At 44.3% G+C, this 142,839-nt stretch overlaps 3 protein-coding genes across 4 annotated transcripts; 2 read left to right on the forward strand and 1 right to left on the reverse strand.

Annotated features, from left to right (window-relative positions):
* Positions 1-11,141: 11,141 nt before the first annotated feature.
* Positions 11,142-37,166, forward strand: ZMPSTE24 (zinc metallopeptidase STE24). The gene is made up of 10 exons (XM_074162224.1): positions 11,142-11,311; positions 13,001-13,147; positions 19,433-19,519; positions 20,176-20,292; positions 24,424-24,576; positions 28,570-28,711; positions 31,258-31,418; positions 32,875-32,979; positions 34,931-35,074; positions 35,377-37,166. The coding sequence occupies exons 1-10, from the start codon at positions 11,195-11,197 to the stop codon at positions 35,599-35,601; spliced, it is 1,398 nt and encodes a 465-aa protein (XP_074018325.1). The 5' UTR covers positions 11,142-11,194; the 3' UTR covers positions 35,602-37,166.
* Positions 37,167-39,624: 2,458 nt separating this feature from the next.
* KDM1A (lysine demethylase 1A) lies at positions 39,625-89,253 on the forward strand. Its single transcript, XM_074162225.1, has 20 exons — positions 39,625-40,018; positions 42,756-42,921; positions 47,935-47,994; positions 51,608-51,741; positions 58,562-58,640; positions 59,625-59,717; positions 60,475-60,581; positions 62,983-63,064; positions 65,307-65,401; positions 70,408-70,550; positions 71,081-71,171; positions 71,933-72,067; positions 73,329-73,402; positions 74,078-74,189; positions 74,582-74,714; positions 75,487-75,674; positions 76,127-76,241; positions 81,735-81,862; positions 85,458-85,604; positions 86,871-89,253. Exons 1-20 carry the CDS (start codon positions 39,734-39,736, stop codon positions 87,054-87,056), a joined length of 2,553 nt encoding a protein of 850 aa, XP_074018326.1. The 5' UTR covers positions 39,625-39,733; the 3' UTR covers positions 87,057-89,253.
* Positions 89,254-97,598: 8,345 nt separating this feature from the next.
* On the reverse strand, positions 97,599-136,734 carry LUZP1 (leucine zipper protein 1). Of its 2 annotated transcripts, XM_074161970.1 has the most exons (4): positions 136,647-136,734; positions 107,323-110,589; positions 101,114-101,278; positions 97,599-99,550 (listed from the first exon to the last, which is right to left on the reverse strand). In XM_074161970.1, exons 2-4 carry the CDS (start codon positions 110,470-110,472, stop codon positions 99,512-99,514), a joined length of 3,354 nt encoding a protein of 1,117 aa, XP_074018071.1. In that variant the 5' UTR covers positions 110,473-110,589; positions 136,647-136,734; the 3' UTR covers positions 97,599-99,511. The 2 variants fall into 2 exon arrangements, with proteins under 2 accessions (XP_074018071.1, XP_074018072.1); XM_074161971.1 differs by lacking the exon at positions 136,647-136,734 and having other exon boundaries at positions 107,323-110,642.
* Between the last annotated feature and the right edge of the window lie 6,105 nt (positions 136,735-142,839).

A 142,839-nucleotide genomic window follows, 5' to 3' on the forward strand; every position in this document is an offset into this window, starting at 1 on the left:
AGAATGGTTATGACCAAAACTAGGCAAAAATGGCATCTTCATCCTACACTTACAAAAGTTATTTGGGCATCCTTAAAATAAAAGTTAGATTAAAAGTCATACGCCTAGCAGGAGAAGTGTAATTTATTACCTATCTTCTCCTGCCATTTCCTTTCTCTAAGCTATAAGCTTCTTGCAACGAAAGGCATAAGGTGTGTGAATCTTCTCACTAGCTTTTAAAAATGGAAGTTAAGGTTAAATACTGCCACGGGGTCAGGCACCTGAAGTGTGTTCCAAAGTGATTTTTGTCTCTTTAAAAAGAAAAAGTCTACTTTTTAATGTCAAGCTTGTGTCATGTTCAAACAATACTCAAAACAGGAAAAGAGATTAACTGCAAACTTAATAAACGTGATGGCTGTTTCAGATAATGTGCCTCGAGAGATACCAGTACGCTGATGGGTTTTTTTGAGCATCCCACAAAGCAATCTGTCCGCTTCGATGCCGAGAGAAACAAAACTGGACAGCATGAATAATAAATTCATTGAGGTTTTGAGTCTTCAGTTTTGGGTCAAGCAGCTGTATTTCCACTAGATAACCAGATCTTCAAATATGACAGTATTAAAGAATTCAAGCATTTAAAATACTTACTTTGAATGAGAGAAATTAGATAAGAATGCAGGAATGAAATAAGATGGAGAGTATGTATGTGTGCCACAGAGCAGAGGAGTGGTGAGACAAAGGCAAGGTCCAAGCTTTTGCTTTGTGTAGTCCTAAAAATGTGCCAGATCTTTTTAAAAGGAGCTTTGATGTAATTGATGGCTTCCTACAACTTCAAATGCTGCAAGTACAATCAGGAAAATGGAAATCATTAAATGCAAACCTGATACTTAATGTGGTGATAAATTAGCTGAGTCATGAGAGACTAGTAAAGAGCTTTCTACATGGGGAATAGCAGAGAGAAATAGATTCCACCAAAGCAAGTATCTGCAGGCTTAAAAGGTAGGAGACAATTTTGTGGTGACTCCTCAGGCTTGCTGAGGCCTCTTTGAAGGTAACAAATCTGTATGTTCCTGAGACAATTGCATCATGTCTGACGCTGACTGCCAGTTCCATCCATGAGCACAGACTGATGGAAATCTACTCTGTGCAAGGACCTGAAGTTGTCTTGAGTGACCTGGGGACAACTCAGTGTTCGAAAGAAGTTTGAAAGGTAACTCCTACATGTGTACAGAAGCCATAAACTGGAAGAAAACTTAAAAGTTTAAGAGTCGTTTAGATGCGGTCTTGGGGGATATGGTGTAGAGGAGAACTTTGTAGAGTAGGGTTGATGGTTGGACTCAATGATTCCAAGGGTCTTTTCTAACCTGAATGATTCTATGATTCTATAAGTTAAAAATGGGATTTATTTCCAAGGTGATGCTTCATGATGTAGATAAAGCTTTTGGTAAATGAAGTGGTAGTATGTTGCAAATAATGTAATCTTGCAGATACTTTTTTTTATAGTAGTTTTGGAAAACTTACACTGTCTTTGCAAACCTGAAGGCATCTAAACACAGAGTTCTTACTTTCCATTTTCATTGGTTTAGTTGACAGTTGCTTAGCTGAAAGGTGGAAATCTGTTTAACTGGGGGAACGGTTCAGTGTGATCTTTTTATGTATCTTTTATGTACTTTTCAGAGAAGTTTGCATTTATTCTTTTAGACTTCATTCATACATCATTCGCTAGACCTTCCTCTAATGAATACTTGAGGTTCTCGGAGAATAGAGACATTACTCTTTTTAGAAATGCCACCAATGGTACAGCTGCAATTGCAGATCTGAGCTTCTCGCACCCCCGCGTTCCCCCCCACTGCCCCTACCATATTTTGCACGTATTGTAACCTGAAGCTGGTTAAGATTTCACTTTATCTCCCTGATCACATTTTTCCCTTTCTTTTTTACACTTGAGCGATAGTCAGGTTTGATTGTACTTAAACTTTCTTCAATTTGTTTTCTTTCTTTCCTGTTGTTGCCTCTTGGAGTCAGCACTGATTATTTTCTGCTCAATAGGAAGCCCTGATCGCCGATTCCCAGTGAACAACCTCATGGAGTTTGTGAATTAATACTTTTTATAATTTAAAAGATTCTGGGGCCATGGAAGTTGTCCAGAAATAAGGAACAAAAGAGTTTCTCCATGGCGTAAGTGAAGCTTTTCCACATAAAAGATAAAAAGTTTACCTGAGTTTGCCTGACTGCTGGACAAATTGCCACATGAACGAAGGCTTATTTCAAATGTCCATCTTCTCCGCTGTAATTCATGGTGTGTCTGTCTCCCTGTTCTGATGGTAATGTGGGAATGGGTTCACTTCTAATTCACTGTCAAAAGCAGCAGTTCGGATGCAGGTTGGTTGGAGGTACCGTGTGTCCTTGTAGTATGACTAATGAACAAAATAAAATGCACAGTGGTGCAGCCTCGCCTTTCCCTTTGGGGCATAGCTTCCTACTGCCTTCTGTCAAGCTCCCAAATTATGGTTCATTTTAAAACTATGACTCTGAATGAGTTTGTATATTAGTAATTTTTTACATACTGTTCATATAAGCTCTGCTGCAAACTTGCCACCAAAGAACTCTCTAAAATGATACGATTACCTTTATACAATCCTGCTGTGTTTACGTTGTGTATTAAAGTTGTTCAGTGTTCAGCTTTCCTATTAAAAAAATTAATCCTGCCACTTGTATAAACAGATTTGCATATTAAGCATGAATTCTGTGAAAACTGTAGTTCTGTAATCCCACGAAAGTCATGTGAAACTTTTAATTCCTTGAAGTATTCTGCTCTTCCCAAATAAGAGTCACTGAGAGCATGGAAGTTACCACCACTCCACACAGGGCAAGCTGTTTACATCTCTGAAGTATTTTATAGATCCTGTTGTGTAGGCTGCTGCTGTTACTTAAATTACTGCTGTTTCCAAAGGCTAGAATATTATGCAGGACCAGATAAAGAGGCAGGCGTCGTTTCTGTCTGTCAGATACCAACAGGGTGTTTCAGTCTTTGAACGCCACTTCTTTATGATCTGCAGCAGCACCATCTCAGTGAGGTAATCGATGTTACACCGTCAAAACTGTACAGCTTGAATTCCCATCCTGATTTCTTTTGGGGCTTGTTTATCTCATCTTTCTAATTGCCTGGCAGGGGTGGGGAGTGGGATGGAGGCCACAAAAGGGCACAGGTCTGAAGTTAAGAGTTTTTACTGTCTATGTTTTCATGTCATCGAGGCCATCATTTTTCCTTCCAAGTGCTGCCTGAACTTGTCTTGCAGCCAAGATGTAACGTTTCCAGCTTCTTGCTCTCACACATACAGGAGAAACATTTTGTTCCACAGCAAGGGAACACCACTGGGTTGACTTCTTAAAAAAGGATTCTTGCTGTAAATAGCAGATACCTGAGAAAACGTAGGTGCAGTTCATAATCATGGCATGTTGCTCCCATTTTTAAATTGTCTTCAGCTGTGTGGATTTTATAGGAAAGCAGCATGTTTATAGGTTGTGCATGCCTCAATTCCCCAAGGCTGTGAGCTGCCCTCCCGTGGGTTGTGAAAAACTGTGAATACCGTTACAAAGAGAGACCTTCTAGTCTGACTTGTGCGCTCTGGCAGGGCTCTCAGCAGAGCCAGCCGGTTAGTTCAGTGTTTTCACTTGTCTGTTGTTCATGCAAGATCTCTGCATTTTATGATGCTGATATGATGCTTGTGACACTCTATTTTACAAATTCTGCATCTTGGCTGCAGTGAATTATTTGGGGGAAATTCAATTTCCAGTTACGTCCCAGTATGTCTTGTTGAGAATAGTAATGTCAGAGAGCAGGGGAGGCATAAGTGAAACCACTTTGACTTTGTCTGGCCCTGTCGGGTGCAAAACCTGTTCTCCCTCTCCCCTAGAGCTTACCGTGGGTGCCCTTGAGCCCTTCTGTTCTCCCGACTCCCTACAGCCATATTCCCCCAATTTTTTTCCCTCTGCCCATGTGAGCGTGAAGGGGGTGAGGGTGGGATAAGAAAACTGTTGCTCTTCTTTGAAAATGTCTTTTAAGATTTATGATTGTAGGGAAGGAAGTAGGTGAGGGATTAGTCAGGATGCAGTGCAGGAGGGATCTGGCGTGGCTGGCTTCTGTGAACTGCTAGAGCTTCCTCCAGGAAAGGAGAACAATGCCAGCCAGAGGGACACTGCCTTGTCTTACCTGGCAGTTGGCAGTGATACTGTTCCTTCTGGGGTGTCATACCACCCTCAGAAAAGATAAGGCTGGGTTTTAATTTATTTGGCACATCATTCCACTAAATAGTTACAAATGGTAACTGAAAGAAAATGACAAAATTAAGTTGGCATTATTTTATTAAAAGTTAATGATTAAAAATCCACAGACAAGTTCTGTATAAATAAGATGAATGACTGATACTAAAATGCTATCTCAAGAATTGGCTGAGGAGGAGCATTCGTTCACACCTCTTACTGCGTCTCTATCCAATTACACATCCTTTGTGCTCTGGTGGGGGGGGGAGGTGTCCCCAGTGCTACTGTGGGCAGCTCTCTGCGTATCAGCAGCACCGATGCTGCCTTCAATTAATGCTACAGGTACCAAATATGAAGGGAGGTTTTTTGACTCTGAATAAATACTTGATTCCTTGTAGGGCTATATTTCCCACAACATTTTTGGTTTATTCTGGTTCAGAAAGGAGGGAAACTGCTTGCCTTCAGAATGAATGGGGTGAGGCAAAAACCATGACGTGTGAGTTCTCCAGTCCTTGCTACAAAACCACGTAGATGCGTGAGCACAGGAAGTGGGAGGGGGAGAGAAGGGGGCTGGTACTCTGCTTTCCGTGGCAGCGCTGATAGAGTCAGCTTCACACGTTCACTGAGGTGAGTGAGGCAGTAAATGTCTCATCACTGCTGAAAGGAGTCTCTGCTTCTCCCGTTCCCAGCTGTGATCTCCTGCTGCTTCCTTTGTGCCAGCTCTGGCTCTTCTGTGAATTTCTTTAACTACTTGAAACATTAGAAAACAAACCCAGCAACAGTAATGTACAATTGAGGACCTTTCTACCATTACAGTGCGAGGAAATGGGGCTGCAACTCACAGCTATGAGTTACTGATGCTGTTGGGGCTACAGTTAACGTGAGAGACTTGTATCCCCTTTGGGTGCCCTTGCATCCTTGCTCAGGCCTGTATGGTGGCATCTCTCCTTACCCCAGTTTCCCAAACTCCCTATAGTCCTCTAAGCAGCTTCCTCTCTTCTATACTCTGGTCTCTGTACTCCTGTTTTTTTTCTGTGCTGTATCTTGTTTTATTTTTCACAAGTAAACTCAGGCTGTGTCCCCGTACCCAGAAATGCAGGTTCTGCCCTTTGCTTACTCAGTGAGAATGGAATCACCAAAAAATAACAGCTCAGACTCTGCAATCCCAGCTTTCCAAGTGTGAACATGCCTGGCTGTGCTCTGCAAGGGTCCCCTCTACCGCAGTTCCTTCCACTGTAAGCTATCCTGGTCCTCCGCACGAGCACATCACTGCTGTGCTCCGTGTTACTCCTCTCTCAGCTTATCACCAGGGTTGGTCTGTAGCAGCTGCTGGTCTCTGGGGCAAATCTCTCTCTGGCAGCTGGACCAGGAGGGCCCAATTACCTTTAATTGTTCCCTGTCTTTTTTTTAAAAGAAAAGAACCCGTATTCTGGGAATTCTCCTGCAGCAGTATCTGTCTGTCTGCAATAGGGAGTCCCAGAGCAAGCAGCCATACAAATGACTTTATGGAACATGTGCTGTGCTAGCCTGCTGTAGTTTTAAAAAGACTTAACAGAGCTTACTCTAGTAGAATTAGAGGGTGTGAGCCGGCACAGACAGGATGCAGGAACAACCACAAAACCACAGGTTAAATGCAAAGAGTAAATTTATTTTATTTACCTCGCCAACCAGGGCATCCCCGAAGCAGCATGTGGGCAGAGGCACCGTGAGGGGGGTGCAGGCACTGGGAGGCTCAGGCCCCATTGCTCTCCCCTGTTTATCAGGGATCTGCGTGTGTGCAGTTTTCCACTGCACTTTGATCTCTCCCACAGCAGGGCAGGAATCTTAAGTGTGTTCAATAAGGTGCCTCTATCATAGGCCTATGGTATCTTGGCATGGATGTTCTGCTTGTCAAGCACACAAGACTAAACAATGATTAGTATGATATCCGTGGGTTTTTATACACCCCAGATGTGAGTCACTTGAGTGTGTTCACAATCCTCCTCGCCGATCTCCCATTATTTTCCCACCATGAGTGTTAATTTTTGCACTTCCCTTCTCTTGGTGTGGCTGCAGAGGGATTTGGTCAATTACTAGTGAGGCTTTATTTGCATTATTGCATGCAGTTTGGGTAACTTGTAGTGAAAAAAAAAAAGTTAATATCTTGTGTACAGACTGCAGTACCTGGGGAATGAAAAGTCCGGTGGATGAAGAAAAACTAACTGCCCTTGGATTGGTCAGCAAATGCAGCCTGAGGAGGAATGCCTCTCTTGTCTTCCCCATGCGTAAGGTAGAGAAGCTGTGTGAGCTTTACAGAAAGCATTGCACAGAGCAAATCAACAGCAACGCTGTACTGGAAATTGGGAAAAAAAAATTGCAAACTATTAAAGCCGTTCTGGGAGATCTTTTCTGCAGAAGCAGTGAGGAGAGAGACCTCTGTGAGCTTGTGAAAGGACAGAACAGGGGTGACTGGCCTCAGTAGCAAAAATTGCATCCATCCAATAATAAAGGAACACCCTTCAAGCTGCGTGCTGACAACAGGGAGGAGCTGTGTGACAGTCAGGAGTTCACTCTTGCGTTTTAGGTCAGTAAGAAACTCCCTGCTTATCCTAGCAGGCCTTCTGCTGAAATTCTTAGTTTTACAGGGGAGCAGGAGGGCAGGAGGCGGTATGAGCAGAGAAGCAGCAACACTGTGTTTGGGAAAGGTTAATACAGCTCTAGCGTATAAATTCTGTGCAATACTGGGAAGAATGGCTGCAGACAAGATTGCAGAGCAGCAGCAGCAGGCACCAGCAGAAACTATCAAATAGCAAAGACTGGTGGAAAATTTCCTAATGTTATTAGATTAAGCCAGCTGAAAAGTATCTGGGAGGGGTGGAGTTGGAGATAGGGCAGGATTTCAGATTCACGTGGGGTAAACAACACAGCATGAAAAAGACATTTTGATTCCATAGGATCTGAAATTTGAGACAACAATGAAATAGATACAGCTTCCTATCAATTTCAGCACAAGATGTGCTTGTATCAGAATAATATCCAGAAAACACTGGAATAAGGGATTCCAGATTTATAGTTATAGGAGGAACAAAACTAGGCAAAGATGAAACTGTACAGCTACTGTACACCTCTCATCTGTGATGAGCAGAAGTTGCTGCATGGCACTGCTGGCACAAGTGTCAGTACTGCCCAGGAGTCCTCAGGAGCTGGGCCTGTTGGCGTACACTGCCAGTGTTCTCTCTCTGTGATTCAGGAGACCTGGTGCATGTGAAGGCCCACAAAAAAAATCTTGTCCCCTCCTCCACCTTGGTCAAGCTGTGTCCTCATGGTTTGAGTCAGGTGGAGACAAACTTTTTTCCTGCCTGTACTGCAAATCACTGAACGGTTCTTGGCCTTCTTCTGTCTCTGGTAACCTACATGATCCCCTTTTGCTAAGTCAGACTAGAAGCTGGGGTGTCAGAACAGCTGCACAGATGGGACAGAACTCCTAAAAGGTCTTTCCCCTTGGAGGGGTCGCCGTTCATCTGGTCTTGTTTACACTCTGCCCCTCACCATCCTTTGCCCCAGCCTTGCTGCCCTGGCCAGCCTCTGAAAGAAATATTTAAATTTGTTGTGATCACAGTGACAGTTGGCTTTCTAGGTGGGCCTTGAGTCTCACTCTGGAGAGGCAGGGAAACCATCGCTTGCTCTGCACAACAGCTCAGTGTTAATGAAAATTTGCACCTGGCCTGTGCCAACTGAGGAAAGAGATCAGGAAACAAAGTACAGAATTACAAGTGTAAATACTTATCTGTGCTCATGAGGTGACCCTGTCAAATTGGGGCACCCTGAATGTGGTTTTATATGGGGTTCTTATACCCTTCAAATCACAGAATCACGGAATTGTCGAAGTTGGAAGGGACCTCTAGAGATCATCTAGTCCAACTCCTCTGCTGAAGCAGGATTTCCTATAGCACATCACTCAGGACTGTATCAAGGCGGGTCTTGAAAATCTCCAGAGAAGGGGACTCCACGACCTCCCTGGGCAGCCTGTTCCAGGGCTCTGGCACCCTCACCGGAAAGAAGTTTTGCCTCGTATTTAAATGGAACTTCCTATATTCCAGCTTGTGCCCGCTGCCCCTCGTCCCATCGCTGGAAACCACTGAAAAGAGTCCAGCTCCATCATCCTTCAACTCACCCTTGAGATACTTGTAAACATAGATAAGGTCTCCCCTCAGCCTTCTCTTCTCCAGGCTAAAGAGCCCCAGCTCTTTGAGCCTTTCCTCATCAGGGAGATGCTCCAATCCCTTAATCATCTTAGTTGCCCTACGTTGGACTCTCTCCAGTAGTTCCGTCTCTCTTGAACTGGGGAGCCCAGCACTGGAGGCAGTATTCCAGTTGTGGCCTCACCAGTGCAGAGTAGAGGGGGAGAATGACCTCCCTCCACCTACTGGCCACACTCTTCCCTACGCAGCCCAGGATTCCATTGGCCCTCTTGGCAACAAGGGCACATTGCTGGCTCATGGAAAGTTTGCTGTCCACCAGGACCCCCAGATCCTTCTCCTCAGTGGTGCTTTCCAGAAGATCCATCCCTAACCTATATTGGTGCCTGGCATTCTTCCTCCCCAGGTGCAGGACCCTACACTTGCCCTTGTTGAACATCATTAGGTTCTTCTCTGCCCAGCTCTCCAGCCTGTCCAGGTCTCGCTGGATGGCAGCACAGTCCTCTGGCGTGTCAGCCAGTCCTCCCAGTTTGGTATCATCAGCAAACTTGCTGAGGATACACTCTGTCCCCTTGTCCAGGTCATTGATGAATATGTTAAACAGGACTGGGCCAAGTATTGACCCCTGGGGGACACTGCTGGTTACAGGCCTCCAACTCGACCCTGCTCCATTAATCACAACCCTCTGACTTCTGTCACACAGACAGCTCTCAATCCATCTCACCGCCCTCTCATCTAGCCCACACTTCCTTAATTTTCTAATGAGGATGTTATGGGAGACAGTGTCAAAAGCCTTGCTGAAGTCAAGGTAGATGACACCTGCTCCTCTCCCCCCATCCAGCCATCCAGTTATAACACCATAGAAGGCTATCAGATTGGTCAAGCATGATTTACCCTTGGTAACTCCATGTTGACCACTTCCAATAACTTCTTGATCTTCAATGTGTTTGGAGATGACATCTAGAACAAGTCGCTCCATTACCTTCCCAGGGACAGAGGTGAAACTAATTGGCCTGTAGTTCCCTGGGTCCTCCTTCTTGCCCTTTTTGTAGACTGGTGTGATATTTGCCTTCCTCCAGTCCTCAGGCACTTCACCTGTTCTCCAAGACCTCTCAAAAATGATGGAGTGGCTCAGCAATAATATCTGACAGTTCTCTCAGCACTCGTGGGTGCATCCCATCAGGGCCCATGGATTTGTGTATGTTCAGTTTGGCCAAGTGGTTTCTAACCCGGTCCTCCCCAAGAGAGGGAAAGTCTTCCTCTCTCCAGACCTTCCCCCTTGTCTCCAGCGGCTGGGATTCATGCGGGGCAGTTTTGGCAGTGAAGACTGAAGCAAAGAAGGCATTCAGCAACTCCGCCTTCTCTGTGTCTTCCACCACCAAGGCACCCACCTCATTCTTCAGTGGGCCTACATCTTCCCTAGCCTTCCTTTTTTTATTGATATACTGAAAAAAACCTCTTCTTGTTATCTTTAACTGTGGTAGCTAAGTTAAGTTCTGCTTGGGCTTTTGCCCTTCTAATTTTTCACCTGCATATCTTCACTACACCTTGATATTGCTCGTAAGTAACCAACCCCCTTTTCCAGAGATCATAGACTTTCCTTTTCTCCCTGAGGTCCAGCCAAAGCCCTCTATTTAGCCAAGCCAGTCTTCTTTCCCGTCAGCTTGTTTTATGGGACCTGGGGATGGCCTTCTCCTGCACTTTTGAGAGTTCATCCTTGAAATATGACCAGCCTTCCTGGGCACCTGTGCCCTTCAGGACTGTCTCCCAAGGGACACTCGACCATGCTCCTAAATAGGCCAAAGTCTGCTTTACAGAATTCAAATGTTCAGGTACAACATGGTTTGATTAATCACTAACGCCCCTGGTACTGATTACTAACCATAGTAAAACTTTGCAAAGCAACTGTATTTCTGCAGCATTCTTGCCGCTTGTCTATTAATCCAGATGTCCCTGGAGTCAGTCTTACTAGAGCTACTGATCTCCAGATGGTACTAGGATGGCCAGACAATGCTGGGAGGGTTTCAGGGGATGTCCAGGGGTGTCGGTTGTCCTTCATGGACATCTCTAAGCCTCCAAGAAGCAAAGCCCTTCTTTCCAGGGCTGGGCTGTCCTTTAGTTTGTTTTACTTAAGCGCGAACAATACCAAAATTTCCAGTAAAATTCCACTACCTCATCCCATTGCAGTGAACTAATGTATATATTAACAAAGTTAATAAACTTTCCTACTGTAAAGACTGAGTGACACAATAGTTAGGGAATTTCCCTAACATCAGTCCCTGCTGATCTTTGCACCTGAGCATCAGGAGAGGTTTCTGGGCAGTTCAAGGCATCCAGCAGCAGCACGCGGCCACGCGCCCCCCTCGCCTGACATCGATGCCTCCCCGTCCCGCCGGCAGCTCCTGACGGCTCCCCTCAGCCCCTCTCAGCTCTCCTCCACTCTGCCCCGGTGCCTGCAGGAGCAGCGGGTCCACCGGGGCTACTCCGTGGACCCTCCCCGGCAGGCCTCCCCTCACACGAGACCTCCCCGATCCTGCGGGCTCCTGACCGGCACGTCAACCAGGATGGCCGCCGCACCCGCTGCCGCTGCTCCCCGGGGAGAGATTCCCGCCCCGCCCCGGCTGAGCCCCGCAGCACCGGAGGATCCCTGCGCCGCGGTCCTACCGCCCCTTCCGCTCAGGGCCCGGCCGACCCCGCCCCTCGGCGGCTCCCCCGGGCGCCAGGCGGCGCCGCGACGCGGGCGGCGGGAGGAAGCGCAGGAGCGGCGCGGGGCCATGGCGCTACCCGACGAGTTGTGGGCAGAGCTGCCGGCCGAGAAGCGCATCTTCTGCTCTGTGCTGCTCTTTTCCTGGGCCGTCTATCTCTGGGAGGCCTTCCTGGCGCACCGGCAGGTCGGCGGCGGCTCGGCGGGAACGGGCGGGACAGGGGGCTGTGCCGGGCCCGGCCTCACATCGGGGCGGCGGGCCGGGCGCCGAGCGGCGGGGCCGGGGCCGAGCGGTGCGGGGACCGGCTTAATGTGTCGCCTGCCCGGGGAGGGCCTGGGCCTGCCCTGGCCGAGGCAGCGGGGCCCGGCGCGGTGTCGGCCCTGCTCGCCCACGGCCTGTGGGGGGAAGCGGTTTGCAGCTGACGGGCCGTGAGAGCAGCCGGGGAGGGGAGCGGGCTTGCGGCGCGCCCCGCGCCCCGGAGGGCAGAGCTGTCGGCGGTTCCGCTGAGCTGGGCCCGACCCCGCTTGGTGCCTGCGGCTGCTGGCGCTTGCGGGTCTCTGGAGCAGGGCTGGCCCTGGGCGGCCGGCGGCGCCCTCCGGTGAGCCAAGGCTCACTCCTCGCTGGCGTTGCCGCCGCGGTGGGGACGCTCGTCCTCGCGTCAGTCAGTCAGTTGGGTGAGTTCGTGGAAGGATCTGTGCCAGCAGCCCAGCACCCACCCAGCAGCTCGATCCTCCCCCCCAGGACAGGTGAAACAGCAGGAAGAACAAAAATGAGAGGACCCATGGGCTGCAGTAAAGACAGTTTAATAAGTGAAGGAAAGAGGGGAAAGAGAAGCCCATAAGTGCTGCAAAGGCGATCGCTCGCCACCTCCCACAAGCAGGCTGATGCCTGGCCAGTCTCCAAGTAACAGTCACCTTGGAAGTCAAACCCTCCCCCCTCCCCCACTTTCTTCCTCCTGTACTTGTTTTTACTGCTGAGTATAACGTTATAGGGCATGGAATATCCCTTCGGTCAGCTCAGGAGAGCTGTCTTGGCTGTGTTGCCTTCCAGCCTCTTGCCCACGCCTGCTCACTGGGAAGACAGAAAGAAAGCCTTGACACTCTTTAGCAGCAGCCAGAACTCTGGTGTGTTATCAACACTGCTTTGCCCACAAATGCATACCACCACGCAGACTGCTAAGAAAAAATTACCTCCACCCCAGCCAGACCCAGCACAGCTGGGGAGAAGACTGCCATGGCGGTATACCGCTGCATACTCCTGCGAGCCATGGGATCACCTAAGCCGTCTGTGACCCCCCCCCTCCCCGATGCTCTGGTCAGAGGAAGAATGTATTTTGAAGTGACAAAGAGTAGGAGCTTTTCTTTTGAGAAGGGATAAATATACTGAAACAAGAGAAGGCAGTGTATGGAATAAGGACCTTTAGCCTTTAAAAATTTTAAAGTGGTGAGTTCTCTACCAAAAATGAAATAGCTCCTCATTTATGCAACTACATCATAGATATGTTTCCTGATGAAGTTGCATGGTTTGCAGGGGAAGATCTGGTGTTTAGTTTCAAAGTCTGCTTAGTCGTTATTGTGGTACAGTAAGTCACATCCTGTGGAAAAAAGAGTTTGTGTGATCTTTATATAATAACTGTATTGGAAATAATTTAGTAAGTAGGCAACTCGGTTTCTGGTTATCACATAGTAACTATGCTTCAGTTTTATGTTTGGAACTTGATAGAAAACAAATTTAGAAATATTTATTCTTTTATGGATTTTTCTTTTTTTAAACTCTGGTGGCCCATGGGATGATGTTATGTGTTACTTTTAAATCTTAGTTATCTCCTTAAAAATATTGGATGTAGACTTTTAAGTTTCTTTTTCAATTTTTCAGAGACGGGTGTATAGAACAACAACACATGTACCACAGGAATTAGGACAGATCATGGATTCAGAAACATTTGAAAAATCTCGTCTGTATCAGCTGGACAAAAGTACTTTCAGCTTTTGGTCAGGCCTGTATTCAGAAGTTGAGGGCACTGTAAGTACCCGAGTTACTCTAGCATTCGTATGACACTTTTCATGTACTTTAACTGTGAAATACTTTGGTTCTTAGTGATCCTGTGCAGCTGCAGTGTTGGCATTCTGGTGTCTTACATCAAACACTGAAATTTGGAAGGGCTAGGATTCTGTGTTTCTTGTTTGTGGCTGTATTTGCCATATAAAGAGAAGGAATTATTCAAACAGCACATAATTTCTCTATGCAGTGTGGAGTCATACTGCACAACAATTTATGTTATATGTTTTAGTGGCACAGCTGACCTATTATGCTTTCCACTACCAAATAATTAAGTAACATCAGAATTATTTTAAGTTGTTACAAATACAGACCTTTCTGTGTTCGGAGGGATGCAACTACTTTAATTTTAATTTTAGATAAATTTTAAGTAGAGGGTAGAATGAAGAATGTGTGAGAACAAGAAGACTACCAATAGGTACTTCCTAAGTGTAAGAACAATTATGCTGGGCAAATAATGTTCACATATGTGAAAAAACAGAGCTATTGAGTTAGAACAGTATTTACATGTGTGATACACAGTCTTAAGAGAAGCCTTTTCTGACTGACTGCTGAAATGCGTTGCTCATCAGTAGCACAACGGTCCAAAAGGAATCCTGAAATGCCTGGCATTGCAAAATATAATTAGAGTATGATCTACTACATGATGAACTTAAAGAAGCGAAAAGGTCAATTATAAAAGATAATGAAACTGGTATTGTAAAATAGCGTAAGTCATGTAACTGTATAAGTATGGTACTTAAGAATTGTGACCCCTCTTAACTTTTGCATTTCCTGATCTCTTTTGTGCAGCCTAACCTGTACATTGTTTCATTTTGTATGAATTGTAAAAATGTTTATTATACATGTGTCAGTATAGCTGTTGTATTCTTTTTGGTATGCTGAGTAGAACTCAAGACAATTTTTGTGCGAATTTGAAAAACATCTGGGTTTTTGACCGACTTCAGAGGCGGTATTTCATTTGAAAACTGAAGCTATCCTCTGACAGTGGTTTCGTGGGCAGGATGAGATGGTACCACCCAGGAAGTGCAACAAGTTAGAAGGTTCTGAAGCTTTACCTTGATTTCAAGAGCTTTAGCAAAAATAGCTCCCTTGTTGTCTTTAAGGAAAATATATAGGACTGAAGTGAGCCTTTTTTTGCCACTGAATTTAGTGCCCTGCTAAACAAAGAGCCATATCAGCAGTCTGTGCTTATCTTCATCCAGGCTTACTGTTGTTATGGTCACCCACAACATTCTAGCCGCTAAATTGGAGAGAGATGGACTGTTAGATGGATGAAGAACTGGCTGGATGGCTGCATCCAAAGGGTTATAGCTCAATATCCAAGTGGAAACCAGTGGTGTCCCTCAAGTGTCAACACTTGGATGAATACTATGTAGTATCTTCATCAACAACATAGACAGTGGGACCGAGTTCATCCTTGGCAAGTTTACAGATGACACCAAGCTCAGTGGTGCAGTTGATATGCAAAAGGATGCCATCCAGGGCAACCTTGATGGCCTTGAGGAGTGGGCCTGTGCAAACCTCATGAAGTTCATCAAGGCCAACTGCAAGGTCCTACGTGTGGCTTGGGGCAATCCCCAGCGTGAATACAGACTGGGGGATGAATGGATTGATAGCAGCCCTGCAGAGAAAGACTTGGGGGTATCTGGTAGATGAAAAATTGGATATGAGCTGGCAATGTGTGCTTGCAGCCCAGAAAGTCAACCATATCCTGGGCTGCATAACAAGAAGTGTGGCCAGCAGGTGGAGGGAGGTGATTTCAAAGGAAGACCTGGGAAACTACAGGCCAGTCAGTCTCACCTCTGTACCTGGCAATATCATGGAGCAGATCCTCCTGGAAACTCTGCTAAGGCATGTGGAAAATAAGGAGGTGATTGGTGACAGCCAGCATGGCTTTACCACGGGCAAGTCATGCCTGAAAAATTTGGTGACCTTCTGTGATGGGGTTACAACATTGGTGGACAAGGGAAGAGCAACAGACGTCTGCTTGAGGGTCGGCAGGTTCTACAGAGGGATCTGGACAGGTTGGATCAATGGGCCAAGGCCAATGGGATGAGGCTTAATAAGGCCAAGTGCCAGGTCCTGCATTTCAGTCACAACAACCCCAGGCAACGCTACAGGCTTGGGGAAGAGTGGCTGGAAAGCTGCCCGGCAGAAAAGGACCTGGGGGTGTTGGTAGACAGCTGGCTTAACATTAGCCAGTGTGCCCAGGTGGCCAAGAAGGCCAACGGCATCCTGGCCTGTATCAGGAATAGCGTGGCCAGCAGGAGCAGGGCAGTGATGGTGCCTCTGGACTGGGCACTGGTGAGGCCTCACCTCGAGTGCTGTGTTCAGTTCTGGGCCCCTCACTACAGGAAGGACACTGAGCTGCTGGAGCGTGTCCAGAGGAGAGCCACCAAGCTGGTGAGGGGTCTGGAGAACAAGTCATATGAGGAGAGGCTGAGGGAACTGGGCATGTTTAGTTTGGAGAAGAGGAGGCTGAGGGGAGACCTCATTGCCCTCTACAACTCCCTGAAAGGAGGGTGTAGAGAGGTGGGTGTTGGCCTCTTCTCCCAAGGGAATAATGGCAGGACCAGAGGAAATGGTCTGAAGTTGCAGCAGGGGAGGTTTAGATTAGATATTAGGAAGAATTACTTTCCTGAGAGAGTGGTCAGGCACTGGCACAGCCTGCCCAGGGAGGTGGTGGAGTCACCATCCCTGGAGGTCTTTAAGCAACGTGTAGATGTGGCACTTCAGGGCATGGTCTAGTGCCCGAGATTGTTGGTTTGTGTCTGTTTGTGGGGTTTTTTTTGTGTGGTTTTTTGTTTGTTTGTTTTTTTGGTTTGTGTGTGTGGGTTTTTTTGTTGTGTTTTTGTTTTTTGGTTTTTGGGTTTTTTTGTTGGTTGGACTCGATGATCTCAAAGGTCCCTTCCAACCATGAAGATTCCGTGATTCTGTCATCTACCTGGACTTGTGCAAAGTGTCTGACACTGTCCCACATGACATCCTGGTCTCTAAAATGGAGAGACACAGATTTGATGGATGGACCACTCGGTGGATGAGGAACTGGCTGGATAGCCGCACTCAAAGGGTTGCAGTTAATGGCTCAATATCTCAAGTGGAAAGCAGTGACAAGTGGCATTCCTCAGGGGTCAGTACTGGGGCCAGTGCTGTTCAACATCTTTGCCGGCAACATGGACAGTGGGATTGAGTGCACCCTTAGCAAGTTTGCCGACAACACCAAGCTGTGTGGCGTGGTCAACATGCTGGAGGGAAGGGATGCCATCCAGAGGGACCTGGACAAGTTGGAGAGGTGGGCCCATGTGAACCTCATGAAATTCAACCAGGCCAAGTGCAAGTTCCTGCACCTGGGTCATGGCAATCCCATGCCCAAATCCAGGCTGGGTGGAGAATGGCTGGAGAGCAGCCCTGAGGAGAAGGACTTGGAGGTGTTGGTGGATGAGAAGCTCAACATGAGCCAGCAATGCGCGTTTGCAGTGCAGAGGTGAAACATACCCTGGGCTGCATCAAAAGAAGTGTGGCCAGCAGGGCGAGGGGGGGGAATTCTGCCCAAATGATCTGGGGAACTACAGGCCTGTCAGTCTGACCTCAGTGCCTGGAAAGGTCACGGAACAGATCATCCAGAGTACAATTATGTGGCGCATGAAGGACACCCAGGCGATCAGGCCCAGCCAGCATGGGTTCATGAAAGGCTGGTCCTACTTGACAAACCTGATCTCCTTCTATGACCAGGTGACCCGCTTGGTGGATGAGGGAAAGGCTGTGGATGTTGTTTACCTGGACTTAAGTAAGGCCTTTGATACAGTCTCCCACAGCATTCTCCTGGAGGAACTGGCTGCCCATGGCTTGGACGGGAGTACTCTTTGCTGGGTAAAAAACTGGCGGGAGGCCAGGCCCAGAAAGCGGTGGTGAATGGAGTTAAACCCAGTTGGCGGCTGGTCATGAGTGGTGTCCCCAGGGCTTGGTATTGGGGCCAGTTCTCTTTAAAATCTTTATCAATGATCTGAACAAGGGGATCGAGTGCACCCTCAGTAAGTTTACAGATGACACCTGGTTGGGTGGGAGTGTTGATCTGCTGGAGGGTAGAAAGGCTCTACAGATGGAGCTGGACAGGCTGGATGGATGGGCTGAGGCCAATGGGATGAGGTTCAACAAGGCCAAGTGCCGGGTCCTGCCCTTGGGTCACACCAACCCCATGGACGCTCCAGGCTGGGGGAAGAGTGGCTGGAGCTGCCCAGCAGAAAAGGACCTGGGAGTGTTGGTGGACAGCTGGCTGGATATGAGCCAGCAGTGTGCCCAGGTGGCCAAGAAGGTGACCGGCATCCTAGCCTGTATCAGGAACAGCGTGGCCAGCAGGACCAGGGCAGTGACTGTCCCCCTGTACTGGGCACTGGTGAGGCTCCACCTCGAGTGCTGTGTCCCATTTTGGGCCCCTCACAACAGGAAAGACATTGAGGTGCTGGAGAGTGTCCAGAGAAGGGCAACGGAGCTGGTGAGGGGTCTGGAGAATAAGTCTTATGAGGAGAGGCTGAGGGAGCTGGGGGTGTTCAGCCTGGAGAAAAGGAGGCTGAGGGGAGACCTTCTCGCTCTCTACAACTTCCTGAAAGGAGGGTGTAGAGAGGTGGGGTCAGTCTCTTCTCCCAAGGAACAGGTGATAGGACAAGAGGGAATGGCCTCATGTTACACCAGGGGAGGTTTAGGATGGATATTGGGAAAAATTTCTTCGCTGAAGGGGTTGTCAAGCCTTGGAAGAGGCTGCCCAGGGAAGTGTTTGAGTCTCCATCCCTGGAGGTGTTTAAAAGCCAGGCAGACGTAGTGCTGAGGGACATGGGTTAGTGGTGGGCTGGGCAGTGCTGGGTTAACATTGGACTTGATGATCTTAACGGTCTTTTCCAACCTAAATGCCTTTATGATACTGTGCTACAATCAAGCTGATGCTGCTGATACGTAGGGTATATGCAGCTTCTTCTTTACATGTACGTGATGGTGAGTTACTGCTCCTTTCTGTGATCTTGAGCTATGTCTTTCTGTTTCTCAGAATCTGTCCTGGGATTAGCCGATTCCAGCAGAGCTGAAGTGAGGTGGCCTCGACTGTCTGGGTTTGCCACTTAGAGCGTAAACTGCATCCTTTATTGGCATTGGGAACTGCCTGAACTGGAATGAGGCTGTTGTGGCCAAAGTTGATGCAATTGGATGACAGTTTTGCAACACTGCCTTTAGTAGGTAGAAGTATGATTCATTAACCTAGCAAGTTAATTGAAGGGCAGATGCTCTGGTAGAATCAGACATTAATTATGTGGGTTTCCTTTTAACTAGTAAGTAGTATCGGCATCACTAATAGCTGTCTTTGTTCAGGGATTGGTACTTCTGGGATTTCCAGCTCTGAAGCTTAACAGGTAGCCTGCAAAGCAGAAACAAGCTTGCTTTGGTCATTTCCATCTCCTGCTGACACTCAAAATGCACCATAATAGTTAGGTTATAAGAGTAAGCTTTTTAAAAATAAGTAAACAAATAAAAACCTATTACTGTCCGTTCTGGAAGGCTGCCTACTTGAAAACTGATCTTTACATATATAGTGGTGCATTACTTGCTAAGAAAGTAAATGTGAAACGTTTTGAAGTCAAGCTGTTCAACAAATACAGTTAGCACTTGCTTCAGTAGCTCTGCCTCAAGTATTTCTTTGATGATGGTGTGTTTTGAGCAGTTCCTTGGCAACCTGCACAGCAGAAGGCATCGCGAGGCAGGCACAAGGAGAGCATGATGCTTTTGTAAAATGGTTGGAGCAGCACTAATACTGAAAGTGAAATTGTGGCCTTACTCTGAATGCCTTTCTCTCGGTAGGGATTGCAGGCGAGACTGTCCCAGTGCAGTCAAGTTGCTGAATCTTGCATACCCCTCCTGGAAACTGTATGTTATACAACCATTGGGCAAATGAGTTTTAAGGTCTTCTAAAAATATACCTTATTCCTGAGCCAATATAGCAGCAAAGTCTACAGTAAATAGGCTTGGAAATATGCTAGTAAAAAAAGCTTGACCTGATCTCTGTTTCTGTAAAGCAAAAATGAACCGTTACTAAATGCTCCAGGGTCTCTCTATGCACTGCTAAGATCAGAGGGGAACAAGCAGTCTATTTATAATACTTTTCTCATTCACCCTTAAAAAGGTCCTTATCATGCTGAAATTTTAGTAGAATAAGATGACAAGCTGTTTCATATTGCCTCTGTGGTATGTGTTTTTGTTTTCAAGATGATTCTCCTCTGTGGAGGAATTCCTTTTCTCTGGAATCTGTCTGGTCAGATCTCTGGTCGTGCTGGGTTTGGACTGGAATATGAGGTAAGCAGTCTTTAAATTTTAGTGAAAATGTTTGGTCCATGAACTATACTGTTAAAATAATTCTTATTTTTAAGCTTGCATTTGCTTAAAGTGGGATTTAGCTACAGGTACAGTACAGTATAGTAAAAAACCCAGATATTTTCTGGTGAACGCAATGATTTGGCGAGTCTGAGACTGATAACAGTATGTAACTTTTAAAGTAGCTTACTTAATTAAAATAGCCTTGTATGTTAAAAAGCATTCACATCCCAAAGCTACTTGAGTCAAACAAGGTGATGGGTTGGGTTTTTGTGGCTTTTTATTTGGGTGTTGTCTTTTTCCTAATCTTAGATGTGATCTTCCTGCACAGTAAAGGGGTAAGAAATTTGAGGCTACTGCTTATGTTGTCTTTGTACTGTGGATGAGGCATCTATGCAAATTCTTGTCCCAAATCCTTAATTTTTGTTTAAATCTGTTTCATGAGTGTATATATATTTTCTTTCTTTAACACAGTAAGCTATTCCAGTGATCAGTAAACTAATCATCACAGACATGTTATTTCTGTGAATTATCTATCTTCATCTTCTAACCAATGACACGAAATCCATTTCTAACACCCGGAATATTAGTGTTAGTACAAGTCAGTAAATACCAGATTTATTTTATTTTTTTTTTAGATTGTCCAGTCATTGGTATTTCTGCTGCTTGCAACACTCTTCAGTGCAGTGACCGGTCTCCCATGGAGTTTATATAACACATTTGTCATAGAAGAGAAACATGGCTTCAATCAGCAGGTATTGTAAATAGGGCTTATACGGACCTAATGTCTTCAGTAGCCTTGGCTGGTTGGATGGACTGGTGTGTCCGTATCTGTGTCAAAGATCGTTAGTTTTAGGAACATTTCTACTTGCACTGCATAAAAACAAGAGCAACGACAGTTTGTGACTGTTGCAGAAGTACCCATGCCACACCAGAACGTCTGTGTGAGCCCACGCCTCTGAGCAAAGAGAAGTGTGTCTTCTAGCAGTGCAACAGAGAACACCTCAACTGTTCATTTTTGGATGGACTGTTCTTTTGCCCTTCATATGCCCTTCCTGAGAAGTCTGGATCACTGCTTGATAGGGGCAGTTCTGATTCCTGGACGCTGAACAGATGAAACAAAAATTATTTTTCTCCTTATTTTGTTTCACTTATTGATTTCTTGTATCAGCCTTTAGTAAATCAGAGAATTCAGCTCTTAAGTGAGTACCTAAAACAAGTATAAATTAATATCAGCGCTGGCTTTCTTAATTTCTCTCACCAACTTGGTTTAACCTGTTTCAGTATCAGTTTCTCATGGGATCAGATTTTCCTTTTGGGAGAGGAACCTCAGCTACACATCATTAGCCATTTCATGCCAGAGCTTAAGACTTGTTTTCTGCTTTTGGACCCAGCTAGTGTTGTCTACAGTACTTTCTGTTCCAAGTCTACTAGGAAGTTTGCGGTTTTTTACAGGCTCATTTTAATAAGGGTAGAGATGCTCTGGTATTTTCCAGTTTCAGCTTCCAGTTTCTGTGGAGGCAGGAAGACTGAGCTAGACCTAAAGAAGTGGAATCAGTTTATTTCTAAACTGGTAAATCGATAAATTGATGCTTCTTATTCCTTCTGTAAAACAAGTAAGAAAATAAGTGAGAGAAAAAAAGCTCTAAATGCAATGATTGGACCCTCTCTCAATGATCTTTAAAACAGAAGCCTGTAGATCCTGACACATCCTGTATTATTTTGGTTCATGTCAATTATTTAGTGGTGTACTATTTTCTTTCCAGGAAAGTCCAACTATGAAAATTCTCACTGCACAGTTTTGCTTTGGTATCTGTATGTATTCCTGGAAACTGCGAAGCTTGTGTGGTTCCCCCCTGCCTGGTCCCCAATGTTTAGATACTGTGCCAATGGCAGCTCCTGCTCCAGTCTTTGGGAAGCAAATCTGAAGATCGTTCTAGTTATTCGTAAGCCTTGAGCTTGTGACCAACTCAGAACTCTTTTTATATTCCATATAGCTCTCTATTCTTATAAAAAAAACCTTTTGGTTTGAAAAACATATGTGTAACTTCTAACAATCACTTTTTTCTCTCACCAGCAAGTAAATACTCATCGTCAGAACGATGGCACACATAGCCATTCATATCCTAGGTGATTCTGAGCCATAGTCCTGGAGATCTTTTTCCTTTTGTAGACTTTACAGTGAGCATGCTGTCAGGCTAACATCTGCTTCTATCGAGGGAGGAAGGAATGTTGCCACGTTTCCAGAGCATGAGTCAAGCAATCTGTTTTTGGGGGGAAATACCTATCTGATGTATTTTGTTTGTTCTCTGGCTATCACTTCTCTTCCGTAGTCCTCAAAAATTGTAAGGGCTGGCAAAGACCTAATTCCTGTAATGTGCTTATGCCCTGGCCTAGCCTAGACATCCTTTAGACATTCAGAATCCTTAACTATGCATCAAAAGCCATCTTTCACTTTTGTCTCTCCTGTCAATCCTGAGTAGTCGCATCAGGCGTGCACCTTGATTGTCTCTCCTACCTTAGTGAGGAGTAAGTTTCATCTTTGTGCCAGGTCTGCAAGCCCTTTATGTCCAGGACACAAAAGTCCAAAGACTAGTCAGCATTGGGACTTGTAAAGCACTAGAAGTAGAGCAAACTCGCAGACTAGCTGATGTATGGAGAATTTGTCTTGATCAGGCCTTGAACAGGCCCTGCCTCTGTGCAGAAGAAGCAGAGGGTGAAATACTGAACATAGCAGCTTGAGATTCTTTAAAACTGGCTTGAGAGCTTGCAGAATCCATGTGGTTTCTTTGTATGCTTTAGGGAGGGTGAGGACAATTCTGGGTATATCTTCTGAACATTTTCTTCCTGGAGCTGTGCTCTCTGGGTGCTTCACTGTTGTCAATGCAAGCATCGTGCCTAATCAAATGAAAAAGGAAGACTTGGCACTGACACCTATGGGTCTTGATAAGTGCTTGATTGAGCTACCTGCATGATGGCTTTTACAAGGTTTTTTTTTGCCACAGTGGTCCTCATGCCAAGAACTGAAGGCTGAGTCCAGGTCCAAACCGATTTGAGGTACAAAATGTCTTACAAACACAGTCAAATCTTCATCTTCATTTCAGGCTGATGGGCTAGGTCCTTTAGTGAATGAGACAAATTCACACTTAGTACCAGCCCAGAGTTTGGATTTTCTAGCAATGATTCTCAAATGATCTTCAGATAGACTTTTTCTTCAATGGGAGCAGCTTCCTGAAAATGAGGATTTCTCTTGAAGTCACATCTGCCTTAGAAAGCAGGAAAGAGGTGGGGCAAAGATGAAAGATACCATGCAATTTTATAGCTCTACTCCTCCTAGATTGTGGAGCTGGAAGTAAAGAAAGAGTTAAAATGAAAACTTGAGCTAAATGGGTTGTAGTTGATGTGTTTCAGAAAGCCCAGTGGAAACAGCACTGGCAGCATGCTTTTGTTAAAAGAGTTCTTCTAGTTTATATTAAGTGACTGTTTCTCCAGCCGTTTCGTAAGCTAAAGAATGAAATAGGCCTTTTTCTGGCTGAGCTGAGGAAGCAATAAAGGAGGAACCTACTGTTGTCTATTTTGTTTTTTCTCTCCTGGCTTGTACCGGTTTGAGTCTTGATCAAACAGGAACAATTTTTCCTTTGTCCAGGATGACCCAGAGAGTTTCTTTCATGCTTCTCCATACTATTTTCAGGAAAAGAGCACTGCTTAGTGTGAATGAGGTCCACAAGTCTTGCTTTTCTAGTTACAGAACTGTTTTGCTGGATAAGGTAGCCCACACTACCTGGGAATATTAAAGGTAGGCAAGGCACATCTGGAGTGTTGCAATTGTGTGGGCATGTGTCTATACAGTTGTGTTACTAATGGTCGCTTAGCAAGAATATGTCACCGGAGTGCTCACTGTGTGACCAGAGTGAATATGTCTGCATAAAGGGTAGTCTAAAATTGTGAGTTTATGTCTGATTTGTGTTTCTGATAGTCATGGAAGTCAGAGGCATCTATCCAGATTCTTGCTCCAAATCCTTAGTTTTTATTTAAATCTGTTTCACCAGTTTGTTTTTTTTTTCGTTTCCAGACGAGTTCCATATCTTTAATGTAGTATGGGCTTTTTAATACAACCTTGTTGGGAAGGATCTTTACATAATAACCCCCTCACTTCTGTGCCTTGCAGATAGCTGTAAGTACTGAAGTAACAATTCCTGAAAGAGCTAGTCGGGTATCTAATCATGTTGCAGAGTCACTAGATCACATTCATTCAGGTAGAGGTCTTTGGAATATCTATTGCTTCTATTAAAGTTATACTAATTTTGAAACCTGAGGTGGCTACATGAATAGTAACTGCATGTCAGTGGAAGCTTGGAGTAAAATGCCAAATATATATCTAAAAATCTTTAATAGGACTTCTATATATTTCCAGTTAAGACAATCAGCTTGATGGTAACTGAAAGTTAAGATGAATGGAGGCAACTGTTCAAAGACAAAATATTTTACAGTAGCTATGTTTCTTAAGAGTTTCCTTTTCTCTAAAAATCCCATAATATCTAGGATATAGACTGGTAAAGGAATTAAGGGACAGATAAGCTTAATTTTTTCTTTCCTCCTTTAATGAAGGACATATGTGCAACACAAAATAAGCATCAGGTCTTCCTAAGGAAAAGTGCATCTGCATAGGCTTGGAGTCCATGTTAAAGAGCCACAGCTACCAGGAGAGGAGGTGAAAAGGTTCTTCCCTTTTTCTAATTGACTTTGATTTCCTTATCACATTGGTATTGCTGTTTTGCGATTTCTCTTATTTTGTTTCTGTGCATCCACTGAAGGGATCAGTTCATTAACCACTGTGGCATATCAATAGTTACACTGAAAATATCACTGATATCCTTTCTTTACAGACTCTGGGATTTTTTTTTAAGGATGCTATCAAGAAGTTTATCGTGACTCAGTGTATTCTGTTGCCAGTGACATCCCTTCTGCTTTACATTATTAAAATAGGAGGAGACTACTTCTTCATCTATGCCTGGCTCTTCACATTAGTTGTTTCCTTGGTGAGTATGAAAATATGTTTGGATTTCTTCCAAATGCTAGTTTACTTGCATGGTTCAGTCTGCGGAGGGTTAAAAACATAACTGAAAGGAAATGGAGAAAAATCTAAATCTCCTGGGAATTTTAATGTGCAAACCTTAACAGTGTATTTGTTCAGGAATAATAGTTCATATTAATTGTCCACATTAATGGACAAATATTGTATCTATTAATACTGGAGTGTCTTCATCAATTGAAAAATAAACATTCAAAAAGTTTTAGAATGGATACTGAAAGTACAACACTATGTGGTGATAGGTTTTCCTTTTCCTTAAGTATAGGAAGGGCACAAGAACAACTACCAGCAGTTTGGCAAGACGAGGCAGAATGTGCTTTGGTCTGTGGTATTTCCAGTGGGCTTTTCTTACAGATCATCAAACGCCTACTCTCAATTGCGTTGCTTTGTATTGAGATGAGTAGCAGTTTTCCATTTCTGGCGCAGATATAGCTCGTTTTATTATACTGAACTGGTAACTGACATTTTTAGGGCTTATATTAAAAGGATCATTTTGTATACATCATAAGGATTTGGTGTTTTCTATTGTTACTATGAGCTCCAAGGTCTGTATTTTTTTTTTATCTTCCAGCATAGTTTTCTCCTCATATAGTTTTTTCCTCAATGTACTAACCATCACCCCAGGAAGAAATTACAGAAGTATGATTGCATATGTTCATTCATTTCTAGAATAAAAGAGCACCTTAACAAGTAAAAGAATTATTACATTACAGTAATGTAATAAAGCCTGCCACGTTAGCCTAACAATAAATTTCAGTCAATCAATCCCTGATTATCGTGTCAAGTTCCAACTTTCTGGTTGAACTGGAGTGCATCGTCAAGAAAATTTTTAGGAATACCTGTGTAGGAAGTAGTGATTTTTCTTTCTTAAGCTTCTCTTTCATGACTCAAGCAAGTGTTCCTGCTTTTTTTATGTAATTTTTTTTTTTAATTTTCCTTTTCCCCACTGCTTCTAGATTCAGATGGCTTTTATAGCTTTCTTGGAATTTCAGTTTGTCAGCTTCCTTTCTAAAGCACAGGCATTGGCTGGCCCTGTTTTACAAAAATGTGATCATAATGCTACATGGGAGGACATTGCCATTAACACAGGACAATCTGATTTTCCACTTATATATCCCATAGGTGCATTGACTTTCTCAGACATGGCAACACGGAAGGAATTGTGGCTCAGTTTAAATCATGACTGCAAAGTCTTTTCATAATCCTGTTTTTATGGGATATAGATATCATTATCTGAATTGTATTTCTTGCTTACTTGTATTTTTGCATCATTGATACCTAACATATAACTGAAATAAAACCTGTGTGGATTAGCGGATTTCTGTACAGCCACTAATTCTGGCATAGTGCAGTTGCCAGCGATGTGTTTCTGAGGAACACAGTGGCAGCAGTATAGCAGCAGAAGTGCCCCACTTAATTGTAAGCTGGACTTAACACCTACTACTTTGAGTTCTTTCAAGCTTTTTTTTTGTTTGTTGGCTTAGTTGTACAGGGTTTCCTGTTGTGTTGTGGTGCTGGCTCCTGCTTTCTGTAGTCCAGGTGTCCTTATGCTCTGGCATCTTCCCTTTTTTTGTCTCTGCATGTATTCTGAAAAATTGTAGTGTTAGTTTGCAAAAAAGTCAGTTCACGTATATTGAAATGACTGTTACAGAAAGATCTCTGCAGACTCTGATCGGTGCTTCTTAAATAATAGTTCTTTCAAGCTTTGATTGGCAGTATACACTTAAATCATAATTCAGCATTTAAGCTACTACTCTGTCAACTGGAGTGAAACAGTCCGTACTTACAGATTATTCTAGTGTAGCCTTATTATTTGCAAAATTGGGAAGATATTAGTTCCTTGTGTGATATCCACCTATACTTTAAGTCTTTAGTCTTAAAGGCTTTTAAGACTTGCTTTTTCATAGAAGTAATAAGCGGAAATTTTAAAAGAACTGGTAGTTACATGATTGAAAGAAGATACAGGATTTTCTGAAATGGCCTGCCCTCATTTGTACACTGAAAGTGAAAATTTTTTTCCTTTATGACAGTCATTGACTGCTTTTATTCTTGCCACCTTTTCTTTAAAATATATACTGTAAAAAATGTTGTATGATCTCATATGAGAAACTTTATGAATGTCCATTTTATTGTCTTTGTCAAACAAGTTTAGTAGAAAGATAAGATGTAGGTGAGTAGTAACTAAGTTTCAAGGTGAGAACCAGAACTTACCCAGCTGATACCACATTTCTTTCTCTGTTGCTTTCCTATTACAAAATACTATTTTATTTTTGCTTTGCCTGCCCCTTCCAGTTGGGCTGTCCATGTAGATTTTTTTTTTTTTTTTTCTGAGATTTTACAGATGCTTTAGAAACTGATAAAACAGTGGTTGGCCTATCTTTTACACAACAAAAGCTAGAAAATAAAACATATCCTATTAGAACTACAGACTTCTATACTGAAAGATAATGTAGCAAGACTGAGTGGCCCACTCTTTTTAATTTTTTTTATTCCCACTCTCCATGCTTTTTTATTGAGAACTAAGCGCATACCCAGGCAATTGGTGCTTTTCAGGTGTCTTGCAGTGTCACTGCAGCTTTACAGGGTATTGATCACTGTGTGGGGCCTTAATGTGTGGGTTTGAACGGTGTTTGATATGCAAAATAACCTTAAGAAGTGTTAGGTTTACCCTTTAGAGTTTGGCTTAGGGAAAAATTCCATTTGTAATCACATTCCGTAACTCTGTAACCACAGTTAGAGTTGCATTCTTCTAGCAGTCTGTTATGCTTGCTGATATCAATGAAGGCATTACACAAAAATCAGAGATAAAAAATCAAAATTAGTCCACACATGCCACATGGTCTGAGACACTTGTCTGGACTGAAAGAGACAGCTGATTTCTGCTCTATAAAATACCCGCCTACACCTGCTGCAAAATATCTGCAGAGGTTTAAACCCCTGTCTTAACAGTCGCAGTAATGAAAAGAACTTTTATTTTCTAGTGGTGTTTCATATTGATGCCCTCACTTGGAAAAGTCTGTTTCTCTAGTTCTAGATTTCATTGGACTTTTTCTATAGTGCAGATACTTTCCAAAGTCAAGGTACTTGTGTTTCAGTGGAAAAAAAAGCTGTCAAGGTAACTTTGAAGTTAATGTTGATGTCCATTTGCCTCTCATGTCCTGTTCCTTTTTCACTAACCAGAATTTAAACTGTTCTCCAGTCCTTTTCTTTAAAATAAATAAATAAAAATCACTTTGTGAAGGTCTAGAGTGTGAGGAAAGGGAGTTTAACTTTCCTTCCTATCACTGTGATATTCCAGCCCTGGCTTTCTCATCTGGGCTGCATCTGCTGCCAGTTTGAAGAGATGCAGGTGCGTTGTAGTGATTTTTGGGACATGGCTGTTAATCGTTGTTCCTTAGCTCTTCATATGACTAGGAGAAGGGGAAGGAAATGGGGGACATGAAATTTTTTGCCTGTTTTAGACTGTGGCTTTGTAAGTTAGCAGGAATTTGAAGAAGTGGGACTGTCTCCTTGTTCAGCCGGCTCTGCTGCTCATTATGAAACACTTCAGAGTTTTCCAGTATTGAAGTGGGTGACAGTGACAGCCTGTCACTGATAAGACCACCGCTCCCAGCTGTCACAGTGGGTTTGCCTTCTGCGGTTTGATGAACCCTCACAGCAGACGTGCTGTTTACACGAACTCTGCTGAGGACTGTATGTTTGAGATGAACCTGCCCCACCCCAGTGTGGCTGTTGAATTGCTGTCAACTGACTGAGCGGTTGTCTCCGCAAATGGGATGACCCATGGAGAGCTGTGCTATAGATCACACTTCGTACAGGACTCTGCTTTATCCAGTGTTTTTGTGAAATTGTGCCCTCTTTTTGTACTTACTCATGCTTCACCTGTAATGCTAAATACACATTTGTATGCCTTGCTTTTAGTATCTGTATGTGTTTGCAGGTGCTTGTTACAATCTATGCAGACTATATTGCACCTTTGTTTGATAAATTCATTCCGCTTCCTGAGGGAGAGCTCAAGCAACAAATTGAAACAATGGCAAAGAGCATTGACTTCCCATTGACTAAGGTGTACGTTGTTGAAGGTGAGATTTTTTTAATAAAAAGACTTCATAATTTTGAATTTGTGGATTTTTAGCTTTGGTTATGGATGTTGTAGTAGGGCAGTTGCTTATACTTCTCAGCTACTGTAATACTTGTCAATGTCTCTAACGTTTTCCTTTTTTTGCCTTGGGGTCAGAAATGTAAAGCTTGAATGTACAGCCTTAATGCAGCATCTCGTTGGAAGCATTGTCTTGGCTCTGTGCAGTGGAAATACAAACCACAGTCAGAAATGGAAGCGGCAATCAAGATTCCAATTTTAGAGCTTTAAACCAGAGGGAAAAGGGTGGGTTTTTATCTTTTCCAGTCTCAGTTTAGCATTCATTGTATCGAAGTCCTTGGTGAAACAGCTGAAAAAGTTATGAAAGTTAAAAACACCTATTCCTTCTTAGAGTGTTCACATGAACGGTTTCTTATGGTGTGGCTGGAAGGACTCATACCTTCTGCTTGAGACTGTAATTTTTTCACTTTCTAGTAATGAATTTCTCATCCTCTGTTCTTAGGTCATGGAATATAAAAAGGAGCATGCCATCTGCCATATCACTTCCTTTCCACTTCTGTGTTTGTGGAGCACTTTACTGTTTCACATTTTGGCTGATACTCATTTTGCTCCCTTCTGAACTTGATTTCAGGGACTTTCCCAAATTTTGTTTTGGTTTTCTGCCCCACCTGTGAGGATCAGAGGTGTTTTTATTGTCTCAGTGAAAGCAGTATGAGATGGTATGAAGAGCTGAAATGGTAGAATTTTACTGTAAGAGAGAGTAATAAAGGCTTTATCTAGCCTGGAAGCTCTGGCTTTCAAACTGGGTTGGCCAAATCCAGACAGTGCTCTGCCTTAGCACAGCAAGGAACTACTGCTGTTGGTATACTTGGTGACCAAGAAACACCTCTCTTTCGTAGTGAAGTTGAAGCTTTTCAAGCTTGAGAGTCAGTACAGAGGCTTGCCAAATAGGTATGTTTTCTCCCATATGCATTGCTGGCTGTACCCTAGCTTTTAAGCTGTGGTGAAAGTCCTGTGAGCCAACTATTGGTACTCTGGCCCCTGCGTAGTGTACTCCTGCATTGGCTTCTGCAGCACATCTGCATTTAGTGGTGCTGATCTGCAGTGGAGGGAAGCTGCCAGACCCCTATTTCCTTTCCTGGCGTCCTTAAGAGTGGTGAGCCAGCACCATTCCCTTCTGACATGGGGGACTGGATGTGTGAACATCTTTTTGCCAGTGTTTTTCTGTACTCTGTCTTGCCTCTTCCCACTCCAGAGCTGACTTCTTAGTAACATGTGCAACCAAGTCCTTTGATTTCAGGGTTCATTCTGTAACAGGCAGACTATAAAGGTTTCTTCACCAACACTTAGTGAGGATGAAGTTTTTTATGATACACAGATGAAAGGGAACACTGCTACTCTGTGGCTGTTCAGATTTCTTCGCTGAGAACAGACTGGATGCTGAGGGTCTGTACTCCGACCAGCCTCTTCCTCTGTTGATCTGTCTTGGTTTGGTGCTGAAGGTTACCGTGACCGTATCATTGGTTGGCTTGCAATGAAACAGTGGATATTTTGTGTCCTAAGGAGTTCATGCAGCTCATACATTTATAGTGAGAGTTTAAGGCAGATGCCTTCAACTTGAAGTATCTTAACTTTTGCTGCAAAAACCAGAGCAATCCACCTCTTCTCTCAGAGACCTCTTTCAGTCCTGATGTTGCAACAGCTCCTGTCCATAGGCAAAAATAGGCAGTTTTATCTTTTATTGCTTTGGTGTAGACAGCTTTTTAATCAACTGAAACAATCCATGTTCTATGGAAAGAGATGAGTTTCTTGGCCCCAAGTATATTGATAGTAGAAATAGTCTATGATTCACCTGATCTAGATAAAAGTAGCTGTAAAACGTTGCCTATTTCAAACAAAAATAATCTTGAGGGACTGCCTAATACCTATAGTCTAGCCCTTCATCTTCTCCTTACCTGTTTCTAACATCTTCATCGTTATCTGTTTCAAATCATCTTTGCTGGCACATTGAAAGAATTCTGAACATTAGCTTGTGTTCCTTCTCTTGGGACTGCCACACTGAAGCTTCTTTTTGAATGAAATGCTTGTGACTATCAGTGTGTTATTTGTGTGCCATTTACTACATGCAGGACTTTTGGTGCAAAATCTATTCGTCACAGATTCTTTGCCAGGAGGGCAGCACATGTTCTATGCAGAGTGCGCTTTCCACTCTGAAGTTGCAGTAGAAATTGCTTCTCTTCTGTATATTAGATCTTCACATGACTGCTTTTATGGTTTTAGTGATACTAATGATTACGTGTTACAGATGAAAAAAATATTTCTCTCTTGGAGTCAGTAAATGAGATCATCGTCACTTAGATCATTTTAGAATATGCTTCAACCTGCAAACTCATTTGCTTGAGTTTGTCTACTGTTCATCTGGTGACTTCGAGAATTCCTTCAGAAGAATCTGTTCTGTGTAATATTGCGTAGTCTTCAGTGCATGGGATTATTCAGATCATGGTCTTTAATGTAAATTTTCCCCATCAGGTTCTAAGCGTTCTTCTCATAGCAATGCTTATTTCTATGGATTCTTCAAGAATAAGCGGATAGTACTCTTTGACACCCTCCTGGAAGATTATTCTGCATTGAACAAAGAACCAGCAGAAGGAGAAGATGGTGACAATGAACAGACAAAGTCTAAAACCAAAGTGAGTTCATCTTTGTTTTCATCATGTTATCTACACTAACTTCTTGGTGAGATATTCCTTCGTGTTTTCTGAATGTATTTTAAAGGTCCTGAATGAGATGCTAAATTCCAATACCTAGTGGTATTTTAACACTGAAGTATCCCTGAGCTGCTAAATGGAATTTCTGGGGCTGTGTGAATGGTGCAGAAAGCACCAAAGAGATCATAGCAATCCACAGGGACTTTAGCAAAACTTTGGTTCCCCACGTGTGAAAAATAGGTCTTCCTTGTAATTGTTTGAATAAGGAAACCTGTTCAGGTTTTTATCTGGTGTTCCTTCTCTTGGGACTGCCACACTGCAGCTTCGTTTTGAATGAAATGCTTTTGACTATCAGTGTGTCATTTGTGTACCATATACTACATGCAGGAATTTTGGTGCAAGAGGGATGCACGTGTGCACTCACATACAGATTCCACATGTGCATCTTCCCCCACCCTGGTCAAGAACAGGATGATGGCCTTTCATTGTCCTTTCCATTTATGTGCAGCTGTGAATCTAGTCTGCTGTAACAGCTTTTGTGGCTTCAGAAGAGTGTAGGGATGGTTAAAACTGACAGAATACTTTCTGAAGAGCCTGAAAGAGTAATTCTGAAAAGAAAGAATGGCCTCGTGCAGCCTAGGGTTAGGCCAATGTTTAGATTGTTGTTCAGTCTAGCTTCTGTTTCTTGTAACTGTGTTGGTGGTGGAATTCTCTTCACCCGTGGTTTGGTATGGCATACTGTGGACGTGGGTGATGAGAAATGGGGAATTTGAGCTCACCTGCTCTAGTCATAATGAGAATCATTTGTTCCATTTGAACAGGTTGTTCAGCTATGTTCTCAGTACACAAGTCGACATGCTTGCTTTTGACTTCCTCATGTACAGATGTCCGTCTTTCCTAATGATAGCTTTAAGGCACGTCATAGTATTTGTTGCAGAGGACAGGGATGTTGTCATTCCTCTTTAAAGGAACAACAGTAGTGCCTTGGGAGAGAGGCTGCATGTTGAGTCTTGAAGGAAGTAGGGAGAGGACTTTGCTCTCTATTGTCCATGGACAGTCTGTGGCTCTGAAAGTCTGCTCCCGTTTTAATGCCTTTTCTTGAATAAAGAAACAGAATGAGATCAGGGCATGGCAGGAGAGAGTTTGGAAGGCAAATCTTCCAGCGTTCTTCTAGGTTTGCACAGCCATATCTGCATACATAGAAATAAGAGAACACCACCTCACGGTAGAAATCTTGTTGAACTTAAAAGTTTATTTTTTTGTAAGTATCTTCTTGAAAAAGGCTCAATAAGAAATTACATGTTTGCATCTGCTGGTAGAAAGGAATGGCCTGATCTACGGCCACTTAACTGATCTAGGAAAAAAGCTAATAAGTAACAATTGTATTCAGTTGTGTTCAGCCATACCTGATATTACCTGTGCTTTGTTACTCCCTCAGAATAAAAAACAAGGATGTAAAAATGAAGAAGTTCTGGCTGTACTTGGTCATGAATTGGGTCACTGGAAACTAGGTCACACTGTCAAAAATATTATCATCAGCCAGGTAAGTTATGATACACCGGGGGTTTTCCTAGAGCATTCTGTAATTATTGCTGTTTCCAAATGCCTGCTTCCAGATTTGTAAGTGTACATTCACACAATATAGTCTGCTCTGCGACAGAAAGTTGGTTTGATTTGGGTTTTGGTTTTTTCTTCTTTGCTGTATATACAGTGAACGTGCACTAGCTTTTCTGTCCACTCCTTGCTCCATCTGGTTGGTAGAAAGCATCTAAGAAAGCATGTCTGCTGCCATTTTAATAAATCTCAGCAGCCTTCTGAAGTTGGGACACATTTTTCTTGTTCTGTAACACTTCTTCCTTGTGTGTTTGAATCTCAGGGCCTTCTCTGAAGGTCTGTTTCCATCCCTGAGCTAGGGATAGGATTGGATGTGTCCTGTCTCCCAGCCTGCACTTTTTTTAGGTGTTTGTAATTATCTCTGAGAAAGCTATGTGTCTTGAGAGTTTCTATCAGTCTTATTGTTTGGAGGGTTGAGAAGGAATGTGATTGAGGATTATGAAATTTGACACAGGAAGGCATTCTTACTTATTTATATTGTATTCTCATACCTTGTGCATTGATTGTTGTAAATAACTTTATTGTGCCATTCTTGGTGCATGCCTAAATGGGGATAAACATTGAAGCAATCTCTAGAGATTGCCCACGAACCTGATGGTCTGTTTACTCATGCATATGCCTCTGAGCATTGCATAATACAAGAGAATTCCTCCCCAAAACCTCCTACTTCAAATTCTTTTATTTGCAAGGCACAGCTATGTGCCTCCTGTTAAATTATTATCAGCAGTCTACTGTATGCTCTGGTGTAGATCTGTCTTGTTCCAGGTATCACTCACCCTTCTTTTCTCCAAGTTCCCGGCCTTTTTTTTTTCTTTTTTTTTTTTTTTGGTGTGTTTTTGTTTCTCTTAGCTCCCCTCCTATGCACCTTCTGTAACTCCATCACGGCTTTCTTGAGATGTATGCACCATTCCAGGAATGCTGTTCTGTTCTTTTTCTAAGGGTGTTCACAAGCTTTTCGAGCTGTAAACATCACTATCAAGCTCCTGTTTAAGAAAATCTCTATCGTTCCATTTCCACGCTGTTTTTTTCTTATCCGTGTAACTGAACACTTCAGTGAGGTCTTTCTTGCTTTCTGTGTTAAGGCAATTAATTACCTCCCAATTTCTGACTTCAGTGTTGATCCCTACTACCTAGCAATTATTATGATGTTTTTGCCACTCTGCTAACTCATGTAACTTTTGCCTTTGAATCCACTTTCTAGATACTATTATTTTGCTGTAATAGGTAGATTTTATCTTCACTTTCAGAAATCTTCACAAATTCTTCCGCAATATCTCTTCTGCTTTTTCTGTTGCTTGTTTGCTGTCACGGCTATCCCTCTTCTTGTGTTTCGGTAACAATATTCTGGCACCTTCCACAGGACTCTAAAAAGACCAGACACTTGAATGGATTGAAAAGGTACTAATCACCTTCTCTAGAGAAAGGCATGGTCCTGCTTCTTGCCTCTGAAAAGCCAGGCAAGCGCAGTGCTGCAGTGGCTCAGATGAAAGTGTGGATTGTTTAGAGGAATAAAAGTATGACACAGTATAGACAGATGTTGTTTGGTTTTAAAATTTTTTGGAACCTATGCTTAATTCCAAGGAGATAGATTCTACCTTGTACTCCTTCCTCACTTATCTAGTCTTCTTGCCTTTTCATCTTCCTTCACTACTTAGACTTTATTTTTTAGCTCACTGACAGAAAATAAGTATTTCTGTACTGCGTGCATTTACAGAAAGCAGGTAAAGGCCAGCTGTTTGTTCTTCTTTGTATATTAGTTCTAAAGTAATCTATTTGGATGTTTTTCAGAGGCGTTTCTATGCAAATGTGTAATATGAATAGGCCATGTTTTAGACTTAGATGAAAAACTCATCTTAATCAAGAATGTTTCCTTTCTCTAGATGAATTCCTTCCTCTGCTTCTTCTTGTTTGCTGTGTTAATTGGTCGAAAAGAACTCTTTGCTGCATTTGGTTTCTATGACACCCAGCCTACCCTGATAGGCTTGATGATTATTTTCCAGTTCATTTTTTCACCTTACAATGAGGTAAATTGTTTTTAAGACATAGATGCTGAAGTATCGTCCTGTTTAAATAATGATTTTATTTTGACTGAAGGTTTGAAGTTTCAAGGGGCTCTATCTGGTATATTATTTTAATAAGGAGGCTTAGTGCTCTGTGTTGGGACTCCCAGTTTCAGGTGTGGCCTGGATAAACCCTAGTGACATCGTTCTGCAGCCACAATGATGTGTGGGATGTGGGAAGGAACATACAGCAGTATTTACTGATACTCTAAGGAACTTTAGATAGCTGAATTTTAAAATAATTTTTAATATATTTCTCTCCACAGGTTCTCTCATTTTGTTTGACTGTATTAAGCCGACGATTTGAGTTTCAAGCAGATGCATTTGCCAAGGAACTTGGGAAGGCTAAAGACCTATATTCTGCTTTGATCAAGCTAAACAAAGATAATTTAGGATTCCCTGTTTCTGACTGGATCTTTTCAATGTGGCATTACTCCCATCCACCCCTTTTAGAAAGACTTCAGGCATTGAAAGATGCAAAGCAGGAGTGACAGGAATCATTGTTGGTTCAGAGACAGTGCTTCCATCTCAGAAGCAAAGTTCAGAGCTGCTTTATAATTTCTTTTTAAAAATGAATAATGCCAATTAAATGCAATGTTAACAGCACCACAGATCTGAGAATCCTGAAACAGGTATTAAATTATAAATGACTTTTTTTAACAAAAGGAAAACTGTGGAACTTAATTCAGGAAAAGTAATGAGTGAAGACCTTCCCCCCCTATACACACTGGCTTTTATCTCCGTATCATAGTATAGGCTTGTGAAGGGATGAAAACAAAAAAGTATAGACTTCAAAGCACCTATTTCTTCAGTTTGTGTATGCCTTGAACATTGCTTTTGATCCTTTTCCCATTCTTAGCATTCTGTGAACCTTCCTAGTCTCAACCCTCTTCACAATGAAGAGGGTTTGAGTGACTTGATTTCTTCCGTAATAATACTTGTACTCGCCAGTCATTGTTTTCTGTTTTAAAAAGCTGAATCCAAGTACAGGCCTCTCTCCTGGATTCATGTCTGTCATAATTGAAAATGCTACTTAATAAAACCTCCTTTCTCTGAAGAAGATGAATTACAGGCAAGGAAATGTACCACAGCATCCTGGTTCTGGCATGGCTTCCTCGAAAATGAGTGCTAGTCAGGACTTGGTAGCATGATATGCGATTAGGCTCCTCCTGCATTGTGCTGCTGAGGGTGTGGGAGGATGTTACAGAGAATCAGAACAGGACCCTTATGTTAGAGAAAGTTGCTAATTCTCTGTTCTTCTCTCTTCTTTGGCTGTCAGCAGAATGGTTAACAGCTTTTCCACACCTCAGTTCCTCTGTTTCTGTTGTCCTTTGCCTAAATTTTTTGTGTATGTGGAAGTGTCCAGTTGCTCAGCGTGTCAGAGCTGAACTTTCATTCTGAGGGGCTTTGTCCTCCACTCCATGAAGGCTTTTCCATTAATATGAATCCAGCTGAAATAGCAGTGCTGGAATAGTTAGAAAACATTCCTCATTGTTGTTTTGATATAAATAGCCCAAGAACAGTTTGTTCATATAGGTTAGTGAAGGACAAAGTGAATAATTGCAGAAATGGCTTCTGCATTGATTATCTCAGGTTTTTCTGATGAAAAGTGGAATTAAATTTGCTTTTGTTGAAATAAAGATAAAAGTTAAATATAAGTCTGTATGTGCCAGAGAAATGTTTTGGACCAGACTGAATGTACATACTTCATATAAAAATCAGATTTTATATCTGCAGTACAGCTCTGTACAAACAGAGAAGTCATCAAAGCAAATTCTCATTGTTTCAGACGTCAGAGTATTCGCAGAGACTTTACTGTTAGCTTAAATTTGCTTTTTGATCATAGGGAAAATGCCTCATAAGATGATGGGCATGATCATGTCTCAGGTGCAACAAGGCATAAGATGTTGCTGGGAGCCCTTTATATGCCTTATTCTAATTGTGTTTAAGCCCTAGCAAATACGAAGCTAAACTACAGATATGGACATAGGAGACAGTTTTACAAATACGAGGAGCCTGTATTTGTCATGTTAACTGCATTTAATAAATGACCCTTAAAAATAAAAGGATTAACTTGAATCTGTCAATTCAGAAGAGTAAAACAATGTGTCAAGTTTTGAGTTTGAGATGTTGGTTGGTGTAAACCTATGGAAAACACACTAAATGTGCTCTGAGAAAACCATTTGTCTCACCATTAGGTAAAACTTGCCACAAAATGCATTTTTGAGTATTATTTCAGAAATTTGGCTAAACACAAACAAAAGGAGAGTAATGTGGGATAATGAAGGAAATGCCAATTCCTACGGAAGTGTGAAATACTTGAAATACTTAGGCTCACAGGTGAAGATGTTACGGCAATTGCCTGTTGCTTCCTTTTCTTCCCTGTCAGTGTTTGGAGTTGATCTCTGCAGGTCTCCCAGCTGGATTTCATCATTTAACTCCTCTGAACAAGGGTTCAGAGTTGGTTCCACTCACTTCCGAGCACTGGTGTTGTCAGTGTGTACTGTTGACCTTCTGCCTGTCCACTTACTAATGTGCAGATATCTGGAATGCATCAGCTACATGTGGCAGACCTTCCACAGCCTCTAGTTGCTTCCTGTGCTCCTGACAATGGTAAAAATCATACCTAAATCTTTTGGGGCAGCTGCTGCCTTCCCAGGTATCTAAATCCGTGTGAAGCGTGTGAAGATAAAGAAAGCTATCAGAAGTAGTCAACACGGGTTCACCAAGGGGAAATCATGTCTTACCAATCTGATAGCCTTCTACGATAGCATGACTGGATGGATAGATGAGGGAAGGTCAGTGGATGTTGTCTACCTTGACTTCAGCAAGGCTTTCAATACTGTCTTGCACAGCATCCTCATAGGCAAGCTTAGGAAGTGTGGGTTAGATGAATGGAGAGTGAGGTGGATTGGGAACTGGCTGACAGATAGAGCTCAGAGGGTTGTGATCAGTAGCACAGAGTCCAGTTGGAGGTTCGTAACAAGTGGTGTTCCTCAGGGGTCAGTACTGGGTCCAGTCCTCTTCAATATATTCATCAGTGACCTGGATGAGGGGACAGAGTGGACCCTCAGCAAGTTTCCTGATGATACAAAGCTGGGAGGGGTGGCTGACACACCAGAAGGCTGTGCTGCCACCCAGAGAGACTTGGGCGGAGAGAAACCTGATGTAGTTCAACAAGGGCAAGTGTAGGGTGCTGCACCTGGGGAGGAATAACCCCCTGCACCAGTACAGGTTGGGGCTGACCTGCTGGGGAGCAGCTCTGCGGAAAAAGACCTGGGAGTCCTGGTGGACAACAGGATGACCATGAGCCAGCAATGTGCCCTTGTGGCCAAGAAGGCCAATGGCATCCTGTGGTGCATCAAGAAGAGCGTGGCCAGCAGGTCAAGGGAGGTCGTTCTCCCTCTCTGCTCTGTCCTGGTGAGGCCCCATCCTCACCACTGTGTCCAGTTCTGGGCTCCTCAGTTCAAGAAGGGCAGGGAACTGCTGGAGAGGGTACAGCAGAGGGCTACAAAGATGATGAAGGGCCTGGAGTATCTCTTTTAGGACGAAAGGCTGAGGGACTTGGGCCTTTTAGTCTGGAGAAGACTGAGGGGGGATCTGATCAATGCTTATAAATACTTAAAGGGTGGGTGTCAGGACGATGGGGCCAGTCTTTTTTCAGTGGTGCCCAGGGACAGGACAAGAGGAAATGGGCACAAACTTGAACATAAGAAGTTCCACCTAAACATGAGGAGGAACGTCTTTCCTGTGAGGGTGGCAGAGCCCTGGAACAGGCTGCCCAGAGAGGCGGTGGAGTCTCTGCCTCTGGAGACATTCAAACCCCACCTGGATGTGATTCTGTGTGACCTGCTCTGGGTGACCCTGCTCTGGCAGGGGGTTGGACTGGATGATCTCAGAGGTGCCTGTCAACACCTGCCCGTCAGGGATTCTGTGACTGCTCCTTTTTAGCAGTCTTGGCACATTTCAAGAGACTCCATAAGTCGTGCTGTGGACATACTTATGTCCATGCAGGACTGCTACGGCCACAGGGCTTCTTGCTTTCCTTGGGTGGGCAAGGGGTTCTGCTACTTTGTTTCTGGATTAGAGTTGCAGGCAGGGGACCTCTAGAAGGGACCCACCCGCCCGGGAGCCTGCCTGATGGCGCTGAAGTGAACTGAGCCGCGTTGCTCCCTCTTGCTGATGGAAGCGCTTGGGAGGCTTTCAGGACACAAACCACCACGACGAGCTCTGTGAGGCCACGTGTGTAACCGGGACTCCCCTCGGATAAAAATAATAATGTGAACTCCAGGCAACCATTGTGTCTGTAGGAACGGCGAGGGCTGCAGCACAGCGGTACCGCAACGTGGCTCTCCAGGCCTCCACCTTCGGGCGACCGGCCCGGCCCGCGGGGGCCTCGCGCTGCCTCACAGCGGCGGCTCCACCCCCGGCTCCGCCCGCGCGCCGCAGCCGCAAGGGCCCCCCGCCCGCCGCGGGGGAGGGGCGGAGCCTGCGCATTCGCGGCTGCGGCCGGCACGAGCGCTCCAGTGCGCGGGCGCAGCGGCCCGGAGGTGACGTCAGAAGGCGGTGCCGGCGGCGCGCGGGCGGCCTCCTTTGTGCGGGGCGGCGCGGCGCGGCGGGGCGATGCTGTCGGGGGGGAAGAAGGCCGCGGAGGCGGCGGCGGGCGGTGAGGGCGGGCCTGAGACGCCGGTGCCTCCGCCCGCCGCCGCGGGGGCCCTGGGCTCCTCGGCCGAGAGCGGGGGGGCTGCGGAGCGCACTCCCCGCAAGAAGGAGCCGCCGCGGGCCTCGCCCCCGGGCGGTCTGTCCGAGCCGTCGGCCGCCGGCGCCGCCCCCGCGCCTGGCGCGGAAACCACTGGCATCGCCGAGACCCCCGAGGGTCGCAGGACCAGCCGCCGCAAGCGGGCCAAAGTAGGTGTGGGGCGGCTCAGGCTATGGGCCCGGCCCCGCCGGCCAGGAGCCGCGGTCCGAGCGGGGGTCAGGCGGGCGCCGCGGCCTCGGGCGGGACGTTCCTCGGCCGTTGGGTTGCCGGGCCCGCCCCTGCTCGGGACGGCTTCTCGGGAGAGGGCCGCGAGGCTGAGCAGGGTCTCCGGCCCGATCAAGCTTTACTGGGCGGCGCTGGTGTGTGGGGTGCGGGTGCTGCCCCGGGGAGGCGAGTCTTCCACCAGGATAAACACGCAGACGTGCGGGAAGCTAATGCGGATTAAGGGCTCGTATCGTCACAGCTCATCCTCATAAATTCTGGGGAGAACTCGTGCGCTTTCTCAAAGGAGAGCAGTCTGTAGTGGCCTCGGAACTTTGGAGGGCTTCCTGGTCAGATGCCTAGCAGTAAAAAAATTCCCACAAAACCATTCTAGCATTGCATCGGACTTCTTATGATTTTCTATTTTCATGAGCCCATTCATGGTGTTACTAGGGTTATACGGATGCAGCTTCTCTTGATGCTTATGTGCGGGGAGTGGCGCAGGTATTAGGTGATGGCCATACTCAGTCCACTGTTCTTCAGCTTTCCTCAGTTGGTGTAGGAGAGTTGAACGAATGCTGTATTAAGGGTGAGATTTAGCAATGCCATAAACATGGCATATAAAGGCCATAAACAGTTTCTAATAATTTAGGCCTGTGGTACGTAATTCTCATGCGTTATTCTGAAAGTCTGAGAACATTATCTTTTTTTGTGAAACTTTTCTTGGAAACCTGGTTGCAGAAGACTTTGAAGAAGAGCTGGGTGTGTTTGATATAAAAGCTGAAATTACTTCTGGGAATTCTGTTGTACTGTAACTGTGGCATTGAATATCTTGCTCTTCAGGGCTTTTACGTGATACGATAGCTGGGCTGGTCCTTTGCGTATTGGAACTGTTGTGTAAGTCAGTCCACTGCATCTTTTAAACTGAAAGAGGGTAGATGTAGATTGGACATAAGGAAGAAATTTTTCACTGTTAGGGTAGTGAGAGCCTGGCCCAGGTTGCCCAGAGAAGCTGTGGCTGCCCCATCCCTGGAGGGGTTCAAGGCCAGGTTGGAGGGGGCTTTGAGCAACCTGGTCTGGTGGGAGGTGTCCCTGCCCAGGGCAGGGGGAGGCTCTGGATGGTCTTTAAAGGTCCTTCCCAACCCAAACTATTCTGTCATCTTCTGCTGCAGCATATCTGGGGTTTCCTTGCTTTGTGGTGATCTGTTAAGAGGTAGGAATAGGCGCACTATCTGTCGGTTGTATTTCAATGATGTTCTTGCACATTGACAGTACCCATTTGCTGATGGCATTAATCTCTCTTTAACACAGTATATCCCCACAATCACTTCAGGCTAGCACAGGGTCAACTTACTGTGAATGTTTGTGGTGTGAACTCAGTTGGGGAATATATCCAGTTTAAAAATAAACCTAGAGAAAAGCTTAGTTTTTTATTGGACTTGATTGTTCTCTGAAAGATGTGTGAGCTCCAGGAGAATGGGAGACTTCAGAGGGCCTTAGGGTAGAACTAGTTTGTGTTGATTTCAAATGACGTGTGATGCTGTACTTACGATGCTATGAGATCATTGTAACTTGCTTAAGAGTGGGAGTTCACAAAAGATCCTGGTGGTGCAACATCTGCTCAACAGTGTGAAAAACTGAATGTGCTGGACAGGATGGAATGTAAATATTTGAAAGATAGGAGATTATGGAGTGTGTTAGCATTTCACTGAATTTAGGCTTTCCTATACATGGGTTTCCCAATGCTACTTTGAGTTGTGCTCATTGATACCACCTCTTAATGACTGAGCAGTGAAAGATCTCATCGTTTTGATGAGAAATGCAGAGTTGCTTTTGTCATCTCAGGGTAGAAGCTGACCTGTAGGATGTTGGAGGTCACTTAGCTTTCTTTTTGTTTTTCTCATGGCTGCATATTGTGAGAAGTGCTTTTTGCCTTTCCAATAAGTAGGGAAATTCACTAGCAATATACAAGGCTTTCTGACTTGGGGAAACCAGCTTGATTTATTAAACAGGATGATTAAACAGAAGAGATGCATCCCTTCTTCGTTATTTCTTGGGGTTTCCATGTTCTTTAAGTTGGAGCAAGTCTTTTTTAGCTGGTAATACTATTTATTTTTACTGGAGAACTGAAAAAAACATATATGGCACTAAAGGTATTTTTTATTTTTTGTTTCCTTGCGTTGAGCATTCTTTTCCTTGTGTGACCATCCTGGAGAGGAGGCAGATGTAATCCTCTGTACCAGGACAAGATGAAATCTTGTGTACAATTCTGGTCACTCTTGTTTGACAGATAAATTCAGTATGTTCAAAAAGTTGGAACATATGGATTGGACATAGAGTCAGTTTGTTATTCCTGAGTTTGACACGAGGTGAAGGAAGGGAAGAAAACTAGAGATGTTAAATGATATAACAAATATACATAGTCTGGGCTCGATGTGAGTAGAAAGTTCCTACTATTGGACACTTGGGGGCTGAAGACTTTTTTTTTTAGTGGAGGTAAAAACATGTAGAACTTGTTAAGCTGTTGAAGATTTTTATAACATGGTAGCTGTCATAAGACTCTGGACAAGGTAACTCGGGTCTTTTCTTTGAGCTTTAAGCAATTTTGTTGCTTGCAATGTGCTTTTTAGTAGTGAGAATTACAGACATCTTCAGTTTGTTTATCCTTTGTTCTGCTTTTTACAGGTGGAGTATAGAGAGATGGATGAGAGTCTTGCAAACCTGTCAGAAGATGAGTATTACTCTGAAGAAGAGAGAAATGCTAAAGCTGAGAAAGAGAAAAAACTACCACCACCACCTCCACCAGCTCCTGCAGAAGAAGAGAATGAAAGTGAGCCAGAGGAGCCATCTGGTGAGCAAAGAGAGATCTCCTCTGACACTACTTACCTGTTTTATTGCCAGAAATTAAGTGGGGTCAGGTGCAGCATCATGAATCCTGTAACTGGTTTTGAATGATTGTTCGGCAGTGCTTTCTTTGCTGGCCCCATATGTGGAAGGAGGGGAAAAATGCAGAAGAGCAGCCTGATAAAGATATGAATATGCATGATCTAATTCCAAACGAGGCCAAACCTCCCATACCAGATTCTCATGATCCTTGTTGACTTGTCTTTGGAAGCTTATTGATCAGAATAGCCTCTTTGGCACTTAGCTGCCATACCTGCTCCTGTACCAACTTTCACTTACTCCTCTGAGAGAAAAGGTTAGTTTGACTTGGGGGGTTTGCTATGCAGGAGAACAGATTTAATCTACAGTGATTCCTGTGGCTTTAAACTATGACTCTAATCTTAAGTTCTGGTTGGATACTGTTTTCTTAAACTTCAGTGCTTTCCTTATTACTTTGACAGAGTTGTAAAGCTTCACTTTACATTGGAAAGTTTTTTAGTCAGTCTTGTTCAGGAAGCAGCTTTTGAAATTTACGGTATTAGCAGCACTCTACCCATTCTTTACCTCTTGTGTTTACAGCTACCACCATTAGTTAGATCGGTGTTGGTATATCACTCTGCTATCTACAAAATCATGCTTTTGCAAAGGTTAGTTGTCGGAGAGATTCCATGATACGACACATGTGCTGGTTGGTCCTAGGCAATAGCTGAAATCTAGTAGTTGAACTTTTGCTGGCTCATCACTGATGTGAATAACTTAGTCTTTAGTTCTGCTGCTTTTAACTGGCTTCTTTTTGGCTGGCAGGTTTGAGAATGTATATAATAGGACTGACATCAGTTTGGGATACTTACCTTCAGTTTCAGAAAATATATTAAAAGTCACAGTTGGGTTTCATCTCTTAGGATTTACCCTGTAATCTCTCTTCAGTTGTGACTTGTTGACTCCTGGCTTGATACAGGGATACTATAGCTCAAACACTTGACTGAAATATTTGCAATGGTAAAAATCCTTCCTGCCCGTAGTCGTACATGATCTATCAAAAATGGAATTTTAATAGGTATAATTAAGCAAGTATCTTAAGTTTACAATTAAACTTATCTTAGACTTTAGGTTTAGTCCTTGAAACATAGTATTAATACTCTTCTGATATTTCTCAGATGCCATTTTATGCCTCTAAGAATGATTATTGAAATCAGTCTGAGGCATAATCAGTGAAGTACAGTGTTTTATCTCATGATGGAAGAAATGTGGAAGGTACGCAGTGATAGACACATGCTATTCTATACACATAACAACCTGTTAAGCAGTTATTCTGCAAGCACTATATTTGGTTGTCTAAATGTAATGTAAATTGTTGTCTCTGTCCATGGCAGGGGAATTGGAACTAGGTGATCTTCCAACCCAAGCCCTTCTATGATTCTAAATACAACCAACTTGCAATCAGGCTGTGTCTAGCTGTCTAGAAATAAGTTAATTTCAGGTCATCATAGCTTTTCTCCATTCCTAGAAATCCTGTGATGTGCACGAAGCAGTGATGTAGGAAGATGACAAATTTTCAGTTGTCATTCCATAGCTAGTCTTGCTTATTTTTAAAGGCTTCTGAAACTATATACATTGGTGGAGCTGTCTGTTTTTGTCTTTATTAATGCAGGTGTCAGGAGAATCAGGTCATCTCATGCTGGCTATTAAAGTGCATTGAAACTTTCAATTCAAACAGCTACTAGCAGGAAGAGGCATGGAGTCTGCTGTATATAGAAGCAATGTTTATAATTGTGGTTTTCTCTCTATGTCACTTCTTTGAAGCAAAAAGATGAGTATTCAATAAGAAATATTAAATAGGACAGTAATACTAGAGGAAGATTGCATATTGAAAACTTAGGAAAATACAAAAAGTTAGCTTGTGTATTACTGTTAATTTATTCTCATTGCAGACCTTAATAATTTCCTTTGTATGTTCAAAGCCTGCAAACACATAGGTAATGCAGTAGAGGTGTAGAGCTGTCATGTTACAGGTTATGACCTTTTATATTGAAAAGCCTAATTGTGCAAACTTAAAAATGTAATAGTGACAGTAGCTGGTATTTCATTAGTCTGTCCTCACAGACAGTTGACAGTAGAAGGAGGTCATTAAGTATCACACTTTACGTGACAGCAAAATGCTGGTCTTACTTGGGATGGACTCCATTAATACATTCAGCTGTGGGGAATTCCAGGTATTTTGGCCACGTAGATTGTTATAGTCTGGATTTGCAAGATTTACCACATGTTATTGCAGAGCAGTTTAATAAGTGTAACAGTATTTAATCATTAAGATAATTTCCTTAAAGAATCTCTCCTCTTTTTCACTTGAGAAATACTGTCTGGAAGCAGAAACCCTGCAGACTTGCTTTCATTTGTGTTTTTATTTGCCAATATCCCTTTCGAAATTAGGAGCTTGCTTCTTTTGTTTTTCTCCTCTAAGGATCTTATCTGTTTGCCCTCACCAAATTGAATTTTCATTTTTATAGCTTCCTGAAGATATTCTTTACCAACTCCTGTCTTTTTAGTTATGTCAGTATTCTTACTTTGTGGTAATCTTGTGTTTCTGGCTGCTGTTTTCCAAGGACGTGTGAGACTGAATAAGAGCCAGATTAACATCAAGTGAATAGTCAAATTTAGTCGTGCTCTGTGTCTGTCTTTCATCTGACTTGTCTGTTTTCCTAATAAAATTCAGTACTCAGTGGTAATTCTGTGCTGCTAGTCTTTACTTTAAGACACTGGGTGATTGTATGAAGTGGACTCCTTTGTAGACCTTCTTCCTGATTGTTGTTCAGCTCATGGTCCATTCTGTTGCCTTGAGACTTTCAGCAGATTCTGCTCCTGCACGTGTTGTGTTTGGCTGCAATAATTTGATGTTAACGTGGAGCAGCAGTTTGCTTCCTGCTTTCTTCCTTAGCAGCTGGAACATGGCTTTCTTTCGGGGAAGGAGAGGCAATCTCTACAAGCAGGCCTTGTTTCCACACTTCTGTACTCTGACCGGGTAGCGTTTAGAATTGTGTCTGAACAAGCTGTAATAGTGATGCTTTTTTTTGACCTAACATTGAAAATGGTGTATCTGTTATTAACAGAGAGGAAAATATTGATTTCTTTTTATAAATAAACCAAGAGCAATTTTGCCCCCTCTATTTATTGTCACTTCTGATTCAGGGATAACAAGTGCTACAGGCTGATGTCAGCATCCTTTCAATTTCTTAACTTCTGAAAGGCAGAAGTATAACTTCTCCTGCAAGTTAATGGCCTATGATGGGGTGTAAATAGTAATGTTTGAGTTGTGTTAGTCTCTCAGAATGGAAGCAGGTCTTGTAATGTTCCCAGCAATATAATGTACTTACAGTGTAGGTGAAGTGAGGAATTTTCTCTTGCTGTTGCAGATACATTAATGCATAGAAATCCAGCTTTGGGACTTCTGGGGCCTGTCAAAATACAATTATTTGTCACAGTCTCTTGTGAGTTCCTGAACTTCCCTGCTGGTAGACTGATTATATAAAAGTACTGACTGTTGCTCCTATACTGTAGCTGAGTGAAAATGTCTGTCTTATTTCAGTTCCTATTTTATTTTATCTGTAGATGTGTAATGTTACAGCATTCCAGATGCTAATTCAGGTTATTAAAGTATGCAAATGTTTGGTTCACTTTCTGTGTCTTGCTTCAGGGGTTAAATTTGTAGTTCAGATGAAATTTTTTTAAGCCTCAAATTAGGTTCTGGCAAGATTGACCACCCAGCCCCAAACTTTAAAGAGTAATCTTAACAATTGTGTGTTGGCCTCAGGTTAGACCTTACTCTTACCTGTTTGGAGATGACACCTTGAGCCATTGTGCTCTAGGAAGTGACTGTTCTATTTGCTACTTTGACTTCAGCAGTTACTTTCAGTGAGGACTTCTAAACACCCAATTTGCTGACCATTGAAGCACTTGGTTTGCAGGAGCCGTGGCAGAGGAGCAGCCAGCCAAATAGCGCTTGGCCATCTCTGTAGTGTTCTGTGGCTTCCTGTTCTCTGGAGGAGACCAGACTTTAGTCAGGCTTCTGACTGTGGAAGAATATCGCGTATGAGCTAAACTGGGAGCTGGCGTCTCCTCTGAAGATTACCAGCATGCGAGCTGACCTGTATATTAGCTTTGTTCCTGCAGATACCACAGCTGTACTCATCTCTGGTTTAGAAATGCTCTGTTCCCGGTTGTGTTGTAGTCCTGTCAAGGCTGCTATTTAGGACTTAAATTCAGATGAGTGCTTTGCCTTTCCTTACGTTTCCAGCCCTGGATATATGGAAAGACTGATGTCTTTCAGTGCTGGGTATTGATCACATTACTGATCAGTGGTATTGACATGTACTTGGATTCAAGGTGGTCTTAGTGTGTTAGAAGATTGTTGGTGTATCAAGGGTGGTGAAGCCAAAATAAGTGGTCTGAGCCTTTCAAAAAAGGTTCCGTCATCAAGCTTCAAGGAAGGGTTTATGGCAAAAAAAAAGAATAGGCTCTCTTGAAAGTTAGAGGCTTTTCAGAATGGTTCAATCTATCCCCTTGCATATGGAGAGACTCGGGAGTACCAAGGGCAAGATTATAAAATTCTTATGGTTTGAGAGCTATAGAATCTGATGGTATCCATCCACCAGATCTTGGCAGTAAGAAATGTAATCTTGTTATTCAGATCCTAGCCATTAATGAAGTTGATCATAAGTATTTAGCTACCAGGAATGCTACATATTGTGTACTTCTTTATTTCCCGTAAAGTCTGATGTAAAGCGTTCCAGTGACATGGATGACACTTTAGAAGACCACAGAGTTTGGTGCCCTGAACCTAGGTTCCAGAAGATGGGATTCTCAGAAAATGGGTTTAGTTAGTTGGTGAAATTTAATACCTAAAACGCCAACTGCCGGGCCTTTATGTCCAGTATGGTTTAACTTATGGAGTAAGGTCCCTGAGTTCTCCTCTTTCCTTCCACAGGGCAAGCAGGAGGACTTCAAGACGACAATTCTGGAGGGTATGGAGACGGCCAAGCATCAGGTGAGGGTGGCGTTTGATGCTTGCCACTTAGTAGCAAGAGCCGCCAAGTCAGGCATTGATGCTTGCGAGTGCGCATGGGTGTGCTTGTTCAGAACTTAGACAGAGAAACAGGAGTTGTCTACCCATCTGGTAAAAAAGTGAGGGGTATTTTCAAATGTCAGTTGAGGTCTGTACCAACCGTGGAAAAGGATGCTGACCTATGTCGAAATGCCTCAGGCCGATCTCTCATCCCTCCACTCCTCTCCATGTTTAGAGGAGTCCAAACGTGCAAAAAGATACTTCTTACCTAGCCAGTTCCTACCACCTAGAATGACACAGGAAGCCCTGGGCTTCAGCACAGTTGGCCTTTTTACTAATTTGCTCGAAACATAGTGTGGAGTGCCTTTCTGCTCCTTTGTTTTTGCTTTTTCTTTTGAAAGGGTTTGTGTTTGAGCTGTGTGCCAGTGGTTAGCTCAGGAGATCTATCTGTTGGGGAAATTCTTAGTCTGCGTCTCAGTGGACTGGATTGTGAATTGCACTTGCCATTTGACCGAAGTACTGATGCTAGCAGTATGCACTTACTGATTAATTCACAGAATTGGTGTCTTTACTCTTAAGAACTTAGAGTGCTACTGAAAATCTTCCTCCAACTTGGCCACTTTCGCTCTCACTTGAGGATTAGGGTTTTAAGTAAAGGAGTTGAAGGCTCCAAAACTTATTCTGTACCTCCAAGCTGATCTTTTTGAAGCAAATACAACTTCAAGATATTCATCTGAGAGTGCATCCCTGCTGTTCTGAGTGAAGGAGTGTAGTTATGTTTTCGATCTTACCACCTGCATAGAATTTCTGACTATTTGAGATTATGGGCTTGAGGATGCATTGCCTGTTTAATTTTTAGGCAGACATTGGCTGTTTGGAAATTCTACATATTTTGCATTTTATATATATATGCTGAGGGTATGCTTTAGCAATTGTCTGATTCAGCAGCTAAATAACTTTCTTTTAGAGTGCTTTTCATCTGCAGATGTTTTGGTAAGTCTTTAAATGAGCAGCATCCCTCAAGATTTCTTCTGTGAGGAAGAAGATAATGAAAACTTCATATTAGTTACTGAAGCTGAATGTCAGGAAATGGCAAGTGTGTGCGTGAAACTGTGTGAAGAGGAGATGAGAATCCATTCTAGGCAGAGTCGTTCCTACAGTCACTAAAGAGTTGCCTGCCCCAAGGAAAGTGTGTGTAGTTCTGAAGTGGTACTCCCTTTAATGTGTCAGTTTCATGAAACACAAACAGCAAGGGTATGGGATGGGGGAGATTAAATCAGCCTGAAATTCATTTAGCTTTGAGTTGTGTAGTTGCAAAAGTAGATTTAAGGACATTTAGTTCTTATAAGATCTTTGAGTCGTTGGGCCAAAAAAAAATGATATCTTTGCTAATAATAGCTAGACTTTTTCTAAATTCTGGTGTCAAACCTTATTGCGGTCTTTTTTTCTAAATGCCAGTGCTCATCTGGAGCTATTTTGACATTTTAAAGTTCAGGTATTGCCATAGAAGACATATGGCCTTAAAAAAGACAACAAAAAAACCACCTTGGAGTTCTTTCCAAGGCTGTTATAGGAGGACCAGTTTCTCTGGCTTCTCAGTTTGAAGAAATAAATCACAGAGGTTTTCAAGAAACTGATGAGTTGCCTTAAATCCACGTATCTGAGAGTTTCCTGGTAGTTGATCACTGCATGACAGTCAACTTTTTTAGCAAATATCTGGAGAAGACACACGAATTTTAACATAAGCCTGTAAGAGGGAGTCAGGTCCAGCATTTCAAATCTTTAACTGGTCATTCTCTGAAAATTGTGCTGCTGGGCTTTTTGCTAACACTTGATGGTCTAGAACCTTAATTTAGATTTGTTATCATTAATAAAGTATCAGAGAATTGATAGCTTCGATTTACATGTACAGTTTTACACAGTTCATAGTGTAGCATTTATGTGTGGATGTTTGCACAGTTGGTTCAGTGAAGTTACTTAGCCTGCAGGACAGGGGGGATCCTGCAGGGCTGGGGGATGTCTGTTACTGGAGAAGATGAAGTTCTAGCAGACCTATGGGTTTCTATTCCAATAGCTGAATATTAGTGTCAAGAAGTGTTGCAGGTGTGTCAACTTTTCCTGTTGTTCATTTCATTTTACTTTCTTGCAGTGCTCTGTAGCCTCTGTTACTAATTTCCTCTTGTAAAATTCCTGTAAATTATTATAGGCAGTTTTCTTTACCTCGAGTCATCACACAGTTGGGTCTTCTAATCTTTGCTTGTGAATGAATTTTGTTAGCTTCACAGCTGTTGCCTTGCTTAAATTTTTTTCTTCATCTTTGGGATGTAAAAATGCTTGGAAGTTAAAGGTGTGTGTTTGCACCAGAATTGAAAGAAGAGAATTCCTTTCCCCGGTACGGGGATGTGTGTACCTCTGCACGTGAACTTCCAGTTTCACACAGTTGTCTTGGTTAGTGTAACACACTGCGAGCTTATATTTTCTAATCTTTTGAAAAATTCCAGTTTCAGCAAATGACCTTAATCTTACTGCATTACTTGTGGTTTTTTCCCCTTGGGATATATTAGCTTATTTCCTTTCAGATTGAATGTCCTCTCCTCTCTCTGTCCTGATCTTAAGTCACTTCCTGGGACATATGAGAGCTATATTGTTCTTTCTGTATTTCACTTCTCAGTATTTCATTTTGCTTGCTGTGCCTGCAAGATTCGCTTTTTGCACTCTACTTGTGCTGTAGCGCTTTATGCACCTGTGTCTTAGTTTGTTACTTTATATAAAAGTATAACATTTGAATGAGATTGAGGAATGTAGAGTACATAAGTGTATTTTTACTGCACTGCCAGTGTTTGAATTGATAGAAGTACAGATGCCTTTATGAATGGAGTCTTTCCATAGAGAAAATGTCTCCTGTGTATGTTCTATTGTATGCGGAGCTTTTAAAAGGAAAAGTCAGAAATCTGCAGTTGTTGATTGTAGGCAGCACTTGGGAAAGGGACACAGGAAAAGCATAAGTAGGATTGTATTTCATTGCACTGTCTGTTGTGAATATATGAAATATTCACAAAAGGAGAGGTTCCTCTAGCTTGAGGAGTTCAGTGCGAATGCAAACCTTGAAGAGCAGGTGAGAGGGGACTGTAGGCGTTGTGCTTCTATCTTATAGACCTTTTGGCTTTGAATGGGTTCCAGAATGTTCTCATATTCTGGTTGAAACTGGAAACCACACAAATGAAGGACAGAATCTAAAGCAGTTATGTTTTATTGATATTATATATATGTGCTATATATAATATATGATTTACGATATGTACCTCTGCCCCCCCTTATTTTTCAAGTTTTCTGTGGGTTTCTTTTGTGTGTTTTTCCCCCCTCGGAGTATAGCTTTTTTGTTAACCCTAGATGATACCTGTTGTTCAAAGAACTGTTGACTTGTGAACCTGCATGTTTTGCAGAAATAAATAAAAGAACTAAATGAAAGCATGTCATGGAATTGGCCACCATACCATCTCAAGGATAGATGCGCTCGCTAGGAAGGGTAGTGTAAAAATACTTATTTAGCAGTTCCTTTTGCAGTGCCTGTAGACAACTTGTCTTTTTATTGTAGGTGTGGAGGGTGCAGCTTTCCAGAGTAGACTTCCACATGACCGTATGACATCTCAAGAAGCTGCCTGCTTCCCTGATATAATCAGTGGGCCACAGCAGACTCAGAAGGTGTTTCTGTACATCAGGAACCGCACCGTAAGTTTATTGTAAAAGTGTTGATGAAAAAAGGGTAGGGCATTTGTGTACCGTGCAAAGACTTGTTGGCAGTTACCCTCTCTAACAGTTGGAAGATTTTATTTATTTATTTATTTTAATTGGGATGTTGGGCGTTCATTTCTGGCATCCTGTCATGCTCTAAATTGCTGAGGAAAGTGTTACCCAGTCCTTGATTGAGGCAATGCTGTGAGGCAGCATAAAGAATCTGTAGTATATGTACAATATCCAAAACAGTGTCATAATAACCATCAAAGTTACATGATTCAGCTAATACAGCTTTTAAAAAGACAGAAGCAATCAGAAAGCTGGTGCAACTGTTCTATTACTTGATTTCAGATTAAAGAAGTCTCTTAAGAATACTGAAATAATAATCAAATATATTGTTGCTTAGAATAAGGCGAACCTCTCTGTTTTGCCTAGCATTCGGTTGCTGTAATACTGAGATATCAAGCCAGTTATGTGGCTTATTCTCATAACAAAATAGTTACTTTGACAGCTTTGATTTCATAAAGGAAATTGTAACATTGAAGAAATGAAACTCTGCTTCTGAATGTTTGTAGCATTTCTGCCCAATTCAAAACTTCCATGCAACTTAAAATATACAAAGAAGGGACAATATTCAGGTAATTCACTTGAGTTCAGGAAAGCATGCCTGAAGTTTAAACCTCAATAAAACTTAAACAGTAGTATGGTGTCTTGCAGATGATGCCTTTAAATTGTGACAATGCTTTTAAGTTCCTCAGGGTTCAAACAGGGTTCAGGGCTTTTTCCTGTATTTAGAAAAGAGTGTTTTAGAAACCTAAGTCATGTTAGAAAAATTAACACTAGAAAAGCAAGAAATATTTTTAAAATTGCCTTGTAAGAGAGAAAACCCTATATGCAGCGTTCAGGTTTTTTTTCATAGGTTTAAGATACTCCAAGATCTGAGGGATGGGTCACTAGCAAAGGCCTTCAACCTGTTGCTCTGAGGTGTGCTGGGTATGCTGCAGCACGCTCAAAGTCTTATGTGGACGAGCTAGGGGCTCCTGAGGCAATAGGAACCGGGAAGTCACAGATAAAACACCTCAAAGGAAGGCCACCTGAAAAGCAGCATGAAGGAAATGCAGCCACTCCAGCCAGTAATTCAGCTCCATCGGGCACCCAGCTGAAGTGACTTCACACAAATGCTCATAGCCTGGGGAACAAGCAAGAGGAGTTAAACATGCACACACCTCCAGGGCTATGATCTTATTGGCATCACAGAAATGTGATGGGAGGGCTCTTATGACTGGAGTGTTGGAATGGAAGGATACAGACTCTTCAGGAAGGAGAGGCTGGAGAGACAGGGAGGGGGTGCTTCCCTCTATGTCAATGGACAGCTGGAGTGCATGGAGCTCCACGTGGGGATGGATGAAGACCCAACGGAGAGCTTATGGGTCAAGATTAAAGGGAGCACAGGGGCAGGTGATGTTACAGTAGGGGTCTGCTACAGACCACCAGACCAGGGCGACAGGGTGGATGAGGCCCTCTATAGATAGGTATGAGCAGCATCGCATTCACCAAGCCTGGTCCTCGTGAGGGACTTCACCCACCCCAGTATCTGTTGGAAGGACAACACAGCAGGGCACAAGAAATCCAGGAAGTTCTTGGAACCTGTCAAAGACAACTTTCTTTGTCAAATGGTAGAGGAGCCAATGTGGAGAGGAGCCATGCTGGACATTGTCCTTACCAACAAAGAGGGGCTGGTGAGGAATGTCAAGCTCAAGGTTAGCCTTGGCTGCAATGATCACAAGATGGTAGAATTCAAGATCCTTGGGGCAGCAAGGAGGGTACACAGTAAACTCACTACCCTGGACTTCAGGAGAGCAGACTTTGGCCTCGAGGGACCTGCTTGTCAGGGTAACATGGGAAAAAACACTGGAGAGGAGAGGGGCCCAAGAAAGCTGGTTAGTATTCAAGGATCACCTCCTCTAAGCTCAGGAGCAGTGCATCCCAAGAAAGAAGTAGTCAGGCAAAAAAGCCAGGAGGCCTGCATGGATAAATAAGGAGTTCCTGAATAAGCTCAAAACCAAAAAGGAGGCCTACAGAGAGTGGAAGCAAGGATGGGTAGACTGGGTGGAATACAGAGAAACTGTCCGAGCGGCCAGGAACCAGAGCATACTAAAGCCCAGATAGAATTAAATCTGGCCAGGAACATCAAGGATAGCAAGAAAAACTTCTATAAGTATGTCAGGGATAAAGGCAAGATGAGGGAAGATGTGGGCCCTCTCCAGAAGGAAATGAGATATGGAAAAGGCTGAGTTACTGAACAACTTTTTCACCTCAGTCTTCACTGGCAAGGGCTGTAACCACACCACCCAAGTCGTGGAAGGCAAAAACAGGGGCTATGAGAATGAAGAAGCACCCACTGTAGGTGAAGATCAGGTTCGAGACCAACTAAGGAACCTGAAGGTGCATAAGTCCATGGGACCTGATGAAATCCATCCATGGGTCCTGAGCGAGCTGGTGGATGAAGTTGCTAAGCTGCTTGTGATTATATTTGAAATGTCATGGCAGTCTGGTGAAGTTCCCGCTGACTGGAAAAGGGGAAACATAACCCCCATTTTCAAAAAGGGGAAAAAAGGAAAGCCTGGGGAACTACAGGCTGGTCAGTCTCACCTCTGTGCCCGGCAAGATCATGGAGCAGATCCTCCTGGAAGCTCTGTTATGGCATGTGAAAAATAAGGAGGTGATTGGTGACAGCCAGCATGGCTTCACCGCAGGCAAATCATGCCTGACAAATTTGGTGGCCTTCTATGAATGTGCTACAGCATTGGTAGATAAGGGCAGAGCAACAGACGTCATCCACCTGGACTTATGCAAAGCATTTGACACTATCCCACATGTCATCCTGGTCTCTAAACATGGATGTTTAGACCACCACCAGACCAACTGGCTGGATGGCTGCACTCATGGAATCACGGAGCACGGAATTGTCAGAGTTGGAAGGGACCTCTAGAGATCATCTAGTCCAACTCCCCTGCTAAAGCAGGATTTCCTATAGCACATTACTCAGGACTGTATCAAGGCGGGTCTTGAAAATCTCCAGAGAAGGGGACTCCGTGACCTCCCTAAGCAGCCTGTTCCAGTGCTCTGTCACCCTCACCGGAAAGAAGTTTTTTCTCCTATTTGAGTGGAACTTCCTATGTTCCAGCTTGTGCCCAGTTGCAATCAACAGCTCAATGTCCAAGTGGAAGCCAATGATGAGTGGCATTCCTCAGGGGTCAATACTGGGACTGGTGCAGTTCAACATCTTTGTTGGAGACATGGACAGTGGGATTGAGTGCACCCTTAGCAAGTTTGCCGGCAACACCAAGCTGTGTGGTGCGGTCAACATGCTGGAGGGAAGGGATGCCATCCAGAGGGACCTGGACAAGTTGGAGAGGTGGGCCCATGCGAACCTCATGAAGTTCAACCAGGCCAAGTGCAAGTTCCTGCACCTGGGTCATGGCAATCCCATGCCCAAATCCAGGCTGGGTGGAGAATGGCTGGAGAGCAGCCCTGAGGAGAAGAACTTGAAAGTGTTGGTGGATGAGAAGCTCAACGTGATCTGGCAATGTGCACTGACAGCCCAGAAAGCCAACTGCATTCTGGGCTGCATCAAAAGAAGCATGGCCAGCAGGGCGAGGGGGGGGATTCTGCCTCTCTGCTCCGCTCTGGTGAGACCCCACCTGGACTACTGCGTCCAGCTCCGGAGTCCTCAATACAGGAAGGACTTGGAGGTGTTGGAATGGGTCCAGAGGAGGGCCATGAAAACGATCAGAGGGCTTGAGCACCTCTGCTGTGAGAACAGGCTGAGAGAGTTGAGGTTGTTCAGCCTGGAGAAGAGAGTGCTCCGGGGAGACCTTGTAATGGCCTTCCAGTACCTGAAGGGGGCCTCCAGGAGAGATAGGGAGGGGAGCCACAGGACAAGGGGGAATGGTTTTAAACTGAAAGAGGGGAGATTTAGAGGAGATCTCAGGAAGAAATTCTTTGCTGTGAGGGTGATGAGACCCTGGTCCAGGTTGCCCAGAGAAGCTGTGGCTGCCCCATTCCTGGAGGGGTTCAAGGCCAGGTTGGATGGGGCTTTGAGCAACCTGATCTGGTGGGAGGTGTCCCTGCCCAGGGCAGGGGGTTGGAACTTGATGATCTTTAAGGTCCCTTCCAACTCTAACAGTTCTGTGATCAAGGGGCATCACAGTTTATTAACCAATACTTAATAACTTCTTTAAGTTATTTGAAATTTATGCATGGTGGACATCCTCATGCTATGAGCATGACTTTTCTTATTCCTGTGAAATCTCCCTCTAATTCACCTAAGTTGTAACTTCTGGGAAGTCATGAGATGTGTAAAACCAGACCAAGGCAAGCCCAAAAGTTTGAAAAACAGCTTGCTCAAAATATTTGGTGAGTTATCCTTTTACGAACTCATTAGAAGCAGAAAAGTCTTCTACTGAAACTAATCAATGACTGGGATTTAAAGAAATGCTTGGAAGGGGTATTTGCAGGGCTGCACTAGAAAAGCTGTGTTGTCAGTCTTCAGTTCCTGTTTGTAAGGGAGGAACTCAGAGAAGTTCCTAAGCGGGAATCCCTTTCTGAGGAAGACTTGTGAGAGGATCTTTAGGGCTTTGAGCAACCTGGTCTAGTGGGAGGTGTCCCTGCCCATGGCAGGGGGGTTGGAATGAGGTGATCTTCAAGGTCCCTTCTAATTTTTGACCTTTCTATGGTTCTCTGGTCTCCTCTGGTCAGGGTAGCAGAGGTTCTAGAACAGCAGACGAAGCAAATGGTGATATAAACACAGTGCTCAGCAGAGCTCTGGAAGAGCTGTGAACTGCAATGTGCATCCTCTTACTTAGAGCTGACATGGTGTCGTGGGCAGAGTGATTAACTTCACTTGTTAGAGAGAAGTAGTGAAATATTTATTAAGGTGAAACAGTGATTTAACAAAATCAGTAGTAAATGCGATAAAACCAGTAGTAAATGTGATAGTGTTTTACGAGATTCGATGTCAAGGTACACTCTATTATTTGCTGTGTAGAGGACAGGTTCAGAAAGGACCTCCTGGCTTTCTAAACTCCTTCCCAGAGAGGAGTCTAGATGTGGCTGGATCCAGTCCTAGTCCCAGACTTGGTCAACGGTTTATGTCTAAAGGATTATATATGTGCATTGATATATATATATCAATCCCTTATATTACTTAGCTAAGAATTCAAAGTTTAGCATGCTATTAGTCACCGAGAATTTGTTGCGACAAGGAATCACTCAGTCTCGAGGAGCAGAACCTTAAGTGAGCATCCTCACAAAAGGGGAGATCCTGGCGTGCAGCTGCTGACCTGCAGGAGAGCTCCAAGGGCTCTTATATATATGCCCACTATATTTTATAGAGTGAGATAATTGACCTATAGTCATATTCCCATGGGAACAAAATATCTAGGCCCCTGCTCCAGACAGTGTTTTGGCTATGTTGCCAGCCATCCCCCAAAATCCAGGTGTAAGTTATCGCAACTGATGTTGTGATGGCCATGGTGGCCATGGCCCGAGCAGGAGCTGGGGGCGGGGGAGGGGGCCAACAACAGCAGGGGGGGGGGAAGAGGGGGGAAAAACAGGCATACCGCCACACACGGTACCAAGGGATTTGAGAAATATCAAAGAGGGCAGAACACCCATAGTTCCCAGAGAGTATAGGAGTTAGACTAGTAAGTCTGATATTTCCAGTTTACCTGGTAACAAATGGAATCAAGAATTGAATGAATGACCTCGTAAGTAAAAACGTATTTTGGAAGGCTCACAGTAGCTTTTTTAAAGGGAAGTCATCCTTTACAGTCCATATGAGTTCTGTGAAGGACTCATGAGAAGGTGAACAAAGGCGATCCACTTTGTGTGATCTTCTATGTGAACCCCCCCACCCCAAAAAAAAACCCCAACCAACCAATCAATGAATAAAGCGCAGAAAACAGTAAAAGCTCTTGCTAAATTCCTGTTGGTTAAAGCAGATCATTAAAACTTACAAAACAGAATGTAGGGTAAATGATCTGTTGTGGCAGTGCGGGGCAGTTGTGGTTTGAAGCCTTTAAAATCTTTTAAGGCCTCCACTGTTCAGTGTATTCATAGAGGGTCTAAAAATCAGAATTTTTAAAGAAGTGGTCATTTGCTGCACGTACTAAGTTACTTTAGGTAGTAAAATGGGGACTACAAAAAGTACAGAAGATGAAGACTCTTACGAGTAACTGGGTTATAACATAGCAGATTAAAGTAATTTTAAATAAAAGCAAACTAATGTGAATAATGGAAGTAATTGTATATATACATACAGAGAGATTTATATATAAAAATGCAAATTGTGTGCTTTGCACTCTTCCAGCTGAGAAGTTCTTTAGCTTTTACAAAAGTAATGTGAAATTTGATGCCGAAAAGTAGGATGCTGGCTGATGTTCGTGCCCAATTAAAATGTCACTCATATGACACTGTGCAGGTGGAAGGAAGGCTGTACATGTAAGCATTCTGGCACTTCCATTTTGTAGCTTTTGTTCTTTCTGTGTATGTTTTCTTGTATATGCCATTAGGAGATTGTTAACTTGATGCATTTCCACTTATTTGAAATGGTGTAGGAAGTTAAAATGGACTGTATTGCACCTTAAAGAGCACCGGAAGACGAAGTTCACTGTGGCTTGGATAGCACTGCTAAAGCTGATCTCCTTAGAGGATTTCATGTCCTGACAGTATTTGGTAACAAACATGCACATGGAAAACACCTCTTTTGTATTACTTAATATAATATGTCTTATTGTTTGTTTAAATACAGCTGCAGCTCTGGTTGGATAACCCAAAGATTCAGTTGACATTTGAGGCAACTATCCAACAATTAGAAGCACCTTATAATAGTAAGTCAAGTCTTCTACTGCCAAAACCATACGGTGCTTATCATTGCTATTCTTTTTCAGTATTGGTTGGGGAAAAGCTGCTCAGAATCAAAAGTGGACTTCAGATGGGTCCTTTTGTTAATGTCCTCCATGAGTGTTCCTGTACAGAGTGGCATATTGCAGTATGCTCATGTTTCAGGTTTGTCAGGTTCATTTGGTAAAGAAATATATCCCTAGTAGAGTTCAAAAAAGCTGGTAAAAAGATGAGTTGTTAAAGGAGTTTCCTGTAAGTGAATTCACATGCAACTTTTAAGGTTTGCTGTGGCTTTGTGGTGGCTTGCAGCTGTGAGATGTTCTTAATTGCAAGGTTTCTCGGAGGCATTAAAAAGTTGCATAAGACTTGACCAGAGTGGCCGTGATGGAAGAAGGCAGTGAAAGAGCGAGGAGTTACTACTTGCAAATGTAGGCCATTCCTCCCTTCTCAAAAAAAATCCCAATAAACTGAAAAAGGGTGGAGGGCAGCCACAAAGAAAGAGTAATTAAAGAAGAACATAATGCTGAAATGAACGCAGATACACTGTCAAGTACTGCAAAATACTGAATTATTGTGTTTATAAAAATAAAAATAGTTCAGTGCTCTAGTATTGGGTTGGCTTAATACTGGCAAATTGCATTACAATTTCTGGGTAAAGATCTCCGTATTTTTGCAGTCAGTTTCAGACAAGGTGTTCTTCTGCACTAAATAAATAAAAGCATTTAATGTCCTGTAGAGCTTCTTGGACAGTGTTCAAAACTGCAGTATAGCATAGAAAACAGCAGAAAGCTTTAACCTCACCCTTCTTCAAGAAGGTGATTTCTTCAGTAGGGCAACTGGGGGTGCAGAAAGGGAAGTGTTCAATGTGACTTCGCTGGGTTGCTGCTGGGACACATTTGCTTGTGAATGTTTTCAGTACATATGTGCTGCCAAACATACAGAATAATTTTAAACCATGTACAATTTTTCAGGTGATACGGTGCTCGTTCACAGAGTACACAGCTATCTGGAACGGCATGGTCTAATCAACTTTGGTATCTACAAAAGAGTGAAGCCCCTTCCAAGTAAGAAACTTGAAACTTGTTTCTAATTGGAGTTTTGTTTTATTGTTCAGTGATTTGTTAGGACAAATTTCTGAGTGCTTCTCTTAGGATTGTGATGGCAAGAAAATAAATAAAGGTGAGAAAGCCTTCTGTCTGTAGATGTTCACGTGTTTTATTTTGGCATTGAGAAGCCACCTATTGAAGTAAATCACTTTGAGAGGGAAAATGCTTGCAAATCTGTAGATAATTTGATGGCTGTCACTGTTTAATGAGTTATCATTCCTCATTTGAATAACAAAAGACAGAAACAATGCTGTACTTACATCTGTTATGTGCTTATATGATGCTTGAATTTTACAACTGCTGAAGTAATCTGTCCTTTCTAGGTTTTATTCTTCTGGGGCAGGAAGAAATAAAACTATGATGCTTTGTCCCACTTCAATTAATAAGACTCAGTTTCTTCAAACAATTTTCCTTCAGAAGTGTTTTTCCTCCTGTTTTCTTCCTTGTCACAGATGCACTCTTGGTGTATTTTTCTTGTACCTGTCTCATTAAGATAAATTGTAATGTGTTTCACTGTTATCATATTATGTCCATAATTACTTCAATTTTCTTTTTGTAGCTATTTGTTTTGTTAAAGCATTTGTTCTGTCAGAAATACTGATGAGAAGGAAGCTTCTTTTTGTTCTTGGTATCTCTTAAATGCAACTTTAACATTATCACTTAAAATGTAGTAATGTGTGTATAGAACCTGTAGTGCGTTTTCCTCTTTCTTTAGCCAAGAAGACTGGAAAGGTGATCATTATTGGTTCTGGAGTGTCTGGGTTGGCAGCAGCTCGCCAGTTGCAGAGTTTTGGAATGGATGTCACAGTTCTGGAAGCCAGGGTATGAATTTTTGTGCTATTTTACTTCTCTATGGGAACTTTACTCTGTAACCACATTCAGTACTAGCGTATGGCTCAGTCTCCCAGCTGCATGCCTGCCATGGCTGAGCTGGTGTGTGGTTACAGGCAGCCGAGCTGTATTGCTGAGTACTAAACCTGTCTCGGTAGGAAGCAAGCTCATCTGTTCTGAGCGAGTGTTGACTAATGCTTTCTCAGGGGAGGAGTGCCTGGCCAGGTGCTGGTGTCACAGGCTTACTCCACTAACAGACTGGAATCTTCTTCCTTTTGTGATTAGGAACTGATTTTTCACGGGAAAGCAGATTGCAAGTCTGTATTTCCAGAACTTGCCCATTAAATAAAATCATTATTTGGAATTGCCAGACAACATCAGGCAGGATTTTTTTCTTGCATCTTTTAAGTCTGCATTAATTCTTGCCTTGTTTATTGGTGTGTGCTAAATATAGGCTTTAAAGTTATATAGAGCTACATTTTGTGGTGCAGGAACTAGCTGATTGTTCTTCTAGTAATAAGGTATTCTTTAATATCCAGCCCTAAGTGGAATCTCCTTTTTTTTTAAAGTTGAAGGTTTTTTCATATGATCTAATCAATTAAGAACAACTTGATACTCATATAAAATAAAACTGTTGATGAATTAAATTTGTCTTATCTTACTTCCTCACTTCATTTTGTTAGTATATTTGCTTCTGACACTATTCTAGCACAGATAAAAAAACTTAAGCAGATTATTTTAATTAGAGTAATGTTTCAGGGTCTTAATTTTGCTAGCTACTGCTCTTGTTACTAGGGAGCAAGAGCTGCTTGCTCTGTGCTTCACAGGCTCTGTACCACTAGAGCAGAGGAGAGCACAACAATCCCATTGTTGAGTCTGTTGCTCACCTGAAGGTATTGTGGGATTTTTTTGCTTGTTTGGTTTGGTTTTGGTTTGGTGTGTTTTTTGGGGTTTTTTTGTTTGTTTTTTTTTTTTTTAAGCTGGAAGAAAGAGATCTATGCTGTAACCTGGGTTTAGTTCTACTTATCTTTGTTATAACCAGTATGTAGATCTGGCAAGAGGCTGTTTTAAAATAATGCATTATTTTTCAGTCATTTTTCTCCAGTCTGCTGCATCTTTTCTTCAGTAGTCTCTCGTCTTTTTGGTTTTTTTTTTTTTTTTTATTTTTTAAGGCTGTCTGGTGTTTGCTCACGATTTCAGTGATTCAGGTTTCACTGATTCACATGATAGTTTGTTTATGCCACTCATTTTCTGTAACTTTTAGACTATTAGTTTACACGCTTCTGATTTGCTGATTTAATTACTAAAATTCAAACTTTACATTTTTATATTAAACAGTAGCTGTTTGGGACCTTTGCCCAATTGTAATTGATATTTCTCTGTATCATCCTGCTAGCTGGACTGAGGATAGGGAAAGGGAGGATTTTTTTTTTTTTTCCGTATTAAGTTTAAAGTGGTAGGAAAATAAATGTCATCCTTAAGTCAGTGTTATGTGTCAAATCATAGACAAGACTTCTTGATTTGATTCTGACAAGAATCAAAAACTTTTATTCCTGCTTCTAAAATGGGCTGTTGACTTGTGGTTATCTTCTTGAATGATAGCTGGCACTTCTGCGGAGGATAGGGATAATTGGCTGATGGCTTTTCTAACTCTAAAACTTAGTTTTCTTAAGCATAGCTGAATCATTTCCTATATAGCTATTGGATTTTGTGGTAGGAAGGTTTGGTTTTAGAATTACAGTAGATCCTACTGTAGGTATAGTTAAATCTGTCCAAATCAGGGTAGGCATCATTTTTCTTTTTCTTTCCCTTTTTTCTTTTTTTTTTTTTTTTTTTTGTTTTAAATGTGGCTTAAACATTTTATTCCTTAACTTTATGTTTACAATTGCCTAAAGGGTGGGTTGAAGGACGATGGAGCTGGACTCTTTTCAGTGGTTTCCAGCGATGGGACGAGGGGCAGCGGGCACAAGCTGGAATATAGGAAGTTCCATTTAAATACGAGGCGAAACTTCTTTCGGGTGAGGGTGCCAGAGCCCTGGAACAGGCTGCCCAGGGAGATCGTGGAGTCCCCTTTTCTGGAGATTTTCAAGACCCGCCTTGATACAGTCCTGAGTAATGTGCTATAGGAAATCCTGCTTCAGCAGGGGAGTTGGACTAGATGATCTCTAGAGGTCCCTTCCAACTCCGACAATTCTGTGATTCTGTGATTAGGCAAATTAATTGAGATGAAGTGTTCATTTGCAGAGGTTCTTGGAAAAGCGTACATTATATTTAGTGAACCTTTGGGTAAGAGAATACTTAAACCATGTTCTGTAGAAGTTTCAGTGATTATATTTAAGTGACATGTACTGCCAAATGTTACCAGAGATTTATTATATTGTTCTTTTAAAAGGACCGAGTAGGAGGAAGAGTTGCTACCTTTCGCAAAGGGAACTATGTTGCTGATCTAGGAGCAATGGTAGTAACAGGACTTGGTGAGTTTTTCAAAAGAAAAATAAATGGGGAGGAAAATGCTATACAAGCTGTTTCAATCTGAAACCTTATTCTATTTCCTTTCATGGCCAAAATAATTGGGTATTTTTAACTACAAAAAGGTAGATGTTCTAGTTCAGTCTCTTTGGCAGTTAACATTTTTCATAAGTGAACCTTCAGAACAGATGGCAGCCTGTACAGCCTGGCAGCTGGATTTTTGTTGGTGCCATAGCTATCATTGTCACTGAAATCATAAGGGTCGTGTCATCAAACTTGTAGATCCATTCTTTTACAGTTCACTCATGCTTAGTGGAATTCTTTGCTCTTTCGTTGGCATGCTGTCCTTTTGTGTGTCTGTTCCTTTGCCCAGTTCCTTTAAGCTGGTATCTGCATTGGGTTCCCTGCACTTGCTGAGCAAGTCTTTCTAAAGCTGCTTTACCCAGCTGCTGGTGGCCTCTGAGCTCAGGTCTGTGGACTGAATTTCTTGGTAGCTCTCTTAGTTGTTCCCTTGGATCTTCCCAAGTATAAGCTGAAATTGAACATGGAGAAGTAGTAATGAAGTGAGGGGATTAGTTGAGTAGCTAAGAGCAAAGTAAATAAGAGCAAATAAATGGCAAAGTTTTAAGATGGGAGAGACCCCAAAGAGGTAGAATGTGTTTTTTCACTTACACTGGAAAAAAAGGGAGGAGGGGGAATGAGGAGCAGAGCCATTCTAAAGAGAAATCCTTTCTTAAAGTCAGGATTTAAGCCCTGAAAGTCCTTTCTCTAAGTGATTTCAAAAGTAGTTGTAAAAATAATGGCAAACGAGCCATATTTTTTCCTATTTAATGCTGGTTTATGGGATGGTATCAGTTATTGATATTGCTTACTCTAAGAAGATGGACAGGTGTTAGTGTGGAATACCCTTCAGTAATGCAGTGAAATGATAAAATATTATGAAACCTAACTGAGTTTTACTGACTGCCAAAACTTAGTGTTTGTCTTTATTAAATTGCATACAGACACTGTTTCCAGACAAAGAGTATTGAAGTTGCACAGTTCCTGATAAAACAGATTTAAGGTTGCCCTGTGAAAGACTGTAATATTTTCATATTTAATTCATCATGTCTGTTTCCTTTCCAAAAGAATCTACTCTTTGCCTTGAACAAGGCAGCATATGCTATGGAGAAGGAAAGATTCGTGTAGTGAAGGAGGTGGTTTGAAGGTCATCCTTCATATTTCTGAATCTGTAAGAGATGTGAGGAGGGAAGACTACTGAATGGGTTGGGCTTGTGGTTTGGGAAGCTGAAAGACTGAAGTTATGGGATCTTTTCTGGTTTTGTTAGTAAACTGTAGAAGAAATTTTAGTAGGTTCTTGAACTTGAAACATGAACTTATTTGGACTTATTTCAAAACTCTGTTCTGCTTGTTCAGTCACCTCTCTAAAGACAGGAAGGAAGGTAAGGTGGCTGAACTGCCCCCTCTTTTGAGCTCAGCCTCTGGGTTTGATTGGATTGCAGAATCAGAGAACGTTGGGAAGCTAGATCTGAAAAACTTTTCCCAAAGTTAATTTCGTGACCCATGTTGCCTCTTCTGTATGTCATTTCCCATTTGTGTCCATGCTTTTTCTTTTCTCTGCTGTCCTTACAGAGGCTTCGATGTTTAGTGATTCTGGATGCTTCAAATCGATGCTTTCTGCTTTTCTCATGTTTCTAAGTGGAATCACCTAGATTGTTTTCTTGCCTATTTAGTTACATATCTTCCAGGTACAGTTGGTGTATGTGGTTCATCTTCATAGATTGTATTCACAGATGTCACCTCTTGGAGTTCCACTAAGATTTTAGAGACTGAATTCTACAGATTCCAGCTCCAGCACTTTCAAAAGCTCCTGAAGTTACTGTGCAGCTGTGGGAGCTTTCCGTGGATTTTCAAACACTGTGCTTGCAAAAGTTTTGAAGATACGTTTATAGCTATAAACTCTGAATCGTACTAAGGTTGCTGCCACCCTAGGACTCTGCTTTTATAAGCAGCCCTTTTTACATATGGTCCCTTAAGAGTTGGTGGGTAGGGTTTTTTTCGTGACTTTGTTGCAAGAATTGCTGTGAAGAGTAGACCTTTGGCAGCGTTACACTACTTTGATGGAACACATTTTGCACTGGAGTTGGTGTGTTTAGTATCTGAAATAGCTTTAACTGTGGATTTTTTACTTAATCGCAGACAAACTTTGCAGGCATGCTCTTGTTAACTATACAAAATGTTTTCCAGGAGGAAATCCCATGGCTGTGGTCAGCAAACAAGTGAATATGGAACTGGCTAAGATCAAACAAAAATGCCCACTTTATGAAGCAAATGGACAAGCTGTAAGTCTGATACTGTTTTCATGAACCTTTTGAATAGAAATAGTATCTCAAGTGTATTTGTTACCAGTTAGTCTAGCACAAGATAGCTTCCATGAAGAGGGAGAGGGAGTATTGAAAGTGTGTGTCCATTTTTAGGCAATGTAATGATATTCTAGCATGTCTGCAGCACCTATTCTTCTAAAACCTGTTCTTTCCACACGAGTTTTTAAACTTTGAATTTCAGAGATTTTGTGGAAGCTAAGTTCCTGTTTGTTCTTCCCAAATTCATTACTGTTTTTCTTTAGAGAGTTGTGTGTCTTGCTTGTCTTTGAAACAGATGTCTGCTGTGCTGGCACTCCAGCTTTTGCTGTTGTTGCTGCTATTCCTTTTCCCTGAAATAAGATCATTCTGGCTGTTCTACTTATATGTTACTTTTTAAAGAATTGACTAACTAATGCCAGCTGGTTGAATGCACATGCCACAGTTCAGCAGTAGTGTTCTAGAGCTGGGATTCACAAACTTAAGAAGCTTGATTTCTTTCTGCTGTAATGTTAAGGAGTGCTGTTCAAGGTAAATATGATGGATCCTAGTTTAGTGCTGAATCTCACACATGTATTGACTGGAAGTGTTCCTACCACCTGAACCTTAAAACTTGGTCCTCAGAGTAAGGAAGACAGATGAGGATACTGAGCTTCTGTTAGAGACCTGAAAAAGTGATCCTTGGCACAAACCTGTTGTAACCTGGCACCTGCAGCTTTTCTTACTACACATGAGTGAATAGGGTGTTATAATAAACTCAGGGAAAACTACCAAGGCGTAGGCAGTTCTAGCAGTCAGTGCTCTCCTTGTGAAGCTTTTCCTGCCTGTACCATGCCTGCCTCTCCACTGCTGTGGTTCCCCTCTCCCAGCTGTTTTCCGCTTCAGTAGCTTGCAGTGGGGCAACCCTATCCCTGTGCAATTTGAAGAGACTCCCTGTGTTAACACCACCCAATAAGATAAACAGTTCAGCTACTTTGAACTTTATTCCATGCTTTTTTTTGTCCTAAAAAAGCACTGTAATGCCTGCAGCTTGACCATGCAGCTTTCCTTCCTGTAACCCGCTCCCTTCTTTTGGCAGTACACAGCAGGTAGATCACGTGGATCCAGTAAAGCCCCTGGGGCATATGCAGCTCCTGTCATCCAGGACTTTCTCTTGCTTATCAGATATAGGCACTTACAGAAGAAGCCAGTGGGAGCAGAGTGTTTGTCTGAAAAGGAATATTCCTTCTGATCACTCTGTAGTGTTTCCTGTACTGCACTCAAATGCTATTTATCCTGGGTTGAATATTGTCTTGGTGACTACGTAATAAAACAGAATGCTATTCCTTGGCTTAAAAATAAATAAATATATAAGATTGCCTCTGTGTGCTCCTTGTTTCCTAGCATGTCTGCCATGTATAGCTTTTGGAACATTTGACTAAACTATCCAATTTGAAGCCATGACAGATAATTGGGAAGAGAAGTTGTGGTGTGAGTAATGGAGATTAAAATATTGGTCATCTACCACCTGGATACCACAAATGTCAAAATACAATCTTGATTATGTGACATTCAGTATCTGTGCATCTATCTGTTACCACCATATCTCTGTTTTGCCTGTAACTCATGACCATCTAAACTGTTAAAGGTTGTCGCTTTGTATGATAAAGAGTGAGTAAATGAAAATGGAAGCTCTATAAACAAAATTTGAATTTGCTTGCTCAGATGATTGTGGTTGTACCTGAAAGCTTATGTGTTGCTTATTTTGTCGTTCTCTTGTTTTCACTTAAGATACTCCATGATGCTACTTACACAAGGGCAGTTATTTCACTAATCTTTCTTTTCCTTTTTTAATGTTGCCACGCTTTTTCCTTTGATTATTAGCACTGCTAAAAATTAAATTCTGATTATCTATTTCTGCAATGTTTTCACATCTTTAGTACTTTGATTTTCACCCCACTGTATAAAGTTTATCTTCAAATAGTTGTCAGGCTGCTCCTGTTGTATTTTTTCTGCTGTAATTGCTGAAAGGACACTATCAAGGTACTACTTGATAAACAGTGAAAAACACCTGAAATCACTTTCTACAGGATATGCTTCTTCCAAAGGTGCATTTACATTGGGTTACTAATGAGTATCAGGCAGGTAACTTCTAAGTACCTTTTTAGGGAGTAGAAGTTTTTCTCACCTTGCCAATAAGAGTGTCTACTAACTTGACAGTGTCCCTTTATGTTTTCCTTTCAACTTGTCCCTGAGCCTAAGTCCATGCATTGCCCCACTCCTCCTCAAAATCTTCTCAATTTATGTGCACCAGTAGCAGCCAAGAGCACAGCCTATCTTGTCTCAAATAAAAGCACTCATGTTCCACCTCTCCCTATGCCATTTTGGCAGACTTCATGGTGCTTGACAGGAGGCAAGTTGTAGCTTTTAAATTAGCTAATTCCCCAGCCTTCCTGGAAAGTATCAAAGATCTCCTTGAACAACAGTATACATCAGATAATAATCTGGACATCTAAAGCAGGGAATGCATCTAGAAGTCTAGGGACAAGTAATAATCAGATGTCCTTCATACCTCGGCTACTGTCTTGATGGCTTTCCACATCTACACAAGTATCTTTTTCAATAGTTAACTGCTTCTGCCAGTCTGTCCTTTTCTCCACTATCTGCGTTTTACTGAAGGGAAAAGTTCATAAGAGTTGTACTGAGAGTACATCCTCATCGTTAAGCCCTGCACTGAAGGCATAAATCTTTCTTACTGCTCATAACTGTATGTTTTATACCTTCAATTATCACTCCTCTAAAGCATGTTATTATTGTAGTCTTTACCATGGTGTTACCTAATTAAGAAAGACTTCCCTCTGAAGAAGTGAAGATGGAATCAAAGTCTCTGCATATAGGGTGGGCTCTTTATGATTGCAAGTTCCAGATACTTAATTTGTGGTGAGTTGGTTTCCTCCAAAAAATTTACCCATTTAAGAGTTCTGAATACTCTTTGGGAAGTTCTGTTGCCTGCACAGCTACCTGAGCTTCTGAATGAAGTATTGATGTCAGCTGTGAAAAGGTAGGCAATATGAAATGCAAAATGTTGTTTCTCTTCCTTTCTTCATCCTAACTTCACGTTGCTGGGAAGTGTGCATTTTGTAATGCCATCTTCAATTTGTTGTCTACCAGGATCCTCATGTCCTTTTCTTCAGAGCTGATACCCAACAGTCAGTCCTCAGCCTGTCCTGATGCATGGGGGTATTCCCCACATTAAAGGCTTTGCCTTTGAATTTCCTGGGGTTTTTGTCAGTCCATTCCCCTAACTTGCTGAGATTACACTGATAGAAGAAGAGATTGGGGAGGCCTGAGAGCAGACCTTATCCATAAAGTCTGAAGCACAGAGGAATTCAGTGCTTTAGCCTTTTCCATATCCATTATCACTAGGTTCAGCAGCAGGTCTGCAGTCTGCATTATCCTTCCTTTTTTCTACTGTTGTGTATGTAGAGAGCCCTTCTTCTTACCCTCCTACGTCCAGCATCTGAGTTTCAACTCTGGCTGACTTCTGTTTTTCCAATGCCACCTCTGTGTGCTTGAGCAATGCGACTTCATTCATCACAGATGACTTGTGTAATAATAGATGCTTAAGCTGGAGCTTGGAAGATGAAGCTGAAATGATAAAAGTGATGATCATCAGTTTCTTATAAACTATATGTATCTTATGATATGTACAAAGAGATGAAGTGTGACTATGAATTGTGAACCTCGGTGTTTCAGCCTGGAAAATGCCAGACAAGAAAGATTGACAGAGCTAGAAGATAACTATTGGCACAAGAATGAGTGGCCAGGCACAAAGTGGAAGAGGAATCCTAATTAGAGCAATGAGATACTGATACGACTTCCCAGTCAACAGGGTATACTTTGAGTTAGGTGTGAATAACAACTGGAAAAGAGACATCTGATAGAGTTATGGCAATAGGCTTAGCACTGTTAACAGCATCTCAAGCTATTTTTGTTCTGATGGCAGTCATCCAAGAGCTTTCACAGTCGTTCTGAAGTGTATACTTTTTTTTTTCCTCATTTTCATGCTGATGTTTCCCTTTTCCCTTTCCCAGTGTTTTTTCTCTATCCTTTGTTTGACCTGGACTGCGTTTAAAAGATGTTAGTACCATGGGATGGTTCCTCTTTTCAGCACATGCAGCTGTCATCACCTAATAGATATTTCCACGCTGGCAGCAACACACGCTATTTAAATGAGTATCTTCAATACAGTCAAATACCACCATTCTGAAAGTGCCCTGCAGTGGTTCCTCCGTCATCCTGGAGAAGCTGGGTTGGTAGTTTTTAGTCACACTGACCACTCCAAAAGATAAATTTCTGTCTGTTACCTCACTGTGCGATGACAGGCCTTCTAAAGCTTTGTGATGGCATAAAGCCATCCTACCATCAGAGTGGTCCTTTGTCACGTTGACAAGCTTCTGGAGCTTTGATGAATACACTTTCCAGTAAGGAAATCTTCAAGTGCCCATAAATTGGTTTGCTTTCCTCATGCAAGAGAGGTTGGTTGTCACCATGATTTTACAGTTCTTCTTGTAGCTCTTTGGTCAGTCATCCTGACAAAGTGACTTTGTGTTGTACAGACCTTGGTGTCTCACCATTTGGGAGAGCTACAGGTATTAAATTTCTTTTTATGAGGGCTATTCTCAGCTACATTTTGTTGCGCTCTTGAAGTGTCGCTCTAGGGCATGTGATACCTTTTTGTTGTGAACACTGCTCTAAGAATTTCTCTGCACCCTGCCTTTCTCATTCCTCTTATCTGGGGAATGGTAACATTTTGAGTTTGTTATAAGGTGATGTGAATTTAGACTGCGCTAGAGATTGTAATCTATGTCATCGTTATGGTTTCTTTTTAAATTTTCTCTGTACTCGAGTGTTTTGTCTCTAAGGCTTTCAGCTTTGGTGACCTATATATTTTCTTTTTTATTTATGAATAGGTTATTAAGAAGAAAGTTTGTTCTTTTGACTCCTAGGTTCCAAAAGAGAAAGATGAAATGGTGGAGCAAGAATTTAATCGTCTGCTGGAAGCTACCTCATATCTCAGTCATCAGCTGGATTTTAACGTTCTCAATAATAAGCCTGTCTCCCTAGGTCAGGCTCTGGAAGTTGTCATACAGTAAGTGACTTCTGTCTTGTGTTAGGCTTTCCTATTTTGTGGAAGATTTTCCAAAAGATACTTGAAACAATTGTGATGCTCCTAGGGTAAGTGTTGCCCAATTAATACAGCTCTTTGGTCTCTGCCGAGTTCTCATTTGTGTACGTGTTTCTTGTTTATTGAAGCAAAATATACCAAAGATGGTTAAAGGAGCAAACATCTTTTCTTGAAAGGTTCCTGAAAATCTGATAGTAGATAATTGACTTAGTATGAATTGGTGTACATACAGCCCACTCAGGCTATTTAAAAGCTGATGGCACTTGTTATACACCTTTTAATAATAGTAGGTAACTTCAGACTCATGTTTAGTTGGTAAAGTGTACTTTATTTACAGTAACTTGTATTAATTTTCTAATTGTCATAAGAGTATTTACTAAAAAAATCCCATCATGTGCTTTTATTGCATTACACTAATTAGATTGTGATAATGAGTTTTCTCAATAATGTGAGGATTTTATGCTGAACTGAGTCTCGCTTCTTACCTTTTCCAGATTGCAGGAGAAGCATGTGAAGGATGAGCAGATTGAACACTGGAAAAAAATTGTGAAAACACAGGAGGAATTGAAAGATCTTCTAAACAAGGTCAGATCATGACATTTAAAGCAAGAGGATAGCATTGTCTTTATCGGGAAGTAGCAAAATGTACAAAAACTTCCATGGAAAAATATTAGTTGCCATTAATGCTGTTCTAAAATGTATCTGTTCGTTTTAGATCTGCTTAGAAGCACTGTTATGACAAAGGAATCTCCGTTTTTGAGGAGAAGCACATAAGTGATTAGGCAGAAGGTTGTCAAGAAGACTGTAAAACATAAATATGGGAAAAGAAAGGGAGAGGAGAGACATAACAGTGTTGTTTCATAGCTTCCCTCAGAAATGCTGATAATTACTGAGGCTTTTGAGGTAACAAGTAAACATTTTGAAAATGTTTACTTTCTTTACCACAAATCTGATTTGTAGTATAGAAACAGAGTTTTAGGCCCACTTAAATGTTTTTTGTTGTGGTTCTCCATGGAAGTTTCTCAAATTAAAAATGACTGAGGACACCTCTCCTATCCTAACAACGTATTTTTGTTGTTACAAAATACATTGCAACGTATTTTGGAAGAAATCAATGATAGGTTTAAGCCATGTTACTTTGGGGTTGGTGGCATTTATTGTGGTTTCTTGGAAGTAGAATTGCATATGTAAGCAACATCTGCCAAAACCAGGAAATGTCTTTGGTGTAATGGCATAGTTTGAGATGAATATTCATTTCACACAGTAACTTGCATGAAATCTACCTTCTCTCTTTCTTTTTTTTTTTTTTCCTTTCTTTCTCCCTGTTACTACTCCACCTGAAAAAGATGGTGAATTTAAAAGAGAAGATTAAAGAACTTCATCAACAGTATAAGGAAGCATCAGAAGTGAAGCCACCTCGGGATATTACAGCAGAGTTCCTTGTGAAAAGCAAACACAGAGATCTGACTGCTCTTTGCAAGGTAAAGTGTGACGTACCTACAGCACTTTAGTGGCTTCTGAGGGCTTCAGCAGCCAGATAAAATTAGCCACTACAAATAAATGTTTCCACATGTCTCGCCCCAATCCAGCACTCTCAAGAGAATATGATTGATGGTAACTATTGGTTGTAATGTGATAACGGCTGCATTAAGTACCTTTAGATACCCATCCTTTCATGGCTCACGATGGAGAGTAGTAACATGTTGAAGGCTCAATTTTAGGTAACTGTGCTAGATCATGTCAGACAGCATTTAATGTTTTGAAGGCTAAATTTTAGGTCAGACTTAGTCTTTAGTACTGCTAGGTCTCACAACAGTCTGGAAATAAAATCTGTATTTGGAGAGAGGTGCTCTTTCCTAAGATTAGAAAGGCAGTTTCCTGAATAAAAGACTTCTTTCTATCCAAAAGTTACCGTTTCCAGAGTTCTGTCTTGACAGATAGAGTTAGTTTCCCCCTCTGTGTGTATTTTGATGTAGAAATATGCCTTAAGAAGGAAATCTTAAAAACTGTTCTTTCTATGATAGTGAAAGACACCTTGCCTAGCCCAGGTCAGATAAAACCAAGGATCATTTTCAGCTGCTTGTTCAACAGAAGATAGGTACCTTTATTTGGAAGCTCGGTGTGTTAGTGTATACATGAGTTGTAGCTTTTCTGGTTTGTTACCAATGAACAGCTTTGTGCTCGTTGCTATTATTGGACACTCCAAATTGTTCTGCCTTGAAGGAGAAGGATTGTTGCCTAGTTCTAATGTTTTCTGAAATAAGAAAAACAAACAAAACTCTGAAAGAGGCTTGAATTCGATTATGTCTTTGCCTTTTGCATGACTGCTTCTGCTTTGGAAATTTCTGTATTTGATATTAACTATAATCTCTTAAGAGAGAAAAAAGAATAGAAATAACATTTTGTGCACTATGAAAAAGCACTCAGTAGCATAGGAACCCTTGGAAATACCAAGGCTGTAATGGACCCTCATGTTCTTCAGATCTGAGTGTATAAATTCTTGAAATAAGAATACTGATATTTTCTGCAGTGTGGCATAGACTTCTGTATATTTGAACAGCAGAAGGGGAAAGTGTGGTGGATTATAAGTTAAAAAAAAAAAAAGAACTTGATTTAGATTCCACTAAAACAATGAATCTTCCACTGATTCTTCTAGAGATTAGGTGTAGTCTGGTGCTATATGATGTCTTTAAGTCCTTTTACACGTAAACTGATTTTAATGTTAGCTTTTAATCTTATTAGGAGTATGATGAATTGGCGGAAACACAAGGAAAGCTGGAAGAGAAGTTACAAGAACTTGAAGCCAATCCACCAAGGTAAAGATACAAATTATAAAAATAAATACTTGGGAAAGCAGGATTTTTACTACTTTTCACTGAGTTTCAAAAATGCTATGGTATACTTTCTTTTAATTATGGTGACTTAACGGGTTAGGAAGGTACAAACAGTAAATTTCAGCTTCTTCAGCTTTAGAACTCATCTTTAAAACTCACCGTATTTTTAGAGGTGACTCAGACAAAAAAGGTGGTTCTTAGCTAGGGTGCGTTTCAGTAGAAATCCTTACTGTAACCAGTGCCTGATCTCGGGAAGCCTTTGAGGTTTGAAATTCTTGTCAATAATGATTAGCATACCAATCTTGCTTATTTTGGCAGAATATTATTATTTTGTGCTCTGTGATTATACTAGGTTTTTATTTGTCATCTTCATACATGCTAGTTAAGCCATTATTTATGTAATTTTTAAATTTCTATTTCAAACTCTACTTTGAAAATATGAATTTGCTGGGTTTTGTTAGTCAGCTTTCATGAAGGAGGTCCTGATGTTTGAAATAGGATCTACTTGTGTTCTTTTTTATTTTTTATTTTTTATTTATCCACTAAGGGGGGACTCAAACAAAAAAAGATCGTGAATAAATTTTCAAAAGTAATGCATTTGCAACATCCTGCTCTAGCAAACTAAATGTCTTTGTATTATGTTTGGTTTTTTTCTAGCGATGTTTATCTGTCATCAAGAGACAGGCAAATACTCGACTGGCATTTTGCAAACCTAGAATTTGCTAATGCTACACCCCTGTCTACGCTTTCTCTGAAGCACTGGGACCAGGTAGCCAATCAATGTATTCATTCAGCAATACGCTGAAAACTTAAGCTTTATTTATTTCATTCTCATGGAAGCTTCTCTATGTTAACAGTTTCTAAACAGTTACGTCCTATCTGCTTTTATACAGATACTGAGCTCGTACACGATTATTATTTGCTGATGAAATTCCAGACAGCTTTTTGTTACTGCCAGAACAATCTCTAATAAAACTGTCTACTGAAAGTTCCTGCACTTACTACTTGACTAATAAACAGAAAGCATTTTGAATTTATTCAACTGACTCTTTGAAAAAGTTTCTGAAAAAATGTTACCATTGTGTAGAGTTGCTAATTATTTTCTATTTATTTTATGTGATTTCATTATAAGTGCCTGCTTTTTATGCATCTTCACTTTAGGATGATGACTTTGAATTCACAGGCAGTCACTTGACTGTGAGGAATGGCTATTCCTGTGTGCCTGTAGCCTTGGCAGAAGGGTTGGATATTAAATTAAACACAGCAGTTCGACAGGTTCGCTACACAGCATCAGGTAAATGAAACCACCTCCTCCGGAAAACTACTCTGAGGGAGTGTGATCATAGAAATTAGATTTCAGTGCTTCTGGAAGCAGATGTAAAGATTGATCTTGTAAAAACCCTCCCATTGTGTGTTTTGGGTTAGACAGCCACCTCTCTTACTGTGATGAATTGTATAGGAATCTGTTAGGGATTAATAAATCTTTAATGTTTTTTGCTTATTTTTGTGGCTGGTTTGATGCCATCCTTCTCGGTTGTATTTACTGATTGACAAGTTCACATTTGTTCTCCCATTTCTCTACTTCACTGACTCAAGCCTTTGAAATAAGAGGTCTTGGACTGCTTAAGACTTGGTGCCACAGGATCTGGTATTAGCAATATAAATTAATGTAATATGGACGCAAAGGGAAGGAATGCATCTTTTTGTTGTTCTTCAAAACATTGGACTTGGGAAACTGTCAAGTGGGAGAGCAACTCAGTGAGAGGCTCACTCTCTACTTGCTGTTTATTTATGCATATATTTAAATATCATTTACTGGCCTAGATGAACCTTTAGGCTTACCCCAGTATGGCCATTTTCAGATGCTGTGTAAACTTGCAGTTTCTGGAACTGAGCTATGTGGCCAGTAACATTCACTTGCCTACAAGTTAAGTAATTGTTAATGTAAAGCTGTCTCCATAAACAATGTTTTCTGATGTGGATATGTTTTTATGATAGCTTCTTTCATTTTTAACCCAATGCTCTTGCCTCCCAGCCTATTAAATGTTTTTCTCTCCCCTTTCCAGGCTGTGAAGTGATAGCTGTAAATACCCGATCTACTAGCCAGACTTTCATTTACAAATGTGATGCTGTGCTGTGTACTCTTCCCTTGGGAGTGTTGAAACAGCAGCCTCCAGCAGTGCAGTTTGTGCCGCCTCTTCCTGAGTGGAAAACTTCCGCGGTGCAGCGTATGGGATTTGGCAACCTTAACAAGGTGACTTGGTCATTGAGGGAACTACAGCAGTTGCAATACGTAGAATCTGAAATGTGTGTGGAATACATATGGTGGATGAGAGGAAGAATGTTTTTTCCACTGCTCTTATGCTAGATTTTGATGCTGAAAATTAGCTGAAGGACTGTAAGGACTTCTCCTTTGTTTTCCCACAGAAATTTTTAATATAGTTAAATGTCAGAAGTAGGTTGACTCAGTGTGTCTGCTGTAGCTTGTTAACCAGCAAATTTGTAAACTATGAGACTGTTCTAACCTGTGGAAGGCAGTATAGGTATACATCTTTATGTATTACGTATATGCAGTATATATTCACCAGATTTTCCTTTCTTTGACCTTTCCAATAAATATCAGGAATAAATATCAATGAGTGTAATTGCCTTTATCCTAATTTTTTCTGTGCACTTTTCCTAATTCTTGATTCTTTCTGTTTCTAGGTTGTGTTGTGTTTTGATCGTGTCTTCTGGGATCCGAGTGTCAATTTGTTTGGTCATGTTGGTAGCACTACTGCCAGCAGAGGAGAACTTTTCTTGTTTTGGAACCTGTACAAAGGTAGCTGTGGTGCATGCCTACTTTTGCCAGTGTCTTATTTGTGTAGTTTAAGATCTAGAAAAGAGCACTTTTTATGATGCTATTAGTGTTCATATATGGATACGATGAGAAGATAGTATTTGTAGGAAGACAAATGGAAGCAGAAAGCACCACTGGCTTGGAAAGTGTTCTATAGTAAATCAGGGCAGAACATGGACAATTATGGGTTTACTAATGATGAATTCCAGGCTATGTCTGTTAAATTGCATTCCTAGCTATCTACTGTAACACTTGCATTTTTATAGGCCACTTTATTGTCTTGCACCTTGGTGAAGTTGTCCTGTGACTCAGTGTTATCTTGGTTACTTCTATTAAGCATCTATGCAATTGCCACTGGTATTCTGAAAAACTTAACTTTTTTGATTTTTATTGTGCTGTATTAAGAAAAAACCCCAAAAGCCTAATCTAACATGTTTATATAGTGTTTCAGAAATACAGCAAATAACATGTGTTCTGTTTGCCAGAGAGGAGTGTTGTCTTAATTAAGTATCTGCTCTGTCAGGAGGAGGAGTTATTTAGTTCTCCAAGAGAAGGGTGATTTGTCTCTTGCAGCATTTCTGAATTAAAAGCCATTTCGTATTTCATAAGTGTCTTTGAAATTGAGTTTCTCTCTGGCCGTGTGGAACATTGAGCTCTTCCCCCCCTTTCACTAACCTTCTCATGCAAATGGGACTGGTATCCAATTTAGTCTTGGTTTTGAAAACCTCAGCTTCCTGGATGTTTTTCAAGTTGAACTGACAGTTTGAAGCCAGACCTCTTTGAAGGGGCTGTCTGTCTAATGTGGGATGATATGATAATGGTAGATGAGCCCCTTTCATCTGCGACCTCAAGTTCTTTCTGATACAGGTGACTTTGCTGCAAACTTAAGTGTCCAGGAACTAGCCAAGAAACTTTTTTTTTTTTTCCGGATGTAAGGGTTGCTGTTGACTTGTATATTCTCTTACACAGCTGAGTTGCCGAACTCAATGCTTGTAGGTTATCCTGCTTCGATTTCTCAAGGGGGTGCAGCACAGTCTTTACAGAGTAGTGAACACTCAGATTTCAGTGGAGCAGACTAGAGGCTTTGTGATAGCTCTATTCCTCTTGCTGAGCGTTACTGTTCCAGCTTGATGAGCTGCAGGCCTGTCCTGATGGTTAAGATGCAGTGTGCCCTGGAGAAAAGGCAAGCTGTGGTGTCTCCAGTTTATTGAACAGGTGACCTTGGTTCCTGTTTTGAGCAGCAAAACAACTATGACTGTAGACGATGGGTCTCAGATGGACAGATAATTTTTAACTCATCTTTAGAAGTGGCTTAAGTAGGCAAAAGGTATTGCTCTACAGCTGGACTTTGCCAGTAGTAGTTTTGTTTCATCTGCAGCTGGTGTCTGTCACAAGAGGTTGTCAGAAGATACTTTCAGTAAGCATACTGGTTCTGTTCATTGCCATTTATCATACTAAAAGAAAAAGTGTATATACAGTGACCATACTCAGTGAGTTATTTTTCTTGCAGATGACCCTTTAAAGTACCAGTGGGTTTTCTTCCACTGGTCATGGGCAGGCCAGGTTTTTCTTTTAACTGGAAAATTTGCTGCACAAGGAACATGCCTTTCTAGAGTATTTAATTCTTAAAATGTCTGATAATAACTGACTGGAGAAATACAAGTGACGAGCCTTGAATAACAGGGCTGTTTGTGTATCTGCTTTTGTGGTTTTAAGAGGGCTTGCTCCTGCTGTGCCATGCTTGGTGGGTTATTGTCACGTATTAGACGTGTAGACGCACTTCAAGGTGGAGACACTCCTCAGCACAGGGTAGAGGAACTCCTGGCAGAAGCACTCAGTGTTTTCTGAAGTCTACAGACATTTCAGTCTCTGTTTTCCTGCCTGGCTTTTCTGGTTTTCCTAGAGACGTGATGAAAAAGGTGAAGTCCCTTCTCTGTCATAGGTTTATAGTTACTCGCTGATCTCTGGCTAAACCACATCCTCTGCTTGCTGTTTGGTGTCCAGGCTCAGTAAACATCACTGCCTCGAGGAGAGATTTTTTTTTTTTTTTTTTTTTTGTGGAGCAGTGACACATGCTCATCGTGCATGAAGCTTTTCTGAGTAGCGCTTTGGTATTTGTGTAGCAAAATAGTCACTACAGCCTTCTGGCTTGCTATTACAGTTCTTGATTAATCCAGGTGACTTATCAGCAACATTTTCAGGTCTGGATAAATGCTTAAAAAACAGAGTCTCATGCCTGGAAAGGCAAGATTTCCATAAAAATACATTGGGGTTTTCTGAATACAAGTTTCCATGAACAAATTCACTGGAAGCTGCATTTTGAATATGTAGTTGTTCCGTCAAGAAAAATATGTTGACTGAATAACTGCTGAGAAGTTCAGGGATCTCATTGTGTCAAGGATGGCAAACTGGGAAGAACTTTGTGGCTCAAATGACAAAAAAAACCAACAAACCCTCCCAGTGCCTATGGATCATAGGAAACCAGTTATTTGTTCTTTTCTGCAATTGTTTGAAAGATTAGGCTCGATCTTTCAAGAACATGGTGTTTAGCTAGGGGAGAAATCCTGTATCTCTTCTCACTAATAAACTGCTTCTAGTCCCAGAGGTCCTGCGTATGGAAGTGTCTGTAATTGTATCTTGAGTAGTGCGGTTACCTTTTTAGTAGTAACAGCATTACTAGTCTAACTTCTTCAGAATTTCAAAGACTTCTGATTTTAACCAGAATATATTATTGAATCTTCCAGCCTGTATATCACAACTGAACTTCAGCCAGTTTTCTTTAAAGAGCAGTAACTTGATGGGAATGTATATCAGGAGATCTATCTATATACCAGGATATAAGGAATTCATTATTCATTTTGGAAACTTGTACGAAAGCTAAAGCCAAATTTTTAACAAGGACTTTATTTCCCATTTCAATATGCTTGATGTCTCTTTCTAGCTGTAGTATTTCCTTTGCTAAATATAGGAGTTAGTCCCCAGGGGCAGTAGGAGGTGGCTCAGCATTGCGACAGGGACAGCCTCAATCCCTCTTAGCCAGGAGACCTCGCGGTCCCATGTGCTCCCTAGTCACAACAAGCTATGCCTTGACTTGTGAAGAGGTTAGGATAAAGCAGTGGGAACTGTTGCTTTGCAGGCTTGGAGATGTTTCTACCCTGGCAAGAGGAGGATAAGTGTTTTCCTCACCCATGATTGTGGCAGCATCACATGGCAGGTTGCCCAGGGCAAGCGGTCCACGGCTTCAGCCACGATGCTTTTGAGTTGGGATCAGGATGGGGACAGAGAGGCTTGAATTCAGCCTCCTTTGGCCAATGGGAACTCTTCACCTTCTCCATGCAGGGTTTGATGGTGGAAGTTCTTGGTGCTGAGCTCTGATGAGAGTACACTCAAATCTCAGCTTGGTGAGTTCATCTGGGGGGAACACAGGGTCAGACAGGCTTTGCAGTGCTCCTTTGCTTTATGTAGCATCAACCCAACCACCTTAAAAACAGAGAGCTTCTAGGGTGAGTGCAGTCCTTGACCTGGTACAATCCATGTGGCCAAATCCTGAGCACCTCTGGCTGGCAGATCACCATCTTGATGCTCTTCAGTTTTGTGAGCCGCTGCAAAAAAACCCAACCCACCAAACAAAAAACCCAAAACAAACAAAAATACCCACCAAACCATGCTGCTTTAATTATCCTAATTTTTTTTAATGGATGTCACCTCCCTGTCCTGGAACTTGCTGTCACCTCCCATGTGCTGCTCCACGGACAGGACACGTCAGCAGCCCGGGAGCTGCCGTCCTTGCATGGAGGGCTGGAACCTGCTCCAAGGTTTCTCTGGGTTGGACTGACAAACATTTGGGATTTTTTTGATAAGGACTTGGGCTCTGACCTCTGAGGTACCAGATGCTCGATGTTTTGGCCTAGAGGGGGTTACAGGAACTTGATAACAAGCTGGGGAAATTGAGGGGTCTTCCAACTGGGTTTTGAGTTAGGAATCTCAAGGAAGAGCCCAGTTCCCTCACAAAAATGTTGGGATGGTTGGGGAAGACAGAAAGTTGGAGCTCAGTAGACACAGAGTACCAGAGTGAGATCTAAGCAACCAAAGGCTCATGGTTTGGGCTGGTTTTGGGGTCTATGCTTGTACGCTAACCTTCATTTCATCTCAGATGCCAAGTTATTGAAAGCAGACCCTTAAAAATCTGACATATTTGCCTATTCTGTTACTGTTCCAGTTGTCTGTTGGGTCTTCGCAGGTGTCATAGGGAATGGACGCCCCCATGGCTTTGGCTACAAAGCAACCACCTTACCCTGCCCTTATGTGCAGAAGCAAAGGCACAACCTGTGTTTTATACCTCCTCACCCCTATCCATCTCCCTCACCCTGCCATCTTTCCACAGTTTGCAGGGACAGGCCTCCAAATTGATAGCAAGAGCTTTGGATACCCAAGGGATGGCAAAGCAGAGATGCCCTAACCATCAAACCAAGAGCTTGTAGGCTTTGCCCAGAAATCTCATGGCTGAACCTGATGTGAGTTGGACAGGGCTTTGAGCAACCTGGTCTAGTGGAAGGTGTCCCTGCCCAGGGCAGAAGGATTGCAGCTAGATCATCTTTAATGTCCCTTCCAACCTAAGCATTCTATGATTCTATAAATATCTCCAAGAAGAGAAAGATCAGTTGAGAGTTTTCATTAAGTAACTGTGCTCAGGTCTGAGTCACTTCTTGTAAATGCATGTTTCTTGCCATTGGGTTATTTTGGTAGCTATTCAATACTTACCTAAGATTTTCCTTGAATTTGTGACCAAAAATGTATGCTTAGTCTTACCACGGGTAGTCAGAGGTAAAATGACCTCATTTATTTGTATATCCTATAATCACATTAACACTTTTCACCACAGCATCACATGGGCAGCTGAGTTATTTGTGCGTTTGACTTCTGAATTCTTCTCAGAATTGCTGCTTTTCTGGATATTGTGCTACTGTTCATAGTTTCCTCTCCATTGAGATTATTTAAGGTGAATGTGTATTGGTAATGAAGAAATCTGGATAGTTTGTATGAGTGAAGTACTTATACAGGTAACTTAACTGCTATGCTGTTAATAATACCTAAATTAGATTGTTTGGAAGGTATTCAGTTCCCTTAAATGTAGCACAGATGACTGTTAAATCCCAGTAGAAACTCCTGTGTCAAACAAGTGCTGTCTTTACTGAAGGAAACCCTTCCTCTCTTCTCCATGCTCTGCTTCTTAACGTGTGTATTTAATTTCTATTGATGATTCTAAATAGTACCATAGCATATATTAATTCATTTTCCTTTTGGTAATTTGACATGATGGTGGAAGATTTAGGACTTCTTTTGCTGGGTTTGTTTAGTTTTTAGCCTCATGACTTAGCTACAGATCCGTGCCTATTCAAGTCCAACTTGTGCAATTAAAATGTTCAGTTTCAACAATTCAGTTGTTTTTCTCTCTTCTTTCCCACCCTTCCTCAGCACCAATTTTGTTGGCCTTGGTAGCAGGAGAAGCAGCAGGGATCATGGAAAATATAAGTGATGATGTCATTGTTGGACGGTGCCTTGCCATCCTCAAAGGCATATTTGGTAGCAGCGCTGTGCCACAGGTCAGTCCAGCCCGCGTTTTCGGGGAACTTCTCTGCATTTCACAAGTACCGCAGTTCTCAGTAGCTTGGCTGCAATGTTGAGCTGTTTGGTATCTGCACCACCTTTGATTGTTCAGTTTGGGTTTTTGGGAGGAGGACGAGTTTGTGGTTTTTGGTTGTTTTTAGGGTTGGGTGGTTTTTTTGTTTTGCTTTGGGTTTTTTTTTTGTTTTGCTTTGGGGTTTTTTTTTGTTTTGCTTTGGGTTTTTTTTTTTTTGTTTTGCTTTGGGTTTTTTTTTTGTTTTGCTTTGGGTTTTTTTTTTGTTTTGCTTTGGGTTTTTTTTGATAAGATTGTTTTTGATTGAGACTAGTTTTTCCGGAGTGTCAAATTCTTCAGTTAATTTTCTACCCTTTACATTTCTGGGATTACAGCAGAGCTCTCCGTGGCTAGTGACAGCACTGCTTAGATACTCTCTGCCACGTTCTGCACCTTCTCTAAAGTACAGTATTTTTCCCAGTGATTTCCACAAAAACTGGGGGAGGAAGGGAGTAAAGGTAACCTTTCATCTGGATCAGTTCCCTGTGCAGCTAGCCAACGGTTATTTAGGCACAATAAGCGTAAAAGGAACGGTTAGTGAAGGGGGAGTTCAGAAAATACTTAAATATTACTAACAAAAAAAAAAAAAAAAAAAAAGAAGCTTGTGTACTTAGGACATAGATTTGAAAAGTCTTATAGCTGTTCAACCTAAAGTGTGTGCGACTTAGTTGAATATTTGGTCTGCTCTCCTGCCAGGCAGTGTAGATGCAGTTCTTACAGATGGCACTGGTTGAAAATAAATGGCTCTCCTCTACTGGGATATCTATGGAGTAAAGTAATAAAAAAAAAAATAGGTGGTAACTTTAACATACCAGTCTTCTCTGAGCATTTGGCCAGGCGTAAACTGGACAGTTTATTTGCTTGGTATTTCACATGAGGAATAGATTCACTTCTTCATCTTTATTGTAGAATAGTTGTAAAGCTCTTTTTGAACATTTGAGCTCTTTCTCTATGATGGCCAAATCCTCACAGCTGACTGTAAGTATAGTTTTTTAGCTAATGAGTGGATCTCGTATTTTGGAAATGCTCAGTCTGTTGAATTTTTACGTCTCAGACTGGAGAATGCAAGAGAAGGAAACCCCAGGCTTGCCTCTGATAAATCCAGAGCTCCTGCTCTGAACTCTCAGAATACTATTTCACTTCTTAGTGAGATCTCGCTCTGAGAGGAGCTTTGAGACTATTCTGTTTACAGGTGCTGTAGAAATCATGTAGTGTGTAGAAATCACTCCAGAGTGAACCTAGAGCAGTGTGTTACATTGCAGCTGCTCCCTAGGAGGGTTTTACAGTTAAAAAATCCACACGCTAGCAAATTGCAGAATCTTGAGAAGTACGTATTCTACTGTAGATAAACATCAAACTTAGAGAACTTACTTGAACTTTTAAAATATTTCAGTGCGTTAACTGATAATCTCCAGTTATGGAGTTACTCCGTATCTGGTCAGTCATTCAAAGGAGAAAACAGTTCTTGGTTGTGATAAATGAGATCTCTAAGTGAGTCTCTGTTTTAACATATTCACAGTTCAGGTGCTTATGTATTACAAGCATTTGATAGTGGAGAGGTTTGCTGGAGGCTGTCTTCTGGACAGTCGTTGGTCAGCCTGGATAAACTCCCATATGTTATGTTGGATGATGTTGTACATGAAGTGGAGCTCCCCATGCAAGTGCAGTTCCTTGGATGTGTCCAAAACAGGGAAGTAGAAAAGTTACACAAAAGCAACATTTCATTGGAATGTGAGCCATCCTCCTCAATCCTGTGCTGCTTCTTGTTACTGTCTTATTTTCTCTTTCCGGTTTGGTTTTAATTTCCTGAAGACAGATATAACCATTTTTCCCTCCTGCTGTTCTTCAGCACATGGAACCAACCTTGCTGTGCAGGTAACATCTGTAAGCTTCGTGTCCTCTGTAGAGCAGGATTCTGTTTTGTACCACTTCCCTTGGAGTACACATTTTATCCTCTAGCCATCCTTCTCTCTATTTACAGGGAATCCTAATTTCATCCTGACAAGCAAATGCTGTAAATAAAAGTTGACTTGTACCCATAGTGGGTGTGTGGGCACATGAACACCACAGTTGCTGTTTGGACTGGTGCAGTCTCAGTACTGGGGAATCAGTACTTTCATATTCTGCTCTACAACCATGTCTGGGTTAGCCATACCTTCAAAACTACCTCAGTGGAGTAAAATTTCTATCTGGCTTTATTCCTGGACTGCAGTGCCTCATGTGATTACTAGAAAGAATTAAGAAATTTATGAAACGCCTCAAAGTTTTCTTTGTCAGACATACATCGATAATATACAGTGCCATCACAGTGGTCTCCATCCAAGGAGGGAAATATGAGGTTACTCTTTTCTCAAGAAGCAGTCAATATATGAGGGTTGGCTTATCACTCCGTTTCTTACCTTTTGGATAAAAAAGCGCTGAAAACTGTGGTGAGGAATCTTCTCAATTAAGTCATCGTACCATATTGGGAAATGTGGTCTCCAACCTTCAGTGATGTCTTACACCTTGGAACATGGTCCCAGTCCTCTGTGGCCTTTCCACACACTCAGCAGATGGCATCGAATATAGTCCAGCTGAGGCCAGCCTCAGAGAGGTCATCTCAGATCTGTTGGTCCAGGAGACTTCCCTTGCCAAGATGTGGTACGGTGCCTGTTGGACTGGTTTCTGGATAACACCCTCGCTAGGTAGAGCCTCTTTTTCTTCCTTTGTGGGGAGGTTTGTTCAAGTAGAAACAATTCTACTTGAAATAGATAGTAGAAATATCTTCATGCCCAAGGAGAGGAGATGAGGTTCCTGTCTTGATGCTTGCATTTTTACAGGGTATGATTCCTGTTGAAACTCAGTTTCACGTTTGGACAGAGTCCTGGCTATTTTGAGATTCACACCCATCACTTTTCAACATCATGCCTGCAAGAGGATGTCCCATTTTCTCTTGACTGCTGTTATGCCTTAGAGTGAAAGTGGTTGGAGTCCTGGTGATGCTCTCTCACTGTTGCATCTTTCAGTGGAATATCTTTAATCATGACCATTACCTTGGCAAACCAGATGGATTGGAGAAATATAGGTGTTTGTGCAGGCGCCCTTCATGCAGTTGTTTTTGCAGATGAGTAACAGACCTTATATAGGCCTATATCATAGTCATATCAGAAGAGATACTCAGGTGACCTGAAAAAAAGTAAAGGAGTAGGAAGTGTGCATTGTCATTATATTGATAATATGAGAAGAAACACAGCAAACAGGACATAGTGTGCATGGAGAGCTGACTACAAAGCCTGAGTTCCATTGCAGCAGCTACGTGCAGTAGGTTCTGGTAATATATTGGAAAGAATTAAGGTATTGCCACCAAAGACAAGTTATTTACCTTACTATGTGTTATCGTGGAATATAAACTTGGAGTTGCACCATTAACGTTACCCTGAGGACTTTGTGTGTTTTATTCTTGGCAGTTTGCATCTTTTGTATTTTGCACTAACTGTAGAACTTGCACTGTGTCAACAACTGAGGTTTCTGACTTGTCTCAGCCTAAGGAGACTGTGGTATCCCGCTGGCGTGCTGACCCGTGGGCCCGGGGATCATATTCCTATGTAGCAGCTGGATCTTCCGGAAACGACTATGATTTGATGGCTCAGCCGATTACTCCAGGGCCAGCCATTCCAGGTGCTCCTCAGGTGAGACGTGTCTCAATTCTTTTTAGAAAAACCTCACAACAGGATGATTTTTCTGCGTAATTTGCATACATATCTCAACACTAGTTTAGATAACTTTCATCTTCTGATGAATGATTAGAACCTGTAAAATAAGTCAGTTCTCCATCCATGAATTCTTCCTTTCCAGGTTGGGTCTTACTTGTTTACAAGAAAAAGAGCGTTTTCATTCGGAAAGTCAATTTGGTAACGCTTGAACAGAGTACATTTATTGTATTTCATACTCCGTATTTATGTTGTCCATCACCTTATTTAAGTGAGTTGTAGTGATTTGAAAGAGGGTGAAGGCCAGAGTGAGAGTAACAGTCAAAAGGTCTCTTCCAAGTTCGGAGTGAACACCATGAAGGCATAATTCATCTGCAGTTTGCTTTTGAGAGGATGAAGTTTTGAAAGCAATAGAGGCAATAGCCATTTAGAAAGCACTAGCAGAGAAGGATGTATGGCTTTGGCTTTATTTTGGTTCTTTTTCTAGTGATACAAATAATTAATAAACATAGGTAAACATGGACAAAATGATTCTCTGCAGAGTATAATATATGAAAGTCTGTTTTTCTCCTTTTTATGATACTTTCAATAGTTGTTTTGGGTCTCAGTTTAAAGAGAAACCGCTAATTTAAGTGAATTGCTGAAGTTTTTGTTCTATCTAGAATTTGGTGCAACTGTTTCCCTGGCAGTAACAGCAAATCGCACCCCTCCAAAATGATCTGTTGGCTGCTACACCATATGTATCCTGTTTTAGAATGAAAGCTGGTATTACTATGAGCGTGCTGGAGTTCATGTCTCAGGATCAGAAACCATCATTCTTCTTAAACATATTTAACAGTTTGGCTGTAGAGTTGTAGATAGAACATTCAAATACTTTTTTGGTATGTGGCTGGGGACATGAATCTCTCCTGCTTATCTGGCTCTGAAAGTATTGTTTTTCAAGTAGATCTTTATTGTCTTTGTATCAAAGCAAAGATATTGGCAAATAATTGGAAAATATTTCCTCGTGTTACAGTTGCTACAAAGATGAAACCCTCCTGTGAAATGAAAGGTGTATGTGAAGATTTTCTTGGTAACTTCTAGGGCAGGTTGAATATTTTTAATATAGATTATGTTATATGCACCACCTTCATGTTAGTGGAGACTGTGGTGTGATTAGAGGATTTCTAATGTTCTTAAAGTATTTGTTTGCTGCAGCATCTGAAAGAACGTGAAACCCTTAACAGTGTTCTCTGTTTCCCTCAGCCTATTCCTCGCCTGTTTTTTGCGGGAGAACATACAATTCGCAACTACCCTGCAACTGTTCATGGTGCTTTACTGAGTGGACTGAGAGAAGCAGGTCGAATTGCAGATCAGTTTCTTGGGGCCATGTATACTTTGCCTCGCCAGCCTACACCTGGGGTCCCCGCACAACAAGCTGCCAGCATGTAAGAAAAGTAGAAGGTATCAAAAGAGGAGTGACAAGACCACAATGCTGCTGTTGTGGCCTCTTTGGGATGAAGATCTTCACATAGTCTGTAACAGTCTCTGCTGAAAGGACTTACCCATGAGTTGTTGTAGAACACTTCCATTAGAACGGCCTTACAGAAACTTACCTAACCTTTGGCTTGGCATCCTCTTACAAAATCTATTATAGTGTTTTGAAGTGTCATTGTACACATAATCCTTTACTACCAAGCTGGTCAGGGACTTTTTTGACTGGAGTTCCTTTTTGAAAGTCAAGCTTATATCTGGAGGTTTTTGTTTGTTTGTTTTTTTGTTTTGTTTTGTTTTCTACCTATACATATATTTACAATTTGGTAATTGCACAAGGCCCTCTAGAAGCTGGTTGCTACGAATAGTAGCTTAGTGTAGAATTTATGTAAACTTCTTTATTGTTTGGGGTTTTTTTTTATTGTTTTGAAGAATAATATTTTTGACCAATTCTATTCTCACGTGGCGTTTGAGAATTTGGTACAACTGTTTCCCTAGCAGCAACAGCAAATCTCACCCCTCCAAAGTGGTCCATTGGCTGCTACACCATATGCATCCTGTTTTAGAATGAAAGCTGGTATTACTAAGAGTGTGCTAAGCATACTGTTTTATTAAATACTTTCAACAAAAGAAATCATCAGAATTGGATATTTGTAAGTTAAAAACTCAGAAAATTACTGGTATTTGTTTATATAGAAACAGCGTTGCCTAGACAGCCAGTCAGCTGAAGGACCTAAGCTCGTGACTTCTGAACACTGCAGGTAGGCACTTTGTGTACCTGTTGATTTCATTTCTGCTAGGATGATGAGATGATGTTGCAGGTGCCATTGTTACACTTCTAAAAATCACTTTGGTTTGGCTGCTTTTCCAAATATTTCCCTTCTTATTAATTCAGTGCATAGAGCCTTCCTTTCATTGCACAGAGCAGTCTTAAAACATCTAGGTCCTTTTTTCCCCTCTCCTCCTTTGCCCATTCAGCATTAGGCTTTTCTTATTTCTTCCAACTTTTCTTATCCTCCTCTTTTTACAGTTTATTTCTGTCTCATCTAACCATGGTCTTTGTTCACACTGTTTTTTCTACTTTTCATTTTTTCTGTTCTCACTCTCTATGGCAGAGAGATACCTCAGAGCTGCTGTGCTGCAGCTCCCGCCCTGCATTGCCCAGTTTCTTGTGGTCTTCTAAGCAGAGGGAAGCAGTGGCTGGGTAAGTGTCAAGGACTGCTGCCTTCATTCCAGGTGTGTCCTGTGGAATTGCTGGGATGGAGGGAGGAGTTTAGGGGGAAGCACTGTCACCTCAAGGCCAGCTGGAGCTTGCAGACCTGGAAAAGGTGGCCTGAGCTCATAGTGGTGAGTCATCTTAATGTTGGGGTTTAGCTCTGCCAGGCCACATAGTGAAACTTCCATTGTTTGTCCAGGAGCAGGATGGTCTCACACTCTCTGGAGCACTACCAGTGCCTGATATTCCTTGAGCAGGTACTCTCCCAGCAGTTAGCAGCTCTTGCCCTGCTGCTTCTCTCATCCCAGGAGTGTCTTCTGCTGTGCCTCAGGTGGTGGCTCTGAGTCCAGACTAACCGTGTGTGTGTTTAGGATCATACTACTCTCTGCTCCCTCTGGCAGGGTCTGTTAGGTGGACCTTTGGTCTGACCCATAATGGCTGGTCCTATTTAAGTGCTGCTTGTGCAGTCTTCCTACCACTGTGACCTACTGAGGAGGAGGTGGCACTGTAACTCAGTGGGTCCCTCTTGATCTCGGCATCCTTCCTCGTGGTGTAGCCGTTCTTCCCCTTGCTGCTGTTTGCTTGCCATAACTTCCCTGGAGGGATTGCCTGAGCTTGTAGCGTGTCTTTCCACCTATTCTCAGGGAATTGCCACTTCTCACTCTACTCCATGGGTAGATGAATTGTGTTTCTGACAACAAAACTGATTGGTGCCCATTTTGGAAAGAAAAGTGTTCTTCTGTAGTTGAACCTACCTTTCTGTACTGAAGATGAAGGACCACAGTAATCTGCCTTGTGATTCTGAATCCTGACTGAATGCCTGCACTCACTAGCCAGATTGTGATTTTTGGATGGGGCAATTTACATTTCTCAGTTCTCCAGATGTCTGTGTTTTTGTCAAGTGGTAGTGTCTACTTTGCAATAAACTACCGTTAGCTCAGGGTCTTTGTGTTCAGTCTTTGTATGAAACTGAGAATATTTGCCGTGGTCTTGCCTGTAGTGGAAATTAATTGCAAAGCATGGGCTCTCCCTGTTTTGTTATCTTAGTAATTGACAGGATCATAAACCGAGAGGAACTACTTCACTGGGGTGCTTCAGTTTCTTTTTTTATTATGAATCTTTTCATCTGACTATGTATTGATAGATTTCTAAAAAAGTTCAACTGAGGGTCCTATGGTCAACAAGGTGCTCAGAGTTCATCTTGTAGTCTTTAAGCCATGAAGTGGCTCCATAAAGTGAAGTGACTAAACTTAATTTTACCAAAAGAGAATTAGATGCCATGGCTGGTTTGTTTTCAAGTTTGCTGCTTTTACCAATTATTCTTTGCAATTTCCAATGTATCTAATTTCTGAAGGTGTAATTTTTTGTTCATTTGGAAGGAATATTGATACTTACAGAAAATGCTTACACTGACATTCTTCCCCTAAGCACACGGATATTACAGCACTATTGGCCTGCTTCCAGACCTTATGCTCTGGGTGTTACCAGGATCAGCTGGATAAATATCCAAAAAACCCACAAGTCGTCACCTTTAGAAGGTCAGTGGAGAGTGAAAGCATCCCTTTAATTACCTGTGCATATCACTCATGCAATGAATCTTACCCAAAGAACAAACTATCTTAAAATTAATTTTTTCCAGCTTTGCTGATTTGTCTACTAAAAGCCGTTTTTCCTCTATGAGCTCTGTTGTCTTGTAATAGCAAAGCTCCTGCAGAGCTTGTGGAGCCTCTCCATTCCTTCCAGGTGCTAATAGGCATCAAGTGAACGTGTTGTTTAGAAATTCCCTGGAAAACATCAATCACAGAGGGCTGAGAAATGCAATAAAATACCCAATGCAAGTATTCACATCAGGAATGCAGCCCAGGCTTCCCAGTACTGCACTTCTGTCTGTCATCGCATTCCTACACATGCACACGGACACAGGGCAGAGTAGCTGACCAAATTCTCTGATGGTTCTTCCCTATTTCCAGCCAACTGAAGACACTGGTGATGTGGTACTAGGAGCCTTTCGCTCCTATGAAGTGTGAGAGAGAAATCTGTGCTTCAGAGAAATCAAAGCAGACACATTTTCACTGTAGCTGTAGGTTCGACCTTGCCATGTCTTGCCCAATGAAAGCAGTAAGGAGATCTGACATCTAGACTGGCCTTGCTTCAGTGATACTATCAATGGGCCTGTTCTTGCACTGATATACTCAGAATAATTTTTGTAGTTTCTCATGCAAATATTGTCAGGTTGAGTACATGCTTCATAAAACAGCAGAAATATAGCAGGGTAATTTGTTCACAAGCATCCAGAAGTGCTATTGAGCTGAAGAAATCACTTGGCATGTTCATGCTATACCAAAGTATTAGAGGTGGACTCAGCCGCACAAGTGCGTGCAGCCTTCAGACCACTGCCAAATAAAAGATGTGCAAAGACATTTCATAGAAGATTTTGCACAAAGAATTATGATAATGTTTGAAATACCTACTTAGGGTGAGGTTTATCTCTGCACTAGTTATCTAGACTCTCTTCAGCCACACTTCTCTAGAGAAGCTCATTATGTCCCTGTGTCTAAATAGTTTCAGGACTTTTGAGTCTGTTAATTAGGCCTTTGAGTTCTGGTAATGCAGGACCTACATCCAAATCTTTCTTACTAGTGTGTAGCCAAATGTGCTAGACAAACCTCAGGAATTGTTAGTGCAGTTCATACACCATCAACTTAAGGACCTTCTGCAGATGGCTTCATGCCTCTTTCATTCATGCCTGAATGCATTTACCTTGTTTGTGGAGAGGTCCTAGGTCCATGTCTCTTTGCAGAGGCTGTCTGGATAATCATTTATACTGCGGTATCTGAGTGTAGTCCCTTGCTGTAAGCACCTCTGTGATCCCTCATAGTGCTGCAGTGAACGGTGTGTCCATCCTTCCACACAGCTTCTGCAGCGTTCTTTCTTCATACCTGCACCAAATGCTGCTCCGCTGCTTAAGCATCTGGTAAATTAGTGTAAATTTTGTAAATGGTGAAACTACCGCTTGCTTCATTTCCAAGCTGCCCCTGGGTAGTTGCAATTCTGTTTAACTGAGTTTGAGGTTACCCAAAGCTTCAACTGACATGTGGACCCCGACCACTTGAAAAATGGAAATTATTTACCTAGGTGCTGTATGACATACGTACTCCACATTCTCAATACTTATCCTTCTTCGTCCTCATAGTCCCACATACCTTTTTTTTTTTCCCAGATTTTTTTTTAAGCCTTGTGTGCTCACGGCTTAAAACATGGGTTCAAGTCTCTGCCGTGATCCACTGTCATAGGACAGAAATGTCTTCAATCTCAAGTTACCAGGCAGAGTTAGAACTGATGGTTGGACAACATACTCCTGTCCTTAGTAACTTTTCCTTGCTCACAGAATCACACCCTCACGAATAACACATGAAGCTGGTCAGACTGCTCAATTTGAATGCTTTTTCCTGATTCACTGAGGATACTTCAACTTGGTGGTCTCAGGTAAGTGTGAAAAAATATTACTGCGACTAGCACTGTATGTATCAGACTACTGAATTCCTGCTCAGCACCAGAAGACAACTTTTTCTGAAGCTGTCAATGATGGAGGGATGTAATTTAGGATTGAGTGTGACTGGAGTACTCTGTCTACTCTGCCTTCATTAAGCCTTATGCCCTACCTGATGTTTCATGTGTGCTCCAGGGTGCAGCTTGGGCCAGCACAAGAGGGGACATGCTTTTTTTTGAGTGGATAAGGATTTAGGACATTATTTACCTAGGTTTCAGGGTATTCTGGTGGGTATGATCCACCCAGCATTTCCTTGTAGTTGAAGTGTGAAGACTTTGGGCACTGTGCCTGTTTTCAGAAGCAGTTGAGATGATGCAGCTTTGGATGAAAACAAGATTCCCATTTATTGGTAACTCATCCTAGTTCTGGAGGCAGCTGGTTCCTTTGAGGAGACAGGATAGCCAAGCTGCTCCTGAAGGGAGGTCCTGGAATCTGGCCTGGGATGGAAATCACAGAATCACGGAATTGTTGGAGTTGGAAGGAACCTCTAGAGACCATCTCGTCCAACTCCCCTGCTGAAGCAGGGTTGCCCAGAGCACATCACTCAGGGCTGCATCCAGGTGGGTCTTGAAGATCTCCAGAGAAGGGGACTCCACACCCTCCCTGGGCAGCCTGTTCCAGGGCTCTGGCACCCTCACCGGAAAGAAGTTTTTCCTCATATTTAAATGGAACTTCCTATATTCCAGCTTGTGCCCATTGCCCCTTGTCCTATCGCTGGAAACCACTGAAAAGAGTCTGGCTCCATCCTCCTTCAACCCACCCTTTAGGTACTTGTAAACATAGATAAGGTCTCCCCTCAGCCTTCTCTTCTCCAGGCTAAAGAGCCCCAGCTCTTTGAGCCTTTCCTCATCAGGGAGGTGCTCCAATCCCTTAATCATCTTAGTTGCCCTACGTTGGACTCTCTCCAGTAGTTCCTTCTTTCTCTTGAACTGGGGAGCCCAGAACTGGAGGCAGTATTCCAGTTGTGGCCTCACCAGTGCAGAGTAGAGGGGGAGAATGACCTCCCTCGATCTTGGTGGGCACCTGGAAAAACCCAGAACACTGTGCTAGCGGAAATGTTTCAAGCAGGAAACAGTAGTGGATGATGATCTTCTTGCAGCCTTCACCTCCCTCCAGCTGTCACGTTCTACTTGTTTTGGTTTCTTTCTTTATCCTGTACAATCCCAGCTTTGTTGAATGCTCCACAGAAGCATCCTGGGTGGGAGCTTGAAGTTAATGGCTTCAACTTCATGGCTAATCCACGCCTAGTTCTGCCATTACTAGGAGGATGGTGGTTTATTCTCCACAGCACCATAACTGGGGTGATTAACCCCAGGTATGCAGAGGCGTTACCCATGGCACACCGGAGACGTGAGGGCAGCCCTGGGCCCCAGCCTGGGGCAGTAAGACTTAATGTCAAATATGGTCACTGACAGCAAGTGTTTGGGCTTCTGTGAAGAACATGGTGGTTTTTAAAGAAGACAAGGAGAGTCCTGGGTGCCTGAGTAAGGACGTGTTGCTAAGGAAGAAGGAAGGTATTTGACTGGCCCGGGGGACGGGTTTGCCTTTGTGTTTGTAATGTAGGGAGGCAATGAGGTTATGGCCTTTGAACAGGAGCCACGTGGTGCCTCTTGGCCTTGAAGCCCTGGGAGAGGCTCGGGACTGAGCTAATGCAGATGAGTCCGGGGAAGCCTTGGACCAAGTCAGGCAACTCCCAGCTGCACTCCGCAATGGCAAAGCCTCAGCCTCCTGCGTGTTATTTCCTCCTGACCTGGCTGCGTTCTCACATGTGCCATGACTGCTTCAGCACGAGGGTCCCCCTCCTTCTCCTCCCTCGCTTTACTCTGGTCTTCTGAGGCCTGACAGATGTTGGCTTGAATCCTCAGCAAGATGATGAGAATGAATGGAGACCTTCCCTTTTGGTGTCTTAGGCCACCAAGTGATACAAAATACAACTGCTTTATCTGGCGGTGGTTTTGAAGAGAAACAGCTGTGGCTGCTGTGCCTGATTATGTGCCATCTATGTCCTTGGCTGGTGTGTAACAGAGATGCCTTTGGGGACTGAAGGGTCTACACACCCTTAAACCTTGTTTCCATAACCTGATGACTGCTACATAGAATTCCAGTTCAAGTTGAGTGCAGAGAACTTGAAAACAATTGTATATGTCCATCTGTGCAAATGCCAAAAACAAGGAAGTCTGGGTTTCAGATGCCTTCAATTAAAAAGCGTGTTAATAAAGATATTACAAGGATAAGCACACCGGGAAGCTGATGTTCCAGACTGTTGGTGGGAACATGAGTCAGGCAGTGTGCCCTGTGCCAGCTGAAGTGGGACTGGCTCCAGAGTCTGGTGGATGTTCCCTACCTGGCCACAGGGGTGGTGACGTTAGGACTGTTGTTCAGATTGGGGTGGTGAGATCACTTTGCAGGGTCAGGAAACACATTTAAGGGGAGCCATGGGCTGCCTCTGTAGCTTGGGTAAATACTGCTTTGGGGGGTGATGCCAGCATTAAAATGTAAGATACTACTTAGACCTCTGTGAGTGACAGGTCAGGAACCCATGGGAAGAAAAGCAATGCGTGGTCTGCCCATGCCTTAAATGCAGCCCAGGGATGGATGTATGGGATCTGCCTGGGTCGAGGCAAAAAACTAAGCACAAGGTAGTCAGAGAGCACCAACATGCTGTGCTGCAGAATGGAGCTGTCTTGGCACTTACCACGGGGCATTGGTACCTCTGAGTAATGGATACTGTGCAGGGACTCAGCCACAGCTACAAACACCACATCACAAACATATTAAAAAGAGAAGAGTTTTTATTGGTTATATACTGTAGAGCTGACAATGTTTGAGTCAGGAAAGACATGCAGATAAAGTGTGCGTTTACATTTGGCATGCAGACTAAGAGCACTGTGTAACTGGAAGGTGGTGAGCACCATCTGTATCCACTGCATAGGCAGCCTGGGGTGGCTCTACTGAGCATGCTGAGACAGGGAGAGTTTTGAGAGGGTGGAACAATGCTGATAGCTCTACTGGAGATAAAAGTTTGTTTTAGGGAAACAGGCAATACTGTAACCCTGGAAAATTTGCTTAACTTGGATGAGTCTGTGATTATGAAAAGATTTCTTGCATTAGTTGTCTTCTAACTAAGCTGCCCCAGCCCAAATATATGTCTGCAAATACAAAAAAATAGATTTATTCTCTTAAAAATACATTCCATGCAGCCTGGAGTGCTGCTTCCCCAAGGCAGGAGCCTGCATTGCATGCTGGGCAGCTGAGGAAGGAGATCCTTTGGGTCCTCAGGTTACTGACCATCAGAGGCACCTGCAGACAATGGCTTCATGTTTCATCACCTGCAGAGCAGTCTTCTGGAGGCTGGCCTTGGAGCAGCGCTTTGACCACTCCAGTGATGTGCAAGGGTGGCAGAGATGAGGTCTACTATATTAGCGATGACACCAATGTGACTATTGCTTCGATCTGTAGCTAGGAAATTGCTCATGGCAAGTGTCTCTTGAAGCACCAAGGTGCACCACCCTGCCCTGTGCTTCCTGCTTTTTTCCTTTCCTGGAGGAACGTCTGCAGAAGGACTGTGGGTCTCCCCTCCTGTGTCCACCAAGCCGCAGGCTGACAACGCACAGCACCAGTGGTTGCACTGCCAAGCTGGCACCCGCCATGCTGGTGGAGCAGCTGGAGAGGCATTGCTCTGCATGCTGCAGTGGTGTTTCTGGACACAAAGGAAGCCATGCAGCGAAGCAGCTCAGGCTGGTGCCAGTCATTCTGGGGGAAGCCACTGGCAGCTCTCCAAAAGGGACCAGTGTCTCCATTTCCTTGGGAGAAGTAAGCACTGACACTTCCTCTGTACAGCAAATACATTTACAACTTTGGAATTACCCGAGTGCTTGATGCGCAGCCTTGTGGCATCATCAAGCCCACTGAAAAGCCTGTTATATTTATATGCTAAAATTACAAATACTTCTTCAGTGATGGCAATATTTACACATATACTCTATTTTACAGCTGTTCAAAAAAAAGTGTGCAATTTGAGTAAAACACATTGTGTTTTCTGAAGTCATTGCTTTAAGTTTCGTAATACAATCAGCTCCTATTGCACTCATGATTAGAGGGCATGGCCCCTTTCAATTTTAAGGAGGGTTTAATCTCAGTTGTGGTAAAAACAACCCAGTGTACAGTTAGTGAGTGACATCTGTGTTCATTATTTACAAGCAGTGAGTCTAGAGCAAGAGTTGAAGGTATGTGCTGTAAAATACTGAACAAAGGACTGAGGCAGCTGGAGAAAGGAGAGACATCCCCTGTGAGATGCACCTGAGGAGAGCAGACAGTGCCGAAGAACTGCATTGCTGAGTCAGTAGCTGGGGCTGCTGCTGCCGGCAGTGAGCGAGCCGAGCAGCAGGGTGAAGCCCTCTGGTTGCCTGTGGTTAAGGAAAAGCCTGGTCCTGGCTGACAGAAGGGAAAGAAACCAACAACTGCTGCTGGTGAATTTTTCCCTTGCGTGTCAGACGTGGGGTTGTGTTACTGGGATGACCTGTGGGGTTGAAAAGCTGAGTGGTAAACCAGAGTTTTGTGGATAGGTCCAGGGAAGCCTGTATTAACCTGGCATGTCGTGTCTTAGGGATGCAGAACTTTTCTGTCCAGGACTGAAACTGGTTTCCTTGTGGGGGGGAGCTTTGGAAGCACCGTGCTAAGCTGGATCCATGCCAAGAATGTGAGCGGGACAGTGGATGTGCACGGGCACCCCAAGTGTCCTGTGGGATATGGACCACTGTCTCGCAGCAGGATAGGGATCAGCATCACTGGGAGGAAAGCCATACAGTCGCTGCTGAAAGCCATCCTCATCCTCTTGAGTGCGTATGTGCTGACCAGTCCGTTATAAAACTAAGCTGCGAGTTGTGGGCAGCAGTGATCGGGGGGGAGGTTCTCTGTGAGACTGAATTGTGATGCCAAGCACATCGTTGGCAGTGGTTCTGCCACAGTGACTGGAGCTGGATTTGTATCATACAGCTACAGAGCTGCTCAGCAGCAGGCTTGGTAAGCCAAAGGGAAGTAAATAATTGCTGTGTGGTCTTAAGAGGCAGGTACTCAGCAAGACGCCTCCAGCACAAGAACTGCCAGGTTCAGCAACCAGTGCTGCAGGAGGTGTTCAGATGGCACATGGGGGAGCAGCCGCGCTGGCACGGGAGGGACAAGGAGGGGGGTGTGCACCACTGTCCCCCATGCAACAGATAGAAGAGGACCTGAGGCAGCGTATTTAGTTTTAAAGGGAAATATTTTCTTTTAAAATGAAAATAATGGCCATAGAGACAGAATGCAGCATCCTGAGGCTGGCAGTCTAGCAAGCAAGCCAGCCCTGGGAGAGCCCTGCTGAGATGTGGCACTGCTGGTCAGGCTGCAGTTCAGTTCCTCAGCCCTGGAAAGCCTGTGAGATGGCCTGGTGAGATCAGGGAAGCAGATGCTGTTCAAGCCATCAATCTCAGTAATGTCTTTTTTTGCATGGTGATGGTCCTACCATACAGTTAATCTCTGAGCAAAGCAGGGCTCTCAGGGTGGATACTGCAATTTCACAGGCTTATTAAAAAAGAAAATGCATTGTGGTTTCAGATTGCAAAATGTCTACTAATTTTCAATATTTCCTGATAAACATGGGACAGGGGAAGGCATTTCAGAAATCTGAATGTAACTTCAGAATTTCAGTTTCTTTCACTTTTACTTTGCATTTTAAGTTTAAACTTTTTTTTTTTTTGCCGTTATACTTGATATATTTATCCCATTCTCTGCTAGCACTGCCCTGTCATGAAATGGCAAGAGATAACAATATAATTTATTTTTATATAATTTAATTTTACGGTTATTAGAGCTGCCACTTAGTACTAATTTAAAAGCATTATCTTTTTGTCGTGTTATGCACTTGACACCTATACATGTCATAAAATATAAAAGCATAAATGAAGGATTAAAAGATAGATTTGGGAAACCATCTAAAAACTGCAAAAAGACTTTTTTCCAAAATAATTTTTCCCTTCCTCCAAACAATCTTTATTACAAAAAAAAAAGTGACTGAAACACTTTCCTTTTATATAAATGTTTCCATAGATATTTTCCAACCAGCTCTGTTTTTTTTGATTCATTTGCCTCTCAGAATTGAGGCATATAATTCCAAGGGAGAGGGAGGAGATAGGGCATATGGATGTGCACGTACGGATACTCACACACACACTGTGGTAGCTGCTTGTGTGGAAGGTGCAATGTGGGAATGAGTGGGGCTGCAACTCAGACATGGCAGCTGCTGGGTTGCAGCACCTCCAAAACAGGGAAGGGACCTTTTCCCTTCTGCAGCACTGTCCTTGTCCCTCCACAGAGAGGGGTGCCCGTTTCCGACAGGCAGAAGAAAGCCCTGGGGCGAGGTCAGTGGTGTTTGTGGACAGGACAGGAAAAGCGTGGGCCAGCCCTGCAGCTGTGTGGGGTGTATGGGAAGGGCTGCAGAGCTCCAGCCGTGGGAGCCAGATGCAATCACCGTGCTCAGAGCAGATGCTGCGCCAACACCTGAGCACCTCGTGGAGCTGCAGGTGTGGTGTCTTCCCCGACAGTGATGCCATCTGCACTCGGTGGCCTGTGGGCACTGAAAGGGTAACGTACCTCTGTCTTTGAAGCAGCCTCTGACCATACCTAGGTCCCAAATATGGTGGATGGGGTGGTTCTGAAGAGGGGCATAGACCTAGGCTGCCTAAGTAGCCATACTGGAGCTCAGCTTAGGGTCTAATCCTGCTGTCTTAATCCTGTTTTTAGAAGGAACAAGGACATTCTGCTTGTCTACAAGGAAAAGCACTTGTTTCTTTTTCCCTTAGAGCTCAACTGCTGAGAACAAGCAACAGAGTTGTTGCCTGCAGAGTGTGATGGACATAAAACTTCAGGTAAAAAAGCACCTCAGTCCAAGTCCAAAGGAAGGGTCACTGCTGTGTGAACTGCTGTTGGTTTGGCTCAGAGGATGACTTCTTGGTGCAAGATCTCAGCTGGTGATGAGCAGGTCAGGAAAAGTTGGTTGCAGAGACTGACAGCAATAGGGAAGAAACTGCTTCTAAACCTTTTCTGCTCTCCTTCCCTCTTAATGTGTAAAGCAACCAGCGGGGAATGGTTTCCTTTTGCCAAGACACGGGGGGTGCTGGAAACACACGTTCTGAGGTGACCATAATCCAAGCCAACAAGGGTGTATTAGGAGAATGCAAACTCTCTCAGGAACTGAAAGCTTTCAGTTCTGGAGCCGTGTAGGGCTGGTGGACCGTAGTCACAGGTGGGATTTTGTCTAAATGCAAGTGATTACCAAGAAGTTCTCTCTTGTCCAGGGAGTACCATCGTTCAAAGTGGCTATGTAGTCACCGTTTCCATATGGAGACAGATCTATCATCCTATGAAGGAGATTAAGTTTGCAGGTACAGAGATGAGAAGTGGGAGTCCCCTGAGCAAAGTCTCTGCAGCTGCCTCTTCAGTGATGAAGAAAAAGAATTCACTGGTAAAGCTCCTGTACCTTGCAGATCACATTAGAAAACTGGTTTCAGGCTAACTGAAGCCTCTGGAGAAGCTACCAACAGGTGTGATGCCCGTGAGCTAGGTACTATCCTCCACTGTGCAGTGTGTCCATTGAGTAGAAGGGAATACAACTCATCTCCGAGATGTTGTCCGGCAGGCACGAGAATCACCCTGTAAATGACAACCCCCCAGCATCACAGACTGGCCAGGACCTGCAGCTGCCTCTGGCAGCATTTTTGCTCTGGAGAATAGTATCATGATTGCTCCTAGGCAGCCATCCAAAGTCCATCAGGATCTCTGCCCGATGGTGGGGCAGAGGAGGGTGGTGGCAGGATCAGTTTGGAAGATAAAAGCTCTGTCAGCGTTGACAGTGGAATAAGCCCAAAGCAGAATGACCCAGCCCTGCCCCACACAGGCATGGCCTATTATCTTTTTTTTTTCTGCTGTAGCATACCCAGCACCTACTTCCACACTCAGCATGTGGAGCTGGCAAGTGAGATGCACAACACCTGACAGCACAGAGGAGATGGAGCTGATCTAATGTGCTGATCTCCATGTGCAAGGTGTTCATGCTCCTGTTACAGTCAGTGGAGGTCTCGGCAACACAGCAGATCCAAATGATGTTATGGGGACCTGCCTTTACCCAAGTTTTTATTTGCTGTTGACCCAGTCTGTGCAGACAAAGAAAGCCCAGCCCAGCCTCAGGTACAGAAGTCTCCATCTGGCCAGATAAATGTCACTGTGGTTGACACCTCTCGGTGACCACACAGAGCATTGCTGCGGAGTCCCCTTCTTCAGCTACCAACAGGGACAGTGTGAGTTCACTGCTCTCTACTGCAAACTTCAACTATCACTAAATGCCAGTCTGCAAAGCTCAGCTGGGACCGTGTCCCTCTGGACTCTTAATTTTGTGCAACCTCACTGACAGGTATGACTATGTAGGGCGCTCAGCTGCCTCACTGCAGTCCTGCTGCTCTCAGACTCAGCAACTCCTGTGCACGTCCAGTAAGATACACTGATGGCAGGGTTGAGGTCTTATTTCCTCCTGTGTGTGATCCATAAATGGAAAGATGCACTTTGCTCTGGGCAGCTGCGCAGGCAAAGAGAGAATGCCAGAAAGTCCTTTGTATGGACATAAGCGTGGCTGTGCACCAAAGAATTAAGGGCTGCCTGGACCCCTCTGAAGGAAGCCACCTGTGAGGAGGCTGGAATACATGGTTTTTCATATTTCAGCCGACAGGTCACAGTCACTATAATGTGGGCCATTTTCCACTTCTTTGTGTGTCCAGAAAGATGTGTTTTAGGAGCCAGAGCAGCAGGTATGTAGCAGCAGACAAGCACCCTAGTAGTATGGCAGCCAGCTGAAGCAGGAAAGTCAGGGGCTCTCATTTTGTCTGATTTCTTTCCATTGCCGATTGTCCAATGTGTGCCAGGGAATGACTAGATGCAGTGCCTCTTACTCCCTGGAGAAAATTTTTAGCCATAAAGCTAGCTGAAACAAGTTTAGAACAGAAAAATAAGGTAGTATGTTTTACTGGTATAGGCAATGAGTATTTTACCAAGGCAATACAATAGACACTCCAGCTGTGGGGAGTGCTAATTTAAGACTGGATTTCTCCTAAAAGGTTTACATTCATTTGGACACATTCTCTGAGTTATGTTACTGGGAGGTCAGTTCAGATATTAGCATTTTGCCTTGTAACTCTTTTCTGGATGGGCCTTGAACTCACATACCTGCTCCTCTGCTTGGAGACCCTGTGGAGTGTGTAGGTTGGTTTCGGGGTCCTGCAGCTCTGTCTTAGTGGCTGGTCTTTTCCCTGGTGTGTCAACCTGTGAGAGGTACTCAGAAGAGCCGTATTGTTTTCTTCTGGAACTAGGCACAAAATCTTTGCTTTCGTCCTGTGCAAAGGAAAATAAAGAGGGTTGGGACTCGGGGATTATGAAGCGGTCTGGAATAGTGCTGTGTTTTTGGTCCTGGGTTTGCAGTGCAAGATGCTCTGCATGCAGGCCAGCTCTGGCATGTCCTCACTTATGGCTATTTCATAAAGATATTTAAAAAAAAAAAAAAATCCAGTAATTTTAACTCATTACGGGTGTGGAGTCTTTTGCTCAATTGAGTGACCCGTGCACAGATCTGTGCTCAGCCTGCATGGCTTGCTGGCCCAAAGTGCTTGTATCCACAAGGGATTAATGGCAGCAGAAAATCCCACAGTTCAGTGACTGAAGCAGTTTCTTAAAAACATTAACTCTGAGTTTTAACAACCGTAGACAGGGGGTGCCAGCAACCGAATCTCCCATTTTCTTGGCAATGAGGATGTGATATGTCCTATACTGGTTTCCTGCTACAGGCATCTAAATGGCACTTTAAACTCACTAATGTTTTCTTGAATGTCTGCAGAGACATTTATGGAGTCGTATGCTGGGATCCAGATGCCTACAATCTGCCTTAGGGCTGGTTGGGGCACCCGTGTCTTTTACTGAGGCTGCACCTTGCTGTGAGTCATGGGGTGAGGAGTCCCTGTCACCCTCCAGCTCCCCAGAGTGCTTTTGCTGTCACTGGCTGGAAAACCTCCAGCACACTGTAAGCACCATCACATCAACATCAGAAATTACAGTGTTGAACTTACAATTGCAGTAACGTCATCAGCTCCTGGGCAAAACACAACGGCTGCATAGCACTACTGAAGGCTTTATCAGCTCAGCTCGCTTCGAGGATGGCATCGTGCTTGCTGAAACACGCAGTGTGCAGCCCTCTGAAGGGGCTGGCAGGCACTAGTGGAACAATTTTGGTCCCCGCTCTATGGCAAAAGGGAGAGCAGGGAAGGTAGAGGTAGTGGCCCCTAAGCCTGGCAGAAAAGCATCTCTGAGATGAACACCAGGCTTTGATGGGGTCTCAGAAAGAAGCTGTGACATCCAGTGGGTCTGGATGGGCAGACATCTGCCCTGAGCTGGCCCTGCTATGGATGACATCCAGCAAACACTGGACCTGACCTTTCCCTACAACAGAAGTAAGACATGAGCAGCAGCAGCACCTCGGCGAACGGGCACAACACATGGACGGGTCCCACTGGGACCTTCAACCAACCATGGGCCAGAGGTAAACCACGGTGGCAGGGGGTTGGACTAGATGATCTCCAGAGGTCTCTTCCAACTCCATATAATTCTGGGATTCTGGGATTCTGGGACAAGGCTGCTCATAAAAGTGAGGTGATAACTTTAATGAACAGATCTCTATTTCTGATGCAGTAGTTGTCTTTAGAGATGAGGTCACTGGGTAAGCATATAGGTGCTCCCTCCCCTGCACATCTGACAGTGTCAGTCCCGTCTCTGCTGTCAGGCTGCATGCATTTATGACTAACAACCCAGATACACTGGTCTCAAAGAATTTTGCAGGTGAAGAGCTGAGCCAAGGCCATACGGCTGGCTACACGCCATGTGTCGATGATGCAGACCAGTACCTCCTGGTACCACACCAGAGACAGGTCCGTGCGGAGCTCAGCATGCTCCATGGCACCGCAGGAGGTGATGGGACCTCAAAAGGCAATCAGCTGGTCACTGACAAGCACCTGGAAGCTGCTCTGAACAGCCTGTGACCCTCAGGATTCACACAAAACAAAACAGAACCCTTGGACAAAGTTACTGAGGTCCAAGGAAAGAAGCAAACACAGTGATGTGGTGTGGCTGGCTGCTTAAGTAGAAGCTTATGTGGTGTCAGCAAGGGTGAAATGGTGACAGCAGATGCACTTTCTATTAATCCCTAAGCAAGGAGTGAGGCAGCTCATCCCTGGATGCTGTCAGTGAGACTTTTCCAGGAGACCCACCCACCATAAGAAGGTACACATAGCTTCACTTGAAGAAAAGCCTACCTTTAGATTTTTACCTAGTTTATGCAGCTCCAGTCATATTCACGTCACAGCCACAAGACAAACATATTAAGTGCATTCATCATGCTTTGCTGCCTGCTTATTTTCTCACTGCCTGCCAGTGCCTTTGGACTAATTCAGGCATTGCAAATTCTCAGCAGTCGAACTTCACACCAGAGAAATACCAACTTCATTATCTGAAACACAAAGCTCAATGGAATGACTGCTTGAGGTCTTGCATCTTCTCAGGTCTTTTATGGAAGCCCAATGAAGGCTGCAAGCACTAGAGGGAGCTGGTCCTTAGGCTGCAGCATCCAGCCATCAGCACCTACCGCTTTCTGGGTCTCCCAAAGCAGCGTTTCACAGAGCTGCTGCTTCTGTAGCACAGGGATTGCTAAGAGCTGCCAATACCTGCTGTGGCTTTGTTAAAACAGAAGGCTGAAATTACACCTTGTGCCTTGGCATCTCCTTGCAAGAATTACTTCCAGCTGCTCAGTTTGTGTCTGGCCTGAGGGACAGGATAACAGGCTGAGGCTCCACCTTGCTTTAGGCTCCTGCTGTGCTGCAGCAAACAGCACATCATGAGTCAGCCATCATAAGTATTTCATGGAGGAGGAAGTTGTATACTGGCAAAACTAGCACAGACTTTGTGTTTCCCAAATAGGATTCTTAAGGCAATCTCAGCTTTGGACAGTGGAGCTATGAAGAGGTGCCAGTGATGCCTTCACAGGAAAGCTGAATGTGCAAAGTTAGCACAGATCAGTGCCAAGCCTTCTGCTAGAGAAACAACTACATCTTTAACTGAAACACAAATCTCAGCAGAAACAGACTGCTTGTGATATGACACATATTATAAGCCCTAAGACACCCTTCAAAGGCAGATACTCCGGGTTTTTTTTCCAAGGGCATATGCAATAATTTGAGCTGCCCAGAAACATGAAGTTTGCTATATCTGTGTATCTGCAGTCTTTCAGGGTAACTTGATGCTCCTTCTTTAGCTCCTTGAAGCTAAAAATATACTTAATATAAGTAAGAACTCAGATCTGTGACTATGTGGTATCAGGGTGATGTTTTAAAGTACGATGGAGAGAGATACCTAACTTAATGCTCGATGCTATGTGAACTAACCACGCGATTGCTTTCCTGACTGCTTGTCACTGCAGATGCGGGCAAGGCTTGGAAGCCAGGTAATTCATCAGGGACAGCCAGGATGAGCATGCAGAGGTCAGGCTGTCCTGTCAGGTAGGCTTCAGCAGCTGTTGCAGGCACACCTAGCAAATTTGATCTGACAGTGACCTTGAGACCACCTGCAGAATGTACTGCGGAGCTACACTCAGCCCTGGGTGCACTCCTAGGGGGAAGATGGGAAAGAAAATCTGAGTGCCCATTCTTTAGGGATCCATGAGCCCAGCTACAAGTGGAGACCTCTGCAGCTGTGAGACTTGAGGTTGTGGGTGCTGTGAATTCGAACTCCTGGGATAAAGGGAGGCCCAGTGATGGACATAAGTTTCCAAGCACATAAGTTGCCGCTATGCAAAAGGATAACCTCAGTCATGTCAGTTCTGCTGGATTCATGAAAGAGAAGTACAGACTGCCTGTGACCCACGAGTGACCCTGGTCAGGGAGGTGATCTTGGCTTGGAACTTCCCACCCTACAGGTGAACACACACCCTTGTCCCCATGATTTCCATCACCTGCTTCAAGCACAGTGTCTGGGTGATGCTATTCCTAGGCATCCCCTTCAATACAGGGAATTTGGGTTGCTCACTGGTGCTGATGAATGGCAAACATCATGCCTTAGGTCCATGATGTATTCTTAGTGTCCAAATGTAGCTGGAAGGCCAACCTGCACTTTGTGACACCAGGCAATAGACTCTGCAAAGCAAAGCAACCGTGCAAATTCTTCTGCGCTTCTCCTTGCAGAGAAGTGGAAGAGAAGTTTTGCAAATGTAAAACTCCTTTCATATCTTCGTGACTTCATCTTTGTCAATACCAGAGCCATTTGGTTATGAATCCATCCCCTCTGCCACAAGGCGTGTCAGATTACTCAGCTGGCTCCTCCTGAAGACTGGCAATGGCAGCAGCTGTGTAGAGCAGCATTAACTACAGAGCAGAGGCAGGAGCTGCAGCAGGAAGCACAATGTGGTTTAATGGACCAGAGGGGCACTTGGTGCCAGTGAGCTTGCTTGAAATACACTGGAGCCTGCAGCTCCGGTGGCAAGTAGAGCTCAAGTCTGCGTGTGTCAGCCCTGCTTTGAGGTACTCACGGGTACCAAACAACAGGAAAAGAGCACAGCCACCCCTGTGGCTCTTGCTTATTTTCAGGTGGCATATTGACACAGACCAAGAAGGGAGCAGCCCTGTGTAAACCAGCCACCATTCATCTGTTTAGGAGATACCTAGGAAACATTTCCAGTCCAGCTCTGAGCTTCACACAGGGAAACCATGCAGCTCACCAAAAGGAGCTATATCTCTATAGCTGCTGTTAGAGCTACAGCTCTATCTGAGGCACAACCCTCAGATTTGAATGAATCTGCTCATTTGGAACGGGTCCAGCAGAGGGCCACGAAGATGATCAGAGGGATGGAGCACCTCCCCTGTGAAGACAGGCTGAGAGAGCTGGGGTTGTTCAGCCTGGAGAAGAGAAGGCTCTGGGGAGACCTCATAGCAGCCTTCCAATATCTGAAGGGAGCCTACAGGAGAGCCGGAGAGGGACTCTTTGTCAGGAAGTGTAGTGACAGGACAAGCGGTAATGGTTTTAAATTGGAAGAGGGGAGATTTAGATTAGATATTAGGAGGAAATTCTTTACTGTAAGGGTAGTGAAGCACTGGAACAGGTTGCCCAGGGAGGTTGTGGATGCCCCATCCCTGGAAGTGTTTAAGGCCAGGCTGGATGGGGCTTTGAGCGACCTGGTCTAGTGGAGGTGTCCCTGCCCATGGCAGGGGGGTTGGAACTCAATGATCTTTAAGGTCCCTTCTAACTCTAACCATTCTATGATTCTATGATTTCCATCATTTTTTCATTACTACAAATTGACAGTGCTATCCAAAGCCACTCTGAAAAGCGTACCATGTCCCACATAAGCTATAACTATGCCTTCTCTGATCTTGGCAACACCAAATGCTACTATATAGGTATTCATATGGGATTACAAGACCCAAGCAGATGGATCTAGTTTCAAGATGTCTAAATTGGGTACGTCACATATGAGATGCTCCTCTGAAGACAGCAGGAGCTGGGAGAGGGCAGCTGTGGCAGTGTGCTCTCCCCCTTTCCCCTCCTCCCCCAGCTCCTGCTCAAGCCATAACCACCAGTGGCAGATGTGATGAGTTGCACCTGCACTTTGGGGGGTGGCTGGCAATGCAGCCAAAACACTGTCTGAAGTTGGGACCTAGATACTTCATTCCCATGGGAATATGACTATAGGTCAATTATCTCACTCTATAAATAGTGGACAGCCCAAGAGCCCTTGGAGCTCTCCTGCAGGGCAGCGGCTGCACGCCAGGATCTCCCCTTGAGTGGGGGACGCTTGCTTAAGGTTCTGCTCCTTGAGGCTGAGTGATTCCTTGCCACAACAGCTTCTCAGTAAGGGACTAATAGCATGCTAAACTTTGATATCTTAGCTAAGTGATATAAAGGATTGATTGTGCACATATAATCCTTTAGACATAAAGAGTTGACCAAGTCTGGGACAAGGATTGGATCCAGCCACACCTGGACTCCTCTCTGGGAAGGAGTTTAGAAAGCAAGGGGGTCCTTTCTGAACCTTGTGACTCAACAGGAGGGTCTCCCTGACAGCTTGTCTGACCCTGTCCTCTATGAAGTAAATAATCAAGTGTCCCTTGCCATCGAACCTTGTAAAACACTGTCGCATTCACTATTAACTTTGCTAAATCAGTTTTGTATTAATAAATATTTCAGTACTTCTCTTTTATGAGTGAAGTTTATCACTCTGCCCGCAACAGCAGCACTTCAGAAAATAAACTGTAAGAATTTCAAATCGGGCACCCTACAAATAACAGGCAACTTGGAAAACCGCAGCAACTGAAAGACAAATGTGTTTAACATAGGATACTTACAGGTAGTGTGGTCCGGTGCCAAGCAGAAGCTGCTGTAGGATCACTTGCATAGCTCCTGCGTGTTAGCAGTTCAGACGCACTTAAATTACTTTTGGTCCTTCGGGACCCCAGTTCAGGGACCCTCCAGGAATTAGCTGTGGCACTGGTCCTTGCTGAGGTCTGCTCCAGGGAGTTTGTTCTTCTACTGTTCCCTTCCATTTCTGAGAGGTCCACTGAAGACCTACACATGTTTGTAGTACTGGAAGCTGCACTTTTCTCCACTTTGGTTTGAGAGTCCTCCAGGGAATGTAAGCCTTGTCTTGTTCTCCAGGAACTTCTCACAGTGACATGTTTTGTTTCGGAAGAAGCTGCATCTGAAGAGCCATGGCTCTTCCAGCTGATTGTCTCTGAAGGCGGCTCACTGTTCCTCTCTGTGAGTTCAGAAGTCTTTATCATAATGCTGCTTCTGGAGACCACTGTTTCTGCTTTACTTCTTGGTGCTGCCTCTCCAGATCTGTCTGTCTCAGATAATTTCAGAGCACTTTTATTAACTGATATTTCGAAGGCTGTGGGGAGATTGTTTGTTATTGGTGAAGGCTCATTTGGAGCAACTCTGATGTTGCTGGTGGTAACACACCTTTCCTTTGCTGCTATATCTGCACTCATCCTTGGAACTGTTGGCTCAGAAGGGAAGATTGTGATGCTGCTTGTCATTTTATTTGTTACCATTTTAAAAACAGACTTCTGTTTTTCTGACTCTGCCTCAGAAACAGTCCCTCCCATGACTGCCTTCATATCCTTTTCAACAATTGCAGGTTTAATGACAGCTTTGGATCTCAGAGCTTCTCTTGGGCTGAATGACCTTCTGGATTTCAGTTCTCCAGTGCTGGCATCTGATGGTTTTATACACCTGGTGGAGTCTTCATCATTTACAGTGTTTTTGTCATTTTCAAAAAGTGATGCTCTAAAAACTCCCCTGGAATTGGAGAACGGCTTGGAACCAACTTTCTTTCTTGTCTCAAAATCCAACTGAGTGATTGTTTTTTTGCTTCTTCCCAATTCTTCATCTGAATTAAGTTTTTCCTGGTTACTCTGGATGGCTTTGGAGTCCGTTTTTAAGCCAGCACTTAAATAATCCATTGCTGAAGTTGAAGACTGCTCCATGTCTTCTTTATCAAGACCTGTGAGAATCTGCAGAATGTCTTCCTGACTCCTGGAGCGATGGGAATGCTTTGTTAGTGTTGAAGGCCTCACACTTTCAAGTGATGTGCTTGCAAATTCTTTTTCCTGGGAAATTACTGCTCTTTTAGCCTTCCCCTCCAAAGGCTGTTTGTGTGATGCAGCAAAAGTGTTCACTGCTTCTGGTTTGGAGCCAGTGGAGTCCAATGCCGACACATGGGAGGAGAGGTGGTACCTGTGTGCTGAAGCTGTGCCGTTGGAAGAGGCATGACTACCCCTGGCGAGTGGCATGTCCCCTGAGCAGTCACTGACTTCTGCCTGACTTGTTTTCAGCTTCTCGGCCAAAGAAGCCACTGATTCTCCTTTGCTTGACTTTTCAACCCTTGTATCAGCACCGGTTAGGCTGTTGCCACGGAGCACCTGAGATGGCTTTTCAGCCCTGGATCTCAGCCCTGTGTCAGCAACAGGTTTGGAAGGTGATTTCCAAGATTTCTGCTCCTGTGCAGCAGGAGGATATCGGCTGAGGACAGATGGCTGCTCTTTTGATCGCTTCCCCTCGTTCTGTGTGATGCAGCCTTCCTTCTGACCAGAAGAAAAAGTGGATTTCTCTTCCAGTCGTTTTGTATCTGTCACAGCACTGTCTGCAAGGGCAGATGCACTAGATGCTTTTCCTGTTTTTCTGTTCATTAAGCTTGGACTGGGCACCTGCTTACCACCATGGCTGTAGCTATCATTACTGACAGAGAAATCTCTGTTCCTTGCTCTTTCCCGGCGCTGCTGGGGTGAGAGCTCCCTTGACTTGTTCTTGGCAGCTGTCAAATCAGCTGTGACACCTCGGTATTTAGGTCTGTCATGTTTTCCTCTGCTAGAAAAGCTTGTATCTTCATTTTCGACCTCTCCATTCTCCAGATCTTTCTGTTTCTTTATTTGCATTTTTATTTCTTCTAGCTGACCTGTTAAGAGTTTGTTTTTATTCTGTTCACTTAAGTAACTGTCTTGCAGGTCATTGTTTTTGGCTCTCATTTTTTTAAGTTCTTCCTCTAAAGATTCAAAACGTTTGATCTGAGTTTTAAGTTTCTCAATTTCTTGGGTGAGATCTTTCACTTTGTTGTCTTCCTGATTTTTATTCTTTTGGTTTTCTGATTTATTCCTAGTTTCATTTTCTACATGTTTCAGGTAATCCACACTTCCCTTCCTTCTCGTCTCCTTAGAGGGCAATGCAGAAGTCAAGTCATCTTCAATTCTCAAATCATTTCTGTCCAGGAGATTATTTGATGACCTTTCTAGCAAGTTGGATGCATTTCTAGTTTGATCTGCCCTATTTAGTTTATTGTTTTGTTCTAGTTTCTGTGTTAGCTCCTGGATAATTTTTTCATTCTGCTTTTCTCTTTCATTAAAATGTTTTCTTTCAGTGATAAAGCTCAGTGCTAAGGATTTCAGTTTTTCTAATTCACCTGTTAAGCTCTGCTCAGTTTTATCCAGCCTGTCCTCAGATGCTTCCAGTTCTTTCACTTTCACTCTAAGTATTTCTAATTCCGTAGATATCTTTTTGGTCAAGTTCTTTTCTTCATTGAGGCTAAGACACAGCTGCGTACAGTCGTTCTTGCTCCTGCCAAAGGCCTCCTCCAGCTTCTCCAGGTCTGCCATTCTCCTCTGAAGGTGTTCAATTTCTGACTTCAACTCTCTGGTGAGGCTCTCTTCCCCTTCAAGTTTTTCTTTCATTAACCGGCAAAGCTCTTCAGCCTTCCTAATTTCTTCATCCTTGCCTTCGATCTTCAGCACTCTTTTCCGCAGGGCTTCAATGTCAGCCAGCATGCTGGAGTTGCTGCCTTCTGCCTGGATAACTTTGTCCTGGAGGTCAAGCAGCTCATCCTCTGCTTTCTGCAGATTTTTGGTTGCTTCTTCCAGTTCATCAAGGCGGCGACTAAGACTCTGCAATTTGAATCGTAGGTGCCAATTTGAGGTTTCCTTGTAACCTGTAAATTCTGCCATGTTTATTTTTTATTCCTTTTAGGTGAACGCTTTGCTTAGTCTGGGTGAATGCTGTGGTCTTTAACACCTTGTGTATTCCTGGTACGGTACTGTTTCTCGATCAGAGGCAATCTCACCCTGAAGGAAAAAATGCTTAAAATCAATATAAGAGCTCAGAATATAAATATTCTCACTGTATAAGTTGGACTATAAATGTTTATATAAATAACTTTTTAATTAAACACATTTCTGAGTACTAAAGTAGGAGAAATGAAACTGCAGAGAGGAGCTACAGTCCATTTATTTTGTTTATACAGGGTTTCCAAAAATAGCCTGCTCCCAATAGCTGAGGGGAGGAAGGTCCCTCCTCTGCTGGGGTGCACAACGGATGGGCCCTCGCCCCAGCACTATGCGGTCGCACAAGATGCCCACATGCAAACTCTTGGGCTGCGGAGGTTCAGGCACATGCAGGACTCAGGCCCCCATTCATGGACATGCCCTCACAGCAGACATCTCCAGTCTCCTGAAGATGCCCTAGAGCCAAAGATTCAGGAACCATAAGCAAGACCTAGAAACTAGAAAATGCAACCCCCAGCCATTTGGTGGCCACTGAGGAGGGGGTGAGCTCACACACACCCGGCTGGCAGTCGGAGGGGGGGAGAGCTGCTGCCAGTCAGCACTGCCTATCGCTGCCAGCATCTCTCCTGCAGCCTGGACTGCTCAGCAGCAATCTTCAGCTGGGTTGTAGTCACATCCCGAGAACACTGTGCCAGTGGAGTTTCAAGTTTCTCCCTGCTGTTTCAAAAGCTGTTGTTGCCCTCTGCTGCCACCCACTTGCCCACCCAGGAGATGAGCAGTTGCGAACACTTACGCCTCTCCTCTTTGCTGACAATGAGCAGCGATTATAACACACAGGCACACTTTGATGCACTAAATGTAGATCTCTTCCCAGCTCAGCTCAGAGGTGGCAGGGCTTTTTTTTAAACAGTGCTTGGCAGGGAGTAGCAGGGAGCTAGCCTGAACAGGCCAGAATGGCTGCTGGGAGGATCTGAAGTCCCTCTTTGGCTCTTGGTATTAACACTGTACTGTCCTGGGCCTGAGGCACGTCCCCATCGTGTGCGAGGGCTACTGCAAAATTGAGAGGAGGGTGACCGCAGTTCTTCGACCCGTACTCTTGCTCAGGCCGTCTGCCTTGAAGCAGGACTTGGCCTCCAGCATTTTTGTAGAGCTCCCAGCAGAGGAAACATTCAGGAGTTTCCTATTTCACAGCACCAAGAAGCACAGAGCAGGATGTGGGGAGGAAACAGCGCTGGTAAGGGAGACTGTGGTGCCCCAACATGAAGCCTTTGACTGAAGCTGATTCATTTCCTGCTGGGCAGGGGCCTGGGCTGCCAGCAGGCACTCGCTGCACACACTGGGTGCATGCTGGGCACCCTACCACCCCTCTCCCAAGGGACCTCCTGCTCTCCAGGGGGGGTCACCAACCTGTTTGCTTGGTCTCATGCACCTCAGGCAGATGAAGGGAGTACCACAACGCGTGCCCGGAGAGGAACCTCAGTACCCCGTGCATGGTGGTGCACCTGGCCTTGGCCACACACCTGTCCCCTCCCTCACCACCATGACCACATCCCGCTCCTGGGCCACCCTCCCTCTCACTGCTGTGAGACCGTGAAGGCCACGCGGCTGTCTGCCGACAGGAACGGCTGTGCAGGCCCCAACCAGATCCCATCAAGAAATGTCACCAGAGCGGTGCAGGAAAGGCCAAAGCGAGCAGCTTCATAGCGGCCCGAAAACAAAGCCCCGTCCCCAGCAGGTCTCAGCGCAGGGAGTTAATGGTTAACCTAGCATCAGCCACCCTTGGGAAGCCAGAGCCGGCTGAGCGTGAGGCAGGCAGGGCACAGCGCTGGCTCCAGGCCGCAGCTGCCACAGAGCTCAGGGGAGAAGGCTGTGTGTGGCCCGCAAGTGTCACACCAGCCAGAGTGGCTCTGGCTCCCAAGCGACAGGCTCCTCACCAGAGATCACTGTGACTCAGCAAGCTCTGCCAGTGGGACCAGTCCCACAGCCCCCTTTGTGGGAAGGGGTGAGAAATGGAGAGCTGCCTCCACAGGTGTGTGGGCAGAGGGGTAGCTCCTCCCTTTCCTCCCTCCCCTTCTATATCCCAAATATTTCTGCAGGATCAGCTGATACCTGAATGGAGTATGACCTCCCCCTCCATACATTCACCACCCCAGGTAAGCCTCACCATGGAGGCCAGTAGAGGCTCAAGCTCAGTGAGCAACTGGGTGCAGAGAGGTGATCTTGCCTTGAAGACAATGGGCTTCTGCAGACAGAAGAAACAATCATCCCAGGAGGTGATGTGGGGTGGTCCAATGCAGTCTCCACCAGGAAGGAAAAGGGTTATGGGCACAGATCCCTGGGAAGGGCCCCAGTATTGCTGATGAACCACCCATCTTGTTGGTCCACCAAACCATGCTCCTAAAGTTGGTTCCTACAGAGCCTAGACCGTGGCTAATAACATGCCTTTGTGTCCACATAAAATAATGCTTGGTGAAGAGCTCAGTGTGGGCCATGAGTCAGGATTTAGACCGTCTGGCTACATTGTCACAGCTCATGGATTATAAAGAGCAGGAGAGGGATGTTGGGACTGAGTCACTGATCTCCTCTGTGGATGTCAGGAGAACTTGATTTAGGAGGAAACGCTCAAATCTTTGAATGAAGCAGAAAATTGAACTCAGTAATTAAATGTATGAATGAATTACTGGTGGTGTCCTTCAGGGGCTGACGATGTTTCATGTCTTTATTAACAACAGAGATGGATGTAGAACACTCCCAGCAAGTTCACGGATGATACTAGACTGGGAGGTGGGGAAAAGCCAGATGATATGCTGGAGCACCGGGCTGCTTCTCAGAGGGACCTTGACAAGCTGGAGAAAGGGGTGGACAGCAGCCTCAGCAAAATGAATTTCACTGAATTTCACTGAATTTTTAGAGTTGGAAGGGACCATAAAGATCATCTAGTCCAACTCCCCTGCTGAAGCAGGATTGCCCAGAGCATGTCAGAGCAGCCCTAGTCTGGTTCCTGTGGCAGCAGGACAGGCTAGGAATGGTGGCTAGAAAGCAGCTTCACAAAAAGGATCTGGGGAGTCTTGGAGAACAAAAAGTTGAACAGAGGTCAGCAGCGTGTTCTTCTGGCTGAGAAGGCCAACTATAGACTGGGCTGTGTCAGCAAGTGTGCAGCCAGCAGGTTGAGGGAGGTGAGCCTTCCCCTCTGGTTCTCATGAGGCCGTCTAGAATGCAGTGTGTAGTTTGGGACTGCCCGGTACAAGAAAGACACAGATGTACTGAGCAGAGTCCAGCAGAGGCCACCAGGATGGCCATGGGCAGAAGCAGTGGACATACAAGGAGACACTGAGGGAACTGGGTTTACTCAGCCTGAAGAAGAGAAGACAAAGACCTTTTGCTGCTTGCAGCTACTGAATGGGATGGTGTAGAGAAGACAGTCAGGCTCTCCTCTGAGGTACACAGTGAGAGAAACAAAAGATACAAGCTGCAAGAAGAAAAATTCCAAGTAGATATTAGGACTTCGCCCCAACACCGTGAGACTGGTCAAACACTGGCACAGGGTCCCAGAGAGGCTGTGGGACGTCCATCCATGGAGGTACTCGGGAGCTCTACTGGAGACAGCTCTGGAGCTCTCCAATGCCTCTCCAGCTGACATGATTTACTGCCAAAGATGAAAGAGGCTTAATCTACTTTGCTTAATAAGAAGGAGACCCAAAGCAACATCTTCTACAAACAAATATGTTGAGAGAAAGTACCATGAGAAGTCTTCTAGCAGAAGGCCCTCTTGGCATAGTCAGAACTAATCCCAGTGCTTGGAAGAAGAACCCTAAACAAATTAGTATTACAAATAAAGTGCACACGTACAAGATTGAGGGGAATCAGCCGATATAAAATACTATCTTAGATGCAGTGGCTGTTTTAAGCTGGTCATGCTTTGAGTGGGGGCTTGGACCAGAGACCTCCAGGGGCACTTCCAGCCTAAATTACTCTGCCTGTTCATGACTGTTCTCTGGTCTGTCACTGGTATCAAAATATTGAAGGAATGGTACAGGATTCAAACACTGGGACTATTATTAATGCTAATTAATATTGTTGAAGGATGTTTAAACAGGACTTGTTAAATAAATCTAGTAAGGCAATAATTTGCTCAGCTTGTAAAGGTACTGAACAATCTGACATGGATGTACGGACTTCAGATTTCTCTCTCTTTTTGGAAAGTGAGCAGTTCTCATCCTAGCTCCATTTTACATTTTTAGCAAAAAAAAAAAAAGCAAAAACAGGAAAAGAGGATGATAATTTTCACAAATAGCAACAAAACTGTGGTGATGGCAAATATAATAAGGACAGTCCTGTTAAACGGAGCCATCTGAGTCACTAATAAAGTGAGATCAAAGACTCTGAAGGGCTCTATCCTGGAAACACTGAAAGGGCTTAAATGGCCACAGCAGAAATCTTATCTACAAAAGCTGCTGCAGCTCAGATGCAGACCCTCTTGGCTGTATCAGCAGGAAATACTGAGCAGAAGTATGACAGTAGAAATGACATTATTTTCTATGCGTACTGGACTGTGTATTTACACACCCAAGTCTGACGCATCTCACCTTGCTTAAGTAGTGACACAGAGCAAGAGGGACACCTACAAATTGCTCTTGAGTCTTCTAGATTCAAAGAGAAAAGGACACTTGAGTGTCTTCATCAGACCTTTCCAGGGAGACAGGACTTTCCACAGAAGGAGAGGAATCACCCTTTCAGGGATCGTACTCTGATGATGAAGGGAACCTAGACATCAGCTCAGGAACAGATATCTGGATGGTAGTTGTCTCCCTTGGGAATGATGCCCCCTCTCTCCAGGGACCATGCATCAAAAACAGATGTGAAAAGTTTGGGAAAAGCTGAGGAAAGTTTTGGGAAAGCTCAGAAAAGTAGTCAGGACTGCTTTTTTACCCTTTAAAACTCTAAGAAATCACAGTTTTTCACCTGAACAACAGGGGCAATCCTGCATTAAGCCAAGAACCACAATAAAATCCATTTGGATTTGAGTTGTTCAAAAAACGCCCTTCCGATGAGACACGTAGAAGCCTGGGGAATCTCAAATTACCTATTAGTCAAAGCAAATATCGAGGCAAAATGTGAGGCCAGCAAACACCTACAGGGAGAAAAGATTTTCTCTGATCTAAAAGGTTTTTTATTATAGCACATTAGCACATTTCACAAGTGAAATGTGGCACACAATTTAACCAATTCACGGCAGTGAATCTACCAGCATTCACTATTTAAATTATTCATTCTGATTCTACTTTTCCCCATGGAGTTGTCATTGGGTTTTCTGGTCTTCCTCAACAAGAGTGTGTATGTCCTAACTTTATTTATGTTTATCATTATCAATTGTATCCTCCCCCTGTTTCGTACAGATTGTCTTTCAGGGCTTTTTTGGCTCTGCATGGTTTTGACCACGGCATCCTGTTTAACACCTGTGAGAATTCAGTATTCGGGACACTATTATTAGGGTATTTCCACAACTCTGAATTACCCTTCACGTTCTTAAATTTAATTTTTTCTCCATACTCAGTTTTGCTCATCATTATGTACAGTTTTATGAACACATTTCTTTAACAGCATCATTGGATATAACCTTCCATGGGACTATACTGTCTTTCTTGTTTGCACAAAACACACACAGTCAGTTCACAGCTGTGCATGGAGGTAAAAACCCTCTAGCTAGAAACACTTGTGCTAGCTGAAACACTTTATGAATTGGGAGATAACCATCTTTTATTTCAGGAACAGCAATTAAATGACTACTACTTGAGACCTATGCAGATAGTCTCTGCCAGAACTGCTCCTCTCCAGATGCACAGAAGCATCTTACCCTCCGTATCATGTTCCTTGACTTTTATTAAGAACCCCACAAGCTCTGTGTTTCACAATGTCCCCAACATAGCCGCATTGGCACCCACTCCTACTATGCTCTCAGCTATGCCAAGATAAAAATGCTGCAAGCTGCCATGTGTGTTTCTTGAGTGCTAGAAGACTCTGCTATCTCTCATGAGCACATTTTGCACTTAATCTTTGGGTTTTTTTGTCTTTTTGCTTGCTCTTTTACATTGATAATGCAACATACCTCACTGTGGTTGGGGGAGCCTGGGCCCTCAGTGACAGCACTGCTGGTCTTCCACAATATCCATCATCACAAGGATAACGTCACATCATAATATATTAAGTTTTAGCCTTACCTAATCCTAAAAATGAATGAGAATTATTAACGCATTGGCCAACAGCCAGTTTTTGTTCATTTCTTCTTTTGCTCTTGAAGCTGTAGGGGTTTCCAGTACACCCTGGAGAGCAGCACTCATCACAGGCAACAGAAAATCAATAGATACAAACACAGATATAATCAGAGATAAGAACAGCGATTTGCCCCATTGTAGTTGGAGTCCTTGGGGTCCCCCCCACTTCCAAATCCACGTGGGTTAAGAGTTTTGCCTTCCTCAGCTGACAGGTGGTCTAGTTTCAGGGGAGGAGCAGAGTGGGGCTATTGTCCATGCTCTCATGGATGGGGCATAAACCTTGTACTACTCCCTCCACCTCCCCAGATGCTGGGGTGAGCTTAGATCCTCCCTGTTCTGTTTTCTGCTAAATTCTTACTCAGAATACCCGTGGGAACTGTATATTTGCACTGAGCACAATGCTGGGAGTGTCTGCACACACCTGGGGAAAGGGAGCCTTAGGCAATGCAGGTCTCCAGACTATGTATTCAAATTGCTTTAGGAGGCTGACAGTCACTTCAGGCATAAGGACATCTCTGGAGACCTAGAGCAGCAAAACCCAGGGTAGCAAGGGAGTTCCTCTGAGCAACCGCACATGGCCGAGCAGGCCAGGGGGTAGTTGATTAGACTACAATCTGGTTCTAATGCACACTTTTCTACCTGAAGTATAGGTTAGGTGTGCTTGTTGGATTCTGCCCCATGTGCATATACATCTCCAGTTTTAATTAAAGTGTTTCTGGTATTGCACACATACGCAAGGGAGTGTGAGCATATCATGCTCAAATGCAGTAATGCTTCCGACGATTCATGCTTGTATCACAGCTCAACATGGTGACAGCATCAGCGGGATTTTTATTCCCTGCCGCAGAGTAGAATGGGCTGGGAGGAGTTCAGCATGTCATTCTTCATTTGTAAAGCAAAATTTCTCTGCCATTTTGTATAGAAAAGGGACATGGGTGTCACAAATTGCAGCAGATGAGGATACTATGCCAAAGCCTTCAGTCAGTTAAAGAATGCTAGACTAGAGATGTGAAATGAGACAGCAGCCAAAAACAACCACAGAGACCACAACATTCAAGGAGACTAAAACAAAGACACCGAATAGCATCTACAGCAAGTGTAGGAGACTGCAGCAGGCTCTGCAGATGCAGGAGAGGATCTGGCACATAACCAAGTCACACCGACCCTATGCCAACACTCTGATCACCCACTGAACTTCTCAGTGCTGCTCTCCTTCCAGCTTTACAAATGGAATTTCTCTACACAGAGCTGGCAGGGCCAGCGTGAAAGAAGCAGAGCATAAAGCCACCCCGAGTTGCTCATAGCAGATACTTTGAGCAGCACCAGGGTTTGAGTAGACACAGTCACTCTTTCTTTCCTGTGCACAGCAGAGATTTTGCTTTTCTCTACAAACCTGCTACCGCTCTCCTCTGGCTCCTCTTCGAAATCACTGCTTGCCTCACACTGTAAGGATTCATGAATAAAGGCTCACCAAGACCAGGTCTGACATTTGGTGACTTGGTGCAGAATCTTCCTTCCAGCAATACACGATGGTGTTAACCTGCACAAGCACCAAACAGAGGCCTGCAGCTGGTGGCATCCTTGCCCTGGGAACCCCACGGCAAGGAAGATGTTACCTGTACCCTGGAGCTCTTGATCAGAAATCAACTGATACTTTTAAAGCCCCTCAGCATGCTGCTCCTATCTACCAGGTATCAAAATATGCCTTGTACATGCAGCAGAGAAGTTACCTATTTTGACAAGCCTTATATTTCAACTCAGCAACACATTTTTATGTATTGTAGGCAAGCAGAAGAGTTGGTGGGACAGCTGGGGACCTCATTACATCATAGACCTCAAGAATTACCTTCCTGCCTTCTTCAGCTGTCTCAAGAAAAATGCCCCAATCCTGCAATAGAATCAAAGCTGAGGAAGGTGTTTTTCTTCTCTGACTCTGTCCCCCATGCTGCTACTAGTACTGTCCTCAGAAACAGATTTTACTGTCACATTCGATTTCACAAACACTATGCAGGCATCTCTTCAGTGAGTCACAAACTTGGCAGCATCCTGCGGATGGCATGGGAAAAGCAGCCCCAGCTCAGTGATGCCTTTGTAATATTTGTTGGACATGGAGGTCTTCCACCTCCTTCACCCCTCCACCCCTCCCTCCCACCTCTGTCAGGGTCAGCATCACAAGGGCTTCAGGGACCATGGCTGTCACCATCATTTCTCTTCACCCCCATAACATGTGCTAGTGTCAAGGTGCTGCCCGGAGCTGAACCACCCACAGGCTGGCTGAAAGCCAGAGAATTCAAACTTTAGGACAGCCACAGACTAACTAAAGTTTCCCAACTGTCCTGCCACGGGGCCAGGATTTTGTCTGTTACTGTTGTCTACTTTGTACCCAGTCGTCATTGTTTTTCATCTGTAATTCTTCAGCATTGCCTCTTTTGAGGAAAGGGACCTTGGACTCCTCAGGGATACTGCAGTATTCATGAAGACATTAGTTCAATGTTAGTAGCAGTAAAAAAACCCAGAGTATTCAAGGAAGAATGTAAACCAGGAGGGAAAACTACTGCCCAGCCTTGAGTGCTGCGGGCTTCTGGCTTGTCCATCTCAGAAAGGCTGCATGTGAGGAGACTGCCCAGGATCAGCCCCTCCAGCCTGAAACAGAGAGAGCTGATGCAGGGAGAAGGTACTAATACAGAGCCATAAAAATCAGAGAAGTAGAGGAAGTTGATGTTTGCTGCCATCCATTAAACACAAACTGACGGGCATCAGCTGAAACTACTGCGGGATGGTTCAGAGCAAGCAGCAAAACTGTGGGAAATCACCACTTGCAGGGTAAGTTTATACGGATCCAGAAAATTATTAGAAAAATTCATGGAAGAAAATTTCAAAGATTATTAAATACAAAGAACACAAAGTCCTATAACTTAGGAGGTCCCTGGAAGTGGGCAAGGGGGAAAACCATACTGTACATTAGCTATTCTCATGCTCGTCCCCAACATCTGCTTTTGGCCACTGGTGCAGTTAGGATGCTGAGGAGATGGGCACCTTGGTCCGACCAACAGTGTTCCTTTTCTTCTCTCCCACATCATTTCAGTCGTCTACCTCTCTCCACTTCTCAAACTTTCATTTTCCCCAGATATTTAGCATACGGTAGGAGCTCTTCTCAGACCCATCTTCCACATCATCACTCTAACAAGCTGCCTTCTACACTTGCTATTCTAACCTCTTAATCTGGCCACCACAAATCTTACCCTTCAAGCACAGCTCTACTCCCTCCACTCCTTCATTTTTGCAAGTGCTAAAACGAAAGCTTTTCAGCTCCCTTACACCCGCCACAAGAACAGCTTGGGGAGTTGCCATAACTACTGGCTGCCCTGAACTACTGCAGATACTGAACCATCTGCTTTCGGCCTTGGACAGAAGCGAAAGGGCAGACAGGCAACCAGCCTGTGTGTGGGTGCCTGCCAAGCCTTGGCACAGAAATGCAATTCAGCAAACTCCCAGCAGACCTCAAAAGCTGGGACAGAGCAGAGTTTTGGAAAAAGGAAGCATACAGGCCCAAAAGAAGCTACACTTCACATCTGCACCAGCATCTGGAGGCCAAGACAGCAATGTAGCTACAGGGCAAAGCCATATGGGGAGACTAAGTAGAAAACAACCACCTAATGTCTCCTACTGTGCTGTTCCACAGTGCAATTAGAGAACAATGGGACGCACCTCTCATCCCCACCCACGCAGCCCCAGCTATCCTCAGTGTTCAACGAGACACTGCGTACTCCTAGCTTTCTAATGCATGCCCCATTTTTTTTCCCTAGGACCAGTAGGGCTGTTGTCATCATCATTTGAAGTGTATTTCAGAAGAAAGTGGTAGCTCTGCTAATCATCCGGAAATGCATGGTCCCAGGCTGCCTGCTCTGAAAAGCCACAGCGGCATGTTCAATTCACCCTAAAAAGGCTGTAGGGCATCACACTGAACTCCAACTCACTGCAATTGGGCTTCCCCAGCAGCACTTACTGGTCTTTTGATGCACTGCTGCACAGCTAGTTCCATGGCCTATTGTCAATATTGTTTTGGACATCCCACTGAAATAAAGCAGCATTTGAAAAAATGGTTCTCTGGCCCTCAAATCATACAATAACGCTCCAGAAGGAAGCTGGCACTTTCCAGGTTTTTGACCTAATCTACCCAAGGAGGTACCCTTTGATAATATTTATTCAAGGATTCCCCCAGTCCTCTTTCTTCCACTGCCCATTTGTCACAAGGTTTACAAGTTGTCTTTCCTGAGGTCCATAATCCAATGAAAATACAAGTTTCCTTCCTTGTGTTGCAATTTGGATTCCTATACTTTGCTCTGCTTCAGCCATTTAAACAAGTCTGCTGCTGCTTACTCAGGGATGTCCCAAACTGTCCTAACGCTGCAGCAACTGGAGCCGGGCATGCTGGCTGAGCTCGATCTGATGCCTTCTCACTCCCAGCTGCATATTCCCCCTGCTATGCACACTCACACGCTCCTATCCCAAGCATTCACACAAGAGTAATCTGGGCTAAAACTAACCTCATTAAGGTAAGAAATAGTGGACAGAAAAATGTTTGTCCCAGCACAAAAGAGTACAAGGTACAAACAAGGGTGAAAGTGAGCAGCACAGGAGCAAGGAAGGAAGAGGCAGAGGAAGGCATTTCTCCACCAGTGAGACTTCTGACTGCCCACAGCTGCCAAGAGCATTTCTTAAGAAATACAGTAACAGAGGTCTCATTAGCTGCCACCTACATAAACACTTCCACAGAAATGGGTTTACCTCCAGAAAGCTTCATGGATCTGCACTTCAACTCTGAACTCTCACCTTCCTGGAGAAGCCAGCTCTCCCACGTGACTCTGGCAATGCAGGACCTGGCCTCGCTGCCACCCTACATCAACACATTCCTCCACCACGTTAGTAAAAGCAGCTAAAGACACTCTGAGCTCAGGGTCATAGAGGCAAAGGCTAACTGAAGATCTATGGAAGGACCTTACAAGTCTCATGCAGGAACTACTTACCACAAATTTTCCCTGTTTCTACTCTCTTCCCTAGGGTCCTATTCTCAGCCACTGCAAAAATACCGGTCTAGATACACTTGTGGTCTGACCCAGGACAAGTGTAACGGCCTTGGGTATGACAGTCAAGCCCAGCTTATAATCATAAAAGAAGGAAAAGATCTGTCCTGCTAGATTTGCATCAGGAGTTGGGTGAAAAAAAGATTATAGCAGAGATGGAAACCACGGATAGTGGCTCTTCATTGTCAGGTCCCTGCCCTCTCCAGCAAGCGGCAGCTACGCTTTGCTTTATGGCTTTGACCAGATGTAAAAAGCCTTGAATCCCACATTGCACAACAGTGCGGCTTAACAGTAAAGGTAAAGAATGGGTTCATCTCATCCACACATCAGCCTTCAGCACACTCCTGGAGGCAAGCAGAGCTACAAGGTGAAGCCAAAGCAAAGCCAGCATCCAGGTCTGCTGGTAAATCCTCTGATCCTGAAGCTGTCACAGAAGGTGACACAGGTGACCTGCTCCCATCCTTGATATTTTAAATTCTGAGAGGTCTGTGCATGGCTAGACAACTCAAATACGCTGTCTGGGGCTGGACATGTGTAGTTTTGTGCTCACTTCTGTGTTGTTCAGCGTCTGCTGTTTCAGAAGGTCTTTGACTCCACACTTGCCCAGAGGTGGAAGCCCTGCAAGGAGGCAGCAACATGTAATTTCACAGAGGGAATGTTCTGGTCTCGTGTCACAACTCAAGACAGAGCTGTCAACAGATTATTTAACAACTTGATTTGCATCTTCTGGTTTTGTTTTTTTGTTTGTTTTGTTTTGTTTTTAAGCAGGTAGTTTTGTGCCAGCCTCAATGAACAAGACTGTTCATCATCAAGAGCAACATATAATCCTGCTATGTAGCATAAGCTCTGATAAAGGAGACTGATCCCAGGTTAGGGAGGTTCTCATCTCTGAAACCAAGCTGAAGGTAGAGTCTGAAGTATAAAGAACATAAGCTTGCAAAAATGGAGAAAGAACTGGGACATTCAAATTCGTAACTGGGCTGGTAACTACTTGAATCCTTGTTAAACTGGGTAAGAGTCACACTGAATAGCTGAAGAAGCAGTAATATGAGGTATCTTGACTTTATTAAAGCTTTTGACTGTCTTCCATGTGGATTCCCATAAGCAGAGTAGGGAAACACATGTCTAGATGAAACCACAATGAGCAAGAAAGCCCAGGACTCTCTGAAACTGTCCCCTGACCCAGTGTGAAAATGAGAAGCCTTTTCAATAATAAAAAAGATGGTAAGAACTCTTATGGGAGGTCAGACAAAGGTCTGTGTGTAGCCCAAAATCTGCCTCTGAAGATCACCAGCAATAGGTGTTGGGGGAAACATATAAGAAACACGACAAACAGCGATCCTCCTTATGTTTTCCTATTACAACCCCTCCATATCATCTGTTGAGCAGTTTCATTAGCAGCACAGGTACTGGAGTGGAAAGGAGACTGAGACAACATAGAGATGCCACCAAGCTGAGAGCAATGGTGAGCCCAGAACAGAGAATAACCCTGACACACAGGAAGAATACTTCAGAACCCAAGCCAAAACTCACCCCAGGCCAAGTCCTGCACCACAGGCAAGTAAACCACACAAACAGAGAATGGATGGACTCACAGCAGAAAGCAAATACAGAGATAAAAGCAGGCTTCCACCTACCTACAGGGTCATCTTTTGTGAAAAAGGCAAGTCACGCTCTGGACGCATTAAGACCAGAGCTGTACACACAGCAGGTGAAGTAATTTTTCCGTTTTTCTGAGGACTTTGGGCCCTGAGACACAATATTGTCTTCAGGGCTCAGCTACAGGGCCACACAAAGGGTTCACTGAGGCATCATTGTGTCACCCAAGAATAGGCCAGAGACAGCAGGTAGCCCTGTGCTGCACTGAAGATGCAGCCACAGTGCTGCTCCAGGCTCAGATGCACAGCTCGCTTCACAAGCCACCCATGGTGCTCCTCGCTGGCTCACTCCCATGTCCCTCTCACAGCCCACCTGGATGCCAGGCTCAGCCACTCGCAGCAGCGAGCCCAGCCTCAGCACCAAGTGCCCCACTCAGCTGCAGTGCCACACCATCACAGGTAGCCAAGAGGCTGCCGAAAACCGAAGGTGAGCAAGACAGCCCTCCCGGCCCTGCTACTCTGGCAAATGTGACTGCCTGACCTCAAGATCCTACCCAGCCCTACCTTTGTACAGTTTGAGGAAAGAACCTGGCTTAGCTCTCTGCTTGAACAGTCCATCTCCTTGGACAGTAACTGTGTCCCCAAAATTTCGCCTTCTAAAGCAGTGCATTCGATATAAGAGTGTCCAGGAACCTTCCACAGATAAAAAAAAGGAAAGCAGGCAGCACTGTCAGATAATTGTTCACCTGATCCCTGTTAGCTGCCTAAGGCCAGGTGGATGAATGGCCCCTTGGAGACTGCACTGTCATCCCACTGACCAAAGAGAGCACTTAAGGGCACACCCTGTATCAGTAGGTGAGCCTTGCTTAGGTCTGCCCTCTGCCCCAAGGCCAACTAGTATGGAACGAGCCCCCCCTGCCCTATTAAATCTGCTTTGCCTCCAAATGAGACTGTCCTTGCCATCCCCAAGAGATGCCCAGGAAGGTTGAGGCCAAGCCATGCCAAGAACTGTACAAGCATAACGCGGTATTGATGATGGTGATCCATGGCTCAGGATTGTACTCTAGCACTCCTTAGTATTAGCAGGGAAAATCTTTTGGGAACAGCTTAGACAAATGGCCAACTTTAAGCTATATTTGGGAAAGGTGTGCTGTCCCCTCTGCACACCTTGCCCTGCGCTTCCTTCCCTTCCATGCAAGCAGGAACTCGTTCTGAACAGGCCTGGCAGGCATCACACAAGACCCTCAGACCAACCGCACAGCAGCACAAGGAAATAAAATGCGACCTGGATTAAAAATGATCATTCAGATTTTAATTTTTCATTAATCTTTACTAATAGCCCTTTAACTCAATAACCCTCAGCAGACATCTGGGTCTAATTACTCTGATAAAATTCAATATTCAAGCATAAGGCCAGTTTTAACTGCTGTCTTGTAGGTCCACTTTATAAACCATTAGCATTGCTATCCACCCACTGAACAGAACAGCCCTGCTACTAGAAAGAAACACGATCATCAAAATCACCCAAATCAGTAGAAGTTTTACCCCAAGTCTCTGGAAAGTTGCTCTACTTAGGGGATGCTTCTTCAGGGTACTCTTGGCTCATCTGTGAGAAGCTTGCCCTAGCCTAGCTGACATCTGACACAGCCTCCCTGATGCAAATTCAACACTTGCCCTGCTTAGTGCAGATGCAGACAATGAAATTGCTGGGACCATTTTAGGACACTAAATCCTATGTATGGGGTGCATGGACAGCAGTGCTTTCACAGGTGTGCTCAGCAGCCTGCCCTGCCTTGCACTTGCAGCCAAAGCGCACGAGGCTGACTGAAGGCTGCAATTAGTAGCAATTCAGACTTGTGGAAGGGCCCCCGAGGAAGCCAGGAAAGATGAATCAGGTTACAGGTGCCACTGCTGTTGCTCCTGGAGCAAACCAGGGTTTAGACTAGAACTGTAAACTTTGAATGCCAGGGCTGTGTCTTTACAGGAGCCTGCAGTGCCCTGCATAAGTCCATGCTGGCAGTGGCAGGACTGCAGCAGCTCACGCGCATGCTGGAGTCCAGCAGCACCAGAAATGCTGTGTGACTGCAGCTTTTGGACCAGCATTTGTTAGAGATGGAAGAGAGCAGCAGCATCCCTCAGCTCAGCTGGCTGGGAAACAGCCAGAAGTGGACAGCTGTTTGAAATGCCTCTGGCATGAGGGCTGCAGGGCTTGGGTTACACCATGCAGCCCACCTGCAGGACTCCCCTGCACCGGCAGCATCATTGTGGGCTCGAAATCAACCTTTTGGCACAGGGAGGAGACTGTCTCCTATGTGCTCCTTTTGCAATCCATGAAATCCACACCCAGCTCTGAAGCAAGGCCTTGGGTGCTGTTACTAAGCCCAGGCTCCATGACCAGCTCACAGTCTCTTCCAGAGGTGCTCAGGGCGGGCAGCAGGGAGCAGCCAGCGGAGCCCATCAAGCCCCTTGCGGGCCGGCGGGAAGGCGGGCAGGCGGGCAAGATGAGGCACGATGCACCAAGCAGGAAGCCCTGCGTTAGCACCGGTTACCCCACCCACCGCACACACTGACTCACTGGCAACGTGGCCAAAGCCTGTGTTATTTCTCCCCCAAGTCATTTGAACTAGGTGGACCTCAGGCACAGTGTTTCACAATGCTTTGCACAGGTAAATGAAGGCTGGCTGGCTAACTAACACAGTGCAAGTAATCTCCAAATCCTTCATGGCCTCCCAACACAAACTCTCAGGAGCTCTGTCCCCTGACTGTACCACAAGTATTAATTGTGATCACTTATAACAATAGGCATTTTTTTTACTGCAAACTCCCACCCTGCAGCTTCAGAATATATCCTTTTTGTTCACTGACAAGTGCAAAGTCAAATGAAAGGAGGTATTCAGGAGCTTATGTCACTCTCTTAAATATGATTTTTTCAGAGAAGACAGCTGGGTGGATTGGAAGACTGTAACAAGACTGTTTTGTGTTCAATTTATTGCTGAAAATACCCTCAGGTAACAAAAAAGTAAATAAAAATAACTTTTAATAACAGATCACAGCCTGGACTTTTTAAGGAATACGCTTGTTAGTGAGAGCGCACTTGTAGCTGTGGGGACTTAAACACATTAACCTCAAAATTCATACTCCATGGAGAAAGGGAAGGCTCTGAGACAAGCTGCCAGGATGGTGTTATGACACTGCTCAGTCGTGCCATTGAAAACAGCCCACTTAAAACCATTGATGAATTTATGGACAGAATATTTTCACCTGCAGGCTGAGTGTCTCAAAAGGACAACAGGGATTTCACACACAGGGCATACAGCATTGCACCAGAAGCTGGGCAAATGGCCCACAAAGGTGAGCGCATCTCACTACACTGGCAGGCAGAGCCCAGCCACGTGTGCTGCACTACAGATGCTGCTCTGGGCTAAGAGCTGTGAGGGAAGACTCAATGTTGTCCATGAGTTAGAGGTCCAAGGTCTGGTGACTGGCTGGGGGATTCAGCAGCCACTGTTCTGATTCTCCTTACCGCAGACAGCAGAGGGGTACCTGGCCTCTGCTCCCTCTTCCCAGAAACAGGCAGGAGTTATTCCCCGTTCGCTTGCATAAAGTGACTCCTTTGATTAGGGTGGGCACTGACACAGCAGAGGAATAACCATAACTTCCCGGGGAGAAGATCATCCTCAGCATCCAGCTGCCTTTTTAGGTATGCAGCTAATAAGTTGTTTGGGCTTAGAAGTATAGGGACAGGATTTCCAGCAGGAAGGTGGCAAGCAGCACTTCGCCCACAGACAGGGATGAACGCATCACCGACTTCAAAGATTATCCAGCTTCTACCAGCCTCTTGTCCATAGGGCATGAAAGGGTTAAAGATGTCAACCAATTCATGACTATCACGGGAAAACTTTGTTCAAAATTCTCAGTTTCATGCTACTAGAAAACCAACAATCTTGAAATACCCCATATTAACAAGAAGGAGCCAGTTCTATAGGGCAGCTTGCATTTGCTTTTAAGTCCACTAGTGTCTAATGGGCAATGGACAACAGGTACTCTGGACAGAAGACAGACAAATTCTATGGCTCCTGAAGCACAAGTATTCCTGCAAGCATTACAAAAGATGCCAATGAGGAAATCTGCAGGCTTAATGCCAAGCATTAATTTATCTGAATCCCATCCTAAATGAAGATCAGAGCCAAGAGGGCATATGCTTTTCTTACAGCACATTCAAGCAAGTGGAGAGTGAAAAATAGAGCATAAGCCACAAATGGCAGCACAGGGTCTCCCTCCAGCACTTTACCACGGCTTGGCTGGCTAACCTTGCTCCCTGGCGTTATCTGTTTTCCCCTTGTACTCCCTAGACTGAAGGAAGGAAGGATGTTTCACTGGAAGGAAGGACTGGCTTGGCTGTACTTAGATGGTACCATGCCACTTCCCACAGCAGGCTGTTCCCTTCTATAGAGGGAAAGACTGCGAAATCCACATTTTTTGTCTCATCTTGGTTGCCAGTAAGGGGATAAAGTTAACCCCAAGTATCACAGAACCTAGTCGAGCTCCCACTCCGAGCAAAAGCTAGAGCACGTTGCTCAGCACTGCATCAAGGTGTGAAAATCTCCAAGGTCAGAGATGCCACAACCCCTTGGGCCCTGTTCCTGTGTCAGACCAATCTCATGGCGAAAATTATTTTCCTTTACATCGAGTCAGAATTTAACATGTTGCACCTTCCTGCACTTGGGTTGGGGTGATCTCCAGCATCAGCACAGGCTGGGGGATGAACAAATTTAAAGTAGCCCTGCAGAGAAAGACTTAGGGGTACTGGTGGATGAAAAATTGGACAGCCAGCAACGTGTGCTGGCAGCCCAGAAAGCCAACCATATCCTGGGCTGCATCCTCAGCAGCGTGGCCAGCAGGGCGAGGGAGGGGATTCTGCCTCTCCGCTCTGGGGAGACACCCCCCCCCAGTGCTGCCTCCAGCTCTGGGGTCCCCAGAAAGACTGGAGAGGGTCCACGGGAGGTCACAAAAATGATCCAAGGGCTGGAACACCTCTCCTGTGAAGAAAGGCTGAGAGAATTGGAGTTGTTTGGCCTGGAGAAGGAAAGGCTCTGGGGAAACCTTGTTGTGGCCTTTCAATATATAAGGGGAGTTTGTAAGAAAGAGAGAGACTTTTAAACGTGGCCTGTAGTGACACAACAAGGGGTAATGGTTTCAAACTGAAAGAGTGTCACTTTAGCTTAGAATCATAGAATCATAGGTTGGAAGGGATCATCGAGTCCAACCATCAACCTAACACTGACAAAACCACCACTAAACCATGTCGCTAAGCACCACTTCTATCCATCTTTTAAATACCTCCAGGGATAGCTTGGACATTAGGAAAAATTTTCTTTACGATGAGGTGATTGAGACACTGGACCAGGTTGCTCAGAGAAGCTGTGGATGCCCCATCATTGGAAGTGTTCAAGGTCAGGTTGGATGGGGCTCTGAGCAACCTGATAGAGTGAAAGATCCATCTGACTCTCATGACACTTCAGACACCACCTCACCAGTACCGAGCAGAAGAGAATAGCCTTCTCCTTTGACCTGCCCACTGTGCTGTCACTCACGCAGCCCCACAGGCAGTCACTGCCATGCCCATCATGCTTTGCTGACCCTGACCAGCTTGTTGCCACCAGCCCTGCTTTTGCAGAGGAGAGGTGCCCTGCGTGCCCCACCAGCTCACAAAAAGCACAGCTGGGCTCTGAGGCAAGAACTGCACTGAGCACTCCCAGCCACATGCTCCAGCAGTCACTGGAGGCACATGGGCAGAAATCTCTAAGAAAAGAGGAAAGGAAGAAAAGGAAAAAAAAAAGGGGGGGGGGGGGGGGGGCGGGAATGGAGGGGTGGGGGGTGGGGGGAAGAGCACTGCTCTGCAAATCAGCTCAAAACGTAGGCGGCAGAGGAAAAAGTGAATGGAGATGGTGTGTGAGTAAGGGCTTGGGAGCATGTTTCTGTTGAAAGACAGTCAGGGAAAGCAAGCTAGAGAATGGGGCTTGCCACTACTGCAGGGGAGGTGCAGGGAAGGTGACCCAGGCTCAAGGAGTGTTGCGTGGCAATCAAGGCACCACACAGCAAACAAGGTGCCACACAGGCACAACTGTTTTTCTGTACTCAGCAGTTGCTATTTTACTCTGCTTGTGCCTAAAATCAGCCTCATATCCACTGCTGTTTAACACTCAGCTTATCAGGACCTCCTTTCCTGTCTATGCTCTGCAGACTAAGCACCCAAGGAGCCCCCTCCATCTTCCAATCACCGCAGGAAGCCAGCCCCTCCACTTCCATAGCAGGTTGCTCCCGCATTCACCTTCAAACACACAGTTTCATAGCTTTCCCAAAACACTGATGATACTCACTCTCCCCTTCACTGTACCTCTGTGAGAGTTCCTTTCAGGCAAAAAGAAACGCTCTATTCCAAACCATGTTTCTTGTTGCTACGCTTTGCTGAACGCAAAAAGCTACGGCAACATCCAGAGAATTTAAGAACATATGCAGGCAGTTTGTAATATACTACAGCCAAATCTCACATAGAAACATCAACACCCACATGTTTCACAGGATACTTTTATGCTAAGACATTAATCACACTCAACAACATTAAAACCAATCCCAAACAGTAGCTATACAGAATGGCACATAAACAATGGAGTGAGAAATTTTCATTAGGATTTCTCGACTGCTCCAAGTTCAAATTCTCACCACAATGCAGTACTAGCAGTTATTTATTATCACAGAGGAATTATTGTTCTCCAGTAAAAACAGATATATCTCCAAATGATTCACACTACCTGAGGAATTAATGTTTTTTCAGCTCTGTTCCAGATCCTAGGTCAGGAATCTCCTTTCTATCTGGTAAATTCCACTAAGATATCACATGTAACAACAAGTTCCTGAAGCAGTTTCATCAGATTTTCCCTTTAAGGTAATCGACTGCACTCCCACGTGAGGCACAGGCACCTCAAAGGCACAAGCAGCTGAAAGTGCTGCAGTGGAATCAGATGATCAGCTCAAGCTTGGAGCCTCTGCAGCCTCCTCTCAGCTTCGGAAACATATCCTGCGATTTTCAAACCAACCCAATGGGGAAGCCACAAGCCAGTGCTATAGCTTAAAACCCAGATAATGCAATTTATGTATTTTAAAAAAACCCAGATAAAAGCAATTTATGTAAAAGCAATTTTGAGAATGAACGTGAGAACAAAGTCTGACAGATTCTGCTGCAACACGTAACGTGGATGCAGCACTGCAGCAAATTCTGTCACTCCCAGCTGTGCGATGCGGTACGGCATGCAGCACGGCGTGGCAGAGCTGACAACAGCAGGAGGCAGAGTAATGCTGCCAGGTGCCCACACTGCACAGCCTTGAGCTGTTTTACCTTTCTGCAAGTGTACACGACAGGAAAACGTGAAAAGTAAACATTCAAGCTAAAGAGAAACATGCTCCAGCTAATTAAAGAGCTGCTTGAGCTTATGGCCATTGTAATCAGTCACACAAAAAGGCACACTCTCAGCTTAGGTTGAAGCTACCACTTTTGAGGTCAATCAGAACACTGCAACACATATATGAAAAGCATGGACACAGGTCGAACCATGTTACACAACGCGCTTGCTCTTTCACCCCTACTTCACCCTTTCCTACTGTGGCATTTGCACTTCCACAACGCAGCGTGCTTGCTGCTGCCTACTCCAGCACCCTCGGAGTAGCTGCGAGCAGTTGATGATGGGATGACCTGTTGTTGTTCCTGCTGGCTCCCAGAGTGGGAGCGGGGCTGTCCTGCAGCAGAGGTGCTGTGCTACCAGAAAGCATGTTCCTCAGCCAGTGCCTTGCCGTGAGGCAGGCCAGGCAGCCCTCGCACATCACCTACTTACAGCAGCAGATGCTTTTCTCTCCTACCGTGCAGTCTGACACATGAGCCCCAAGCTTCAGGGCTTTTGTAATATTAACCACCAAAGCCAATTCCTACCAGGGCTAAGAAAGCATTTCTCATCTCCTGCTGCTCCGCTTTTTCAAAGGCACGCAGCGCACACTCAAGGACATGTGTCTGGTCTTAGCCACAACGTTCTTTGCAGCGTGTCTGAATGAAATCTGTCCTGCTACTTCTGAGCCAAACGATCACAAATCCAACCAAAGAACGTTGGTTTTCATGGCAAAAAGTCTTATTTAAATTCACCAACGCCTCCCCCAACCATCAAGTTTGCAACTTGAAATCACAAACCTCAAAAATGGCTAAGTTAATGAGTTAATTTGATACTAAGTGAGGTTTGATACTATGGCCTGGGCTGTATGGCAGGTCAAACTATGACTTAATCTTTGACTTAAAAACCAATTAGCTAAGTAAATTCAGAACTATAAATGTTTACATGCAGGGGCTAGTCCATGCAGTACTGATTAAAATCGTTAAAGCCTACACTTTCCCCTTCATGACTGGAAAGAGCAAAACCACTACACATTCCTCCCAAACCAGGGCAGACAGTGAGGGGGTGGTGAGGGAGCACCCACACTTCGCAGCGCAAGTCCCACCCCGCTTCCTCCTGGAGCACCCAGAAGTGGGATCTGCCCACAGAGCCGGGCCAGCCTGCCCTCGTCTGCCGCCAAGAGAAGACGAGGGCTGGCACCCAGCATGGCTGGGTTATGGACAAACGGTTCCCTGAGGGCCAGGACAGCACAGGGGATGAGGGGCTCAGGATGGCTGAAGTAACACTGTGGCGGGCCAAGGAGCAGCAGTACAGAAACTTCCAGCTCACAGAAAGTATTTACACAGGTGAGACCAGTGCACTTTGCCAGCCCAAGTTCAATACAGCTGATCAGACCCCGAACAATACTGCTCGAATGTTACTTTGAGAAGATGATATTTGAGATTTGCCCAATCCAGTAAAGCTCTGACAAACAGAGCCAAAATTGTTGGGATTTAATAAATACAGGAAACTTTTGCATTGAAGTCCTCTAAACATGGTGTCAGTACTGCTGCTGCCCAAACCTGAGCAGTGCTTTGTGCGAGCAGGAACTTTGCAAAGGCAGCACATCCAAAGTCACCATGAAAGCAAGACAGCGGCAGAGATACAAACACAGGCAGCAATGAATGTGCCCAGGGGATGATATCACTGCATAAGTGACCTCACAGACTTTGGACTAGATCCTCAGACTGAAGTTTTACAGTCATTGTTAGGTAGCCCTGCACTGCGCCTGCCCTCTTCTAGCCCCACGCTCCCTTGCCCTGACCAGACAAAACCAACCCTGCAGCCAGGCTGGGAATTAGGGAGGGTTAAAGGCGGTGGGGAGGAAGCTGATGGTTAATTTCACATGGCTGCATGGAGTTTGCATTTGCTGGGATAGGGCTGGAAAGGGCACCCAGAGGAGAAAACAGCTGGGATGAGGGGAAAGGCAAATGCACCCTCTCCAGCCACAGTGCCACCTGCACTGATGCAGCGCTGCCCGAAGCTGTGGCTGGAGAGGATGTGAAAATCTCCGTCTCTCCTCCAAGTTGACAGAGCTGCAGCAGTGAGCAGCAGCTCTCATCTGCCCAGTGCCACACAGAAACAAACTTAGCCGCTGATGTTTCCTTACACTATAGCTCTGTATTTTGGCAATTCCTAAGCAAATAAATTATCCATTTTGTTCCTAGGGCTATTGGTGTGGACCCTAATGGGTACCACCATCAGCTGAGCTTAACCAGCTCTCACGGCAAAAGGCTGTATAGCAGGCTGATTGCTAAGTATAATATTAAAACCCATTTTCTAAACAGCCCTTTACTGTGCATTCACCTTTCCGGATTGTGTTTCTGTGAGAACCTCAAATGTTCAGGAATGCAAACGTTAAATTTACTGCACAACCACTGCAAGAAAGCACCGAAATAGTCTCAGCTCTGTTTGACAGAGAAGGAAACAGAAACTGGCCATGGAGGGTGATTATGCTCCTGTGCACACTGCTGGTGCGCTCAGGCAAGGCTGCTTGTTGCACCTGCATATCTTACTCCACCCTGGGAGGGTTAAAGAACACAGGGCTGAACTGTGCCTTACAACCCCTTATCTGCCCAGATTAGGGCCTGGGAAGAGGAAGATCGCTACCAAAACCTACAAAGACAAAGCCAGAGACACAAAAAGATTAAGGCCTGAACTGCCATATTTCGGTGGCTGACATCCAATGCCACACTTCGTATTGGATAATTTAAAAAATGCTTTGATTTTCAGGCTGCTGAATCAACCCAAACTTCACTGACTCTGTGGGAATGACCTGCCTGCAGTGCCTTCTCGTAGTCAGGGTGGTTATGAAAGTTCCTAAATCTGGCGAATTAAAGGCAAGCCATTTATGGGTTTTCCACCAAAACCTGATTCTCCCACCAACTCTAAACTCTGAAATCCAGAGAGATATGACTGTCCACAGTATCTGCAGGGGGTGGCCGCAGCCACCACCAGCAGAAGGCTGCCTTTCCGTTAGTCTGGTAAAAAGCTGAGTTTGGACAGGGAGATGAATCCCACCTCTCCACAGAGAAGAGGAGATCAAATTAAGGGACTCAAAGCCCTCCAAAGACGTAGCCTGCCTAAAGCAGAGGGAATAACAGTATGGAAGGGTGAAGCAGACCACCAGCACCAGGGATGCAGGAATTGCTGGCAACCCTCACTTGCCCATCAGCTCTCACCAAGCATTTAAACACTCGTGCTTTCTTATTCACATATGCAGATCCAAATATTACACAAGGCAAAATGACTGTACAATAGTCCTTAGACTTGTGAAGATGTCACTAACAAAGCCATAACCACCACAAGTAGCGCCCTCCCTTCCAATACATTTTAAGGGTTCCTATGACCTGCACTGCACTAGTTAGTGCAAAACATATTATTGCTACTAATCAGCCCCATCATGCGAATCTTCCAATCCAAATGGCTTCCTAAAAACATTAGTTGCTTCATTTTAATGTAACGATTTTATCAAAATTGTCCTATTTTTTTATTTGGCTCAGTCATGCCAGCCACACTTTCTGAAAAGCCTCGATGAGGAAGGAGGCACATATTGTCTGGTTCCTCACCGACCGCAGCCCTCGATGGAAGGAAGGGTTTAGCACAACCTCAGAGTGCCTGTGTTACAGTAAGGTCATGCTCAAAGATGTAATCACCAACCCATTTTAACAAACAAAATAATGTGGTCTAGATTCTAAGGCATACCAGGCTTTTAAACATTACCATTTCTGGTAATAGCCACATTTGAGAGTATTTTTTTAACAAAAGCTATTTTTGTCTACACATCCTAACTCATGTTAAATAAATTCAGTAACTTACTCTCAGTTGGGTCAAATTTTCAGAGCACAGAGGAAGACAGAGAGCTAGTGAAGACTCCACATTGCTGTAACTTATTTTGACCTCCTAGAAAGTACAAATCGGTCAGATTGACCTGTACCGGGGTGAAGAAACTTTACCATTTATAGGATTTGGGGATGCTGAGGCTGAAGGCCTGCTCCGGGCAGGCACAGGGTTTAGTTAACGGGGTCCTGCCTACTCTTGAATTGCTCCGTTCTCCCACACCCCCATAACCCAATCCACTCCTGCATGCAGGAGCTTTCAGCCACACATTCAAAAGAAACGCAGCACCCGGCTCTCCAAGCCCTCCTCCTCCCCGCAGTGCCTGGCCTGGCACAGAGGGCTGGCTGCCCCAGCTGCCCTGCCTTGCTCCTGGCCAGGGGTCCTGCACCCCATTGCTCCCTCGGGGTGGCGGTCAGCCTGGCAGCCACTGCCAACTGTTTTCTGCTGTCCTTACCACCGCAGAGCTGATACAATGCAGGAATTATGCTCCTGCGAGTGCTGCGGACACGAGACAGCCACGGAGCACGCTGCCTCTAGCGAAACGCACCGGCTGGCCATAGGCTGCATGAACTGACCAGAGCACATAGCTGTAGGTTTGGAACTCACACAGAGAGCAGTAGCACTGAGGAACACTGTCCCTCCTCGTGATCCAGCAGATGCATATCTCTGCCAAGAGACTGTAGGCATGTGGTAAGTAACTGCATTTTTTTCCCAAAGCTCTGAATTACTGAGACTACTCCAGGGTTGTAAAAATACTTCCCCCTTTGGCTGTCATGGATGTGTGGGACCGTGCGGGGAGGTGCTTGCCCTCAGCTGGAGACTTGATAAGGAACAACCCCAACGCAGGCTGCAATGACGAGCACTCTTTCCTGTGATTTTTGTGGAAGACTTTAACAGAATTTACACAACAATTAAAATCTAATCCCACTGCACCTAACTCGAATGTGCCAATTAGTTAAGATGGTCACTTTAACTTGTGTTTAATTGGTTTTAAGGCTTCAGATGTAGCATTAGAAGATAAAAAGAAAAATGCAGATTTGCAATGAAAGTGCGGTCACCAAGGACAACCACCAAATGTCTGCAACTCCACTTGCTTCGCACACCAGCATGAGGGACACCCGGCAAAGCCAAATGTGGTACTTTTAAGAAATTTTATGAAGAGAAAAAGGAAGGTTTCACAATGCTCCATCAATGAATTCCCTCACGATGGGGGAGCAAAGAAGGCTAAAGTGATTAACAAAGGCAGAGCATTGGAAAAACTCATGTAAAAAAGGGAGAACATTATTAATTATACAATAAATGTGGGTGGGCTGAGGAAAGAAAGAGGAATTCAGAAAAAATAAGCAACAGGAAAGTGAGTATGTGGCTGCAACAAGAAAAAAAAAATACGGTTATTCACAGAAATAGAGCGCATGGAACCTCCAAAATCTCAACGACACCACAACTCAAGGGCGCAACACCGGAGGGTTTAGGACCTTCTCCGAAGGCAGCCCTGAGGGACCGTGCCCTTCCCGGGCGGGGACCGGGCGCTGGTGGGGCCGCTTCTCCGGTCAGGAAAGCGGCTGTTCCGGTCACGTCGGAAGGAGCCCGACGGCGGCCCCATTTCCGAGGGAGAGCCGAGGCCCCGGCGGGCGCCTCAGGGCCGGGTCGCCCGCGGTGTGGCGGTGGTAGGATCCCCCCGCCGCCGCCACACAGCGGACGACCCGGCCCTGAGGCGGCCGCCCGGGCAGGGAAGGCAGTTTGCCGTCCGCGGAGACAAAGCGGATGCCTCAAATTCCTACCCGTCCCGCCGGTCTGGCGGGGCCGCGGCACCCCCCGCCCGCCCCCTCCTCGCCCACCTCTGCCTACCTGGGCGGCGGGGAGCGGCCGGTCTCCCTTCCCGCCGGCAGGACAGCCCGGGCTTGGGCAGCCGCAGCCCGCTGCGGGCTCCAGGCTCGGGCGGCGGGTGCGGGCGCTGACAATGAGGGGAGGGACGGGGGACCGGGCGGTGCTTGACGTCAAGGGTAGCGGGGCGGGGGCTGCCGGGCCCGGCCCGGACGCGGTGCAGCTCCGCGACGCCCTCCCCCGGCTCTGGGAGAGGGCGGTGAGGGAGCGTCGGCCATTTTTGGGGGAGCGGGGCAGGCCGTGACCGGGGCTGGGGGTGACCTCCTGTTAGCGCCGAGGGGCTGCCACCTTCTGAGGTGCCCCGGGAGGGAAACGGGGAAGCCGGGGGTGGGTGTCGTGGGACGGCTGCGGGACGGGGGGAAGATGAAGCCGCCCGATGAGGGGTTTCCCCGTGGGTCTGTGGAGAGCCCTCCAGACCGAGTCCCTTGGTGGTTCCTCCCGGGACCGCCGCCGCCTCAGGGTTCTGGAGGGGGCGGTTGGGCGGTGGACACTGCCGGTGCTGTTGCACGCGCTCCCCTCTGCCCTGAAATGTGAGGCAGATACAAGAGGGTCTCTTGTCTCCCAAAAATCAGGGCAGAGGGCCGTATGCTAAATGGTGCTGAGAGGTTTGTCCTTCAGGGCCTTCGTATCAACTCCCTTTCTGTGTTTGTCTCTTGGAAAGTGGTGTTGGCGTTGAATCAAGTGGGGATTCGGCTGTGGCTGTTTCCACCTCTGGGGTGCGCAAAGATGTTTAGGTGGAATCAGAGACAAGAGACCTTCCAGCAGTAGCCGGGAAAAGCTGCTCAAAGTGTCACTCGGCTGTAGGCAAAACCCCAGGAGTTAGGTGAGGGTGACGCTGAGGAGCGTTGCGTAGCACTGGGCCGCAGGTGCCCAGCTGAGTCACAGGGGATCCAGTCAGCAGCCGTGAGCCCATCTAGTCCCAGCCATGCCGCTGGACGTAGCAGTCTGGGATGCATCCTTCCCCTTTGCCAGTAGGTATGCTAGATAAAAGTGTATTTCCAACTCTGCCAGACAATGCAAAAGGAAGACGCTTTGAGCACTATGTGATTTGGCTTGTAACACTGACAGAATATTGTCCATCTGTCTGATAAAATCCGGACATTTTATCTGAGTTAAAATACTACTCTTTGTTTCCATAGCACAGTGTGAAATATACTTGTTCTGAGTCAACACTTTAAAGTGAGTTTTCTAGGTTTACAGCTCAAATAGGTAAAAGGTGCACAAAGGTGCAGAATGAATAGGACCTTACTTGTAGGCAGACTGAGGGAGGGCTTGCGGACAGTCATTCTAGCTGGGGAAGGTATTTGCTTTCCTGAAACTCCACCCGCACACCAGCATTCAGCAGCAGAGGTGCATGTTAGATGCGCTCTGAAGTACAACCACATTCCACAGTTTTTTGGTTCTCTGCTTTACAGATACTACTTCTAATTTGCAAACTGTCATGAGGGAGATTTGCTAATAAAATGGCAGCTCTTGCAATCCATCTAGCAATGGCATAGCTGGGTGTAACTAGGAGATGAAATGGAAAAAAAAAAGGTTTTTTATTTTAGCATGTGCTAAATGCATGTGCTCTAAGCTTGCTGGGGGTTGAGTACATTAGAGCCTAGGCTGCCTTCCATGTCCTTGGATTTGCTGTACTGGTAGAGAGTGTGCTGGAGTACTTTTTCATAGAGTTTATGGTGAAACTCACTGCTGCAGCATGATATGGGCACCAAACATTCCTAAGTATTTCAAACAAGCGTGAAACAAATGAGGGGAAGATAATTGCTGTCAGGGGACCACAATGATGCCGCCTGTGACTAAAGAACCTGAAGAGGTGTTGGGAAAGTGTTGTTACATGTTTGGCATATTTTTCTACTATTCCTCAGGCATAATCTACTTGCTGTTGTCCTCATTAGTTCCCACAGTGAAAACAGCTGAAAGTGTATCAAAAGTCTTAATTGCCTCTCTGGATATGGGTGGGTGCAGCCAAATAGAGAAGATCCAACTCTGTATCAAGTTCTCAGTATGGAGAACATGAAGGAATTTAGGGCACAGAGATGTTTGGAGTCCAAAACCTCTGGTTATGAGGCCAGAGGTGAAGGTGGCTCAGGTGGCATTGGTCCTGCAGAACCTGCTCACAGTAGGAGCAAAACAGGACATGTGGAACACATTCATCTTCTGGATCAATTAATTGAGAAATGCTGTGGGTGGACCACCCCATATGCAAAGTCAGCATAATGGAATCTACTTGATCTTGCTGAAGGTAGTTCAGGAAGTATCCGATGTTGATGACACTGGCCAGATCCAGTGTCAGTCTTCCAGGGACAACCACCACGTGCATATGAAGGTAGGTTTTTGTAATGGGGATTATTCAAGAAAATCTTTACATCCTCTTTTGTGTCTGTAGCAAAACTGGATCTGAAGAGTACTTCAGCATTCTGTGGAGGTCTGAAAGGATGTTTTTGGGATGGTCTTTCAGGTGGATGCAAAATGGCTGCCAGGCTCTGGTGTGTGGTTAAAGAGAAGCGTATACCAGAGCGCTCCATACAGGCTGTCTGCAGTAGATAGATGTTTATGGCAGTGTTGGAAGGTGTAGACCTGATGGTGACTGTAGACACAGCCTTTGTGAGAAAAAATCCAGCATTTTCTTTCTGGATAGAAAGAGCACCGTGCAAAGCCCATGATTTTCAATAGGTTCAAGTGCCAAGAGCTGGCATCTGTCTGGCCCAAAGTTACAGCAGCCTTCATAGGCAGCAGCTGGGGCCTACAAGACAAGCCACCCTTGCATTGGAGAGGTTTAGACATCCTGCAAGATGTTTAAACTTAAAATATAAATGTACTGCAGTTGGTAGGAAATCAATGTGTTTGTCTCCATCCAAACATGGGTGTTTGAGTCTGGTTAGGCCAACATGCCCCAGAGAGCAGTCACCCATGAGAGATCCTGAGTGGCCAAGCAGTTCTACCCCAGTGCAGCCCTGTTGATTCACTGTCGTAAAATCCGTGTGCAGGTTCCATGTGGATCCAAACATCTGAGGAAGTGTCAGATACAGGCACTTCAAGTGCGGGACACTTCAATTGTCAGGATACGTGCACTTCGACACCTCTTGAAGTGCACATATCCTGGGCCTAGCATTGAGGTGCAGGTGTGTAAATAACAGCACAGCTTTGTCCATAGATATGAGGATAACACGTTCTCCACTTATCACAGAGATTTTGGTGAAAGTGGTCTCTCTCCTCCTCTAGCCTCCCCCTTGTAGGCTCGGGAGCTGCACTGCCATTGCTGTCCTGCAGGAATGCAACGCTGAGAACATGATAGTGTTGGGATGTTGTGAAGTCTCCTTCTCTGGAGATATTCAAAACCCGCCTGGTCACAATCCTGTGCAACCTGCTGTGGGTGAACCTGCTTTAGCAGGGGGTTGGATTGGATGATCTCTAAAGGTCCCTTCCAATCCCTACCATTCAGTGATTCTGTTTCTTGTTAGTACAAAAAATGACCTGAGACGCCAAGGTGTTTAGTGATGCTTGGTTTTGACATTTCATGGTGCATCCTTGTGACCAGGAAAATCATTCATCAAACAACTGCTCCCCAAGGGCAAGGAAGGCATTGTGAAAGCTCTGTGCCAGCTGCTACCTGACAGCATGCCACATGTTGGCACTTTGCTGGTGGTGGGGCGCCTGTGGGATCCAGGGTAGGACAAGGGTGAGGCAAAGGGCCTCTCTGTACCGCCAGGCTCAGCAGCACCATCACGTAGAAGGCTGTATGTAATGAGTGGGACCAGCAGCAGGGCTTGGTTGGCACCCTTAACCTTTGACAGGCCCAGCTGATATGTGCTGGATGCTCACCAAAAGGCTTCATCCTTCAGGGACATCCTGAAGGCCCAAAGCTCTGCTCTTGGGCCCTGGCTGCACTATCAAAAGTTCCCCTGGTTTGCAGAGATCACACTTTGGAAATGGCAGCTAAGTCACAACTCTTGAAGAGGAGTTCTCCCTGAAGCCCAACCCTGTTCTAGCACTGACCAAGGATTTTGAGACCTCCCACACCATGGCCTCCAGGAGGACAAGGACATTGACCTCCTCACAGCTCCGCTCCTGATATGCTGTGGAGGAAGCCTTGTCCCAGGGCAGAAGGGAGTCGCAGGTCTCACAGTGTGCATTCACCGTCCTTGTTTATAGTTCAGTCCCCATCATTATGAATATGGAAGTTTGAGATTGACTCAGGGGCTCCAGGGGAACACGTTCAGGAGAGGACGAGACAAGAAGGGACAAAAAAGGGAATGTGTCTCCCCAAGGCAGGACCTCTCCTTCGTGTATCCTCCATACCACCTGTCTGGATCCTACCTGGCCATTGTCATTAGCAGTGTCCGCTAGCTGCAGCAGTCTGTGCAGGATCCTTACTGGCACCCAGGAGGGCTACTTAGCAGAGGGGACATCTGGGGAAGACAGGTTTCTAGCAGTGGTGCTGGCACCCTTCTTTGGGTTTTGGAAACCCAGCACCAGTCCTTCCAAGCTAAGTGATAGCCATTTGCAACCATGCCCCAGGTCTTGGCGAGTCCTCCTCATGCAGTAATGCAATCAAGAGTGGAACGCTCACTATGGACTGGGAAGGATGCTCTTCGGCCTCCTGTGCAAGAAGATGCCAGCAGCATTTGGACAATGAACTACTGCTGGAAGGAAAGTGCAAGGCAGAGGGTTCAGTCCTTACACCCAGCATGAGTGATGGGAGGCGGGCGAGGCGAGGTGTGGGGGAACAAACTGAGCTGAGGGCAAATAAAGGTGGAGGAAGAACCCCTTTCAGAACCAAGGCGGCATCTGAACCAACGTGTGGGTGGGGACTCCTGTGTGAGAAAGAGACAGTGAGTGGAAAACCAGGGAATGACAATTGTCAGACCTCCAGGTCTGTATGGGAGACACCCTGCCTGCTGAAGGTGGTGAGGAAGTGGCCTGGCTGCAGCTGGTGACACAGTGGCTGTGGCAACAGGGCTGCAGCTGCCTGAGCAGGCATCTCAGAGAAAAGGAAAAAAGGAGAAACAAGGAAGCTCTGGCTGCTCTGAGGGAAAGGAGCAATATTTTTTTTGCTTTTTATTCATGGAGACTTAGTGCGGTCAATGTAAGCACCAGGCAAAAGGACAGAAAGGGACAAGTGGAATGGGGGATGCAACAAGGTGAGGAGGCAGACCCAGCTCTTAACTGGACTGGTTTTGCTGAACAAGAGGTATACAATTGGCAGGGAAGATGAGAACAAAGTAGGGGAATCCAACTCACACTTGAAGAGTAAAGGGGACCGGGAGCAGGCAAAGCTACCCAGAGGCTGGAAAAGGGAGAGGGGCAGAGGCACAGGGGCATGGAGGAGGAGGTGTGGCAGCAGGTACACTGCTGGTGGCCTGCATTTGCTCAGGGTGGGCAGATATGGATAGCAGGGTGGGTTAAAGCTGGGAGGGAAGCAGCAGTCTCTTACCCAGAAGACTCTTACTGTGGAGTGGCAGCCTCCTCTTCTTATGGTACTTGATAGAAAAGGTGGTTTAGTTCCAAGGGTACAGGATGTAAGTAATATGGGCAGATATGACCAGAAATTATGTGGGGAGGGGAGATGATAAACACCCATAAAACCATGAATAATATGAAGAAGCAACAGAAGCTGTCAGTGTTATCTAACAACAGAGGACCATATGGGTGTAGTAGGTTTAAACAAACAGAAGTAGCTCATGCAGTTTATGCACAGCTTGGTAACATAAGAAGTGGATGGCCACAGGATGCCATGAACACCAGAGACATGAGGTTGAAAAGGGATTAGACAAGCTCACAGTGAACAGATTTCTCACTGGCTATTAAAAATGTTTATCTGAGTCATCTTCCAGTTCATGAAGTCCCTGAACCAACTCTTCAGATATTCTTGCTATTCTGTACTTCCTCTGTTTCTATGGTGAATTTAAATGAGGTGTCAAAGTTGATCAGCTTGCTGATGATCATACACGCAGTTCTGCTTCCCTCCTCCTGAAACTACTTGTAAGTCTGTGCTGCTTCTGTTGTGCCAGTTCTGGCATTTGTTCAGTTCATTAAACTGGCAGACACAGAGTGAATAGTCTTCTGCCAGTTTAGTGAGCTGAATCAACCCACTATTTTCTGAGCCAGTAGTATCCATCAATTCAAAATTTCTTGCTTCTCTCTGCAAAGTAAG

The sequence above is a fragment of the Numenius arquata genome, chromosome 21 (assembly GCF_964106895.1).
Source record: "Numenius arquata chromosome 21, bNumArq3.hap1.1, whole genome shotgun sequence".
Taxonomy (NCBI): domain Eukaryota; kingdom Metazoa; phylum Chordata; class Aves; order Charadriiformes; family Scolopacidae; genus Numenius; species Numenius arquata.

Bases quoted from the DNA above. Each gene is read 5' to 3' on its own strand.
- ZMPSTE24 (XM_074162224.1), top strand. From the start codon at position 11,195: ATGGCGCTACCCGACGAGTTGTGGGCAGAGCTGCCGGCCGAGAAGCGC. The intron at 28,712-31,257 runs GTGAGATTTTTT...TTTCCCCATCAG, and splicing joins TAAGGTGTACGTTGTTGAAG to GTTCTAAGCGTTCTTCTCAT. The intron at 32,980-34,930 runs GTAAGTTATGAT...TCCTTTCTCTAG, and splicing joins AAAATATTATCATCAGCCAG to ATGAATTCCTTCCTCTGCTT.
- KDM1A (XM_074162225.1), top strand. From the start codon at position 39,734: ATGCTGTCGGGGGGGAAGAAGGCCGCGGAGGCGGCGGCGGGCGGTGAG. The intron at 81,863-85,457 runs GTCAGTCCAGCC...GACTTGTCTCAG, and splicing joins GTAGCAGCGCTGTGCCACAG to CCTAAGGAGACTGTGGTATC. The intron at 85,605-86,870 runs GTGAGACGTGTC...TGTTTCCCTCAG, and splicing joins CCATTCCAGGTGCTCCTCAG to CCTATTCCTCGCCTGTTTTT.
- LUZP1 (XM_074161970.1), bottom strand. From the start codon at position 110,472: ATGGCAGAATTTACAGGTTACAAGGAAACCTCAAATTGGCACCTACGA. The intron at 101,279-107,322 runs GTAAGTATCCTA...TCCTTTGCACAG, and splicing joins GGCACCGGACCACACTACCT to GACGAAAGCAAAGATTTTGT. The intron at 99,551-101,113 runs GTATGTGAGTTC...TGTCATTTACAG, and splicing joins GTCTCCAAGCAGAGGAGCAG to GGTGATTCTCGTGCCTGCCG.